Source organism: Phyllostomus discolor, chromosome 8, assembly GCF_004126475.2.
Source record: "Phyllostomus discolor isolate MPI-MPIP mPhyDis1 chromosome 8, mPhyDis1.pri.v3, whole genome shotgun sequence".
Lineage (NCBI taxonomy): Eukaryota > Metazoa > Chordata > Mammalia > Chiroptera > Phyllostomidae > Phyllostomus > Phyllostomus discolor.
The window spans coordinates 62,584,159-62,726,058 of NC_040910.2; the positions used below are offsets into that span (position 1 = coordinate 62,584,159).

At 47.5% G+C, this 141,900-nt stretch overlaps 3 protein-coding genes, 1 long non-coding RNA gene, 3 other non-coding genes and 1 pseudogene across 13 annotated transcripts; 2 read left to right on the top strand and 6 right to left on the bottom strand.

The window, feature by feature from the left end:
- The window catches only part of LOC114515381, a 7,814-nt pseudogene extending 1,527 nt beyond the window's left edge, over positions 1-6,287 (top strand).
- Positions 6,288-31,157: 24,870 nt separating this feature from the next.
- On the top strand, positions 31,158-77,618 carry LRRC75A (leucine rich repeat containing 75A). The gene is made up of 4 exons (XM_028534462.2): positions 31,158-31,543; positions 64,725-64,853; positions 73,417-73,532; positions 76,035-77,618. The coding sequence occupies exons 1-4, from the start codon at positions 31,292-31,294 to the stop codon at positions 76,573-76,575; spliced, it is 1,038 nt and encodes a 345-aa protein (XP_028390263.1). The 5' UTR covers positions 31,158-31,291; the 3' UTR covers positions 76,576-77,618.
- A 263-nt stretch (positions 77,619-77,881) lies between these two features.
- Positions 77,882-80,077, bottom strand: LOC118502074. Of its 2 annotated transcripts, none has more exons than XR_004904749.1 (5): positions 80,055-80,077; positions 79,385-79,436; positions 78,888-78,953; positions 78,510-78,589; positions 77,882-78,286 (listed from the first exon to the last, which is right to left on the bottom strand). It is a non-coding gene; the product is annotated as an uncharacterized LOC118502074 (long non-coding RNA). The 2 variants fall into 2 exon arrangements; XR_004904748.1 differs by lacking the exon at positions 80,055-80,077 and adding an exon at positions 79,635-79,964 and having other exon boundaries at positions 77,885-78,286.
- Positions 78,356-78,428, bottom strand: LOC114515445. The gene has a single exon (XR_003686193.1). It is a non-coding gene; the product is annotated as a small nucleolar RNA SNORD65 (small nucleolar RNA).
- On the bottom strand, positions 79,032-79,099 carry LOC114515431. The gene has a single exon (XR_003686182.1). It is a non-coding gene; the product is annotated as a small nucleolar RNA SNORD49 (small nucleolar RNA).
- On the bottom strand, positions 79,518-79,584 carry LOC114515432. The gene has a single exon (XR_003686183.1). It is a non-coding gene; the product is annotated as a small nucleolar RNA SNORD49 (small nucleolar RNA).
- Positions 80,078-82,216: 2,139 nt separating the features above from the next.
- On the bottom strand, positions 82,217-100,549 carry TRPV2 (transient receptor potential cation channel subfamily V member 2). 3 transcript variants are annotated; one of them, XM_036032922.1, is made up of 15 exons: positions 100,468-100,549; positions 98,416-98,724; positions 95,293-95,426; positions 93,598-93,891; positions 92,767-93,065; positions 90,733-90,906; positions 90,233-90,388; positions 89,621-89,716; positions 88,825-88,895; positions 88,166-88,331; positions 86,218-86,284; positions 85,775-86,112; positions 84,722-84,849; positions 84,380-84,456; positions 82,217-82,444 (listed from the first exon to the last, which is right to left on the bottom strand). In XM_036032922.1, exons 2-15 carry the CDS (start codon positions 98,613-98,615, stop codon positions 82,350-82,352), a joined length of 2,295 nt encoding a protein of 764 aa, XP_035888815.1. In that variant the 5' UTR covers positions 98,616-98,724; positions 100,468-100,549; the 3' UTR covers positions 82,217-82,349. The 3 variants fall into 3 exon arrangements, with proteins under 3 accessions (XP_035888815.1, XP_035888816.1, XP_035888817.1); XM_036032923.1 differs by lacking the exons at positions 98,416-98,724; positions 100,468-100,549 and adding an exon at positions 95,533-95,958; XM_036032924.1 differs by lacking the exons at positions 82,217-82,444; positions 100,468-100,549 and adding an exon at positions 83,898-84,048 and having other exon boundaries at positions 98,416-100,342.
- Positions 100,550-124,512: 23,963 nt separating this feature from the next.
- UBB (ubiquitin B) lies at positions 124,513-131,498 on the bottom strand. Of its 4 annotated transcripts, none has more exons than XM_028534257.1 (3): positions 131,494-131,498; positions 130,739-130,742; positions 124,513-125,579 (listed from the first exon to the last, which is right to left on the bottom strand). In XM_028534257.1, the coding sequence occupies exon 3, from the start codon at positions 125,571-125,573 to the stop codon at positions 124,656-124,658; it is 918 nt and encodes a 305-aa protein (XP_028390058.1). In that variant the 5' UTR covers positions 125,574-125,579; positions 130,739-130,742; positions 131,494-131,498; the 3' UTR covers positions 124,513-124,655. The 4 variants fall into 4 exon arrangements, with proteins under 4 accessions (XP_028390058.1, XP_035888818.1, XP_028390056.1 ...); XM_036032925.1 differs by lacking the exon at positions 130,739-130,742 and adding an exon at positions 130,847-130,850; XM_028534255.2 differs by lacking the exons at positions 130,739-130,742; positions 131,494-131,498 and adding an exon at positions 126,604-127,090.
- Between the last annotated feature and the right edge of the window lie 10,402 nt (positions 131,499-141,900).

The window sequence follows — 141,900 nt, forward strand, 5'->3', positions numbered from 1 at the left end:
TTAATACATAGTCATGAAAAGTCAAGCATTCTGTAAAATCAGAAACGTATTTGCTAAAACTAAGATGATAATATTTAGTTTAATAAATGTAAAAATAATCTTTTAGTGAAAAAAGTATACACACACATTAACCTATTACCATGTTTCTAACATTAAATTATGTTCCAAATCTAATAACTATACCTATGTATTCTGATGAATAAATACATATCCTTTAATCTCACAGTAAGCCTTGAAGTTTTGTTTGGTCCTAAAATATAGTAGTCTAAATTTTCACCTATTTCTTCTTTGTTCTCCAACATCAAGCTAGTCATGATTTTTTTTTAATATGGGCACAAAATCTGGGAAATTTATGAGGAATTCCTGAATCACCATTCAGAACTTTTGTGTGTGTGTAACCATTAAAGTTCTATAATCACATTTTTATTTTAGTGTCTTAAACTCCTAAATGGTGTAACATGATTTGTTCATGAAATTATCTTTTTGGGTACATTGAATCAAAATTTTAATTAAGATATTAATGAAAATTCTAGAATTGATTAACATTTCAAAATTTAAAATACAGCCCATTCTTCTACAATGCTTGTTTTAAAAGCATAGATTTGTGCCACGAAAATTGCTGTCTCAGAAAACAGTTTGACCATAATGCAACTTTTAAGTTTGATTACGTGAGATTTCATCCATGAAAATCATGAGATGAATGAAAAAAGCTGCACCCGACACCACCGTTCAGGAATGTGCAAGATATGCACATACATGTCCATCCATACTTGATGTTACAACGTTCCACCCAGTTTTAGATAACCTCACCCCACCACTTTAAGAAAAATCAAAACCTGCAATGCTATAGTGCCCACTCCCACAAGCAAGCTTTTTCAAGGTAAAGTACCATTTATTGGACCATTTATTAATTTCCTAAACATTTAATACATATAAAACTGTGCTGCCATTTTTCTTCGGCTCCTGCCTCTATTCTTACATGTCACTGACAAAATTTTTGAGCGCTGTTACCCAATCCCAGTTTTCCCATAAGCCCTATGATTCTTAGGGCACAATGTTACATGGCGGGTTTTTAGGAACACAATGTGGGCATTACAGAAAAACTCTCTGTACTGTTACAGATGGAGCTAAAGCCTGCAGACTTTTAAGTAGTCATCATAGTAGCTAAGCCTTTGCTGGGTTGAAAAGTGAACAAAAATGTGGACAGAATTAGACTATAATATAATAAAGTCAAGGGCGTTATTCTATCTTACAGATTTTATTATCTTACTGCTTCAGGAAGCGTTCATTTTCAGAATAGGAGCAAAAACAAAGAAGAGAAAAGTAAATCAAAGTTATTGGATACAATTTGATGAGAGTAGAACATATAAAATTCCCAGTTACCAAACATAAACTTCCAGTCCTTAGCACACGCACGTGACAGAAGAAATGACCTAAAGACGTAGTTAACGACTGCCCCACAGCTCCACACAGCCCCCGTTGTCGTCAGAAGTAGATTTCATCATGTGCAATCATGTGCTGCATGTCAGGCTAGAGGAAATATGAGAAACAACAATATTGAACACAATGACGTATGCACAACCACTAGTTAGTGGGATGTTTAGAGAAGTGGTCTTAAGACCTTTTTAAGCATATGTTTCTATTAGTAAAAATATCTTCTGAGCACCCACTTTCTATATACACTATATATTGCTTATATTACACAGTTCATCCGTGCACTCAAGCCTGCTTCCACACTTCCACACCCAGGAGGAATCCAGAATATCCTAAATGCTCCTCCTCCATGCTTCTTGGTATGAGGTAGAACCCATGAGCAGGAAAGAACTAGAAGTTACCTTATTTCTGCTCATATATTTAGAGGTTTTTCTCTCATGGACAGAGAAGATTCATAGGCTACTCTAGATACACTGCTAAACCAACAAGACTTAGGAAAAGATTAAAAAGGCACCACAAATGCGTTGATTTTTTTTTAATATCATAAGTGGGGTAAGCAGTCTCCTTAGACCCACTTGATGGGAAGGTGCACCTGATCCGAGATGGCACAGATCTCTTGGTGGACTCACTGTTGCACGCCTGCACTTCCTGATGCCTTCTGCAGGCCCCAGTTTACCCGAGAAACTGTAGCATGAATCCAAGGGAGATAGTTCTGTGGAAAGGGAAGTGGTCCTAAGCCCTGAGAAGCTTCCACTAGGAAGTAAGCAGAAATGCTGACCCAGAGCATCTTTGGGCCCGCCCCTCCAGTGGACGAACAGTGGTCTGAGGAGGGAGTCATCCACAAGGACCACGACCATGTGGCTCAGGACACTATGCTGATTTTTTCAAAAGGTAGATGCAATTAGTCTCCTTATCCATTTTTCCCACTGTTTCTCTTTCAATTCATTGATTTTCTCTCTGAGCCTCTCCAAAGTCAAGTTTATCCCATATGTAATTTTAAAAATTTCAATGACTACTTTCTTATTTTCAAAACTTAAAGATTTTTAAATAGTTTCTTTTAAGGATCATCTGTTCCTGTTTTGTTTCTGACTTTTCCAATAGTTCAGCTTTTTCAATAATTTTTTTTGCTCTTTTTAAAAGTGAAGTTACTTTTTGAGTCTCTCTGTGCATGACACACATACTTAGTTTGAAGTCTTCTTCAGTCTGTTTTGAAGTGTGAATTTGGAGTGGATTCACATACTAATTTTTATTTTCTTGGAAAGTTTTTTAAAGATTTCATTTATTTGTTTTTAGAGAGAAAGGATGGGAGGGAGAAGGAGAGGGGGAGAAACATCGATGTGTGGTTGCCTCGTACACACCCCCTACTGGGGACCTGGCCCCCAACCCAGGCATGTGCCCTGACTGGGAATCCAACTGGTGATCCATTGGTTCATAGGCCACCACTCAATTCACTGAGCCATACCAGCCAGGGTGGAAAGTTTTTATTTTTAATTTTTTTTACACTGCTCTCACCCCTTTCTATGTAGTGGTTTTGCCACTGCTCTGTCTGACCCCTGGCTCAGCCACAATCTTACAATGACATTTTGGGACTCTCCTGCCCCTTGGTGGTTTTAGAGTTTCACAGAGTCAAGTACTATGCCAACTGGTGACTTGGCTGTGATGCTCATCTGTCTTTCTGCCTCCCTAGCCTTGCAGCTTATGAAATATCATTTCCCCAGGTGATGATCAACAATAGTTGTTTATTTTTCCCAACTTCCTTTCATGACCTATTCTTCCCCTCACTTCCAGCAGTGAGCCTTGTGTGGAACATTTTTAGTCCTTTATCCTATAGGATTCAAACTCCCAACCAGTTCTACCAACTTCTGGACAAGCAGACAGGAAACCCAAGGCTGCAGTCCCCTGCTTTACATATCTGCTTGATCTTTTCTACTTTCAAGTATTCATCTTACCTCCGAGTCTATCTAAATATTTTGGATTTTTTATTTTAGTACTTTTTCTGTCACTGCTGTATGTTTGAAGCAGAGATGGCACATCAATGAACAAACTCTCCATCTGACCACTTTTGCCCCAGGTTTCATTTGCCCCAGGTTTTTATGTCTGGTGGCTACTAGTATGCAAGGGTTTTGGCGGGGGGGAGTTCAGCCCACAGAGTGCCCCCCACCCCATCTGCCACAGATGAGAATAAGTCTATCAAGACATGATCTGCTTGGGGAGGAAAGGTGGCCAATCTCTCAAAGGAGAAGAGTCAAGAGCCTTTTCCTCAATGGGTTTTTTTTGGGTTCAGTTTGCACAGGAATACAGGTAAAGCTCATCAGTCATTGTCAGGCAGTAAGGATCAAACAATAGATAACATTCAAAGAACTATGAGGTCTTATTCTGAGTCAGGGTCAGTTAGCTAAAGGGCCATAAAACTTTGGGGAACAAACTCATTTTATGCTTGGACCCATATCAGAAAACTGAGGACATTCTTAGCAAAGCAGGTTTCACAGGATTTTATGTGTTCTTTCTTAGGCCTGATTGCCCCAGGGAACCCATCCTTTCCAGCACCGGCTATACCACCCTCCTTGTCTCAGGCTTAAGTCAGGCAGCCAAGAGATTAGGAGACTTTTTGCAGATAGAATGAGGACTCAAGCCATGTCAAAGTCGAGGGCAAAGGTCCATCACCCCCTTTTTCTATAGTCCCCCAAGTCCTTCCCTGAGTGCCCCTTCTCAACTGTGCCTGTCTTAGGTCATCCTTCCCTTGAGGAATCTTACCCATCATTGGCTAACCTGTCATCTGCCCAGGGCCAAGCAGGGTGAAGTAAAAGGGGGCCAAGGCGGCACCCCTTCCAGGGAGATAAGCTTTGTCTCCTTAGTGGCTTATGGTCCCAAGGTCTGTTATTCAGCCTTAGCCATGGAGAGTTAAAGCTTCTGAAACCAGACAGGACAGTTCCCAACACAAGGGAAGTTTGGCGTCTACTGACACTCTGGTGTGTCTAGTTCTGTGTTTTCAAGCCACCATTTTCCAGATAGTTTCATCAGCTGCCCAATCTTTAACGTGAAAGATGGTGAAGGCTCTGTTTTGGAATGACTGAAAGGATTATGAGCCAACTCCCCTCCTTCATGCTTGGAAGCACTAAAAGAGATGTTGAATTTCAAAAATCAGAGGTCTTCTCCAGATTGAAAGGACCTCCCATTAAGATATTACTTAAGAGGAATGCACAGCAACCACGCTGTTTTTTAGAGTTTGAATCAGTGAATTTGTAACCAAACTTGACTATGAGCTCATAAGCCCATTGCGTCCTAGGATATGTATCCCTGGGAAGCATGTTACAGCCTCACTACAGAGCATCCCTGCCAGTGATGGGCTGGGGTGCAGCTGGACACAGCCAACCCTGCTGATCACTCACAAGTAGTATTCCTCCTATTCAGAAAGTTCCTCTTCCCCAGTCCAGGGTGGGCCTTCAGCCATCAGAGCAAAGGAGCCCACCTCCCTTCTGGAAGAGAGCAGATATGGCACAGGGCTCCAAAGCATGCATTTGGGAAGTTAACTGTGAATTTACTCCTGGCTCTGCCACTGGCTGGCTCTGTGAAACTGGGCAAGTTGACTCTCGTTGCCTTTATTTCCTCATCTGTGGAGAAAGGAATAACAATTGTCCTCCCTCCTAGAACCACCGTGAGCATTGAATGAAATAATGTGTGTAAAATGCTGGACTGCACTAGTCCATCTATTCCTCAAAAAATTAATAAACACAGAGTTACCGTATGGCCCAGCAATTTCACTTCTGGGCACAAACCCCAAATATTGACAGTGGTGGGGGGCTCTAGCAGGTATTTTATACCCATGTTTACAGCAGCAGTATTCATAACAACCAAAAGGTGGGAGCAATCCAGGTGTCCATCAACAGATGAGTAGATAAACAAAATGTGATACATACATTCCGTGAAATATCATCCAGCCTTAAAGAGGAAGGAAATGCTGGCACATGCTGCAACGTGGACAAACCTGGAAGACATTGTGCTGAGTGAAATAAGCTGGTCACAAAGAGACAAATACTGTTTGATTCCACTCATGTGAGGGACACAGAGTATGGATCTGTCCTGAATTTGACAGAATAGAGATAGAAAGTAGAATAGTGGCCTCCTGTAGCTGGAGGGTGAGAGGAAGGGAGTGGAAAGTTAGTGTTTAATGGGTGCAGGGTTTACAAGATGAAAGAGCTCTGGAGATGAGGGACAGTGACAGCTGCACAATGATACGATTGTTCTTAGCACTACTGAATTGTGTACTTGATGACTGAGACAGTAAATTTTATGGTAGGTATATTTTACCACAATTTTTAAAAGGAGAGCCACATGAGAACATCTGAATTTACTGTAAAATCACTGTTTATTTCTTTATTCAATAAACTTTTATTGAAAAAATATTCACCAGTTTTTTTCAGATCCTTGCTTCCAAGACAACAAAGAAAAGAAGGAACAACGGTCGCGCCAAAAAAGGTTGGGGCCATGTGCGGCCTATTCATGGCACCAGTTGCACCGGATGCACCAGACCAAGAACAAGGCCACTAAGAAGTTCATCATTTGAAACATAGTAGACGCTGCAGCCGTCTGGGACATTTCAGAAGCAAGGGTCTTGGATGCTTATGTGCTTCCCAAGCTGTATGTGGAACTGCATTACTGTGGGAGTTGGGCCATTCACAGCAAAGTAAGTGGTCAGGGATCGTGCTCATGAAGCCCTAAAGGACCGAACACTGCCCCCCAATTCAGACCTGCAGGTGCTGCCCTTAGACCTCCACCAAAGCTCATGTAAGGAGCCCTTAAGAACTGAAGAAAAGTTCTCTGGAAAAAATAAAATGGAAGTTGTACTTTAAAAAGAACAAGAAAAAAAGAAAAATATTCCCCAGATCCTGTGTTAGGCACTGCTGCTCCTCAGAAGAAGGAGCGCCTGTCCCTGCCTTGAGAGGAGAAGTGACACAGACACCTTAAACAACCTGTGAAATAAAGTGCTATAAAGTGTTCTGGGTGACAAAGGCCTAATGATGACACGAGGGCACAGGGGAGCAAGCGGCCAGTTCTTGAAAGGCCACAGTGAAAGTCAGGAATCTTTTCTGGAAATTGTAATATGTGACCTGAATTCTGAAACCTGGGAAAGTAGTCATCATGCTTTGGGAGTTGGGGATGGTAGAAATGTAAACAATGCCAGGGCCTGATGCATCCCTGGTGCATTCCTGACCTTGTACTGGGCTCTGGATGACAGAGTCACCTGGCACAGGAGCAGATGGGGCTCGAGAAGGAGGCAAAGGCCAGACCACGGAGGCTTCTGAGCCTGACGAGAGCCACCACTCAGCAACACAAGTTAGTTATCCTATTTTTCACTGTTGCTTCCAGACTAAACAGCAACTGGTGAAGAATCTAATGTTTTGGGACATGCTGGGAGAGAATGGCATACATGGGCCTGTGAAACAGCAAATGCTCACCCAGACCCATGTGGCTCATAATCAGGAGTACTTCCCTAGTTGCACTCAAGTCTATCTGACAGGAGTCTGTGGTTTCCTGCAACTCCAGCAGCACAGAAAATTTTTCTATCCTTTTTTCTCAGCAGGATTTCAAATTGAGTTTTATGGTTTCTGACCTTGTATTTCATTTCAATCAAGTAACTTTCTAATAAAAATAAAAGACTTATGTAACTAATTTTACCTAATGTTAAAAAATCTTGCATATTCCCAGGAAATCAGGAAACTAATACAGTTGACCCTTGAACAGCACAGGTATGAACTATGTGGGTCCACTTATACACAGATTTTCTTCAATAAATGTGTGCGGTACTGTAAATGTATTTTCTCTTCCTTATGTTTTTTTTAAATTTTGCTTATTTATTTTTAGAGAGAGGGGAGGGGAGGGAAAAAGAGAGGGAGGGAAACATCAATGTGTGGTTGCCTCTCACATGCCTCCTACTGGGGATGTAGCCCCCAACCCAGGCATGTGCCCTGACTGGGAATCGAACCAGCTACCCTTTGGTTCATAGACCTGCATTCAATCCACTGAATCACACCAGGGCCCTTATGATTTTCTTAACATTTTATTTGCCCTAGTTTACTTTGCTGTAAGAATACAGTATATAATATGTTTAAGCATATAATATGTGTTAATCGGCTGTGTTATCAGCAAGACTTCCAGGTAATAGTAGGCTATTAGTGGTTAAGCTTTGGAAAAATCAAAAGTTACATTTGGATTTTTGATTGCACAGGGAGTCAGTGCCCTAAGACCTGCACTGTTCTAGAGTCAGCTGGACTTTTACCTGGCAGCTAACAGAAACCTAGAGTTCATTGTCAGGGACAACCCCCCAAATCCTGAAGCTTATACCAAAAATGTTCATGGAATATGAAGAAATTCCCATCAGTTCTGGCCAGAAAACCACTTTCTTACAAAGTCAAAACAGCTATTGGGTTTCCACAAAATGAAGCAAACTATTAGCATCCCAATGTTTTGCTGGACGGTAATCCTCCTGGTTTTCTCCAGGCTGCAAGGAGTTCTCACTGTTTGTCCCAGGACAGCCCATTTCCCTCTAGTTCATCATGTCCACGCAGAAGAAGAATTCACCAGGTGCCCACAAATATTTCTTGTGGTAGGTAAGGGATCAAAAAATCTGATTTCTCACAAATTTCAGGAAATCGGCACCAAATCCCTTAGAAGGTTGGTCCTTTGCAAACAACCCAGTACGGGTTTGAGTTTTGCATTGAGTGAAGTGAAAAGACTCGGCAGAGCATCTCTGAGCACAAGACTCTGGCTGTGACAAGCCTCTGCAGAGTCATGTACTCGGGAGGCTGAGGGCTGGAGATTGTGTCACTCTGGTGTCTCTGAAACTGCAAGTTTCAACACCTTAGTTAAGCTGTCTCTCAACCTTGTGAGCAAAAACTAGCTGCAACACCATAAGCCTCCCAAGTGACTGGTGACTGAGAGCACACTCTATTCCATCCCTAGCTGACAGAAGATTTCAACCATTGCCCTCATTGTCTAGAGCAATGACTCTCAGTCAGGGGTGATTTTGTGTGCCAGGGACAGTTGTCAATGACTGGAGATATTTTTCATTTCTTCACTGGGACCAGGGAAGTAGGTTAAGGGGTACATCTGGTATCAAGTAGACAGAGGCCAGGGTTTTTATGTCTAGTGGCTACTCTGTGATGCTCGTCTGTCTGAATAGATCATGAGCCAACTCTCTGAACACCCCTACAATGCACACGGCAGCTCCCTCTCATCCCCCAAAAAAGTATCCACTCTAAAATGTCAGTAGTATCAAAATTAAGAAACCCTGGTCTAGAATTAGAGTCCAAGCAGCTGAGTACCTACCACTTAGTCCTCTCAGAAAGTCAAATTTTTCTGCCCACTAAAATTATCCTCCTCTTTTGTAGCGATGGGAGTTATAACAAGGTGCAAGCCTGGACTACATTTCCCAACATTCTTTGCAATTTAATATGGTCATAAGAATAGTTCTCACCAATAGAATGTGACCTGAAGTGCCTTGTGCTTTGTGCCACTACTGGCCAAGGCTTCTGAGAATTATCTTTCCCTTTGTGCTAGCAAGATATAGATGAGAACTAGGCTATGGTAGAGCCACAGGTTAGATCCTGGATCTCTGAACCATCATACGGGAGATAGCCACCTACCCACTGAGAGCACATGCTGCCATCTGTTATGTGAATGAGAAATAAATGTCTGTGTTTGAGCTAGTATACATCTTTTGGGTCTCTTTGTCACAGCAGCTTAGCTCATCCTAGCTAATAAGCAGCCATTCCCCAAAGTCCATTTTGGCCCTGAGAGCCATGAGGAGCTGAGACCTCCGAATGAGGCAAACACGGCAGGGATCTTTGCCCCAGGTTAGTATGGGGTTCCCTCTCCTCTAACTGGTAGTGCTGCACATGCTAAAGCCCACTGTGAGGGGTCCTTGCTTTGCTCAGCATAACCTCCACTTCAGGACTAAACTGTGATACGATCCAGCTCTGTGCAACTTCAATTATATCATAATGATGAAGACACTTCAGTTGCAAATGTCAGAACCTCAATCAGAATCAGCTTAGGCGAAAGAAGAGGCTCAGATAACCAAACCGCAAGACACAGCGGGGCAGACCTGGCTACAGGGATGGCTGGAACCGCATGACTCTCTTTCTCCACGTCCTATTCCACCCTTCTGGGTATTTTGGCTTCATTTTGCTTTCTGCAGTTAAGCCTCTTCACACGGGACATTAAAGGCACCTTCATCCTTGAGTTTGTATCCATGCCCCCAATTTGAAAAGCACTGGGAGGGCCTTGGATTGAGCATTCCTTTTGTGGCTGGAGCAGGAGGTGTTATCAGAAGTGAGGAAGGGGTACTGCTCCAACAGAAACAATAGCCACACGTGCATTTCAACAAAGTGAGATCTATAGACCTTCCTTCCCCTTCCAGCTTCCTAGTGACCCATCTTTGCCACCAGTTCCTGCTGCTCCAAGCCAGGGAACCAAAGTGTAGCCTCAGGAAGCATATCACAGGATTCTTGCCCCCACAACCCCTCCCCCCCCACTTGCACCTTCAGCAGCCAGGGTTGTCCAAAATGTAACAGGAGAAAATTCTAACTGGGCAAGATGTGGTAAATCATACACCATGATGGCACATAAAATGTGTGTAAAGTTGGAAATTTTTCAGCAAGATAAACTGATACTATATATCTCAAGCAATCCTTCAGTTTCTACTGGCTCGTTCTAGTTTATTTCATTTACAGAATTTACCACACTCTGCAGTCACTTGGTTTATTTGCTTGTTTGTTGCCCATATGTACTACTAGGAAGTAAGCTCCACGAGGACTGGGATTTTGTCTGTCCTGTTCCCTCCAGTGCCCCTTGGGTGCAGCACAGCACCTGGAGTGCCACTGCTTGTGACGTGTGCAAGATACTGAAAGCACAGAATATTCTGGGATTTTGCTGAGGGTCCATTCCACTTTTTCTCTGTGTGTATTGATTTAAATGTCTGCAGGAACTGAATTTATTTCTGCTGGCATTGCCCCTTGCAGATGTTCCTCGAAGTCCTGAGACCTAGACAGCTGCTTTCTACTGTAATTTCCTACTACCTTGCGATATCCTTTTAGTCATTTAATTTATTTATTTTTAGAGAAGGGAAAGGGAAACATCAATGTGTGGCTGCCTCTCACAGGCTCCCTGCTGGGGATCTGGCCCAGCAACCCACGCCTGTGCCCTGATTGGGAATCGAACCAGCAGCTCTTTGGTTCACAGGCCCGCACTCAATCCACTGAGCCACACCAGCCAGGATTATATTTTACTGATTATGCTACTACAGTTGTCCCATTTTCTTCCCTTCACTCCCCTCCACCCTGCACACCCCCTCCCACCCACATTCCCCCCTTTAGTTCTTGTCCATGTGTTATACATATAAGTTCTTTGGCTTCTGCATTTCCCATATTATTCTTATCCTCCCCCTGTCTATTTTCTACCTACCATCTATGCTACTTATTCTCTGTATCTTTTCCCCCCTCTCCTCCCACTTCTCTGTTGCTAACCCTCCATTTCTGTGGTTCTGTTCCTGTTCTAGTTGTTTGCTTAGTTTCTTTTGGTTTTGCTTTAGGCGTGGTTGTTAATAATTGTGAGTTTGCTTTCATTTTACTGTACATATTTTTTATCTTCTTTTTCTTAGATAAGTCCCTTTAACATTTCATAAAATAAGGGCTTGGTGATGATGAACTCCTTTAACTTGACCTTATCTGAGAAACACTTTATCTGCCCTTCCATTCTAAATGAAAGCTTTGCTGGATAGAGCAATCTTGGATGTAGGTCCTTGCCTTTCATGGCTTGGAATACTTCTTTCCAGCCCCTTCTTGCCTGCAAGGTCTCTTCTGAAAAATCAGCTGACAGTCTGATGGGAACTCCTTTGTAGGTAACTGTCTCCTTTTCTCTCGCTGCTTCTAGGATTCTCTCCTTATCTTTAATCTTGGCTAATGCAATTATGGTGTGCCTTGGTGTGTTCCTCTTTGGGTCCAATTTCTTTGGGACTCTCTGAGCTTCCTGGACTTCCTGGAAGTCTATTTCCTTTGCCAGATTGGGGAAGTTCTCCTTCATTATTTTTTCAAATAACTTTTCCACTTGTTGCACTTCCTCTTCTCCTTCTAGTACCCCTATAATTCAGATGTTGGAATATTTCAAGATGTCCTGGAGGTTCCTAAGCCTCTCCTCATTTTTTTGAATTCTTGTTTCTTCATTCTGTTCTGGTTGGATGTTTCTTTCTCCTTCTGGTCCACACCATTGATTTGAGTCTGAGTTTCCTTCCCATCACTATTGATTCCCTGTACATTTTCTTTTATTTCACTTAGCATAACCTTAACTTTTTCATCGAATTTGTGACCAAATTCAACCAATTCTGTGAGCATCCTGATTACCAGTGTTTTTGACTGTGCATCTGATAGGTTGGCTACCTCTTCATCATTTAGTTGTATTTTTTCTGGAGCTTTGATCTGTACTTTCATTTGGGCCTTTTTTTTTTTTTTTTTTTTTTTTTTGGTCTCCATGTGTCTGTTACATAGGGAGGGGCAGAGACTTAGTTGTTCGCCAGGACAGGGTAACCCACGACACTGGGTTGTGATGCTGCATGTGGGGCAGGGGTCTGAGAGGGAACAATGGCACTTGCTCCACTCTCTACCACATTTCAGTCACTTCCCCTGCTTCCCCCAAGCAAATTGGGCCCTTCTGGTACTGATTCCCGTGTGGGTGGGTTTGTGTATGCTCTAGGACCCACACAGTGCAGGGTCCTAGAGGGTTGTGCGGGTCTCCCCACAGGTGTTTTCAATCAGTGGCTTGAGGCTTTATTTCCCCACACTGGGACCCTGGGTTGTGCGGTCCATTCCACTCCCCCTTTGTTTTGCCTGGTTTATCTGCACACAAATGTGGGACCACCCAGTCCACCAGCTGCTACCTTACCGGCCAGCTGCAGCCTTGCATGCCCCACTCCACAATCTGCCGCCTCGCTGGGTTGGCCAGCCGCAGCTTTGCCACAAGTCCTCTCCACCCGGCTGCCCAACTCTATGCCTCCTACCGGTCTGGATGAATATTTCTTCTTTAATTCCTTGGTTGTCAGACTTCCATACAGTTCGATTTTCTGCCAGTTCTGGTTGTTTTTTGTTTTTAAATTGTTGTCCTTCTTTTGGTTATGTGAGGAGGCACAGTGTATCTACCTACATGTCCATTTTGGCCAGAAGTTTGAATGCACTTTTTTGTTTCTAGGGCTTTCTCCACCATTGGCTTCCAGGATGCTTCTTTGATGAGACATTCACACGGACTACTGAGTCTTGTATGGAGGAAAAGGGATGGCCTGGCTACCCTCTCAAGGGGAGGGTGCCTCAGAGCGGCCTGGCCACTCTCTCAAAGGAGAGCACCCCAATCCTTCCCTTCACAGGGTTTTTATTGGGTTTCAGTTTGCACAGGAATACAGGTAAAGTTCATCAATCACTGTCAGGCAGTAAGGATCAAACAACAGATAATATTCAAAGAACTAAAAAGGGCTCTCACTGAGTTGGGGTCTTATCACCTAAAAAACTACAGAACTTGAGGAGCTAAATTAATTTCCTGCCCAGGCCTTCATAATCTAATTAAGAGCATCCTCAGCAAGCAGGTTTCACAGGAATTTACATATTCCTTTTTCAGGTGTGATCATCCCGGGAAGTCCCCAGTCCCCAGTGTGGATTGTACCACCGCTTGTTATTGTCACAGGCTTGAGTCGGGCAGAGGAGACAAAGGCAGTAGGGAGATTTGGATGTCTCGCAGGCAGAATGAGGACTCGGGCTTTGTCAAAGCCAAGGGGTGAGGGCAATCACCCCCTTTTTCCCTAGCCCCCCAAGTCCTTCCCTGGGGCCTCCACGCAATCATGCCTGTTTTAGGTGATTCCCTACTTGGGGAATCTCGCCCATCATTGGCTAACTGCTCAAGCACTGGGGGCCAGGCAAAGAGCAGAAGCAGCGCTCCTGCCAGGGAGATAAGCTTGTCTCCTTAGTGTCTCCTGGTCCGGAGGTCCCTCACTCAGCTTTAGCCATGGGGGGGTTATAGCTCCTGAAACCAGGTAGGGCAGACCCCAACACTTCTTAGTTTGCCCTCTTCCTCTTTGACATTACCTCTAGGTTCTCTTCATAGCTTCCCCTTCCTCCTCCCCATTGATCTGTCCTCATCCATCTTCTCATCCCTGGTGACCTCTTCTACTCACTTGAGTTCCATTACGTCTAAATGTGTCAGTTCTCAACTGCATGTGCCTAGTTACAACACATTCCTGTGCTTTTTAAAAAAGATTTTATTTATTTTTAGATAGAGGGAAAAAGAGGGAGAAAGAGAAACATCAATGTGTGGTTGCCTCTCACGTGCCCACTACTGGGGAACTGGCCTGCAACCCAGGTATGTGCTCTGACTGGGAATCGAACCAGTGACCCTTTGGTGCACAGGCTGGTGCTCAATCCACTGAGCCAGCCACACCCTGTACTTTTGCAATGGGCATCTCCAACTCTGCATATGCAGCACAGCAGTCCTTTTCTCCCCACACTCTGGCTCCTCTAGATTTTTTTTCCCTCTTTCCCTTAGCATTTTCCTGCCCTCAGAAAAACTTGTAACCAAGTCTTGTCAATTCAAAATCCTCAACATGTCCGTTTGACCCTGTTGCTGGTGGAAACAATGTCCTTTCATGGAGTCACAAGGAAAGCATTCCCAGGACCCACATTTGGGAGGATAGGCTGAGTAGTAAAAGTTGCAAAATTAAAGGACTGCCCCTGAGTTGCCAGCGTCTCATTGCCATCCATCCTGCTGTGAAAAAATCCAAACTGGTCTTCAAGTCCAGTACAAAGGCCAAGGTCCAAAAGTTCCATGTCATGCTGAAGCTTAGTCCAGTTTGGTCCATGTCTGTCCCCATCCAGCCAGTGTAGTCTGTTCCCAGCCGAACCCTTGCTAGCACTGTGCCCAGGCCTGCAATTGGAGTCTGCGTGGCTGCCGGAACCCAGATGACTTCTCGGGCCACATGGTTGCTATGGAGAGACAACATGTGAATGAATGAAGGAGCGTGTGATACTGTTAAGGTTGGGTTATATTGGGCTTGGGAAGGACCAGGTGCTTTTTCAAACTAACCGATCAACTTCCCAATCCTTCATGAGCTAGTATTGGATCACCCCCTAACCAAATCCCTTTCCTAGATTTTCCCCGGTTCTGTGTCCCTTATCCAACCCAATCCTTTCCCCAGGCTAGACAGACAGGCCTTTATGGTCATGATCTTAGTTCCTACTGTGCATGCCTCATAGCAGAAGCCAACCCTCCCCTCCTGCTTCACCACCTTGGCTTCTACTGGACATGTGCCCAGAAGCTCCCCTTTATTGTTTTACCTCTCCCCTGGTATCTGCTGGGAACAGACCAGTTGTACCCTGGGGAGATTGGAAAACTGGTCCTTTCTCCCTACATGGGGGAGGGAAGGGTGTTAATCCCTTTGGTGGGGAGATGCTGTGATTCCCTGGGGAGTGTGTGAAGCTCTAGCTTCCTAGCAGATTAGGCGTATGATCCCTAGTTGATTACGCTTAACAATGTCTGATTCCCTTCACTCCTTTCCTTTATTAACTTAGCTACCTATGCTACCAACCCTACCTCTCCACCCTGACCACCCTTATTTTGATTTCAGCCTGCATTATTTTTTATGTCTACTAGTCACCTCTCTGTCTCCTTGCCTCCAGTTCTTTACTCCTATTAGTTACCTCCACGCCGCTCTGGAGTAATATGCCCACAACATAGCACTGTCATATCACTCTCTGACTTCACCTTTCCAACACTTCAATATCATGAATGCAGAACTGTCACCTAAGACCTTTTATGGCCAGGCCCCTTGCACCTTTTCAGCCTCCCCTCCATTGCTTGCACCAGCTCTATGGAACCACTTGCAGGTACCCAATGTGGCAAGCTACAGCATGCTGCTTCCTCTTTGCAGGATTCCTCCCCCTTAGTCAGCCTGGAAAATGCCACTGTCTTCAGTATCAGGTTGCAGGATGCCTCTCAGGACCTTCTTCCTCCTTTGTGAGTCACTGCACCCTATCCTGTGTTTCTCTCCCACCAGCCCTGTAACACTTCATTTATTTGATTACAAGTCTACCTTCTCTGCCAGACTATAAATTTCATGCCACATGGTAGGCTTTCAATACATGTCCCACGAGTATGTATTATAACATAAAAACTCCATGATAGGGAGACTTTGTTGTTTTCTACACAGCTATATTCTTAGAGACTAAAACAATGCCTGCTGCATAACAGATATTCAAAAATATTGAGTCTGTGAGCAAATACAAATAATAATACACACACCAAATGTATTTCTTATACACGTATTCTATAGATGAACATCCCAGGGATCTTTAAAGCAAGCACAGGGGGATAGCACTCCTCCTCCTTCCCCTCAGCAGCCAGATACCAGCTGCGCAGTTGTCAGCTTCCTCCCAGGCCTCCCGATGACTCAGGAGTGCTTCCTCAGGGACGCGTGGGAGTGATCGTTGACAAAAATAACCACAGACGCTTGAAGCATCATCAAGTCTCTGTCTATGGGTGAATATCAGGGATGAATCCAAGGGTTTCTCCCAGGCAGGACAAGACAGGTATCCATCCCTCCAGCGACAGTAGTTATCAAACAATCACAATCAGAGGGTCAGACAAGCTTAGTGTAAACCAAGTGAAGTAGCCACTGCTCCTAAGCAGTCAGCTGTTCATGTGCTGCATGAATGTTCTTTGTACACTGTGAAGGAAACACACACGGGAATAGTGATTGTTAAACATTATTACGTTGTAATTCCTCTGTGTGTCTTTTTTACTTTTTACAAAAGGATTTCCCATACTTTATCTCATTTGATGATAATATCAACCAGGAGAGAAGGGCAATTTACTAGTGAAAAAGACTCAAAAGAGCCCTGGCTGGTGTGGCTCAGTAGATGGAGTGCTGACCTGCGAACCAAAGGGTCACCAGCTTGATTCCCAGTCAGGGCACATGCCTGGGTTGCGGGCCAGGTCCCCAGAAGGGGGTGCATCAGTCAGGACACAATCCTGGATTGTGGGCCAGGTCCCCAGTATGGGGTGCTTGAGAGGCAACCACACACTGATATAAAAAAGAGAGAGAGAGAATAATAAAAAAAAGAAAAAGACTCAGAGAGAATATGTGACTTGCTTACAGCACAATTCTCAAAGTGGTCCAAGGACCAGCAGCATCAGCATCACCCAGGAACTTAATAGACATGCAAATTCTGGGCCCCAGCCAGATGTACTAAATCAGAAACTGGGCTGAGGCCCAGCAATGTGTTGCAACAGGCCCTCCAGGTGACTCAAATGCATGCCCAAGTTTGAGAACCACTGACTGAGAATCTCACCCAGGGACTGTAGCAAGTTACAGTCCCTGGGTGAGAACCCAAGGATGTCCTTAGGTGCTATCCTTCATTGAGTTACTTGCATGTTAATAGCTAACAGTTTCCTGCTCCCACTTTTCTACGAACCCCTGCCCAGACCAGTTCCAACTACCTCTCCACCCCACTCTCTCTCCCACCGGCCTAATCTATTCCTTAGACTCGCCAAGCTCTTTTCTATCCCAGCACCTTTGTACATACTGTTTCCACTGCCTGGAATGCCATCCATCCTGGCTTGATTCTTCTCATATTAGGTCTCAAGGCAAACATTCTCTCTTCAGTGAGACTTTTTCAGGGCACCTCCATGACTGTTAGATCCATCTATTTATTCCCATTGTTTGTTTACTAAGAAGTAAACTCCTTGAAAGCAGGGTCCTTTCTTATCTACTATTATGTCTCCACAGCCCACCACAGTGCTTAACACATAGTAGAAACTCAGCAAACATTTATTGAATACATAAAGCACAAACTAGAAGCACCTCAGAAGAAGGAAAAGGCAATTTCCCCTATTCCTGGCACCTGTAAGAACGGCCAGTCTCAGCTCTCCTTTGGGGGAGCAGAAAAAGGCAAGTAACAGTTTTTTTTTTTTGCTAACGGGGGTACCTGATGGAAGCTCCCACAGAGGACTCAGGATAAGAATAAGAATTAGGCTGCAGTGGCCACAGATGGGAAGGGGAGGAAAGTTGATTCTAGATGAAAACAGTGAAGCGGTGGGACCAGGGAAAGATGTGGCTTCCCTCACACTAGAAAGGGGACAGCTCTTTTTTTTTTTCTTTTTAATTTGTAGTGGAAAAAATAACATGAAATCTGCCCTCTTCACAAAATTTTAAATGTGTAGGACAGTGCTGGTAGTACGCACACACAGCTGTGCTGCAAATATCTAGAGCTTTTTAATCTTGCAGGACTGAAATTCTAATGTTCACTAAACCAGCAGTCCCCAACTTTTTTGGCACCAGGGACCAGTTTCATGGAAGACAATTTTTCCACAGACCTGGGTGGGGGACACGGTTTCGGGATGATTCAACCACATTGCATTCACTTCATGCTGTGTAGCCTGGTTCCTAACAGACTACAGACCGGTACTGGTCCATGGCCCAGAGGTTGGGGACTCCTGCATTAAACAACAGCTCCCCACTTCCCTCTACCCCCAGTCTCTGGCAACCACCATTCTACTTTCTGTCTCTACAAGTGTGGCTGTGTTGGATACCTCATATAAGAGCAGTCACACAGTATTTGTCATTTTGTGACTAGATGATGTCTCTTAGCTTAATGTCCTCAAGGTTCATTCCTGCTGTAGCATGTTTACAGGATTTCTTTCTCTTTTTAAAGCTGAATAACAGACTTCCGGCAAGATGGAGGCATAGGTAGACACACTGTACCTCCACGCACAACCAACATTGGAACAACAAAAATTTAGAGGCAGAATAACACCCAGAACTGACAGAAAATTTATCTGAATGGAAGTCAAACAGCCAAGAAATTGAAGTAGACCCGTTCATCCAGACCGGTAGGAGGGGTGGAGACAAACAGCCAGGCACGGAGAACAGGGAGAACTGGGTGCATAAGGCAAATGGGAGCACGTAAGGCATCTGGGGCACGCAAGATTGCAGCGGTGGACCCTGAGTACGCAAGCAGCAGCTGGCAGACCCAGTGAGGCAGCGACTGTGGAGCAGGGCAGAGCACGCAACCAAGGATCCCAGGGAAGGAACTGAGGCCCCACAGAGAACGGAGCTACTGCCATTGTTCCCTCTTGACCCCGCCCCCATATACGACATCACAATCTAGTGACTGGGGTGCCCAGCCCTGGTGAACACCTAAGGCTCTGCCCCTCAACGTAATGGGAGCGACCAGACCAAAAAAAAAGAGGCTCAAACAGAAGAACAAATCAGTGCCCCAGAACTCATCCTTTTGAATGACCAAGAGATAGCCAACCTATCAGATGCACAGTTCAAAACACTGGTGATCAGGAAGCTCACAGAATTGGTTGATTTTAGACACAAATTAGATGAAAAAATGCACGTTACCATAAAAGAAAGGAAGGAAAATGCACAGGGAACCAATAGTGATGGGAAGGAAACTGGGACTCAAAACAATAGAGTGGACCAGAAGGAAGAAAGAAAAAACCAAACAGGAAAGAATGGAGAAATAAGAATTCAAAAAAATGAGGAGAAACTTAGGAACCTCCAGGACATCTCTAAATATTCCAAGATCCAAATTATAGGGTTACCAGAAGGGGAAGAGGTAGAGAAACAGATTGAAAATGTATTTGAACAAATAATAAAGGAGAACTTCCCCAATCTGGCAAAGGAAATAGACTTCCAGGAAGTCCAGGAAGCTCAGAGAGTCCCAAAGAAATTGGACCCAAGAAGAAACACACCAAGGCACATCATAATTACATTAGCCAAGGTAAAAATGAAGGAGAGAATCCTAGAAGCAGCAAGAGATAAGGGGACAGTAACCTACAAAGGAGTTCCCATCAGACTGTCAGCTGATTTCTCAAAGGAGACCTTACAGGCAAGAAGGGACTGGAAAGAAGTATTCCAAGCCATGAAAGACAAGGACCTATATCCCAGATTACTCTATCCAGCAAAGCTTTCATTTAGAATGGAAGGGCAGATAAAGTGCTTCTCAGATAAGGTCAAGTTAAAGGAGTTCATCATCACCAAGCCCTTATTCTATGAAATGCTAAAGGGACTTATCTAAGAAAAGAAGATTAAAAAAACATGTATAGTAAAAGGACAGCAAACTCACAATCATTAACAACCACACCTAAAGCAAAACCAAAAGAAACTAAGCAAACAACTAGAACAGGAACAGAACCACAGAAATGGAGATCACATGCAGGGTTAGCAACAGGGGAGTGGGAGGAGGAGAGAGGGGGAAAAGGTACAGAGAATAAGTAGCATAGATGGTAGGTAGAAAATAGACAGGGGGAAGGCAAGAATAGTATGGGAAATGTAGAAGCTGAAGAACTTATAAGTATGACACATGGACATGAACTAAAGGGGGGGAAGTGGGTGGGAGAGGGTGTACAGGGTGGAAGGGAGTGAAGGGGGGAAATGGGACAACTGTAATAGCATAATCAATAAAATATATTTAAAAAATAAAACATAAATAAAAAGCTGAATAACATTCCATTGTACGCACATACCACATTTGCTTCACCCACTGATGAACATTTAGGTTGTTTCCACCTCTTGGCTTTTGTGAATAATGATACTAAAATGTAAGAATGCAAATATTTCTTCAAGACCCTAATTTCAATTATTTTTGATAAATACTCCAAAGCAGACTTGCTGGGTCATATGGTAAATCTATTTGTAATTATTTGAGGAAGTGCCAGACTGTTTTCCAGAGCAGCTGCCCCATCTTGCAGTCCCACCAACACAGCACACAAGTTTTCCAGTTTCTCCACATCCTCACCAACACTTGTTATTTTCTGTTCTTTTTTCTGGGCGGGGGGGGGGGGGACGGGAGTTGTTTTTGTTTTGGCGATGATGATGATGATGGCTAACCTAACAGGTGCAGGTGAACACTCATTATTTTTGTCTGTATTTCTCTGATGATGATTAGCGACATTTGTATGTAGTCATTTGTATGTCTTCTTTGGAGATAAGTCTCTTCAAATCCTTTGAAAGGACAGCCCTTTTTTTTGGAGGCAAGTTTTGCAATAGGTAGAGACCTACTGGTGTCCCATTTACATGGCATGCTCTACATGGAAGGGGCAGCTAATGGCTGCCCAAGGAGGGAAGGACCCAGGCGAATTGCCTGGGGGGCACTAGGCACAATGTGAACACTCAGGCCTGACAGAGTAAAGTGGGAATATTGATATAAATATCTGTTCAAGTCCCTGTTTTCAATGGGGCATCTACTTAGAAGTGGAATGGCGGGATTATATTGTAATTCTATTTTTAATTTTTGGCGGAACCACTACACTGTTTTCAGTAGTGGCTGCACCGTTTTACATTCCCATCAACAGTGCACAAGTGTTTCAATTTTTCTACATCCCCACCAATATTTGTTATTTTCTGTTTTTTATTTTTAGAGAGAGGGGAAGGGAGAGAAAAAGAGAGGAAAAGAAACATCAGTACATGGTTGCCTGTCACATACCCCTCATCGGGGATCTGGCCCGCAACCCAGGCATGTGCCCTGACTGGGAATCAAACTCGTGACCCTGTGGTTCACAGGCCAGCACTCAATCCACTGAACCACACCAGCCAGAGCTGTTTTTGTTTTTGTTTTTGATAGTTAGTATCCTAATGGACATGAAGAGGTATCTCATGGTGGTTTAACGATTAGTTATGCTGAGCAACTTTTCATTGGCCATTCAGATATTTTCTTTGGAGAAAGGTCTATTCAAATCCTTTGCCCATTTTTTTAAAATCAGGTTGTTTGTTTTTGTGTATGTCTATTAAGCTTTCCATCTGGCTTTTGATTTTGCCATTTATAAAGTAGTATATGTTAGGTGTTGTGTAAAGCCATAACACACACAATCTCACTTTATCCTCATGACAACCTTGCAATGCAGGTAAATTCAATACCTGCATTTCACAGAAGAGGCATCAAGGCCCAGAGAGGTTAAACCTCCTGCCGGAGTTCACACAGCTGGTCCAGGCCTGTATGACTCCAAGCCCTGGCTCCTAACCCCGGAGTCCTCACCCCTCTCATCACTGTGGTAGGTTGATAGGGAGGCTGGGCCAGGGCCCCCCCATCAGTCCCAGGGGTCTTTCTCCCATCGACCAGCATGCCTGGAAGAGTCCCAGGTTGGGGATTAGGAGCCTGGGCTCTGCTGGTCACAGCCCTGCTCTGACTGGCTGGGAATCTTCCAGAACAACCACCCCATTGTCCTGGCTGTGCCAGCACTGCGAGTAAAGGGAGGTCATGAGCAGGAAAGCCCTTTGGAAAGTCGTAACACACCCGAAAGAAGTGAAGCACGGAAAGGATTCACAAGGCTGGCGCCTGAGCCAGGCCTGTGCTCTCGCCACCTCAGAGCCTGGACTCTTTCCTGGCCAGCAGCTCACTGAGAGTCTGGGGTGGTGGCAATCCTGCTTTCTTGTGTGTCTTTCCTCAAACACCCATAGGTACCCAGCAAAGAAGGTGGGGGCAGTTGCAGCCGGTGCTAGCTTCTTGGGCGGACCGGCCTCCACTGCCCCAAGAGGTTCAGGAGGCAGAGTTGTTTTCTGCTATGTGGCTGTTCTTATACTCACCCATTGAGAAAATGCTCTGGAGAATGACAATTCTGTTATACATTTAGAATCAAAGGAGAAAACATAGGAGAGTCACAAGAAATCTATTGGTGGTAGATTACAGAGAAGGGAGAGTCTCCTTACACTGGTGAGTTCAGGATAGTTAACATTAACATTTAACATTTGCAGTAAACAGAGGTGGAATGCTGGCAACAAGGTAACAATGAAAAGTTTCATAGTCATTATGCTCCAGTGCCTGCAGATAGGGGTCTGGAAGAGGACTCTGACATTTCAAAGGTGTGTTATCCTTGATGCACAAACAATGGACAGGGCTCTCTTAAGTACAGATGGACCTTTTACTAAAGAAGCTACAGGTCTGGGACATGACTCCCCACCATGACCTGCCCAGCTAGGAATTTGTGAAAACATCCTGTGGGGTCACTTTCAGTCACTGAGCTTGTCAGGTCTGCCATGTGGCCCCTTCATTCACACATGACAAAGGGGATATTGCAGTATGATTGAGTTACGAATCTTCAAGTGGGGCGATGCAATATTGCGATTTATGTTTGGTCTCAGTTCACAGTTCCTGGCTTATAGCTCTGGGAACTCTTGGAATTTCCTAAGTGATGAGAGGAGAAGAGGTGTCTTTTGTTACATGAACAGGGTGACACATGGATCCCACCTAAGGATGGGGGCCAGTTGCCAGTGGAACCAACCATGTGATTAGAGGGTTGGAAATTTAGTCCCACACGCCCTCCCCCACCCCTCCCCATCCCTGCCTCCCAGATGAGAGAGGGCCTGGAGGTTGAATTATTCACCAATGGCCAGTGATCTAATCAATAATATCTATGTGACAAAGCCTCCATAAAAAAACCCAAGAGTTGTGAGATGAGGGGACAGTGCCACCTGGAGTGGGCACAGAAGCTTCTCGCCTTTTCCCCATAGCTCGCCCTGCGCATCTCTCCCATCTGGCCATTTCTGAGTTACATCCTTTTACAGTAAACTGGTGAACTAGTAAGTAACATGTTTCTGAGTCCTGTGAGCCATTCTAGCAGTGTAATCAAACCCAGGGAGAGGTTTGTGGGGATGTCCAACTCATAGACAGTCAGTCAGAAGTACAGGTGGCAACCTGGACTTGCAGCTGACATCCCGAATGGAAGGGGGTTGTTGGAACCTTTGATCTGTGGCCAGTCAGTCAGAAGCAAAGGTAACCTGGGCTTGTGTCGGGTATATGAAGGATGCATGTGGTGTGGGGGCAGTCTTATAGGACTGAACCCTTAACCTGTAGAATCTGATACTATCTCTGAGTAGATGGTGTCAGAACTAAGCTGAATTTTCAGACAACCTGAGAGGATCCAAGATTTGTTTGTTAGTTGTGGGGAGCCCTTCCCCCATGGAAAATTGTGTCTCAGACCACTAATTTAGGAAATTATCCTGAAAAATCTGGGAGGGACCATTGTAATCACATGGGTTTTCATAAGAGGGAGACAGGAGGGTCAGAGAGAGGAGGTGTGACCACAGACACGGAGGTCAGAGTGCTGTGCTGGCGGGAAAGGAGGTCATGAGCCAAGGGCCGGGGGCAGCCTCTAGAAGCTGGAGTAGTGAAGGAAACAGGGACTCGCCTGAAATCTTCAGACTGACGCAGGTTTCCCAGTGCCTTGCTTTTACCCAGTAAGGCCCATTTTGAACTTCTGACCTCCAGAACTGTAAGTTAATAAAACTATGTTCTTTTAAGCTGCTAAGTCTGTGGTAATTTGTTACAGCAACAATAGAAATGAATAGCTAATAGAAAGTGTACAAAAGAAGTGAGCAGGCCTTTACCAGAAAAGGAAGTGAATGGGTCAGTAAACACTGAGACAGTCAGCACCGTCAGCCGTCCTAGCCAGCTTCCGGCTGCCACTAGGCGGCTTAGTACAGACATTCCCATTCCAAAAAGGAAGTGTAGGAAAAAAGGAAGGGATGACAGGTCCCAAGCAAGCCCAAAACCTCGTCTTTGTTATGGCGGTCTAAACTGACTAAGTCATCAGCTATTGAGGAAATGCAAATTAGGGCCTCCAATAAGATTCCATTTTAATTAGCAAAGTAATTGGAAAAAATTAATAAGACTACCAAGAGCAAGCACTGGAGAGAAGAAGAGGATACAGGTTGGGGGAGGATCTCTCATACAAAGCTGGGTGTGGACGACTATGTGCTGGAAAACAAGTCAGCATTTATCATAAAGCTAACCCATTCCATTCCCAGGGCCACACCAGATAGATGTGCAGCAGAAATGTGCAGGAACATTCATGCGCATGCTCTTGCCAACAGCAAAAGTCCAAAACAACTTGAATGGATGTCAGTGGGAAAGCAGAAAAATAAACCAAGTTACTTTCATACAATGAACTATTATACACAGGGAAATGAATGCACTACAGTGACACACAGCAACAAGGACGACTCCGACCAACACAATATTAAAAAGAACTAGCTACTTTTTGGAAAAAGTAGTAGCTCCAAAAAAATTCCATAGAGCAAGATACCCTCTTATAAAGTTAAAGACGACCAGAATAAAAAACAGATACCCTTTAGAAACACGTGTAAGTGGCAAAACAACTGTAAGGAATGTGGAAACAGAGGACACGGGTAGGGGTTTGGATGAAACAAGATTGGACATGACTTCAAAAGTTAAAATCTGGACCATAGGGACATGTGGATTCACTACACCAGTTTCTCCATTATAAAAAAATTATTAAAAAAAATTTTTAATAATATAAAAAGGAGCGACGAACACAGGATTCAGTAGGCAGAGACACTGCACCCTAGCGATGAAATGTCGGTTATTGCTCGGCTTCACTTGGTGGTGGATGTTGAGTTCATGGGCACTTATTACATAAATAACTAAACAACTGAATTCAAGCAAGCCATGCATGGAGCAATGAAGAAATAATTAAGACACGGAGGGAGAAAAGGCACTGAAGTCTTCTGGTGTTCTGCGTGCAAGGAGAGACCTTGGAAGTGGAGGCCACCTGGGTGCTAGGTCCCCTGCCCTCCTTAGGTCCTCCTCCCCAGGAGACGCTTTGTCTCTCATCTGTGCACGTGACCAAAGGCCTGGACGAGGCATCCCAGGGCTTCGAGGTTCCTGATAAAAGCTGGTTGGATATTTGGAATGTCATACTGGTACCTACGGATGGGCTTTTGGACTAAAATGTGGGGGTTGACACTCATTCCCCACATCAACATTCAGAGACACTGACCCATTTACCTGGTGGCTGAAGGAAGGCCCCAGGTATGCTGAGAGGGTGGGCTGATGGGCCTCCTAGAAAGGGGATGGGTCGCCCTTCAATAAGGAAATGAACTGAGAGTCAGGGACCTTTCCTGTGCTCTTATGCGTGTGTGTGTGTGGGGGGGGGGGGAGGGTTGCAGTGTTCCCTCAGGGCTGGGTCTGGCTGTGCTACTCTGAGTCCCACTGAGTCCAGAAATGGTTCTGTCCCCCTAGCAGCCATGATGAGCCCTTAGGAGAGAAAAACTATTGCTCCCTCCTCTCCTCACCCCAGCTCTTCCAGAACTGCTCAAATCATGGTCCCCAGACAAACCTGACTAGCAGCTGCAGGATCCCTGGAAACTCATTAGAGATGCAATACCCCTGACTTACTGAATCTCAAACCCTGAGGGTGGTCCTGGCACGTAAGTTTTAGCTGACCCTTCCTGGGGCTCTGATGCCTACTCCAGTCTGAGAGCCACTGACTGAAGTCCATTTTCCCCATCCCTGGACTCTGAATGGCTTCACCACCTTCCCTGACAGTATTCCACAGGCCCTCGCTTCCAGGACTTACTGCCACCTATTTGCCTTAAGAAACCCTAGCAGAGCCCTCAGCTGCTTAGAGCATTGTCCCATACACAAAAAGGTTGTGGGTTTGATCCCCAGTCAGGGTGCATGTGGGAGGCAAATGATCAATTTTTTTCTCACAGCAATGTTTCTCCCTCCCTCTCTCTATCTCTCTCTCCTCTCCCCCTTTCTCTAAAATCAATAAATACAGCATTGAGGATTAAAAAATAAATGAAAGAATGACCAAAAAGCATAAATTCCATGAGTACCTCTTAATGAAATGATCTATCTCCCATGTAAAAAACAAACAAGAAAAACCACCCATCCCATTCACGACCAAGAGTTTTTAAAGAACAAGCAACAATGGATCTCTCTACTGTCTTATTTGCCTCCCATTTGCCTCTTAATTCCCTGCAAACTGATTCCCTAGCGATCATCAGGAGCTTCCATGTCCACAAACCCAACCGGCATTTTAGTGTTCCTGTTCACTTAGTTCTCTTCTCAAGCTCCGGGCATGTCCTGGGCTCCTGGCACTAAGCTAACACATAGAGAGGTCATGGGCTTCCTCATTCAGCAAGAGTTTGTGTTTTTATTTTGGCTCCTCCAGCATGCCAGGCACTGTGCTCTGCAGGCCCCGGTGCACAGCCTGCCCCGGGGGTATTTACGGGCCATCGCAGCGGCATGAAACATGGGCAGCAAAACTGAGAGAACACACCAGATGGACACCTAACTTCAGCCAGGGGGAGGCAAGTGAATCTCAGAAGCCATCGCTGAGGAAGTGACACCTGAGTTTAGTCTAGAGAATGAGAAGGGGTCCTGACCAGCATGGCTCAGTTGAGCGTCATGCCACAAAGCAAAAGGTAGCTAGTTCGATGCCCAGCCAGGGCATGTGCCTAGGTTAAGGGCTGGTCCCCTGTTGGGGAGTGTGCAAGAGGCAACTGATCGATGTTTCTCTCTCTCTCCCTTTCTTCTCCTCTCTAAACAAATAAATAAAATCTTTTAAAAAAATAGTAAAGGATGAGGAGGGATTGACCAGTAAGGGGATGAAGAAGAATGCTCCAGGCAGAGGAACAGCATGTGCCAACAATCAGCAGAAACATAGTGCAAGACGTTCTATCATATTCGCAGTGTATCACAGGCACATGGAGGAGGGCACGGAAGGCACTGGGGTGAGGCTTCCTGAAGGAGGTGGCATGAGTGGGCATCTGTTAAGGGATGAAGGGCATCCCAGGAAGACAGTACAGTAGAAGCAAAGGCACAAAATATCACATCTTGAGGGAGGTATAAGTAACATGGGGTGACACTAAAGTGCAGAACAGAACCTGAGGGCAGTGTAGCAGCTGGGGAGAGCAGTGTCACGTTACATAGTGTGGACTAAAAGTGATAGGACTCACCCTGGCTGGCCAGTGAATTGGGCAACACCCTGAAAACTGGAAGGTCCATGGTTGGATTCCCAGTCAGGGCACATGCCTGGGTTGCAGGCCAGGTCCCCAGTAGGGGGTGTGTAAGAGACAACCAATCAATGGAGGGGAGTGTGTGTGTGTGTGTGTGTTTGTGTTCCCTGTTTACAGTGATCACTCCAACTGCAGCACGAAAGATACATCAGAAAGGTGGGGAGAAAAGCTGGGAAGAGAGCAATTGTAATGCAATGATTGGGATGAAAGAATGACAGCTCCTCCATAAGGCAGTGGCTGTAGGGTGTAACATTTAAGCAGTAGGATCAATGACATAAAGTAATATTAACAACACACAGACTGGAAAACATGAGTCATGGCTCTGCCCCTTACTATCTGTGTAATCTTGGGCAAATCACTTGGCCTCTCTAAGACCCCATTTCCTCACCTGTGAAATCAAGACAATCATAGAGCTGATCTCACTGTTGTTGAAAGAATGAGACAGTGTAATATACACAATAGACAGAGCATAAGACCGAGCAGATGGTGAATGAGCACAGATGAGAGCTCCCATTCTTAGTATCATTAACTGGACTTGGTTGACCAGCTGCAGATACTAAGAGAGACCAGAGCACACAATGATGCACTCCAGCATTTCTGTCCTGTCCTTACTAAGGACAGCAAAGGCAGGTTGGGAAGGCAGCGCTCACTAGCTGGGTACACAGTGCCCACTGTTGGAGGACACAGTCCTCCACAAGGTTCTCTCACTGCTTCACTTCTCACTGTGTGAGCCAAGAACACAAGACCCTGACCTACTGTCACCTGGGCCACTCCTCAGGGCTGTGTCACAATGAGGTACTGTCTTCCTCCAGGCTTGCTCACTGCTTCCTGAGAAGCAGCAGATTCCCAAGCTTGGTATCCCACAGCTGCAACACAAATCTGCTGCATGTGGAGCATCCATGTGGGCCCATCACACTACCCCTGTGGGACTCCAAGGCCAAGGGAACTGATGCAAATATGCCAACACTCATGCTGTGTGCCCAGAGAACAAAGTCCTGTGTCTCCAACCCAGGAGTCTCATGTCTTGCCAGCAACCATGTGTCAGTGACAGGTTAATTTATTAGCTTCTAAATTTGAAAGAGACTTGGAGTCATCAGTGCATGGTAGTTGATAAAACCCTGCATATAAACAACACCACCTAGGAAGAGGTCTGAGGACACGCCCTGGGTAACACTAAAAAGTAAAGGATGAGGGTAGGAAAGGAAGCTCCCAGGGGACCCCAGGATGGAAACCTGGGGAATAGTAGTTCCCTACAAGCCCAGGAAGTAGAGTTTAAATTAAAACAGAGCTGGTACTCTGGCCAGGTAGCTTAGTTGGTTAGAGCATCATGGTCCTGGTACGCCAAGGTTGCGGGTTCAATCCCCGGTCAGGGCACATACAAGAATGACCAATGAATGCATAAATGAGTGAAACAACAAATTAATGTGTCTCTCTCAAATCAATTTTTAACAAAGAATATACAGAGTTTTAAAAAACATAGTTGGCAATGGAGTCAACTGATGCTTAAAAATCAAATAAGATGAAGACTGAAAAATAGCCAATGAATTTAGCAACTAGGTCACTGGCAAGAGTCCTTCCAGTGAAGTGGTGGGGCCAGAAGCCAAACCGGAGTGGGTAAGGGATGAATGGAGGTAAAGAAGGTGTGACATAAAATATAAGGCACTTCCCAAAAGCTCAACTGGAAAGGGCAAAGAGGTGGGCCATTGGTAACTGGAGGGGTATCAGACAAATGAAAGTTTTCTTTCTAAATAGATGGAAGAGACTGAGGAGAACAAGCCAGAAAAGTGGGGAAAGTTGGGGAACAAAGATAAAATGAGGTGAAGAGGAGAAGGGTGACATTCAGGTCCCAGGTGAGAGGCTGGCCTGAGCCCTCTTCACAGAGATGGCATTTGCCCGAGCCCCATCCCCTTGAGCAGGCCAACCTGCTAGCTCAGGCTAGCTCAGCCCACTGTCCCTAGAGAGGGGTTTGGCCAGCAGCGCTCCCTGCCCAGGCAAGTTTAGAAGGTGACACTCCAAGCTCTGTGAGGCCAGCTGGCAGAGAGACTGAGTGCCTTCTGCCAGCAGGGATGGATGGTCACTTGGAAGTGGGCATCCAGAGGAAAGAGAGAACCTGCTGAGGGAGACACATACCTCAGCCCCCTGGTACTCAGGACTGACAGAGGAAAGCCCTATGGGTAGACCCAGTGATTAGTCCCAAAGGAGGAAAAGGAACTCTCCTTGGTGGAACACCTGTGTGCTGCTTGGGGTTTCTGCATCCCCTCACCTTACTCTTCCGATTCTTGACAGTGTTCTTACCCCGACATGACAGAGGAAGTAACTAGGACTGGCCTGGTGCTTAGCAGGCAGCACATGGTGGGTCCCAGCTCTCTCTGATTTGGGATCTGGCTCTTCTGCCCCTACAGCCCACACTGTCCTTCCCTCCCAATACAGCACCCAGGGCCTGGGCCAGAGTCAAGCACACACAACTGCTGCCCTGCAGCCCTCTGGATGAGCCCAGGACAGCCACCTCAGCCTGCTAGGGTGATCTGTGGCCTGTGACAGGGCAGGTCCTCCAGGTACTTACTTAGTGTTCTCTCTTCAGGGACGCTGGTTGGCCTTTCAAGCAACATCAGACCCCAAGGGGTCTGATCTCTTATGGCCTGGGCCTGGCAGAGGAGGCCAGGGAGGGAGGGCCAGCAGGAGTGTGCAGCTGGGCTTACCTGTGGACATGCCTCTGCTTTTTTGCAGGGCCGGGGGGTGGGGAGGGATTACTCCCAGGAACCCTCTCTAGGGGTGTGAGAATGAGAACAGAAGACAGCAGCTCTTTATACCCTGAGGGTCTAGACCAGCGATTTTCAACGGGTGCACCACAATAATTTTTAAAACATGCAATATCTGACTATCTAGTCACGATCACAGACCTCCTTTCTCTTAGATTGTCAAATTTAAAAAAAATGACAACAGCTAACACGATAGCTGCCCGGTGTGAGTTCATCAACATTATACCTATTTTTTTTTGGTCGGGCCAGCAAAAAATATAATTTTAGGTGTGCCAAAGAATTTTAGTAATTAATTTGTTGTGTGCCATGAGTTGAAAAAGGTTGAAAATCGTTGGTCTAGACTCTTTGAGAGACTTATAGAAGCAAAAGATGGACTCTCTGCATAGACGGGCACACACACAAAACACAACCTTGCGCAGTTTCTGGGTCCACTCGCAAACCACCACCATCAGCAGCCAAGTGTCAAAGGAGCGTATATCAAAATCAGCAGAAGAGGTGGCTAAAAACGCAGGTGCCCAGATGCCACGGCAGAGTTTCTCCTTTAGTGAATCTGGGGCAAGGCCCGGGAGTCTACGTTTTTAACCAGCGCTTCAGAAGACTTGGGCGCTGATGCTCAGCGGAGGCCCCTTTGAGAAACCCGACTCTGGGGCGGAGAGATGGCCCCGTGCTTTAAACTTTCCCCATCCGGATGCACGAACTGTCTCCCTTCCTGTCCCGCGGGCCTCACCCTCACGCGAGGTAGTGGAAGCATCTGGGAAACCTAGTGGGGACAAGCGATGGCTCCTAGGGCCTGCCCGCCCCGGTAGCCACCGCGCCACTGCTCCCCTGCAGGCGCAGTGGCATTGTGGCCCGCAAGGGGCGCGGTGCTGGAGCCAACGCCAGAGGGAGGGTCCTGCCTGCCCCTAGCCCGGAGCGGAGGGGAGGGAAGCGGAAGGGAAGGGAGGGGAGAGGAACGGAGGGAAGAGGCTAGGAGGGAAGGAGGAGAGCAGCGCGCGGCGGCGCAGAGCCCAGGCGCAAGGGCGGGAGCTGGAGCTGGAGCTGGAGCTGGAGCCCAGCCGGGGGCGGGGCGGGGCCGGCGGCTGGCAGCGAGCGCTAGGGGAGCGCGCTCGGGGAGCGCGGAGGGCGGAGCGAGGGGAGCGCGGGCCACCAACGCCACCGCCCCCGCCCTGCGCCGCCCGCGCGCAACAGTTCCCCCAAAGTTGCAGCCCCAAGGCGGGCCGCCGGTCGTGGGCGCCACGGTATGGGCACCCGGCAGACCAAGGGCAGCCTGGCGGAGAAAGGCAGCCCCGGCGCGGCGCCTGGTCCCCGCCGCGAACGGCCCGACTTCTGGGCGTCGCTGCTGCTGCGCGCCGGGGACAAGGCGGGGCGCGCGGGCGCCGGCGCGGGACTACCCCCCTACCACAGGCGCGTTAGCATGGTCCAGGAGCTGCTGAGGATGGTGCGCCAGGGCCGGAGGGAGGAGGCAGGGACGCTGCTGCAGCACCTACGCCAGGTGAGTGCGGCGAGGGGGCGCGCCGGCTGCGAGAGCGCCCCGCCCCTTCCCGGCGTGGCTGGGGAACGCCGAAGGGCACCGCCCAGGGTCCCCTGTCGCAGGGATGGAACCCGGTCGGGCAGCAGGTGCCACGGTGCTCCCGCGGAATTTGAGGCCTCAGGACTGGGCGGAGGAAGGATGGCCGGGCAAGGCTGGGCTGCCGGGGACCTGTTGAAATAATGTTCCCGCTTCTCTCCTCCGCAGGCAGAGGAGGCTGATCCCAGCAATGGTTGCGGAGAGGGGGCGCAGGGAAGGTTGCCTGGCCTGGGCCAAGGTGCCTCTCCTCCTCTCTACCCACTGGCAGTCACTCTCTGCCAAAGGTCCTTAAGGAATTCGTAGTTGTCAGCGTCCCCAGGGAATCCAAGGGCACGACCCTGGGGCTGCTGAGATGCCAGTCCCTAGGTCGTAGTCCACCTGGAGGCATTCTAGATTGCGCTTAAGGTGGGAGATGGTGTTTTCTCTTCCCTGAATAACTTTGACAGGTGCTCAGCCATGAGCCCCTACTGAACACTGGAGGGGAGAGGGGAATTGGATTCGTTTCCTGTGGGACTGTCTGGCTGCAGAAACTTCAGGAAGCTGCCAGCGCCCTGTCCTCTGCCTGTCCCTCTCCCACTGGTTAGTGACTGCCTGCAGATCTGGCTCTCCCCTCTGCTCCAGGGCCGCCCTGGGGCCCGCCCTGTCAGCCACCTCTCCTTGGCTTGTTTTCCTTCCGTCGTTTCGTTTGAGGGAAGGGCGGCCTGGACTTTGTTGAGTGGGAGAGAGGCAGGAGGGTGTACCCCCTGCATCACCAAATAGATTGTCTTCACCCAGCTTTGGGGGGATTGAGTCCAGGGCCCATATTCTTGCTAGACTGACCCCATCAGTGGTGGGGTTTATGTGAATGGGAGAGGGGATCGAAGGTGACATTTCTGAAGTTTAACCATCACTGATTGAAGAGGATGTAGAAGCACCTTTCTGGGAGGAGCTTCCAAAACCTACTCAGATCCATGTCCCTCCTGATTCTGTGGCATTCACCCCCCTCATATCTAGTTTGCTGGAACCCTGGAGTGTGTGGTCCCAAGGTGCACACTGCACAGGGAAAGGGAAGCAGAGACCTGTGGCAGGGATGGGTGGGGGTCAGCTCTTGCCTCAAGCTATTCCAAAAAGAATGAGGCCTGAGCTGCCACTAGATTCCCAGGTGCGCTCTCTGAATTGAATCATCAAAGAAACATAGCATTATGCACCACATAACTTTAGCTGTGTGTATTTTTTTTTTGTCTTTCAAAAATTGGAGACCAGTGCATGGCCTCTGTAGAAACTCTTTTGCTTTCAAACAGAATAATGGATTTTCCAGACCATCATATCTCATTTGCACACCAGACAGTAAGAAGATTCTACTTGATCACATGCTGTTCCCCCAGCACTGGGGTGGGTGCTTCTGGGGAAGCAGAAGGAGGAGGGGGCTGACAGGTGGGGACAAGACAAGCCCTTCTTGAAGGGGAGAAGAACGAAGTGAAGTCAGCATTCTTTAGGACTGGTCACAGGAGACCAATGCTGTGGGTGCCTCCGGCTCATCTGGGCTGAGTGTGGTTCCACATGCTGGAGCTGACCTTCTCCCTGGTTTGTGGAGAATAGCTAAGTTCCTGTGGCCCCACAGGGTCCTTAAGACAGGGAGCGTTTCCTGAGAAACACTGGTCTTCTTGGTGTCCTGATGGCCTTCTTAGTGGCAGGACTAGGGGGCAGGATGGGTGTAATCAGACTTCCCCTTTTTTGTGTAAACAGAGGAGTAACTTGCCCCCTCCCCCATCCCTGTGTGTTGGCTTCTTCATCCCCCAGCCGTGGGCAGCGTCCATAGTCCTCTCCAGAGCCAGCTACGGGCATGCCTGTGGCCCTGCAGCCTGGTGTCCATGTGTCCATGAGAGACAGACAGCTTTCTAGGACCCTGAGGCTGTTCAGGGCAATGTTGAGCTGGGCCTGTGCTGTGCGCTAAAGTGGTCCTTTCTCCCAAATTGTGGTTTTCTGTCTGGTCTCCTTCTCTAGCCTGAAGGTGGTGATGTTCAGAAGGGGGATGAGCAGGGTATGAGCAGTCACTGGGAGACAGGAAAACACCCAGGGCCTCACTGGGGGTCGGCCAGGGAGAGCATCTTCCGTAACGCAACAGGCAAAGACAGGTGTGTGCAGAGCTCAGGGTGGTCAGTCCCACTGTGGTGTTGTCTCAAACCTACAGGGTGGGTATTGGGGACCAGGCAGGAGTAATGACAGCCAGGACAGTAACAGCCTCCCACATTTGCAGGGCACTTGCTCCTGTGTTTGACAGTGTCCCTTTGGCTGCAGGGTTTGTGTGTGCCCAGAGCCCCAAGGTTGGAAGTTGACTGAGATCTTTAATCCCTGCAATCTTAACCTCAAGTCCTTGGGCTTTTTGAGGTCTCAAAAGACATTCTTTCCAGACAAATATACCAACATACACATGGTTGCAAGAATTTCAGAGGATTCACAAACCCCATGTTCAGCATATGCCTGGATCTGGTACGGCGCCTCCACCCACTATGGAAGCAGAGACTGAGGACTGTGTGTGGCAATTCGTGATGACTGCTGCTGCTGCTGCTTCTGAATGCCCCTCATTCAAATCTAAGATCAGGGGGTCCATGATTGGAGACTCTCCAGCTATCCGTGCATGTCACTTGCTTAACGTTAGCGATCCTGAGCTGTGGCCAGTGATGCAGGCAGGATGCCCGGAAGCTGCCTTGAAGGAGCAGAGCATGGCCCCATCCCTTTAGGAGCAATGTAATCATGAAAAGAGCCTGGGCTGAGGGTCAGCTCAGAGGCTTGCCTTCTGATCCTCAGTCTGCTTTGACCTTGGACCCAGAAGATAATCTGAGTTTTGTTTCCTCATTCCCCAAAGGGTATCCAGGATACTGAGCAGAGCAAATGCTACAGATTGTATGAAACTGCATTGGCTCTGCAAATCAAGACACATTTTTACAGCAAAGATGATAAGAAACAGAAGAATCAGCCCTTCTTTGGGTTTGGCCAGGCTACAACTAAGATCTTGGTATCCTTTCTCAGACCAAGCTCACAGAGCTTTGGGATTCTGTCTGCCTGGCTGGGGCTCAGTCTGGATGCAAAGCTCACTGCAGATTTAAAGCTGTCTGGAGTGGGTGCTCGTGGGGATAAGAGAAGCCAGCTGAGGATGGAAGAGGCCACGTCCTTCCCCTTCTCCAGCCCTAACACTGCAGGCCTCAGGCTTCCCCAGATGTCCCTCCCTGAGTCTTGGGATCAGGCTTGCCATCTCTGAGGAGCCCTGGGGAAGAGGTAACCCTTAGTCCTGAAGAGGGGTGAGAGGCAGCCCAACAGTTTTTCTGAGTCCCAAAGTTTCCAGACTGGGACGTCAGCCAGCTTCATGTAGCACCAGAGTAAGGGGTCAGTTTCCCCAGCATACACCGAGCTGAAGTGGCTCACTTCTTCCTGCTCACTAGTCTCCCTCCTTTCCTGTAAAGGGGGTGTGATTGGGTTGGTTTACTGCCACTCAGTATGGCACAGCCTAGTGGGCAAAGCTGCCCAGTGTTAGCCCGGCCTGTCCCTTGCAGTGGTGTGGCTTGGACATGGATTCCTGGTTCAGTCTGCTATAGCCAGGGTGGGCAGACTGGCTTCCCTCTGCATATGGAAGCAGAAGCCACATCAGCTAATGCAAACAAGAACCTCTCCTTGCCCCCGGGATCCAGGGTATCTTGCTTCCTAAAGTGGTCTGGATAACAGGCAAGCACTTGGAAGCTCCCTGGGGACCTGGAGATGGGGCAGGTCTTTTCTACCCCGAGACAAAAAATGAGTGGAATGGCCCTTGAGGTCATCTTTTCTGCTCTGACACCTCACCTATGAAAAGCTCTTTAGGCAAACAGGTTGACAGGCCACCAGACAGCAAGCAGGGAGGCCCCCAGCCTTGGCCTTCATCTTAGTCTTTCTTCACCCAGAATGCATTTCCTTTTTTCTGCTGAATGCCCCTTACCTTTCCAAGGCTGCCTTTCTGGGCCATGCCGGCCCCCAGCTCGGAGGCCAGTGCCTTTTGGGTCCTTAGCACACTGGGTAGCATTTTGTTATTCACAGATAGACTCCCCTGGTGCCCCTTTGGTCTGTCAGGCTAAGTCCTAGGCTTTCTGAAGGTGGAGACACCATGGCCACCATTGTCCCTGGCATTGTATTGAACACCCACAGGCCTGTAACAGTCTTTAGTAAGTCTGAGCTGTGCAGATGTGTGTCTGCCATCGTAGTCAGGGTGGGCACTCAGAGAGCATTCGGCTCCCAGGCCATTGCTGTGTGCCCGGGGGCGCCCTCACCAGGCAAGTCAGTGTGGCCATGGCACCTGGCACGTTTATCCTCGGTGTGGTCGGATTTCTGGGAGCAAGGTCCAAGGGGCTTGGCTGTTCCCAGCAGCCTGTCAGGTAGTGGTGTTCTTGGATAGAGAGATGGCACGGTGCCCAGCCTCCGTGGGCATCTCGGGGATCCCATCTGGCAGGTGTGGTCTGGGGCCTCTGCTGAGGCGGCGGGAGGGGCTGGAGCCTGCTGGGAGGGGCTGGCCTCAGTGTTCCTGATCTGCTGCTTGCGCGGAATCATGTTCATTCTATACACAGAGAGAAGCCTTTTTTAAAGTCCACCGGTCTCTGACTGGGCTGGGCACAGGAGTTTCCAGTGATAAAGATGCCGAAGGAATATAGGGCCAGGACCTGCCTCACTGGTTTCTAAGGCCAGGGACACAGCAGGCTCTGTGTGGCCAGGCGTGACCGCGTGGCCTGGTGCTGGGCCAGCTCTCCTGGCTTTAGGTCTGGTGGGTGGGGCTTTCTTTTGGAACAAGTGCCCACCTCTTCAGGGATGACCAGAACCTGCTTTGTTCTTTCTTCAGAGCTCCTGAAATAAATTGGGGTCTCTCCATGGAGCAACCCCAATGGTCCCTGCCATGCATGCTCCTTGGTGGAGAGTTGCACACCCTCCCCTTTCACCTAATGCTGTGTCCTTTCTCTGCACACTTTTCTAGGGCAGAGGCTCTGGGTTCCATGCTGGGCACAGTGGGTTTTCAGAAAATCCTTACTGGATGGTTTTAAACTTCTCAGGAACCGCTGCCTCTGCCCCTCAGGAGCCAGTGGGCTCTGGCTCAGACTGACTCACGTTTTGCGCCCAGCCCCAGACCAGGTTAGCCTTCCAGAAGTCCACAGAGTGGGTGTCGTCACTCCTCCCCATGCTCAGTGTTCTAGCAGCTCCTCTCTGCACCCCACACACCTCCCACCCGCAGAGCCACTTGGCAGAAGGGTTATGCAGGTGATTAGGGCCTTTCTCTGGCTTCCCCTTCAGAACACCCAAGGGTAGGGTCAACATTTGAGATCTCCTCCCCAGAGTGAGGTTCTGGGGCAGCCACCTGCCCCTGCCAGAGCAGCACTGTGGGTGACCTATGAGAAAAACGACACACACACCCTCTCTGCCCCCTCCCTTCTGTCTGGATCACACCCTCTCACTGGGGGAAGCAGGAGTGTAGGAGGGGACCCCTGTTTAAAACAGCAGACTCAGTCGCTGCATCCGGGACTCACTGTCGCTGAAGAGTCGGCTGTGAGAATGGTGACCTTGGCACCCCCCTCTCCCTGTCACAGCGCCTGCTGTCCTCCCCACCCCACCCATCGGCCCTGAGCAGTGCCATGTGCCTCTCCGGGAGCATTTCCCAGCTTTTTATTTTTATTTTTTTAACTTTCATTAGCTCAAACTCCTGGTTGCTGCAGCCATGTGGAGCCCTGCCAATGGCTGCTGCTCTAAGGGATGTGGCATTTTGATGTTTCCAACTTTATCTTCACCAGGAGAGGGTCAGGGTGCGTTTGCCTGAAGAGCGTGCCACGCTGCCTGGGGTCTGAGGCCAGTGCCCACCTCGAGAGATGCCCCTACCCTGCCCCTTTTTGGTCCTCCACATCCACGCCTGTCGCTCTACCTGTCTCCCCACCACTTCCTGCGGCTTCTGATGTCTGTGTGTTTCTCTCTGTGTCTCTCCCTTCCCTTGGGTGAGAATCAACTTTTCATCCCTTGTTAGTTTGCCCATCCTTGGTCAGCTTCCCTCTACACTCTGCCCACCACTCCCCCTGCTCCAGCCTCCAAAGCAGGAAGACTGGAGGAGCAGTGGGCCCTTGAGAGGTGGAAGGAGTGGAAGGTGGGAAGGAGCCCCTGCCCATCCTGGTTATTTGGTGTTGGCCCAGCGCCTTGGGGAAGAGCAATCATTGGAGATGCCCTTCCCATCTGCAAGCTGCCTTCCGGTCTACAGAGCATTTTCTTATGTGTATTTTGCTCCTTAAATAGTCTTGTGAGGTTGGCAGGATATTTCTTAAAGTAAAAAGTGGCAGGTTTTTATAATATAAAAGCATTGCACAACTATAGGAAAATGAGAAAATACAGATGAGCGAGACTAAGACTGCAGGAATTCAGTGAATGCATCCACAGTCCTGTGCCTGCTCTTCCAGGCACTGTTCCAGGCTCCAGGGAGGCAGCCCACAACCAGCAGTAAGAGCATTGGTAGCCATTGTCCCTTAATGCAGGGAGGGGACTACGAGGCTCCAGCGGCCAGAGCCAGTGGCTGAGCTCCACGTGGCCCACAGTGAGGGCTTTGTGGCTATGGCTGCCTTCACTGGGAACTAGCTCAACCCTGAACTTGCCCAGCCCTTCCCTCCTCTGGCCTCAGCTTCCCATCTAAAAATTGAAGGGGAGGGTGGCCAGGATGACCACTGAGCTCCCTGCCACCATGCAGGTCCCATTAGCTGGCCTTATTTTCAGAAAGAGGCATTGATTCCATGTTGGATGAGTTGGTTATTTCTTCCAGGCTCTGAGCTGGATTCACATTCGTGCTGTGAGGTCACTCCCTAGCCCCCAGCCAGTGCAGGAGCCGGGATGACAGGAGGGGCTTCACAGGGACTCGGCCCCCAGGGGTTCTGTGGCCGCCCTCCACCACATACCCCACATACTGGCCACTGCAGAGGCCAGCCTGTCCTGCTGACAGCAGCCCTAGCGACTTGCCCCTTGTCTGGCAGAGGAGTGTCATCATAGGACATGGGGACAGAGGCCAGAGCAGAAGACCTGGGAGGCCTGCATGGCACTGCAGGCCACAGTGCAAGAGCGAGGGCTGGCACTGACAGAGGTCCGCGTCGTCCCAGGAGCCATGGGTCCTTCACGTGGGTGTCTAGGGCAAACAGACCTGTCCGCAGCCCTGCTGCCTGCCTGCCTCATGACCCTCCCCCACCTGCGGAGGCTGCAGCTCTCCCCCCTCTTCCGGGTCCCCTGCCCTGAGGGCTCACTCAGTGTTTGTGTCACCCCAGCTCCGAGCCTCTCCTGCCCACAGAGACCCAGACCTCCCCATGCAGGCAGAGCTTCAGGTGCCTGGCTGCAGGAGTACTTGGTTCTCTCACTTGGCTGGCTCTCCTGGGTACCCGAGGGGTGGGTGGCACCAGGAAGAAGTGGAGAAAGCAGAGCCTATCATGGTGCTCTCTCTAGAATGGATCCGAGTGGCAACTGGTGCTGTAGACGGGAGTGAGTGTAGAGCCTGCCGTGGCTGGTCAGCTCCTGGCTCTGCCATTGACGGATGCCAAGTGGCCAGGCTGGGCAGACAGCCAGGACAGTGGCAGTAGGGGACAGCGGTTGGGGGTAGCGTGCAGGCACATAGCACATGCTAGCTACTATGTACCCCCCTAAATAGGCACAGGCGCTGGGCGTGGGAGCTACAGGGAGTCACCCCTCCACCCCCATGGGGACTTTGTCTTAACTGTCTTGCATGGCCCCTCTCAACTGCTGTGATGCTCAGACCTGTCTCTCTTCTCCCCATACCCTCAGCCCAGGGTTCCCCCATGCCCTGCAGGAAGCCCCAGCTCTCTCTGTGCCCCCAGCAGGCCCCTCTGCCCCTGCCTCAGCCGCTGTCCCCATGGAGCCTTCTGTAGCAACAGCCTGTCCAAGGAGGCTTGCAGGGTGCCCACCTACAACTGAGGGCCACCAGGCTAGGGGCAGGACCCCGAGGAGAGACCAAGGCCCTCCTCACTCCAGCACACCATCTACCTGCAGGGAGCAGGGACTGGCAGCCTGGGACTCCGCAGCACCCACTGCTCTGAGCTGTGTAAAGACAGTCACTGCTGGAATGGGAGTAGGGGGGAGAAAACTGTACTTGAACAATGATTAAAATAAAAAAAAATTAAAAAAAAAAAAAGACAGTCACTGCCTCCTGGCACACAGGACTCAGGCCCCACAGAGTAGTAACAGTGGTGCTGGGGACAGACAGGGGCCTACACAGTCCACACCTATACCTGTGCAGTCCCACAAAGCCTCACCACAGCCAGCTAGTCCCAGCTCACCTGGCAGCCCCACCCTCACTGCACCCCTCCCCTGGCCTGGCCCCTCAGCCTCCACCTCTGCCTCACCCGAGACCCAGCGGGGGGGGGGGGGGGGAGCGGTGCAGGAGGGTGGGGCAGGCCTTAGAAAAGAGTGTGTTATAGATCTTGGGGGCGGGGTGGGGGGGTGGAGGGAGGCAGAGCCTGCAGGTGCTGCCAGGAAGGGAGGGCTTTGTGGCCCCAGAGGAATCCTTGCTGGAAACGAAACCTGTCTTCCCGATTTCCACTTCCCGTGGGGGGTTAGCTGGAACTGCCTGCCCCACCGCCCAAGGGCCTCTTCCCCAAGTTCCCTGCAAGGCTGGAGCGGCCACTCCGTTCCTCTGCTGAGCACCAGGCTGCCTCGCCAAGCCCAGCCTATCTGGTCAGTGGTGCCACCCATAAGCGGTGGCTGTCCCCACCCACACTCAGACACCTGCTGAGATGGCTGCCTCGGGCTTGTCCTCCTCTGTGGCACCTGGCAGGACACAGTTATTGAAGATTCGAGCCCTGTGTTCTGGGGGAAAGGCCTACAACACACTCAGCGTGTCCGGGAGGTGCTGGCTGAGATGATTTATAATCTCTTACTTAAGGCACCTAATGGCCTTCCCATAGGGACGTCACTTCCCACCAGGTGTGGGAGCTAGCAGGAAAAAGCAAGAGCTACAGAGGGGTAAGCATGGGATGAGCGCTAGGCCCACCTGTACCAGGTGCTGCGCCAGCCATCCTGCCCTTCAGTGGGCTACCTGACCACCTCATACATGGCGGTCTGACTGGCTCAGTCCTGGCAGTCTGGGTCCCAGCCACCAGAAGACAGGCAGTTCTGGGGCTTCATGTCCACAGAGGTCCAGGGGGCCTGGATCTGCCCGTCCTGCCTCCCTGGTGGAATGGGAGGGAAGGAAAAGGCCTCCTGGGTTTTTTTGCTGAGAAGGCATGCTGCAGTCGGTGCTGAGATATTCTAAAGAGAGGGACCCAGGGGAGGTCAGGGGAGGCAGGCCTGAAAAGGAGAGGGGGAATGTGGATGGAATTAGGGAAACTGATTTAGAAAACTGGCAAAAGACTGCTCAGGAACCCGAAGGTGTAAGGCCAGCTGGTGAGGCACATGAGAGCAGGTGTGGGGCAAAGTGCTCCTGGTGGGCTCCACCTGCACAGCCTCTCGAGGGGAGAGGTCCGCCGAGGGAGACCCTGTGGGCAGAAAGCAGGGGTGCTGGAGTGGAAGGAGAGGCCTAGGACCCAGGCCGCAAGCCCTGGGCCCTCACCGAGCCTACGGCTTTGCTTGTTGCATCTCACCCACTTCCACCCCCGCCCCCTCCCTCCCAGGGTCCCTGGAATCTGTGGACAAACTCAATGACCTTCCAGGATCCAGGCAGAGGCTTTCAACCTCTTGTTCCTTCTTTAAGTCTCACTAGTTTCTCCTTGCTGCTACTGGTGTGGCCCCTGTTTTTCCAACCGCAGGAGAACGAGGCCCTGAAGAACAAGGCTTGAAGATGGGGAGGATGCCACCTGCCTGGGTTGTGTCGCTGTGGCTCCCTTCCTGGGCCAGCTCCTGCCTGCCCCGCTGCCTGGAGAATGGCACAATGCTCCTTAGTGACGGGCCATTGTGCTCACTGGTTCTGACTCCAAAGGTCTTGGGGAAATTAATTGGACCCAGAGGCACATGCACATGCAGGGCCTTGTCCACAGTCAGGGATCCTGGGGATCTCCTGCCCCACCCCCCGCCACCCCCTCCCACACGGCTTCCTGCCCAGACTAGGGAGCAAGCTGGATCCCTTCTCCAGGGTGACTCATCTCTGCTCACCCAGACTCGTGGAGGCTTTGCCTGGGCCTGCCTCTGACCTAGAGATTTAAAGTGGCAGAGACCCTTCATTTGTTGGGATGGTTAATCTTATGTGTCAGCTTGGCCAGGCTGTGGTACCCAGCTTCTGTTCACACATTGGTCTAGGTGCCACTGCAAAGGCATGTTTTAGATGAGATTAACATTTAAGTCATTGAACTTTGAGTAAAGCAGATGACCCTCCATAATTTGGGGGGCCTCACCCCTGAATCAACTGAAGGCCTTCAGAGAAGAGGCTGGAAGGAGTTCTGCCTCCAGATGCCTCCAGATTTGTGACTGCACGGTGAGCTCTTCCCTGCGTCTCCACCCTGCAGGCCTCAGGCTCAGACTCGCCCTATCCCAAGTTCATGAGCCTATTCCTTACATCAGTCTCTCTCTCTCTCTCTCTCTGATTCTGTTTCTCTGGAGAACCCTGACTAATAATATGCTTATCCCCAAGGCCTGGCAGGTGGGGGGGATGGAGTTAGGAACTTCTAGGAGCTCTGGGCCCTCCTGTCCCCGCCACTTGCTCACTGTACATGATGGCCCTCAAGTCCTCAGCTTCTCACTCTGAGAATGGCTTTTCTTCTTGGAAAGCAGGTTGCTGGGGAGCCAGAGGAGCCCCAAAGTCATTGCTCCACCTTGTAGTCATGACCCAAGAGTTCCTCTGACAGGGAAACCAAACCTCTCATCTGAAATGGACAGAATTATCACAGAGAGGGACACACAGGCCTAAGTGCATTCACTGGAAGGCGTAAACAACGGATTCCGGTTCTTTCCCAAGCAGAGCAATCAGGAGGGCTCTGGGATGGATCATAAGTGCTGAGAATCCGTGGAATGTAGGAGCGGAGGGACCTTGGGGACTTCCTGCAGGAGAGGGCCAGCCCTACGAGATGCTCTGACGAGGGGCTCCGGGTGGGCTCAAGGAGTGAGTTTGGGAAGTACTGCAGATGCCACCACCTTTTCATTGAGCCATAAAGCACAGTAGCTAAAAAGTCTGAGACAAAAAAGGAAATGGATACTGGTTGCATTTCCAGTGTTCCAAACCTCTGCAGTCCAAGATGCCCTTCTCCCTCTTTCTGCTCACTCTTCAGGAACAATAAGCTTGTACATCCTCATCTGCAGGGGTGGCTGCCCAGGACCACACAGTGACTTAAGTGGAGTTGGGGTGGAGCTGTGGTCCCAGGAGAGCAGACCAAACCCTCCTCAGGCTGCTGAGCCTCCCGGCTGACTTTATTTTCTTTTTAAGAGAAAGCATCTTTTTGGTGTTTGTTTGTTGCTAGTGCTGTTTCTTGGATTTTAATTAAATCACACTTGGCAACAGCCAGGCATCTGTTTCCAAAAGCCCGTTTCTTTCAGAGGATGTCATTTTTGAAGACTTCAAACTTGAAACACAAACAACACACAGCCATGAAGCCCCTCACTGAGCAAAGCTGCCATGTCCTGGCAGGGAGGGCAGGTCCGGTGCAAGCGCTTGTCAAAATAAAGGCAGGCCAGCCTGCCAGGATGCCTGGCTTCAAAACGCTGCATGGGCTCGGTGACCTTGGAGGCGCCTGAGAGTAGAGGCAGTCCCTGGGGGGACAGCAACCTTTAGATGTGACCACCAAACCCCAGTGCCCCTTACTCCAGCGGGCAGGTCAGGCAGCGGGGAGTGGCTGGCCAGTTACCTCCACCAGCCAATTCTTGACCTGAGCTCCTCAACTCCACCCTCTCCATCCGTGTGCCCTGGGCGTCCCCGTGGGCACCAGCAGCTCTGTTGGCCTAGGGATGGGGGCGCTGAGCCAGCCTGCCCTCGAAAAGCAGCATCCAAGGCTGCGGCCCAGGGCAGAGCAGTGTCCACCCTGGACACCTCAGGCCCTGCTCTGGTGTTGCAGGGCAGGGCTGGGGTTGCTTTCTGACTTCTGCAAGTTTGCTTCACTGTCTGGTGTTGTCGTGAACTTCAGGCCACTGAGCCCTTAAAGTCAGCGGCCCTGCCTGCCCTGGCACAGTGCTCCCCACCCACAGAATCGGAGCTGCCCCTGGGGCCTCATCTGCATCCCTGAGTCCCTGAGAGGTTTCCTGGGGGGGGGGGGGGGGGGGGCGGACACCGCACATTCACACAGACGCCTTAGGGCAGCTTGGGTTTTCTGTTACTGTTCAGCATATTGAAGTGGATTTTTTTAAATTTAAGTATAATTGGTGTGGAGTAGAATTTTGAAACCTAATGTTTCCCCAAGATTTTAAGTTTAACCTACAAATTTCATTATTCTGTTTTTGAATATAGTTTATTTCAATGATTACATTTAAGGGTGGGGGTGTTTATAACTTTAACTAAATTTCTTTAAATATCTTAGTGGTTTTTACAAATTTAATGTATGTTGTTTCCTTAAGCTTATAAATAACCATCATAAAATTCCAAGTTCCTAAAACAGTTCTTAAAATCTAACAAATTAAGTATATAAGTAGGGTGAATATTAAGTTCTCTCAGACATCTCAAAACTGTCACAAACTCAGCCAGATCCTCTTTCAGCATTCTGCTTAAAATCATAAGTCTGAAGTGGGTGACTCAATTACCCATTTTAAATTGGAATTGCAAGGCTAATCTGTGGGAACTCTGATATACCTAATTCCCTTAAGTGTTACACATGTATGAAATACCAGAGTTATACGTTCCTAACTTTATCTGAGCTTGATTTACTTTAGTATCTCCTGATTTAGTTTAATTCACCCCTTTCTGAATTAAGGACACTTTGTAACCAAGGAAGCAGTTTTGCTCTTCAGAGCCACGGAGCTCAGGAAGATGCTTGTTTGGGCCTTTGAACGCCAAGCGTCAACTGCCAGTGGATGGTCTCAGCCCACATTGTCTGGTACAAGTGACCTTTCCTCTTCTCCAGACTTGACTTTACTCCACCCCCAAACTTCTCCTCCTCTTCCTGCACCCAGGTAGCTGAGTTAGGTTCTGTTTCTTTCTTGATTCTCTCAGTTCTTTCCCTGTTCTTCCTGTCCTCAGGGCCCTACCTCCTGCATCTGTTCAGGGGCATCCTCTTGCATGGTATACACCCCCACACCCTTGGTTCTGGGATGTGTGGCCAAGGCCGTGCTAATGACAAGAATCATAGGGAGTCCAAGGAAGATGCCTTAGTGGTTACCTTCCCTCTTCATACAGAAATCCCTTGCCATAGCAGAACTGAGCACTGGTATCTCTCCACTGCTTACATACTTCCAATAACTGTGAGCTCACCACTTGTTTTAATGGTGATAAAGGATATATAACATAAAATTTACCATTTTAACTACTTCTAGGTGTGCAGTTCAGTGGCATTAAGTTAATTCATATTATTGTGCACCATCACCAACACCATCCATCTCCAGAATTCTTTTTATCTTCCCAAACTGAAACTGTGCCTGTTAAACACTAACTCCCCTTTCCCCATCCACCAGCCCGGCAGCCACCACTCTACTTTCTGCCTCTGTGAATTTGATTACTCTAGGTAGCTCATGTAAGTGGAATCATACAGTTTTAGTCTTTTTGTGTCTGGTGTATTGCCCTTGGCATAATGTCCTCAAGGTTCATCCTTGTTGCATGTGTCAGAATTCCCTTTACCACGTGTTTTTAAATGTTCTTTCTTGTGTTGAGCTGGGAACCATCTTCAGGTAGGTGGTCCTACAGGAAACCTTTCTGACTAGCCCAGACCTGTCTTCAGGAGCAGCAAGTGAAGGAGAATGTGACGGGGTTACACGCCTTTAACAAGAGCAGGGCCAATGAGACAGCACGTACATTCCTGACAATAGTGGTTCTTGGTTTTCCACAGCTGTGCTCCTGGCCGAGGTCAGCACTGCCAGAGGGCAGGGGTCCAAGCCCACTTGCCCTGACCTTTTCTCCCTGGTGTATTCCCTGGGGTAATGCCTCCTCTATTTCCATTTGGCATATAAGTTTCCTAGGGTGGCCATAACAAATGACCACCAACTTGGTGCAATGGAACAACAGAAATTTAATCTCTCACAGTTCTGAAGCCAGAAGTCTAAAATCAAGGTGCCAGAAGGACCCCCTCTCCCCCCAGAGGCTGTAGGGGAGATTTCTTCCTTTGCCTTTTTAGCTCCCAATGGTTATGGCTGCTGGATCCCTCCAGTCTCTGGGGGGATTTTATATCGCCGCCTTCTCTGTGTCTTCTTTGTGTGCCTCTTATAAGGACACCTGGATTTAGGGCCCTCCAGGACAGTCCAGGATGATCTCATTTTAAGATCTTTAACTTAATCACATCTACAAAGACCCTTTCCCAAATAAGGTGACATGCACAGGTTCCGGGGACTAGGACTCGGACATGTCTTTTTGGGGGCCACCACGTAGCCCACTGCCTCCCATACCTGTTTCTGGCGCTCAGTGTGTACGCTGACTGCAGACATCCCCTCTGTTCCCTGGGGCACTTTTAAGATTCTGCCCTCCTGCCCTGACCAGTTTGGCTTAGTTGGTTGGACACCATCCCACAAAGCAAAACGTAGCTGGTTTGATTTTCTGTCAGGACACATGCCTGGGTTGCAGGTTCCATCCCCGGTCAGGGCACATACAAGAGGCAACCAATCACTGTTTCTCTCCCTCCCTTTTTACCTCCCTTCCCCCCTCTCTCAAAATAAATACATAAAATCTTAAAAAAAAAAAGACTCTTCTCTCCTTCCTAAGAGGCCATTGTCTTCACTCAGCAAGCAGCTGCTTAGAATCTGCACCAGGCCCCTTCATTCTGAGATGTCTGGCTTCTCCGCCTGGTCACTTCCTGGGGCTGCATCGCCCTAAAGCACCTGACAGTTTTATTCCCTCCCCTGGGAGTCCTCCCATCCCCACCCACCCCCAGGCAAGCCAAAATGTCATGGGGAAGTGGACACGGAGTTGAGTCACTCAGCTAAGGCCAGTATTCTACAGACTGTGCCCTCCCTCAGGAGGAGCTGCCTGTGGTGTTCTAGAACCACCAAGAGAAAAAGTAGCCTGTCCCGCCTCCTTCTTGCCCTCTAGACTAATTAACTTCCTTCGGGTGGGCTGTGTTTGATTACAACCTTATAAGCAGCTTTGTGCGTTCTGGCTCCAGTGGTTTCAACATTGAAGCTATCCACCTTTGCTGGTTAATATTCAGAGTTTGCTGCCTCCCTCCTTGCCTCGCTGTGTTGCAGAAACTGTGGAGTTATGCCTGGAGGAGAGAAACAGATGCAAGCTAATTTCCTGAAGGGCCTTACTTCTGAGAATGGGTTTAAAACCTTAAGTTTAAAAGAGAAGGGGAGTTGTTGAGGTTTAAAATAGTATGACAGGCTCCTATGTGCCTTCCCCAAAAGTACCAAAGACACACCAAAAAAAAGATGAAAATGCTGAAAACAAACACAAGCAGACAGTCTGGGAGGTACCTCCACCAGCTCTAAGACAGTTGGAGCTGGTTCTGGGTTCCCCCCGGGAATCTGAGACCTCCCAAAGGTAGGGAGTGTTGCCCGTGGAAATGGAGTGTTGCTGGTAGAAATGGGATCTTTTCACAGAGTCGCAAAAAAGGTATTTCCAGGGACTCCCGCATGGGAGGTTGAGGTAAGATTTATTGGACTAGAAATAAAAGACTGCCCCCAGGTACCCAGGGTCTCATCTCTGTCCATCCACTGTTGAAGAACTCCAGTCTTGTGTTTATCAAGCCCAGAGAAGGGCCAGGGTCCAGAGATTCTGTGCTATTGGTTCGGTCCGGTTCAGTCTCTGTCCCCATCCAGCTAGGTTAGCCTCTGTTCCTGCCTGTGCTCCAGCCAGGCTTGCACTTGGAACACACATGGAGCCTGTGTGGTTGCAGGGCTCACACTTGGGGCCTGTGCTCAGGGCCTGCGCAGCTGCTAGACCCACATGGTTGCTACAGAGAGAGCGAGCATGGGAATGGACAGGTGAATGAACGTGTGTTACTGGGCCGAGCCTTTATTAAACTCTGATTATATTATCTCGGTCTTGGTGCTCTTTCAAACCAACCAGTCAGTTTCCCAGTTCTTCATGGGCTTGTGCTGGGCTCTCCCCCTAACCAATCCAGTCTTCCCCCTAGATTAGAAACCTTTTTTTGATCACCATCTTGGTTCCTACTGCACATGCCTCAAAGTGGAAGGACACACCCCTGCGCCATCTTGGCTTCTGCAGTGCTTGTGCCCAGCTGGGGAATTTCTCCTGCTGGTTTTATCCCTTCATTGGTGACCCCAGCTAATGGCTGGTAAGGTCCTTCCTGCCCACTTTGGGAATTAGGTCCCGAGGATGGAGGGTGCAGCATCCCCCTAGGGAGCCAATGAATGCTGCAGCTTCCTAGTGAGGCAGTTTATTGTCCAACTCAGCTCCCTCATTTATTATGCTTAACGTCTGATTCCCTTTGCTCCCTTCCTTTTATTATAATGAACTAGCATTTCCTCCACAAAGATCCCTGGGACTGGTAATCTTAGAAGGGTAAATGGTTGAAGTTCTCTGTAGCTTCTTCCTGCTGTCAAGGGCTATAGTCCTGCCTGTCCCCAGGCCCAGAGAGTCTTGCTATCTGCCAAAGGAAGAGGGGAGCAAAAGAGAAAGGGAGCCTTCATGTGAGGGAAAGGGGTTTTGTAAAGTTTGGGTCAACCTGCTGTTCTTGGGAGGTGACAGATACGATGTTCGCACTGCTGGACAAGTAGGTGTCCTTTTTTCTAGAGGTGACAATTTGGCAAGAAGGTTGAAAAGAGTATGGTCCTGAAATGAGGAGAATTACAGCAACTAAAGATCTGATGAGAGATAAGAACCAGGTGATAAAGGTTGAGACTAACTTCAGTGTCTCAAATTAAGTTGGAGGAGGGGCTTCCCTGGACAAAGGTTTGTCACACCTGGCTGAAGCCCTCTTGTTTACCATACTTAATTCAAACTAGGCCAAGGGGAACATTCCAAGATTTTCCTATAAAGCAAGCCTTTTCTGTTTGAAACACTTGGGCAGAAAAAAGAAAGCAGCCTCAAGGTGGTGAGACTTTGGTTGGTCCCTTCAGCCCCACCTTTTAAATAATAAAGTTTTATGCCCTGTCTGTGTGGCTCAGTGGATTGAGCGTCAGCCTGCCAAGCAAAAGGTCAATGGTTCAATTCCTAGTCAGGGCACATGCCTGGGTTGTGGGCCAGGTACCCAGCTGGGGGCATGCAATAGGCAACCTGTCGATGCTTCTCTCCCTCTCTTTTTCCCTCCTTCCCCTCTCTATAAATAAATTAATTAATTAATTAACTTTTACATTCTGAAAGCAAAGCTGATAGACCATTCCATTCTTTACTGATTCAGCCATCGAGTCCTGAAAACAAGTCGGTTCCACCAGCCCATTGAGTCTCATTTCAGGAGGTGGTGATGCAGATGGGCTTCCAGAGTGAGGCCTGTCCTGTGTGAACAAGTAATCAGGTAAATAAGGTATATGTCTATGAAAACAAAAAACCCAAAGGTCAATGAACACGGCAAATCATAAACCAGTGTTTGAGACTGCGAGACTGTCCGTTGAGAAGACGTCCAGATGTAAGGCTTTGCTGGAGTGAAGGCAAGCAGTGATGGTCTAACAGGTCCTCCTTATTTGCAGTTTGAACTTCCCTGGTGATGTGACCAGGTGCTCGAGTGAATTCTGTGCAACATATACAACCCTTGGAGAAAAAAGTTTAGTTATCAATGATTCCTAGTCTAAGGACAGGTTAAAAAATGAAGCATTTTGGGGGGTTGAAGAAAACTAGAAGAATTCAGAAACCAGTTCAGTTTATAGGTGACAAATAAAACTTTGAAGACAATTAACTGAAGTAGAGTCTAATATTTACAATTGGGCATTATGATTTCTATTAAAACATAGTTTTCCCCCTAAAATCACCCTCATTTTTATCAGAGAGACTACATTAAGCTCGGTCTTAATTTGGCCTGATTATTTGCATAAGTACAATAAGAATAGCAATTGATTATATAGGTTCTCATAAGGAATCTTCAGCCAAGCCATACAGTTGCCATTAGGCTTTGTCTGCAATACCTGTAGGTTTTGGCAAATTACTCAAATTCTTGAGGTCTCCAAAAATGTAATGAGGTTGTTTTCTTGCCATCTGTCAGGAAAGCAACCTTTGTTCCTTACCTGGAAAGACTGCTGTGAACCATGTGACTAAGCAAGGTATCAGATTATTTCTCTAAAGGGCTTTTATCGGCTTCAAAAGTTCATTTTAATTCCTTTCCAGTGGCATCCAGAGTCCAGGCCTGACTCTTTCAGACATAACATTCTAGTGAAATTCTGGGTACATGAAACCACAATTGGAACAGATTCTTTAGGCCATTAAGAACTGCCAGATTCTAACTTCCGGCCAAGAAGGAGGCATAGGTAGATGCACTGTGCCTCCTTGCACAACCAGAAGAAGGACAACAACAAATTTAAAAACAAAAAAACAACCAGAACTGCCAGAAAATCTAACTGTATGGAAGTCTGACAACCAAGGGGTTAAAGAAGAAACATTCATTCAGACTAATAGGAGGGGTAAAGAGGACCTGGTGGGCAAGGCAATGGCTGGTGAAACAGGCAGTCCCACATTCACCTGCAGATACCAGAGGAACAACTGAAGAGTGAGAACCACACAACCCAGGGTTCCAGTACGGGAAAATAAAGCTTCAAAACCTCTGGCTGTAAAAACCTGTGAGGGTTGTGGCAACAGGAGAAACTCCCAGCCTCACAGGAGAGTTTGTTGGAGAGACCCACAGGACCCAAGAGCATACACAAACTGAGCCACCCAGGAATCAGCACCAGAAGGACCCAATTTGCTTTTGGGAAGCAGGGGAAGTGACTGAAAACCTGCCAAAAGCCAAGCAAGCAGCATTGTTCCCTCTCAGACCCCTCCCCAACATACAGCACCACAACTGCAGCTATGTGGGTTGCTCCACCCTGGCAAATACCTAAGGCTCTACCCCTTACTATGTAACAGGTGCATCGAGACAAAAAAAATATAAATGGCCTAAATGAAAGAACAGATCAAAGCTCCAAAAACAGAAGTAAGCGATGAAGAGATAGCTAACCTATAAGATGCAGAATTCAAAACATTGGTAATCAGGATGCTCACAGAAATGGTTGAGCACATTCACAAAATAGAGGAAGAAGTGAAGGCTATGAAAAGTGAAATAAAGCAAAATATACAGGAAAATAACAGTGAAGGGAAGGAAACCGGGACTCAAATCAACGATTTGGAACAGAAGGGAAAAATAAACATTCAACTAGAAGAGAATGAAGAAACAAGAATTCAAAAAAATGAGGAGAGGTTTAGGAACCTCCAGGACAACTTTGAATGTTCCAACATCCAAATTATAAGAGTGCCAGAAGAAGAGGAAGAGCAAGAAATTGAAAACTTACTTGAACAAATAATGAAGGAGAACTTGCCCAATCTAGACAAGGAAACAGACTTTCAGGAAGTCCAGGAAGCTCAGAGAGCCCCAAAGAAAGTTGGACCCAAGGAAGCACACACCAAGCCACATTATAATTATGTTACCCAAGATTAAAGATAAGGAGAGAATCTTAAAAGCAGCAAGAAGAAAGGAGACAGTTACCTACAAAGGAGTTCCCATAAGACTAGCAGCTGATTTCTCAAAATAAACCTTGAAGGCAAGAAGGAGCTGGCAAGAAGTATTCCAAGTCATGAAAGGCAAGGACCTACATCCAAGATTACTCTATCCAGCAAAACTTTCATTTAGAATGGAAGGGCAGAAAAAATGCTTCCCAGATAAGGTCAAGTTAAAGGAGTTCATCATCATCACACTCTTATTATATGAAATGTTAAAGCAGCTTATCTAAGAAAAAGAAGATAAAAAATATGAACAGTAAAATAACAACAAACACAATTATCAACAACTGAACCTAAAAAAATCAACTAGAACAGGAACAGAATCATAGAAATGGAGATCACATGGAGGGTTACCAGTGTGGAGGGAGAGGAGGAAGAATGGGGGGAAAGGGTACAGGGAATAAGAAGCATAAATAGTAGGTACAGAATAGACAGGGGGAGGTTAAGAATATTATAGGAAATGTAGAAGCCAAAGAACTTATATTTATGACCCATGGACATGAACTAAGGTGGGGGGAGGGGAATGCTTGTAGGAGGGCAGAGGGGAATAAATGGGAGAAAAAATGGGAAAACTAATAACATAATCAATCAAATATATTTAAAAAAAAAAGAATTGCCAGATTCTAGAGGAATCGGGTAGGGAGGATAATATAAAGCAAAAGGAAAATCTTTCCCCTCTAACAGAGTGAAAGTGACCAAACTCCAATTCTGTATTACTTAAAAAAGTAAGTAATTAGCATTCTTTAGATTGGCAAACACATTTTGGTACTTCTAAAAACACACTCACTTTTTTTTTTATTCTCACCCAAGGACATGCTCCATTGACCCCAGAGAGAAGGGAAGGGAGGGAGAGAGAGAGGGAGAGAAACAGCCATCAATTATCAGATCAGTGGGCTGCCTCTTGCACTGTTCCCAAGATTGGTGGGGAGCACGTGGTCTGAACCAGCCACCTAGGCACGTGCCCTAACCAGGAATGAAATCTGCGAGCCACAGCAGCCAGTGCCACACTCACACTTTCAAGGGATGTGCTTCTATGAGACTAGTATTATAAAGCAAAATTCACTGATTTAGAAAGGAACAGCTGAAATAAGTTAAATTGATTTGCTCCAATGGCTAATGTTTTTCTATTTTGATTTCTTGATAAGATTTACCTCCCAGAAATTTGCATTTTAAAAGATGGCCTAGGTAGAGTTCTTAAAGACCAGGTATTTGCAGTACAGAAGTACAGACTTTGGTTTCATAAAGCCAATTATCTATAAGCCTTTTCCTTAAGAGACCCAGGGTTAAATTTTTCCGGTTGACAAGCATGCACCCCAAACCGGGGTTTCTGGAGGCACTGTGGATGGAGGTGGTATTGCCTATTGTCTTTGGGGAGGGAGACTTCCTTTCCTGCAGAAGGGGAAGAAGCTGGGTCACTAAGGGAAGAGATGGGTGTCCTCAGTTTTTTCTAGTACCACGTTGTGTGGACTTGCAACCTGGTGGCAGCTCCGACGTCCCGCAGCCTGAGCCTTGCGCCTCCCCTGACAGGGGCAGAGGCCCTCACAAAGATGGCAATACAGTATGCCCAGGTGTAGAGTGTCACCCCATCCCCTGCAGGCAACTTCATTTACCAACAGTCACAGTGGTGATCAGGCCCTACCAGTTGGGCTCACTCCGCTCATTCAGGTGGCCTTAACTCCACATGGGCGATCTGGACGGTACCTCCGCTATCTCCGGTAGGAAACCTCACCCTAAAACTCTGGCCTTTAGTAGTTGGACTAGTAACTGTTTCCCTGCCTTTCCTATTCCCAGCAGCCCCATCCTTCAAGAGGCCTAGTAAGGTTGGGCAGCTCCCTGTTAAGCCTTCCTAAGGATTAGTTGGACTAGCCAGACAAGACAGCATGTCTAGCCCTCAGGGAAAATCCTGTTGGCCTTCTCCAGGAAGATCATAAAATTCGGGGTAGCTCTGGGTATGAGAGGGCACCAGAGTTGTGGGGAAAATTAACATTCAATCAGTCTTAAGATTATTTTCCCCTTGTGGAGGTTCTTTTAAAAATCATCACTTTCCAACTGGTGTAACATAAACTTTCCTATTTCCGTGAGTACTTGTATCTGAGGCTCTCTGCTTACCAAGCATCTGTAGGAGCACTAAGAGGACTGGGCTCTGGGAATTTTCAGCCTTGGAGGCACCTTTTCCTCTGTACGCTGCACAGCTAGGGGAATGTGGCCGCCCTGCGCTGGCAGGACTCCCAGGGCGCAGGCAAGCAGCTGTGATTGCAACAGGAGCTGGGTACACACCAGCAGCCTGCAGGTGGTGGCCTCCATTTCACAGGGCCCCAGGGTTGCCAGTGGCCACTCCTGGGACATGAGCGCGCTGCCAGGAAGGAGGCACCTCGCCCCTCAGGCTGCTGAGAACATAGGGTCCCCAGGGCAGGCAGACTGCAGTGGGCCTTGCGCTCACTGCACACCGGGCAGGCCATGGGAATGTTGTTGGTTGGTGGGTGGCAGCCGCTGGGGGGGTGCTAGGTGATTAGGCAATGCCAGTCAGCCCACGCCCATGAAGGTGGGGCCAATGGGAATTTTGGATCTGGAGCTGAAACGGTCAGGGAGGGAAAATAGAGAAGAGGAACCAAAAAACATACACAGGCAGTAGCAGAGGGGAGACAGACAGACAGACTAGTGAAGATAAGACCTCCCAGCCTCCCAGTGCAGGGGAAATGAGGTCCCAGCTCTTACCACAAGCCGGGGCACATCCCATTCCTCCATGGTCGTCAGATGTTGCCAGTGGAAAGGGGGTCCTCTCATGGAATTGCAAGAAAAACAGTTCCGGGAACTCCTGCATGGGAGGTTGAGGGTAGTAGTAAGATTTATTGGACTAGAGAGAAAAGACTGCCCCCAGGTTCCCAGTGTCTCGTCTCTGTCCATCCCACTGTGGAAGAACTCCAGTCTTGTCTTCATTGAGCCCAGGAGGACCAGGTCCAGAAATTCTGTGCCATTGGTTCACTCCAATTCAGCCTCTGTTCCTGGCTACACTTAGCTGCAGCTGTGTTGCCATATCCAGTATCCAGTCTGTGCTTGGATCCCCCCTGAAGCCCACGCAGCTGCGAGGCCCAGGTGACTACAAATGAACAGGTGAACGAATGTGTGTCACTGAGCCAGAGGCCTTTGTTAGCCTCTAGTCCTGTTATCTCAGGCTTGGGAAGGGCTAAGTGCTCTTTCAAATGAACCCAACTTTCAAATGCTTTGGCCCAGCCTCTAACCAATCCAGTCTTTTTCCCAGGTGGGACCCCTTCCTTTTATAGGCACCATCTCGACTCTTGCTGTGCATGTGCCCGACAGAAGAGTTTCTCCTGCTTTTTTCATTCTTTCATCAGCAACAGTCCTTTCTGCCCACTTCTGGGATTGGGTCCGGAGGGCAGAGGAGGATGCAGCCATCCCTTGGGAGCCTGGGAATGCTGCAGCTTCCTAGTGAGGCAGTTCACTGTCCAACTCAGCTGCCTCATTTATTATGCTTAATGTCTGATTCCCTTTGTTCCCTCTTTTTATTGATACTGACCAGCTACCTACACTAAGGGAAGAGCCCCTTTCTTCCTCAGTCTGAGGACCTCACCAATGGGAAAATCAGGCAACTGCCCCTTTTTGATGTAACTGGTGATTTGGGGGCAGAAATAGTGCCAATTCCACCTTCCCCACACCACACCCTGCTGGGGCTTCTCTCTTCTCTCAGAGAAAGCACCTCTCAGGAGCCACCATGGCCAGGCAGGTGTGAGAAAGGTCACCTGAGGCATGGTGCCTGATGTCCAGCATGGCTGGTGGTCGTGGCCAGGGATGAGCAAAGTCCTGAAATGCTGCCACTATTACGGATTTTCATGAACTCCACCAGCAGTTGGTTCCCTGGCCGCCAGCCCCATCTTAAGGTGATCGGGGCTTTCCAAAAGTCTCCTCCTTGATGTAACAAAAGATGCTTTTGTCATTCTCCTCACTTAGGAAATTCCAGAGAGCCTAGGGTTTCTATTCTTCAAATGGGACAGAGACCAAAAATCTATTTCTTACCCAGATATTGAGCTGATGCTCCTGGGAAGGGAACAGTGTGCTGGGACTGTCCAGGAGAGGCAGTGTGAGGTTTGTGGCAAAGACAATCCTATGGGCATCTAGGTAGAGAAAGAAGTTAAAGACACAAAAATCAGGCAGCCTCAGGGTGGCGTGCGGTGCTGAATACCAAGGGCAGCCGAGGAACAAAGAACCGCCTTTTTAGCCTTCGAAAGGGATTTCTCTCAAGCCAGGTTGTCTTCAGGAACAACTCAGCATACAGGCTTTTCAGGTAGGTGAGAGCTCAGAAGGAGGCCCCCGGTATGCATCCCAGGGGGAGGACTGGTCCTGGATGTTCCGCAGCAGCACAAGAGCACACAGTGCAGGTATGCGCCCAGTCTTGGGAGAGGACTGAGCAGCGGCAGCCAGCATGCCAGCTTAGTCCCAGTGGCTTGCAAATCTGTCCAAACCTGAACGTAAAATGCCAAATTGTACTAGTAATAGAGTTGTTTCAACATTTTTAAAAACTGAGTGGTATCCTGGATTTAAAATCTCCAGTTATGCCAAGAAGAGAGGAGCTGGCAGGCAGGCAAATGTCGAAATAACCTGGTGACCCTCCACCCAAGCTGCTCTCTAGATGTGGAGCTATCCTCTCAGACACTGCCCGGTGCTGGGCCCCTGCAGTGCCCTCTCCAAGTGCAGGGAAGTGCCTCGGACTGCACATCGCTCCTTCTCCCAGAGACCAGCTGCGGGCACAGAGCCTGCTGCCCCCTCCCAGGCCTCTCTGTACCACCACACAGAGCTGGCCCTGCATCAATGGGGAGCCTCACTGAGGGCGGGGGGCTGGAAGGGGGAACATAGGCAGCTGGCTGTGTGTCGAGTACTTTTTCTAGACCCCACAATACCCTGTTCTGAAACAGGGTGCAGCCAAGAGTGGGGCCCCAAATAGGGATTTGGAATGGGGTCCAGAACTCAAGGTGTCCAGGAAGTATTAGAAAGGGATATAGGATGTCCTCACCCCTTCCCCCTACAGGTGTGATTTGCAGGAAGGGACACATGGAGCAGGAACATGCAAAGCTATTTTTTTGTACAGCCACAGCTTTGCAGCTAACCTCTGGTGTGGTCATTTAACATATCTATAACCCTTAACTGGTTGCATAGATATGTTAAAAAGCTGTGGCCATGCTCTGAGCCAGGGGGATGGAAGGAACTTCCCCCTAAGATGTAACTGAGGGGGGCAGGTCCCCCTGGTTACAGCACTTGTATGAGAGCTTGGACAAGATTGGCTCCATGACATGGGGCCACACCTGCCCAGACTCATGACAGCAGCCCAGTAAACTTGGAATAATACAGGAATGCTGGCAGGTATAACTGATTGTAGGAGGAGTTGGAAATGGGGGTACAAAGGAAGACTGGCGCGGGGATTTAAACCCAGACACAGCAGCCATGTGAGGGAGAACCATGTGGTTTTGCCAGAGTGGGGACCCCTGCAGCTTTTGTAAGACAGGACTTCACGGCTGTGGCATTGAAGAGAGAACCACATGGTTTTAGCTAGAGTGGGAACCCCTGCAGCTTTGCCAGGGAGAGGACCATGTGGCTTTGGGGTGCTCTCTTTGGCCATATGGCTTAAGAAATGAGAGATACTTTACCTGGAAAAAAAGGGATGCAAGGACTTTTGCCAGTAGGCCATGAGAAGGTGCCACATGGCTTTGAATTAATTGGAGATCTTGGCAGCGACACAGCTGGTGGTGCCAAGAGCCTGCATCACGGACTTCTACTTCTTTTCTTGAGATGCGGTACCCCAGACTAGGGCAGAGGGAGAAGGAAGGACTGTGTGTGTGTGTGTGTGTGTGTGTGTGTGTATCCTAAAAGACTTTGATATTTTAATGAAGACAGTAGGTCACTTCTTTAAGTCTGTATAGCTTTAAATAAACATTTCCTTTCCTTTTCACAAATCTCTGGCATTGAGAGACATCTTTCCTCTGGCAGAGGACAATGTGAACCTAGTGGGGGGAAGTTCTTTCGGTGATAGTATATCGTAGCCCCTTGGTCCTATTCTGTGACAGTTCTTCTGACCTGGTAGTTTTCCAACTTTGGTGTCAGGATCCCTCTTTATACTCTTTTTGCTTAATTGTTTGTTTTAGGAAAATCAATGAACATTTATCCATTTGTAATTACAATTTAACATCTGTAGTAAGAATTATATATTTGAGACCATAGGTTGGCAGCTGAGTTCCAAAGTTACCACTTAAAATTCAGGATGAAAATCTACAGTCTTTTCAGAAAGCAATTCCTTTCTTTATACTGGCACAGGTGACTTACCCACTCACCATAATATCATAGTAAGTAAGCACTTCTTTGTCATTATGAAGAGAAAACTCGACGATCAGACAAGGATTATGGTAACATGGTCCTGGAAAACTGCACACTCTCACTATACACAATGTACAGTGATTATAATAAAGCAGGATATGCTTGGAACAGCAGTAAGATACAAAAATCAGATGATATTAATGTTAGTATAGATTCTGCTACATCAGAATTCTGGGTAGGTGTTCACAGTTTAGGATTTATAAGGACAAAAAGAGCAATTATTTAATGTTTACATACAAGGAGGCACCTGACTGCATAACACAGTTACCATTGGGCATTAACTGGCTTATAAAACCTGTATTTATACTATTTTTAAATTGAAATATAACTGACATCTAACACTGCGCAAGTTTAAGGTGTACTGCATATTAATCAGATACATTTATTTACACTGCAGTCTGGTTGCCATCGCAGCGCCATCTAACAGCCTCGTTGTGCCACATCATCACCATCTCTTCTAGAGGCAGGAGAAATTTAGAGCGAGTCTCTTAGCAAGTGGAATGTGTAGAATACAGTTCTGTTGTCCACAGTCACTGTACTGCGGCAGGTCTCCAGGGCTTACCTTCTTATTCCAAGTGTGTGCCCTGAAGCAATGCCTCACCCATGCCCTCAGCCCCTGGTGACACTCCTTTTTTGAGTTTGGTTCTTCTGAGATTATATATACTATAAGAAACATATAGTCTTTCTCTGTCTGACTTCTCTCTTAACATAAAGTCCTCGAGGTGCAACCATGTTGCTGCAGTGGCAGGATGTTCTTTCTCATGCCTGAATAGTGTTCTATGATCTGTGTATAGGCCACTCTCCATAATGGCCTTGGCCTTGGAGGGGCTGGTCCGCTTTGCAAACACCAGGTAGCAAGGAAAATGCTAGCTTCCTCATGACGGGTTTAAACGGTACTATCTCTAGGAACTGTGCATATGGATGGTTCCTCAGCAGAAAACCTGGGAATATAAGCAGGTGTGCCTGAGTCACCACTTGGCTTGGATAGTGTCACTGGCGTGGGACTGTCTCCTTTTTCCATTTGTCCATCGATGGACACTTAGGTGGTTCCTGTATCTTAGCTATTACGAACAGTGCTGCAGCACACACGGGAGTACAGATGTTGCTTCAATAGCCTTTTCACTTCCTCTGGATACATACCAGGAAGTGGAATTGCTGGATTGTACGGCAGTTCTAGTTTTAGTTTTTCGAGGAACCTTTCTGTGTGTGGGCTATAGCCAATGAATGGTATTTACTATATTAGAAAGCAACACAAAAATATTTTAAATATTTATTTATTCAGCCCTGGCTGGTGTGGCTCAGTGAATTAAGCTCTGGCCTGCAGATCAAAGGGTCGCCACTTTGATTCCCAGCCAGGGCACATGCCTGGATTGCGGGCCAGGTCCCCAGAAGGGGGCACTCAAAAGGCAACCACACATTGATGTTTCTCTCCTCTTTCTCCCTCCCTTCTCCTTTCTAAAATTAAATAAATAAAATCTTTTTTAAAAGATTTATTTATTCATTTAAAATTAATTAGCTTGTCTGAAAGAATTTTTTACAAAAATAACTAGATAAAAACTTAGTGAAAAGAGTGGCATTGTTTCATGGTTTTGCAAATCTCTTTAATGTGTGGCTTAAAGGAGACAGCTGCAGTTTCTCACACCTGCCACTTCTGCTTTGGTCTGTTACAACAAGTTGTTTTGATTGAAGTCTACAAAGGTGACATAACATGACTCTGATATGTCATTGGAAAGAGGACTTTGCAGAGCCCCTGAAAGGGTCTCAAGGGACCTCTCTGCACTTTGAGAAATGTTCTAACCTTCCTGTGTGAATCTCCACTTGTCCTTGGAACGAGTCCCCAAACCTGGTTCTTCAAGCCCCACTCCTGTGAGAGGACATGTGCTGGCCATGCTGGCCATTGGCCCCCTTGGTCCCACGCCAGTGGCACTGTCCAAGCCAAGTGGTGACTCAGGCACACCCGCTTTATTCCTAGGTTTTCTGCTGAGGAACCATCCATATGCACAGTTCCTAGAGATAGTACCATTGAAACCCGTCATGAAGAAGCTAGCATTTTCCTCGCTGCCTGGTATTTGCAAAGCAGACCATCTCCTCCAAGGCCAAGGCTGTTTGTAGGGTTGTATGGAGGGGCCACATGAGAATTTGATTCTTGCACGCCCCGTGCCTGGGCACGCAGTGGGTAACCCTCAGATGGAGTGGAGCAGGGCTTTGGAAGCCCCTATTAGGCAGCATAGGCAAAGCTATCAGTGCAAAGTTGTGACACAGTCATCCCCATGAACTGGCCTGGGGGTGGCAGGTGGGGGCAGTGCATGGAAAGGACAAGGAGAAGTCCAGAGTGGCCCAAGGTCCTCAGAACACATGGAGCACCCTAAAGCAGCAGGAGCCATCAGTGAGCCTATGTCAGGGTCAAAGTAAAGAAATAAAGCAATAAAATGTGCAGCAGGCTTTGTCCGGTCCCATCCTGTTTTCCCTGGTGCAGCTTCTTGTAATCCGGAGCCCTGGGGCCTCCAGGAGCCCCACCCCAGCTGGAGTGCACTGGGAGGGCAGTGGCAATGACTCACAGTCACACAGCGAACAGGGCCACCTCTGCCTTCCTGGGGAGACCCTCCTCCCCACTTCCTTCCCACCTTCCCAATCCCTGCTCCTTCCCAAACAAGGACTAAGTGAACCTAGGCAGCAGCTGCCTGGAGAGGTAGAGCCACTGTCAGCAGCTGGTCACTCGGCGTGGTGGGGAGACAAGGAATCAGGGGCCTCTGGGGTCAGACATTTTGCACCTTCCCAGAACCATCTTGGCCTCCTGGGTTAGCAGCTGGGGTCTCCTCAGTCCTTCTAGGGTGAGACAGCCTCCCCTGGCCTGGAAAGAAGAGCAAATGGGAAGATGGGGCAGGGCCAGTAGGAACCCACTAGACCCAACAGTGCTCGGGTCCAGGGTTTTCGAACTTTCCTTTGGCTACAGACTGGGGTGTGTGTGTGTGTGTGTGTGTGTACAGGGAGGAGCAGCTAGTGGAGCTGCTCTGCTGAGAGTCCGGCCACCTGCAGCCTTGCAGATTTTTCTGACCTCTTGTCGCCAGACCTTGGGACACAGTTTGGTAACTGTGCCCATTTCACAGAGGAGGACTTGAGCATTGGGTAGAGCCTAGAAATCAGTGCTTCCTCCCAGGGACATTCAGAGACAGGGAGCAGGGATGACTGTAAAAGGAAACCTCCAGACGTGTGTCCTGGGCAGGGGTACACCCCAAGGAGAAGAGTCGTGGGCAAAGTGCAGGAGCTCAGGGGCTGGCATCAAGTCTCCCACCGGGAGCAGGGTGCCCGGCCTGCACAACAGAAAAGGAAAGATACACCCATCTTCTGGCCAACTCCTGGGGCCACAAATCCAGCCTCTGACCATGAGAACAGCCACCCCTCTATTTCCACCCCAGACTCTGCCCTCCACCCCACTTGCCTGCCCCAGGGAAGGGCAGCCCGACCTTTTACACGTGGGCCTGTCCTCCACCCAAGAACACATGCCCTTGGACTTCCCCTCCCTACATTCCCAGCCTCCTCCTGCCCCAGAGAGGATGGGCCCAATGTTCTGCACATTTCTGGGTAATAGTTTGTATCCTGAGGTTGTGAGGCTCCACCTTTCCGGCTGACCAGGGGGCCTGGGTGGGTTGTGTGCAACAAGCCCCCTGTCCTGCCCTGACTCTCAAGTTTTCCTAGAGAAACAGGCCATGGCTTGTGACATTCTCAAGTGGGTCTGTGGTCCAAAAGAGGTTCAGAAACACTGCATGATGGGAGGAGGGACTTCCCAAGGGAAAGGGGTGAGGGAAAGGAAGGGGGGGCTACGTTAGTAATTCTCTTCCCTGCGGGAGGCTGCGCATGTGTTACTAGGTTTTATTTCCCTCACATACTTGTGATACCAGATCACTGTCCCCATTTTACCGATGAGAAAACTCAGAGGCTCCCTGCCATTAGGGGGCTGGCCCAGGATGCTGCCCGACTGAGAGATTGAACAGGACAGGGAGCCTCTGTCCTGTTCAATCAGGCAGAGGTACAAGGCAGTGCTGCACTTGGCCCTCAGCTCTTAGACCATGGCAGCGGGCAAGCCGAACCTCCCTCCGCCTGCATCCATGCAGGTGGATGAGGGTTGCCAGTAAATTATTTCAGCAGCCAGAGAACCTGGCGAAGGGCAAGGCAGCTGTCCTTTGATTATTCCTGCTGAATGTAAAACAGAGCCCCCAGGCTGGCCGCTGCTGCCCCATCCTTTTCTGACAAAGAGGAAAGAGGAAAGTGCCCCTGATCCTCACAGGCAGGACCTGGCTAGAGCGTGCTTGGCTCAGCAAGGCTCGAAGAGACAGATCCATCAGCCACCGACCCTTTCTTTCTCTGCTCTTAGAAATGTCCACCGCCAAGCCACGGAGCAGCACTTCTGCCCTCCAGCCTGCCTCCTCCCCAGTGCCCCCTTCCCAGGGGTAGAAAAGTCAGAGCAGTCCTTCAAAACAGGCCCGAGGCTGGGTGTGGGCCCCCCGCCCCCACCATTCCTGAACTTCATTTTTCTAACGTATTTATTACCTGTGATTTTTCTTCAGTGTTAATGAAATGTGAGGTACAGCATTATAAATTTTCAGGTATACAGCATAATGACTTGTAAGTGATTACCACAATAAATTTAGTTAGCATCCATCACTTCATATAGCTGGAAAAAAGGAGGAAAAAACATGTTTTTACGCTTGTGATGAGAACTTTTTAAGATGTTAAAGAACAAACTTCAACTGAATAAAATTTATTATGTGATTCATGAATGGGGCAGCATCCCATTTAGAAGATAGAAAGGTGCTTCAGTGAGTCACAGTGGAAGGTTTTTATAGGCAGAAAGAGAGGCCCTAAGAAGTTAAAAGAGTTGCTGGTTTTATTCCAGGTCAGGACACATGCCTGGGTTGCAGGTTTGGTCCCCAGTCAGGGCATGTATGAGAGGCAACCAATTGATGTTTCTCTGCCTCTTTCTCCATCCCTTCCCCTCTCTCTCAAAATAAACAAAATCTGGTGTGTGTTTTTGTTTTTAAGAATGAATTAGCCATAGTTGGGTAGCTCAGTCAGTTGGAGTGTCATCCTGATATGCCCAGCTCATGGGTTCGATCCCCAATCAGGGCACATACAAGAATCCACCAATGAATGTATCAATAAGTGGAACAACAAATTGATTCCTCTCCCTCCCTCCTTCCCTCCCTCCCTCCCTCTCCCTCTCTCTAAAATCAATAAATAAATTATAATTGAAAAAAATTTAAACAGTGAATTATTTCAAATAAGTTTTCCTTTCCTTAAGGAAAGGCAGAGGGTCTTATCAAGCAAGTCACCTCACTAGTGCTGATGGAAAATTCCAGACTGAGTGGTTTAAAATTCCACTCCTGGGAGAAGGTGGAACTGTAGTTATGTTAGTTATTAAGGTTTTGTTTGCTATTGTACCTTAGCGAAAGTAACTCCATTTTGGCCTGTTGTTTCTCTCTCTCTTTTTTTTTTAAATAAGGACCTACTCCCTTACTAACTTTCAAATGTACTGTACAGCAATTGTAGTCATCAATTGTAGTCATTCCTAGAATTTTCAGACAGCTGAAGAAGTCAGCCCCTCTGGACCTCAGGTTCTTCATCTGTAAGTTGGGAATGATGATGCCCAGCCCACTTGCCTTACAGGGATTTCTAAGAATCACACAGGGAAGGCATTTAGAAAGGTTCCAGCTATGCCACTGAAATGACAGCAAACCCCTACTGGAACTCACTCGTCACCCATACACTTCCTGTCCCCTGGTCACTGGACCCTGGCAGTCCAGGCTGGGAACCTCCTCTGGGCTGTACTGGGGCAGCACCACATTTGGCTTTGGGGCCTAGGGGGCATAGGGTGAGGGCAACAAAAGTGGTGGTCCTGCTTTCTCTGCCCCCTCTCAGTTACCCCTTGGTCCTTAGGGTGCGGTGGGGGCAGTCCCCAGGTGGAAGCCTGGTTTGTGCAAGGTACCAAGCTAGGAGGAGAGATCAGGGCTCCCTCCCAAGGACAACAGAAACTGGGGAGTGGCATTTGAAGAAAGGCAGAAGGTACACACATGCTCTTTCACGCAGGGAGAGCATCAAGCGTCTCCAACACTCTAGGGTAGAAGACCGTGTTTCTTTACTTCTCTAACGCAGTCAGCTCCATTTCCAGCTCCCACTGCCTTGGCTGGTGGGAAGTTCAAGCTTAGTTATATTTGGAGGGTCTGCCTTTTATCTGGGGTTGTGTGAGAATGGAGGGGTCTTCCGATATCCAGAGCATTTGGAGCAGGGCCATTGGGTGCTAACCCATACTGACCACTGCTGGTGGCCAAGGGTCTCTGCAGAGGCTCCCAGATAAAGCTCTCCATGTGGGGGACCTCCCAAATCCTTGTCTCTCCTTAGGCGTGTGTCACGTCTGTCCCTGTGGTTTCTGCCACTGCTCCCACCCCTCCAATTAGGTGGACCCACTTGATACCCTCTCTTTGGGAGCCCTGGTGGGGTTTTCTTCCTGGGGCCTGGCAGCTTCTTTCTTCAAACCCACAACTCAGGAACTGCCCCCCTCCCAAGGTAAAGGAACACTGAGGTTGGGTCTCCTGCCCAAGAAGCAGTAAAAATAACCTCAGGGACAAGATAAAAACAAGTATCAATGCATGATTCTGTCACAAGGCTGGGGAATTTGTTACGCGTGCCATTTTCAAAGTTCATCCTAGATGGAGAAGCAGCTGCATGCCCGCACCTGACCACCTGGCCAGCAACCCTTGGCTTCATCCTGGGGAACCTGAGAGGTGGTAGCCGGGACTGTCTCCGGAGAGAGACTGAACTAGGCCAGCTCTGCAGGAACTTGTCTGGCTCCAGGCAGGGTGGAGGGGGGCGGGGTAGGGGAAGGAGCTCTGTAGATGCTTCCTGAAGGTTAGGAACCCTCTTGGAGGTGGTCTCCTCCCTTCCTGCCTTGCCAGCGCTCTGCTCTGGGGGTGGCTAAGCTGCATCCAGGGGCTGCTCTGGGCATTTGGGTGGGACTGGAGGGTAGGGCAGGACCACCCTGACCTCTGGGCCCCCTCATTCTTACAGGACCTGGGCATGGAGTCTACCTCGCTGGACGACGTTCTATACCGCTATGCCAGCTTCCGGAACCTGGTGGACCCTATCACGCATGACCTCATCATCAGCCTGGCTCGCTACATCCACTGCCCCAAGCCGGTAGGGTGGCGTGGTCTAAGCTAGCCAGGTCTGGGGTGTGAGGCGGGTGCCTTTCTGGACAGAGCAGCTCAGTGTCCAGACCTAGGGAGATGGGCCCCACTGCAGGCACCAGAAGGGTAAACCTGAGGTGCCCATCTGTCCCCTGGCCCAGCATCCATGGCAGAGGCTGCACGCTGGCACCATCAGGACAGGTTTTGTTTGGCCCACAAGTGCTTTAAATCTAGATTTATTGTCAACATTTAAAAATCAGAATATTTCACACAATCCCTATATTCAGTTGCCCTTGAAAAATGGGGAGCTCCAGCAACCAGAAGCCCTCGTATCTGCAGGGCTGGAACTGAGTGGCCACCCCTGTTATGCGGCACCAGGGCCATCAGGTACAGTTATGTAGGTTGTGCCCTGCACAAAGATGTGCAAACAGAGGTGGCAGGGGTTAGAGGAGTTAGGAGACAGTTCTAATCCAGCCCTCTCTCTGCCCAGCAAGCCATGGGCACTGGTGCCAGACTGTCCACCAAGAGATAAGCTATTTCTTGTTTGCACAAAGGTGCCATGTAAGTCCAGCAGTGGCCCTGCATGGTGCTCTCCAATTTGCTTCAGTCCCCACTACCCCCAGTTGCTTGTCTCTGAGGCTGTCATTTTATGCAATCCTTCCCCCCAGCCCTCCTCCGACCCTGCAGTTGACCCACATCCACTTCCTGCCTGGCTTAGGGAGTTGAGCAGGGGAAGCTCCAGGGTTCTCCAGGCTCTGCAGGCACTGCTTCTGGATGGGAGGGTTTGCCCTCCACCTGGCTGCTGGGCCACAGGCCTTGCTGGGCGCCAGGCTGGCTCACCCAGACCTGCCCACTTAGATGCTGGCGGGAAAGGGGAGGGCCAGGCTGAGGCAGCTCCACGCTTGGGCAATTCTCTATGTTGTTTTGGTTCCTTCTCTTCCATCCCTCAATTTCCAGCAGCTTCCAAAAAAAGTGCTTCCTCAAGAAGTCATGGCGGGCGGGAAGCCAGACCAGGTCTGAGTACCGGAGGGACACCTCCCCTTTCAGAGGAGAATCTGAGATAAAAGTGAGGTGATGGTTCCAAAGCCACCATCAAGTGGCCTGGGTGCAGACTTGAACATGGTCACCAGAGGCCTGGAACCTTGCTTTGGGCTGACCCTCCATCTGGGGCTTTGTCTAGGGCTCCTCTCTGGCCTCTGGGGCTGTCTGATGCCAAGACTCAGAGGCTGGTGTAACTGTGGAGGGCTGGGAACAAGTTGAGGGCCAGTGCAGGGGGTGGGTTGGTGGCAGGTTGCAGCAGAAGGCGGGAATGCTGGGCTCAAATATTCCCAGGTAAGAAAAGGCCAGCAGTGAGGTTCGGTGGAGTGGGAACCTCAAGGCCTAGGGAAGAGGAGCTGGTGCCAGGAGCCACAGGGAGCCAGCTAGGGCTAGACCACCCTCTCTGCTCCTAGGGGTTACACCTGGCTCAGCCTGGGGATGTGGAGGAGACTGGACCTGTAGGAGGCCTTGCAGGTGTCAGAACCCTGCCTTTTCTAAAATATGGATGTAGTTATGCAGTGGTAAGAAAGGGGGCAGGCTGTACTGGGGCACTCAAAGCAGCTAGTAGGAGAGAAGTGCCCTTTATGCCCATTTTAGAGTTGAGGAAGATGGAGTTCAGGGAATGAAGTGATCTGAGAAAGGCCACATGCAGGTGAGAACCCCAGTGGGGAGTTGGGTCCAAGTGTTCAGGGCTGGGTCACTGTGCTATCAGGGCTCAAGTGGGGCTCCCAGGGCTGCAGCCAATCCTGGGGGGTGGGGCCCTATGTGGGGGCAGCTGAGCTCATGCCTCCCTCCACACAGGAAGGGCTACAGGCAGTTAACTCTCAAGTCAGACCCCACGAGACAGGACTGGACTAACGACAAGGACAGAAGGCCAAGGGTCCTGCATTGCAATCTGTCCCCTCACCTGGATGGGGACAAGAGGGGCTGTACCTGGGTTGTCTTAGCTCAGGCTGCTGTAACAAATTACTATTGACTGGGTGACTTTTAAAAAATGGAAATTTATTTCTCAGTTCTGGAAGTTGGAAGTCCAAGATCAAGGTGCCGGCATGCCAGGTTCTGAGGGGGAACCCTCCTCCTGGCTTGCAGACAGCTGACTTCCCGCTGTGTCTTTATGTGGTGGGAAGAAAGAAAGCTAATACTCTGGCTCCTTATAACCCTCATGACCTCAGCTTATCCTAATTACTCCCAAAGACCTACCTCCAAACACCACCATATTGAAATTGGGGTTCAACATATGAATTGGGGGGGACATAAACATTAGTCCATTACATGGATGCAACCTTTCTCAGATCACATAACTTGCCGAACCTTGTTTTTCTCAACTAAGGTGGGCATGAAACTTATTCCTGCAGGGCTGTTTGGAAAGTTCAGGGAGATGGTTCTTGAGAAATGCTGGCCCGTGCCTGGCACAGCTAAGCACCCCATGCACAGAAGTTGAGGTGTAACTAATCAGTGAGCACCAACCAGGTGCCAAGCAGGTTCAGTTGTAGGATGTGGTGGCAAGTAAGACATGGCCCTAGGCCCCAGCCCCTGTGGGCTCAGAGGCTTGGAAATGACCAAGCTGACCTCTGAACCAGAGTTCCAAAGCAGCCAGAGTGGAGTGAGCCCTGCTGGAGGCCTAAGGGCCTGGCCAATCCTGGCCATGTCCTCCTCCCCAGGGCTACTGCAGTAGCCTCCCGCTGAACCTTCAGCTTCCTCTGTATGCTTTGGGAGCAGCCAGGGAGCCATCTGCAAAGGTAAATTGGATCACATACATACCTGCTTAAAAACCTTACACACAGCCTTGTGTTGTAATTCAAATAAAACCCACACTCCTTACCTCTCCCTGCCAGAATCTCCCATCTCATCTGTCCCACTCTCCACCCTGCTGACTGCTCCAGCCACATGGGCCTCTTCTCTGTTCCTGGAGCATCCAGATGCAGCCACCCCTGGCCACACCTGCCGCCTCTGTCTGAGGTTCCTCTTCTCCGGACTCAGCCTGACAGTCGTCTCTCAGAGGACTTCTTGGATCAGCCTACCTCATACCAGTCTCCCGATCAGCCTCCCTCATGCTGTTTATTTCTTCATCTCACTGACCAGCGTCCCAAATTACCTTGCTTCTTTATTTGTTGACTAACATATCATCTGCTTTCCCCACTAGAAAATAAACTGCACGGGGGCAAGAGGCAGCATCTATCCCATTCACAGTTACATCCTACAGCAAGCAGAGCCCTGGCAGGAAGTAGGAGACCCTTGCCATTATGAATTTTTAAGAGCATTTATTAAGGGTTTTGGCAGGATAAACAAAATGAACAGGGGACACTGAGGCCCCAGAGACTAACAGCAGGAAGTCATTACCATGGAAGGAGTCGCCGGTGGCAGCTGTGTTGAGGCTGAAGCCAAGCTGAGAATGTCTCCTCCAGAATCATGTTGTGTTTCTATTGCTATACAGTCTCTGTAGGTCAGGAATTCTGCAGCAGCTTAGCCAGGTAGTTCTAGCTTAGCGTCTCTTGAGAGAATGGCCAAGGCTAAATACCTGAAGGCTTGACAGAGGTTGGCAGTCCCACCCCCCTGACGGCACATCCCATGGTTGTGGGCAGGAGGCCTCAGTTCCTTGCCACGGGGGCCTCTCTACAGGACTGCTTGAGCGTCCCCACATCACAGCGGCTGGCTCCAGCCAGAGCAGGATATCCCAGAGGAAGCAAGGCAGAAGCCTCATATCTTCTATGACCTAGTGTCAGAAGTGATACACCACCACTGCTGCCATAGTGTGTTGATCCACCCTGAGACAGCATGGAAGGAACCTATGTGAGGGCACAAAGAGGAGTCCAGGGTCACGAGGGCTGTCTTGGAGGCTGGCTGCCACATATGCTGGAGCAGGGAGGGAACCAAAAAAGTAAATCCCTTGACCTTTCTCTCCTCCTGCCCTCTGGTCCCTCTCCCAGTTGCTCCCATTAGCTTAACCCAGATGGGAGCCATGGGCAAGAGGGGTGGGTGATGCCATCTGTGGAGCTGGGGGGGGGGCAGTAAACAGAAAACCCAGCACAAAGTCTCCAGCATGGTGTTTGATGAATGAATGAATTTATGAAGGAATGAGGGAGCCTTTGGGCATACAGCAGTGCAGGGCTATGCTTGTTTGCCTGGGTGCAGTGTGCAAAGGTGCCTAGGGAAGTGAGGGTGTCAGGCAAGTGGCGCTATTGGACAGTTGAGAGATGGGGCAGGGTCCTAGCATTTGTACCCCTCCTGGGGGGGAGTGCAGGTCTGCCTTGAGCATCATTCCTGACAGGCCATTGAGAGCCCCTCAGATAGATTCTAATCCAGGGACTCCAGCACTGGGCGGGCCCAAGAGGCTGCTGTCCCGACGTGACCCACACCCTGCCCTACCATACCCAGTCGCCCCTGATGCACCAGCCCCTCTCCTGCTTCACCTTCCTTTCCCACGGGTAACAGAATTGATTCCACAAACTGCCTTCGAGCCTCCTGTGTGGGTTAGGACTCTGCTGCCAGAAGTCCACTCTGGCTGCCTCAGGCTAGGGACAGAATTTATGCTGATACTAAGGGGTCTTGTCGGGCCTAAGGCAGCCAAGCTTGAAAGAGGGACTAGAACTACAGACAAACAGTACAGACCTCCTGTCCCCTGCCTCCCCCAAACCCACTCTTCTCTCCCTTTCCCTCCCGATTTACAGGAGTCAGGATTACAGGATGGATAAGGGCTGATTGGCTGCGCTCTGCCAGTTCTGAACCAATCAGCTGTGGCTTGGGAGTGGCATGTGGTTGCCCAAAAGGGCTGCTGGGTAACAGTACTTTTAAGAAGAAATCTTCAGTGGAGACCAGCAAGGTGCACAGCCTTGCTAAATGTGCGGCCTATAGTGAGGAGCTCCCCACCCCACCCCCCACCCCCCACCACTGCAGGTCTCACAAAGGGCCTGAGGGGCGGCTGTTTCTCCTTGCTGAAACCTCGCAGAAACGGCACTTGGCCCTCCTCCCTCCCCTTCCACCCGCTGTTTCCCCACCTTCTCAAGTTCTCCTTACTCCCCCTCCCTGCTTTGTCCTGTTCTCCTCAGGAGGAAAGCTTGGAAGGGGCTTTCAAAAAGTGATGGAGCTGAGAAAAAATTTAGATGGGCCTGATTAAGTCTTTTCTGGGTGCAAATGATAGAACCACCTTGAACTAACCTAAGCACAAGATTATCTACAAGAGGGCAGAGCAGAGCGCAGGGCGGGGTGGCTAGTTGGGAGCCTGCCAAGGTTTGGAGATTTGGATCCTGATGCCATCTTACACATTGTGTAGTGTGCCAGTCTATTCAACATCTTTATCCCCCAGTTTCCTCGTTTGTAAACTGGAGACAATAGTAGCCCGTTTCATAAAATTGTTGTTACAGCCTTATGATCAGTTCAGGCATGCGATACACAAAGGCAATGCCTAACATACGTACATAGCGGATGTTCAAGAAACGTCAGTAGTTGCTTATTTTGTCGAAACAAGTGGAGGAGAGCCCTCACAGCCCTCACTTCTGTGAGGACACCAGCTTACGTTTGGTCTTGGGTCAACCACCTTAGGTGGCTATGTTGTTTGTTCTGGATTAGTCAACGCGGAAGCAGGCCCACGCAATCTCCCAGGTCCGGAGCGGCGGTGCGGAGTCTAACCCGGTGCCTCATCCTGCGCAGGGCTGCCCCCTGGTGACAATGCCGGCACACTGCGGCGGCGGCTTTGCCTCTTCCCCGTTGCCCAGGCCTACAGGATGGAAGGAGAGCCCAGGGCCCCAGGTTTGGAAACCTTGGGAGTGATTGGAGGAGGAGCTGAAGCTAAGGAGCTCAGCCCTCAGCTTTGGAGCAGATGTAGTGGGAGACTGGCACTACAGTCTCTGCCTTCTCAGTCCCTGCCTATCCAGTATGTCTGCCCCTTTGATGTTGCTGCTTCCCCCTGCCTTCCCCTCAGCTCATTTCCTGGCCAGGGGCTTTAATCAAATGCCAATGGAAGGTCCAGCCTGGACCTGTCTTAAGCTCTGGCTCCACAAATCTGTTCCCATCTCCCAGCTGGAAATGAGCTGGCATTCCCTTGTCCTGCTTTCACTTGCCTCTCACCCAGAGCCTTTTAGATCCTTCAGCCCCTGTCCTAAGCCAAAGGCCTAGACCCCTCCTCACCCCTCCCTGCCCATACCTTCTTCTCCTGTGCATGGCCCACCCAGTGTGGTAGCCTGTCACTGGCAGCCCTTTCCGTGGGCTTGGCAGGGATTCCCCAAACCACATGTAAGCAGATGGGCCTGACCCTGAGTCACCCTCTCTGCCTCCAGTCCACCCCTTTCTCCATCTCCCAACCTGAGGGACAGTCCTAAAATGCAAATGTGACTCTGCTGCTCCCCCTTTGCCATTCCCCTGCTGCCCCCATGATGGAACCCCTGCCTGCTTCACCGCCTATTGTTTCTCACCACGCACACCCTTAAGCCCAGGTCAGCAAGAAAGGTGTGAACCCCAGGGGTTGTGAATGCATTTGTCAGGAGTGACAGGTGACATTCATTCTCTCTTGGGCAGTCTTAGGCAACAGGAAGTGGTGAGGTTTGTGGAGAACTAGAGACCAGAGGTTTCCTCTAAATCATTGTCATTCAGTTGTGGGCCTCCCTTTCTCTGCTGGCTCCTTCTGCATATGTTCACCTCTTTGAACGCTCAGCTCTCCCCTGCCTACCCCCACTGTCTCTTGTCTCCCTCCTTCAGAGTCTCATTCTCTTGCCTTTTCAACAGCCTTGGCCATCCGAGCCTCAGTTTCCTCCTCTGTAAAATGGGGATGGTGAAAGCAGTTACTACAGTAGGATGCTGTGGGAATTCCATAAAGGGGCCCTAGCATAATGTGTGTGTTCACTAATCCAGGTGACAGACAATAGTGGCTTGGGCCAAGGTGGTAGAAGTGGCAAGAAGTCAGGCTCCAGACTGTCACCTGCCCCAATAGCTGTAACACCCCCAAGCCCTTGGACAAGTTGTTGTCACTAATCCATCTGCTCTTAAAAGCCCAGGTCAAATCTGAGCCTGGGCAGAAGTAATCTTTCTTCGTTAGCCTGCCAGAGTTCTGTGTGTTTGCGCTCTTACAATACAGCACAGCGTTGATTTAGTGAGCATTCCTAGAGAGCTTGCTGTATGCCAAGTTATATTCAGAGCACTTTACAAGTAGTAACTCATTTAATCCTCACAAAATCCCCTGTGAGGCTGGCACAGATGAGGATCAGAGGCATACACAAGAGACAAAGCAAGGATTGAAATCCACAGTTTGGTGTCAAGTTCATTCTCTTAATTACTCAATGCGCTGCTCCCCTATTAGCAAACTGATGATAATGGTAATAAGAATCAAGCTGGCTTTTACTGAGTGCTCACTCTGCCAGGTGCTCTACTGAGCGCTGGAGTGGGTTAATAGTTAAACCTGACCACATCCACACTTCTGTCACAAGTGCGTTTCCAGCTAAGCCCTGGTACTCTGGCTCTTGACCCTGGCACTGGACCATCTGGTGGGAGCACACAGTCTCAGCCACTCACTCCCTCAGGGCTGCGCAGTGACTGTTTGTTGGGTTGCTTTCCCTTGGGATGGAGTGGGAGTCTGTCTAGTGTCTCCCTGCTGCACCCTTCAACCTGGAGTGTTGGTTTGCTCAGGCTGCCATAACAAAATTCTACTTAAACAACAGAAATTATTTCACAGTTCTGGAGGCCAGAAGTCCAAGATCAAGGTGTCTTCAGGTTCATTTCCTCTGAGGCCTCTCGCCTTGGCTTGAAGACAGCTGTTTTCTCATGGTGTCCTCACATGGTCCTCCCTCTGTGCATGCCTGTGTCCCAGTCTCTTCTCATGAGGACACCAGTCACTGCACTAGGGCCAGCCCCAGTGACTTCATTTTACCTTAATTACTCTTCAGAGGCCCTGTTTTCGAATACAGTCACATTCTGAGTTTGTGAAGAATTGGGGGGACACAATTCAGACCCAACATCTCAGATTCAAATATTGGTGGGCCAGACAGGTAACAGATGAATCAAGCTGGGAGAGGTGTGGCTCCTTCATTCTTTTTTCCCCAACTTTTGACATGGGTATAAGACATGGTAAAAATATTTTACTTCCCTCTTTACCATGAGAAATACAAGAGCAAGGACATTTGGTCATGGCTGTGTCCTCAGCTCCTACAACAAGTTCCTGGCACCTAGTAGGCACTCATAAATGTTTGTTGAACCACTGAAGGAGCAGAATGGCCCTAGATGTTGGGGGGTGGCAGGGACTATAGTGAACCCTGGCTGAGGGATCAGGAGGCAACTCGGCTCCAGTCAATTGTTGTCAGATCACCTGGAATCCAGACTTTTATATACATCTCCAGTTTTTTTTATCATAGCAACTAATTCACAAGAACTAAAACTATTATGCAGATCAGTTTGTAACCACTGTTCTCTGCCCAGGGCGCCCACCTTGACCCAGCAGAGCATGCCTCCCCCAGCTCAGCCTGGGTGCCGTGCTCTTCCTATAGGGACAGGAGGCTGGAGGTGGGGAACTAGGCTCTTACCCCTGCTCCCCACCTCTGTTGCCTCTGCAGGAAGGTGACGCTCTGGGTGCCATGGAGAAGCTGTGCCGGCAGCTGACATACCATCTCAGCCCCCACTCCCAGTGGCGGCGGCACCGGGGGCTGGTGAAGAGGAAGCCACAGGCCTGGTGAGTCATGGTCACCTGCATTGGGTCTGCCCTGCCCCCCTGCCAGTCTCCCTCTGCAGCCCAAAGACAGCCTATGTCAGGCTGGGTGTCTGATACACAGCACCCCCTCCCAGGACAGTGGGGAAAAGGCAAGAGCTGCACCAGAGGGGGTTGTCTTGGAATGCTACCTGAAGTAGGTAAGATGAAAGACAATTCTATGGTGGGGAAAGCAGCCAGGAGAGCACTCCAGGTGAGCATGAGCCATGTAAGGCCCTGGAGGCAGGGCCCTGCTCTGTGGGGTGGGGGCTGGGGGACATGGGCCCATTCTGAAGAATGGGCAGGGGGGATGTGAGTTTCTGATTCCTGGTGTACTGCACTGAATGTGGGCATGCTCACTGATTGCCCCCAGTTCTCTTGGTTTTCCCCCAGGGGTACCCAGACCCAGGCATATCCCTGGTCCATGCAGCAGTGACAACCCTCAGGGGATTTGTGGCCCCCTGAAAACTGGGGGAGAGGCGGCACCTGGGACACAGAACCTGTGGGATGTGACAGGAAGCAGGTGGAGAGGAAGCTGAAAGGAGGACTTTCTGGAAGAGGAAGCACCCCTGCCTCTCTTGTGTGTGGCCATAGGGCATAGAGCCTTCCCTTCTGAAAGACGGGCTGGGCCTTGCTGCTGCCGTGGGCTCATCCTCCCAAGTCCTGTAGCTGGGGAGAGGCCAGACTGACCCTCTTTCCTTATGGACAGCTCTGCCCCCCAAGCCAGGGAGGAGGTGGGTTCTGGGGAGGCCTCCCCAAGTGGAGGAAGCGAGGCTCCCGCTGAGCTGAGGGCAGAACCATATACGGGACAGAGCAGGACAGGAGAACCCATGGGACCTAGAAGGCCACAAGGAGACTTTGAGAGCTAGTTCTTCAGGATCGAAAAGCAGAGCTCTGTTGGAGTCCAGGGGCCTCTTCTCCTGTCTCCCCATCACACACATGTGCTCAGTCCACTCTTCATTCAGAAACCTCACTCCCCTCAATTGCTTCTGGCATGTTGAGTGAAACACAAATAAGGCCCTATGTGGTGGGTCCTCAGCCCCTCTGTTCTCTGCTCCCACTCTCCTATGTCCCCTGCCCCTCTTTCCATCCTGCTGGTATCAGACATCTCAAGGTCGTTCCCACTTCAGGGCCTTTGCACCTGTACTCCCTCACTAGAGCTCTCACCAAACCCTGAAGGCCTACTTTTTTTCTTTGCCTGTCACCTCAAAAGCTATCTCCTTAAAGAGGCCTTCCCAAGTGGCCATGGCCCCCAAGCTTCTCTGGCTTTACTCTCAGATTGGTCTGCTTGTTGGCCAGGCCCTCTCTGGCAGAATGAAAACAGGAGTCTTGTCCACCTGGTTTAGCACTGTGGCCTCAGTGCCTAGGGCAGCCCCTGGCACCTAGTGGGAGCTTAACAAATACTTGTTCAAGGATTGACCAAGGTCAGGGCTATTACTGTTGCCATCTGACTGGCCACAATCAGCCAACTGCTAAGTGGCAGGGCTGGAATCCAGCCCCAGGCTCAGGCTGTTAACCACCACACTACTTGTTTCCCTGGTACGATAGGCCTGCTTTATTAATGACATAGACAAGAACTACAGCCAGCACTTCAATCATGCTAGACAAATACCAGTGTTCCAAGTCTTTAGATGCCATGCCGTGAGAGCTTTACCTTAAACTCCCTGGGGCAGGGCAAGATGAGCAAACTATTGGTGGCCTTCCAGCTTCAGGAGATCCCAGGGTAGGGGTTTGCTCAGCTCAGGCTGTTAGCCCCTCTCCGCTCCCTCTCCTTCCTAGGGTTGGGCCCTCTGGGCTTGCCTGTGATACCTGGAAGTAGAGGGCTGTGGCCCCAGAACAAAGAGCAGGGGAAGAAAGCAAGGGATGGCACAAGGCAGGGAGCAAAGAGCACCCTGCCTCCAGGAGTCAGCAGCTCCCACCTGGCTTGGAGCTCCCTGACCCTCCCCTGCCTGCCATCCTGGGGGAATCTGCCTAAGGATCCCCATCTGGTGAGGAACATGGCCTTGGAAAAGGATGCATCAGAAATCTTGTCCCTCTTGCAGATGCAGGAAGCTCAGCCCAGGTGATTACTAAGGACAACAGCAATTTATCCATCACTCACAGAAACCAGGCACTGTTTTAAAAGCTTTGCATTTATTGATTTACTTCACATAACAACCCTGTTGCACTCAAATAGCTCCATTTTCCGGGAAAATAACTGAGGCACAGAGATAAGGACCTAACTAAAGGTCACACTGAGTAGGAAGGAGTTAAGATGCAAACCCAGGCATTATGGACCCAGAATGTACCCTTCATCATTGCAGAAACACTTGGGTGTTTCCCTTGTGGCCGCTCGAGCTCTGGCCAGGCTGAGATGTGGGGTAGAGCCAGGGGACCAGGGCTGTTCCCACCCATCCCTGGAGCAGAGACCATGATGCTAGCTCTGCTGCACTGGGAGAAAAGCCCTGCCCCACTTACCTGAACCTGCTTGTCCCTTCTCCCCTCCAGTCTCAAGGCTGTCCTAGCTGGAAGCCCACTGGACAACACAGTAGACCTATCGGGCATCCCACTGACCTCCCGTGACCTGGAACGGGTGAGCAGCTACCTGCAGCACTGTGGGGAGCAGGTGGACAGCGTGGAGCTGGGCTTCACAGGCCTCACAGATGACATGGTCCTACAGCTGCTGCCAGCACTCAGTGCACTGCCCCACCTCACCACGCTGGCCCTCAATGGCAACCGGCTGACCCGAGCCCTGCTGCGTGACCTCACTGACACCCTTAAGGACCCCAGCAAGTTCCCCAGTGTCACGTGGATTGACTTGGGCAACAACGTGGACATCTTCTCATTGCCCCAGCCCTTCCTGCTCAGCCTGCGCAAGCGCTGCCCAAAGCAGGGCCACCTACCCACCATCTTGGAGTTGGGCGAGGGCCCAGGCTGTGGAGAGGAAGTCCGGGACGGAACAGTGGGCAAAGAGGACCCTGGAGGGGAGCTTCTGGCTCCTGCCAAGGACTATGAGGGCAGGGAGACCACAGGTGCAGCTCAGACGTGACACGAAGTGGGGCCTTGTGGGGTAGGGTGGCTGAAGTAGACTAACAGCTCCTACCAGGGCACTCAAGCCATCACCTAACACAGGCCTGGGCAAACCACCCATGGGAAAGTCAGATTGCAGAACCTGGAAAAGGCAGGTTGTGTAATGCTTCTCACTGGTCTTCCCTCTTCCCCCTTGTTACCTTGGTTTGGCTGCTGAGAAGCTATCCTTGGCCCAAAAGAATCAATCCTCAGCATTCCTGGATTTAGGGAGTGGGTATGCTGGTAGCCTAAGATGTGAAGATGTGAGTGGGTTGTTAAAAGCTCTCTCCCAGGAGTGTAGTTGGGACCCTACATCCAACCCTGGACTTCCCAAATTCTACATTACAGTTGTCCTGTTCAGGGCAGCAAACTCCAGGCAGGTAGATGCTAACTGTGCCCCTGCTCCAGGCATGTTGGAATCTTAGCAGCGCTTCTGAGTGAGGGAGGTTGGGGTAGGGGACTGGCCACCAGGTTCCAGGAGCCTAGACTCCCTATAAACTATGAACTGAAGGCCATCCACCTCATGGAGCCATGGGCTCCTTTTAACTGACTTTACAGGCAGTCTCTGCCCTCATACCCATGATTCCAGAGGTCTGCCTGTGAAACCAGCCACCTTTCAAGAGTATCCCAAGGTGGCTGGGGCAGACGCATAAAAGGTCACTGCAAAACCCTATGCCATAATCATTCCACACACCACCACAGATGACCAGACTGTCATTCCCAGTGTTGTCCTGTGCAAGCCAGAGCACTGCCTCTTTAAGTAGGGTCTAAGGATGCTTTTCCCATAAAGTTCCATGAGTCCCTAAGTATCCTTGGCACTTTGAGCACATTCCCAGAACCTACTATGGAAGGCTATTATCAAACACCAAGGACCAAAATGGTACTAAAAGCACTCCTATAAATTCACTGAAAACCTGCCTCCAAAGATGGCTAGGGGGAGGAAAACTAGGCCCCCAAAAGCAAAGGTCTTCACCCACTGTTACCTATGGCCTATCATTATTAAAAAAAAAACAAAAAAAAAAACCCCACAAACAGCAAGATGGGGGCTAGGCTGAGAGGCAGGCTAAACACAACTTCAGGAGTTACTAGAGGAAGGCTAGGCAGAGGGGACAGAGCCCAGGGGAGCTAGGGACTGGACTGGAAATATATGGATGCCTTAAATGCTTTGGAATTTTTGCCCTCCAAGTCTAAAGAGAACTTAGACCACAGGAAAGCTGACAAGTGGACTGCTGATATTTGACAGCAGTGGTCAAACTTAACTCTTCCTTCAAATACACATTTTAAGAAACAATACCAAAGGCCATCCTTTATTACAATGTTAGTTTATGGTAACTACACATGGATATCAGGAGGAAGTTTCCAGCTTAAACAACTCAGACCCTTGCCCAATATAACAAATACAACATTCAAATGTACAGAAGCTCCTTTTGACCGGGACAATCAATACCAGAAAACTCATGAATTTAATGATGCCAAAGTGCTTGTCCTGTGCAAAGGCTGCTAAATCCATTTCTTGGCCCTACTGTTGGTAAGAATGTCCTCTCTGATGCTTAGAATAAGGTGAGAATGTTTCTACTGTGAATGTTGAAGCCTAGAGTTTCCGAGTCAAGGTTGTCCAGGTGGTACTGGTCCTGGCAACTTCAAATGCTGCCCCTGCTGCAGCATGGCTGACCATCCTCTGGAAACATGGTCTGCAAAGAAACTTAAGTGTCAGTCATACTCCCTTGCTCCCAACAACAGTCATTCACAGCCTAGGACATCCTCAGAAAACAGTAGATTCACCACCACACAATCTGCCGGTAATTCCAGCTATTTTGGGTGATATCATCATTTGATATCCTTTATTAAATTGTAACAGAACGAGCTGCTCATTCATTCTACTATGGGGCAATCACTATCCAGATGAATTCTTACCTCTTCCCAGGGGAGCTGCTGCTACCACCATTACCAGCTTTCGAAGTGCACTGCTGATCACCACCCTTCACACTCAAAATCTAGGAGAATGAATAAAGAACATAGCTGATGTAGTTCTGATCCTAATAGCCTCAGCTATGAATTAAAGTCAGTCCATTTTAACAAGAGTCCTTAAGAACTTAGTTCTAATTGGCTTTTTGGGCATTGAATAGCCATTTAGTCAGTATTTTAAACATCACAAACCCAATTTTTAGAATGAGAGAAACCACATCTTAGAGCAGACAGTCAGTTTGCTCAGGACTATATAGCCATAAAGTAAAAAGGAACTCCTAGGTCCATGCTCAACCACTAACCTCTACCTGCCAGACCAAAGCTTACCTCAGGCCAGGCCAATGCTTCCCACTCCAACACTCAGCTCTTGCCAGTCCTTCATTCATTTGCAACCTGGGTACATAAAAACACTAAGGGTCACAGTTCAGAACTCACGCCCGGGCACCAGCAGCCTGAGGACTTGTAGACTACAGTCAGCCAGGAGTTATCGTCATTTATCGATTCTGACGGCACTTCCTGTTAGTGATCTCATCAGAGCAGCCAAGTTCCCCACAACTCTCAGTTCTGCTCCAGGGCTCTGCACGTTACCCGTAATTTAACAATGCCTAAACAACCAGGAGACATTTGAATGCAGTTTGTTTATGCATATAGGTGCGATTCAAATAATTTCAGGTTGAGGGCCGCCACCTCCTAGCCATTGCAATCATGCAGTGATGTAGTGCATAACACGTAAAAATACAACTGTAGTATCAGGCGATTTCAATGCATCTAAAGTAGCAATACAGCTAAGTTCCATGTTATTTCCTACCTAGACCAAGTCTTACCTCAAAGTGGGATGCTGCTCCCGTCTTCCGTACTCGTCAGTGGATCTGTCATCTGAAATATGAAGACGGACATGCATTTAGGGTAGACTCCGGCAGTTACAGGGAACTAAACTATTGAGGTTTCAGCGACTGCAATCAGATAAATATAAAAATCGTCAGTTATCGCATCTGACGGCACTTCCTAATGTATCATCAGGACAGTCAAGCAAGTCTTCCTGGTGGTCCCCAGTGCAGGAAGTCCCCCACTTACCCTGTTCTCAGACCTGATCACTCCCAAAGGCGAGCCCACGGAAAGGGGTCCTGGCTTTCAGGGACCTCAGGCTCAGTGGAGGCGGGGACCCTGCGGGACAAGCACGCGCCCCTCTCCTCTCCTCTCCTCGCACGTCGGCAGCGTGGCGCGGCCCTGGTGGACTGCGGCAGCCACAACGCCCACCCCGAAGCCCACGTGCGAGCAGCCGCTCTCTGATTAGGCTTCCCGAAAACATCCTCCCAAAGTTAGAAAGGCACTAGGCCATTCGCCCTTCCCACCAGCTACGACCGCCAGATGCAAAGTGTCCTCATCATTAGCAACTTACAGTGAAAGAGGTGGTGCTTGCGGCGGCCGAGGCCCTTAAGGAGTTGGGACATTCCACTCTTCACAGAAGGGAGGGTGATACTGGCAAAGACTCACGGGAACTTCCACCTCGTTTTACCAGACAGCCGCCGCAAGGCCTCCCCTGTCTGTACAGTCATGGTCTCCTCCTCGGCCTGGGGAATTCTGGGCCACAGGCACGGCGACGCCCAGGGCGCATGCGCAGGCTGCAGCGCGCTGCGGCCGGAAGTGTAGTCGCCTGGGTGTGCCGTCACCTTGGTGCGTGCCCTTGAGTGTTTTGCTTGTCTTTTGTGAGGGTCCCATTGCTCTTCAGGAAAGTGGAGAAACCGCGGCCTAGAAGGTTGTTGTGAGGATCACACAAGATAAGATCTTTGAAACCCTGCAGAGCCTTGGCAGGGCATACAGCGAGCCATTCTGCTTCCAATTCACAACTCTGAAAATACACACGGAGCCTCGCAACTGCGCGCACTCACTGCTCACATCTCTATAGAATGGCCTCTGAGGACAGGGCAGCCATCCTGCCTCCCCCTCCCCTTTACTGATTCCCCATGATTCACCAGGGCTTCTCTACCCCATCCTCCCGTGACCCCACAAGAATCGGCCCAGAGTGGGTCTGCCGAGGGCCGACTGTAGCATGTGTGCCTTGACTTAGTGTCGGAAAGACCACGACATGAGTTCAGGTGACTAAAGATGCGTTTATTAAAAGCTGAGCACAGTGAAACAAGGGAATGCTCAGCGTAGAAAAAGCAACCGGAGAGCCCACGCTGGGCTGCCTGAGCTCTCTGAGAAGCCAGAGAAAAAGGGGCCTTGGGGACAGCTTAAGGGGATCAGCCTGTGACAAGCTGCCCAGCTGTCCACTGCCTTAGAGTTTAGGAGATGCGTGCCTGTGGGCAAAGACATGGGGGACTAAGGAAAAGGGAATGGCCCAGGTCATGCTGGGTCCTTTGCCTTAAGGCTTTTATCTCTCTCTCAGGCAGGAACCTTAAGGGAGGTCTCAGGGCAGGGTTTCAGTAGAACATTCATCAGTTTTCCAGGTGGGACTTTTCAGGGTCCTGGTCTCCACTGATTGGTCAGTGCCAGGGCAGGGAGTCGTTAGTTATTGCATAGGTTCTGACAGCGCCCACCTCGTGTTGCTGCTTTTCTGGGTCTGGAGCTGAAATACAAGTGAGGCCTAGATGTTATCTCCAGGGAGGAGAGGCCTGGGGAGGAAAGGTTACCCCGGAAGTGCGGGTCCTTGTTTCCCAGTTTTGCTCCTGCCAGGCCTTCCCCTCCCTACAGGGTCTGCTCCGGGCTGTAATTAATTGCTTTGCCATTGTGTTTAGCTGTCTGTCTCAGTTTCCCTAGTCCACTGCCCAAGGACTTGTCCTGTCCTCTTACTATCCTGCCTCACTCCTATCTCAACAGCAATGGAAACCTCTGCCTTCCGTTCAGCATAGGAACATGCTCATGTCTTTCCCACTTAAAAAAAAAAATGCAATTGTGCATGCACATTATATGAACACATTACCCCCAAGGGGGAGCAACTCATTTTGACTGAAGTAAATTTGAAAGCCTATCATGAGACAATTCTTGAGCTGGTCTTAGAGTAATTATGGTATCTTACTGGAGAGAGGGAATTTCAGAGAGCCAAGCCAAGGGATCAGACATGCTTGAGGTCTATTGGCTTCTGTGGAGAATGTACTGAAAGGGCTGCCAGGGCAGGGGGCTGGAGTGGGGCAGGTAGCAGAGGTATGGGAGAAGCAGTGTCTAGAAATGCTCAGGCAAAACTGCAGAGGGCTAAGGATGCCATCCGGTGTGTCCTGTGCATACTGGGGACCCCCTCAAGCCTTCAGAGCACAGAGGTACCGTGTTTGTGTCAGAACATCCCCTCTGGCTGCTCTGCAGAGAACGGCTTGCACGTATGTAAACTGAGCAGGAAACCCAGTAGGAACAGAAAGCAATAATCCAGAGTCTAAACTAAGCTGAACTGCTCAAAGGCTTTGAAGAGACCTGTTGGAGGTGGCTTTAAGGGGGGTCTGGAGGCTGTGGGAAGGAGAGGAGAGTTGGCTACACTTGCCCATGTCCACCACCTCCTACCTGCCATAATAGTGAGCCGGACACCTTGGCCAGCTTCCTGCACTCTGCTGATGAGGGTCCCCTGTGCCAGGTGAGCGCAGAGCAGCCCAGCCCTGGACACAAGCTTGTGCTCACAGTTATGCAAATGTCAGTCAGCCTAAGGGCCCTGAAACTTTGCTCAAATGTTTTCAGGAGAGTTAGCCATGAGAAAATATTTATTGATTTGCCACCAAAGTTCCCTAGGGCCCCAGAGCCATCAGGTAGGGCTGGAAAGATGTCCTAGGTCTGTCCTGCCAGCCTCCTGCTGCATCCAGGCCATTAGCTAGACTGCAGGACGTGGAGGGGAAGATGGTCCTCCTCCAAGGTACTGTCCTCCTCGGGTTGGGAGGCCAGGGTGGGGTTCTTCATGGTGCCTGTAAATAGGAGAAAGAGCACTGTGACTTGGCCCTAGAGGTATGTCCCCAGGAGGCAGGCACTAGGAAAACAGGAGGAGGCCACAACTGTGAAGCCACATCATGCCCTGTGGACATCAGGGGATCCTGAGGTCCCCAGCAACCCTTCTCCCTGCCTCCCCCCTTCCACAAGCATTCCTGAACCCCTGCCCTATGCCAGTGGAGGGCCTCCTCCCAGGAGCTTAAAGTCTCTGGAGGTAACAGGCTTTTGCATTAGAAGTGAGAACACCTAAAACTTGCTGAAGAGCTGGAGGGAAGTGAGAGTTAAGTGCTCAGGGAGCTCATAGGAGAGAAGGGACACAAAAGGAGAGAAGGGACCCAAACCATAGGGGAGGCAGCAGATTTGGACAGCCAGAGGAACAGGAAGGGCACTTGCGGCAGATACAAGAGCTAATGCAAAGAACAAGGAGCACTGTTAACGGACTGGCTGACATATGGAGAGGGGTGTGGGGAACTGGTAGGACAGTGGCCTTGCTCCTTGACCTGCATGCTGAAGAGTGCAGCCCTCCAGGGAGTGGGGGCTTAGTGTACTTTTGTCTACACAGAGGAAGAGGAAGCAGAAGGGGATAAACCTGGAGCAGGGAGGCTTGTCTGGAGGTCAGGGTGCAGGCTGAGCAGCCCTACAGTGGTGCAGAATCAGGAGAAGTGGGGGGTGCAGAGGTGCAAGGGGCTGCCCGTGGGGTCCAGAGGACACCCAGCACAGATTGGGGGCTGGGGGAACAAGAAACCCTCAAGGCCTCCCGCCTGGGTGAGGAGGGGGTAGAGTTGCAGTTACCTGGTAGGGCAGCCCCAAGGTTGCTCCTGTTTGGGGATGTCAGCTGGAACCCCAGCAGGCAGTGGGGTGTGGAATTGGGGTGTGGAATGAGGAGCAAGTTGACTTTCAGAATCTTGGCAGTGAAGTGACAGGAAAACAGGACTCAGAATTAAGAACAAAGCAAGGGTGGGCAGGAAACCTATGGGTTTGTGAGGGCCTGGGTCAGGGACCAGAACCTGGGAAACCAGTGGGCTTTGGAGCAGGAGGCCAGAGGAGTCCCCACCACAGGTAGTCATGGGTGGTGCAGGAGGCCATTGTGGGAGGGGTTGGGCCAGAGGCACAAGCAAGTAGAGTGTCTTTGAAAGAGAATGAGAAAGGGGAGGAGGAGCTAGCAGAAAATGAGGTGGGAGTTATTGAAGGTTCCAGGAAGGGTATGCTGTGGACAGAACTAATTCTCAGAACAGGCCTCTGGGTGGGAGGAAGGAGTCACTCACGGTGGGAAGTAGCAGGGTGAGGACAAGGCAGGATACTACCACACTGGCATGAGGAGGATACAGGCCCTGAGGGGCAGGAGGGGCAGGAGCGGCACAGGCAGTGGTTTCCCCTCCCAGGTATGGGGGGCTGGAGGTAGGAAGAGGCTGGGCCCTCGGATCAGCAAGGCTGACCTGGACAAAGCCGGTCGGGGATCCCAGAGATGCCACCTGAACTATGAGCTGGGTAGGGCACCTTCCCTAACTTATTGCCCTGCTGGGTCCCCAGGCTCAGCCCAGGCCTGACACTTGAATGGGCACAAGGTGCAGTAGGTTGAAACCTGCTGGGAGGAAGGGTGAGGATGAAGAGGCAGGAGTGAGGAAAAGCTGAAGGCTAAACCAGCAAGAGCACTAACAGCCTCAGAGGTTTTCCCAGGCCAGCTAAGAGGTGAGGGCAGAACAGACAGTGGGGAAGTGCCACTTTAAGGGGGGCAATTTCTTTAAATGAGTGTAACTGGGGAGTGGCCAGAGCAGAGGCCCTGTCCCAGAACCTCCGTGGCTGTGTGGCCAACCAAACACACACACACACACACACGTGAAAATGCACATGCAAACACATGCACATGAGCATACACATGAGAACACAAACACTGTCTCACTAGGGCTACTCACCAAGGTTGGGCCCTGTAGGTTCCTCAAACACCGTAGGCAGCGTCTGCTCCCAGGCAGCCCAGTTCACTTCCTCCACCCTGAAGGCAACAAAGCACCTCTGAGGCAGCCGGGCCCTCACAGTGCAGTCTGCTTGGCCCCAAGGAGTGCCCTGGCCCCTGAGTGGGTAGACTCAACAGACACTCCGGGAGACACAGGGACTGCAAGGAGGATGGGGTTCTCTGCCCTTCTCCACAGGACACGGGATCCCCCACCATGCCCCTAGTCCTGCCCTTGCAGCTGTCCCCTGGCTTTCAGAGGAGAAGGCTGGTCTTCACCAGCCGCCCTTCCTGGCCGTTCACTCACCTGAAGCACCAACGTTCATCTGGGCTACCATCTGGCCTGGTGCCAACTGTCAGCTTCACACCTGCCCGCTGCTTCTTCCTCCTGCACCACCAGTAGCCATTCTCCATCTCCAGGACAGAGATGGCTTTCTGGGGACAAAGGACACATGAGACAAAGCAGCCAGGAAGCTGTGCCATGCACTTGACAGTATAACCCCAAATCCACTAAGCACGCAGGTTGGAATCAGGCTCCAGTGTTTGATTGCCTGTGTGGTGTTAGGCCCTCAGCGCCTCAGTTTCCTGCCTTACAGTCTGAGGATAATGTGCCTGGTGGTTTGGGGAGGTCACTGTGTAGCTCAACAATTACTTGCTATTGTATCATTACAGGTCCCAGAATTTCACACCTCCAGGTGCACAAGTTCATTTGCTCCACCCTACATGTGTGCCTGCCCACTTGTGTGAGTCAGGTGGGGGCAGAAGTTTGCAGGTGAGGACATGGAGTCTCAGAGAAGATGGGCTTACCCAAGGTGGACAGTGAAGTGGGAATACAGTCCAGCCACCTGGGCAAGGCCTTCCCTACAGAAACTGTCCACACCCACACATGGCCTTGCCCAGGCCAAGAAGCAGCTTTTGCTTCCTCCCCTGTAAGTGGGTGTCATATCAGCCCCCAGCTTCAGGGACCTCTGGTCCCCCGACTTCCCCAAGCTGAGCCAGCCCCAAGAGTGCACAGCCTGCCTGCCTCACCCACCAAATTGACCCATTTAACATGCAGTGAACACAGAATGGGAGCTACGTGAGGGCAGACTTTGTCTTGTTCTCTGTTGTGTGTTTAGAATCTAAAACTGTGTCTATCCCCATGAAGACACTCAAGAAACACTTAATGATAATAACTAACACATTGAGCACCTTCTGTGTGCCAGACACTGTTCTAAGAGCTTTAGATGTATGAGTTTACTCATTCCTCACAGGAACTCAGGACCCTGGATCTGCTGTAAGGGCCCAGCTCAGGAGGGTCCTACCCACTCCTCCCTGGGCCCAGAACTTGGGGACGGGGAGGGGAGCCTCCCAGGGACACCTGCAGTTTCCAGATGCTCCAGCTGTCGGTGGCGACACTGTTGACAGTCTCACTCATGAGGGCGATGAGCATGTTGAGCAGCAGGATGTAGGTGAGCAGCACATAGGCCAGCAGCAGCAGCAGCACAACCCCACGGAAGCGCAGCTGTTCCTGGAAGGCCAGCTCGCCCATGCCGATGGTGAACTTGAAGAGCTCCAGGGAGGCGTCCAGGATGCCACTGTACGAGGCCGAGTTGCCCTCCTTGTCCTCCTCTCCTGCCCCAGGCCTCACTGCCTCTGTGGCATTTGAACTTGTGGGGACCCCTGGGCCCTGAGCCTCCTGGCTCAAGCTCACTAGGGCTGTAGGAAGGTAGAAGGGGGTCCTCAGCCTCAGAGACCAGTGGGCAGACTTAAGGGTTTGCAGGGCAGGCAAGGGATGTGCAGGGGCCAGAGGGGAGCATTTACCTACAGCGAAGCCGAAGAGGAAGACTAAGTAGACAAGAAGGAAGCGGAGCAGGTCCCGCAGAATAACCTAGAACACAAGCACCAGGAGCTGGGGTGGGTGACTGAGCCACCAGACCCCTGCCTTGGCCTTGAGCATGGGTTCCTACATGCATACGACACATACACACGTGTGTGTGCATACACAGGGCCCTGTGCAGCTATACTGAGCCAATGGATCTTTTTAAAATCTACATCAGATCACATAATTGTCCCGCTTCAAACCCCCCAGGTCAAAAAATTAAACATAGAGTTACCATATGATTCAGTAAGCCCATGTCTGAGTATACAACCAAAAGAATTGGAAGTAGGAACTCAAATAGACATTTGTACACTCCAAACTTCATAGCAGCATTGTTCACAACACCAAAGGGTGGAAACAACCCAGGTGTCCACTGATAGATGAAAAGATAAACAAAATGTGGTATATCCATAAAACGGGATGTTATTCAGTCTCAGAAAGGAAGGGAATTCTGACACATGTTACAGCATGGATGAATCTTGAGAATATTATGCTGAGTGAAATAAGCCAGTGACAAAAGGACAAATGCTGTGTGATTCCATTTATACAAGGTACCTAGAATAATCAAATTTACAGAGACACAAAGTAGGCTAGTTGCCAGGGGCTGGGGGGAGGGAGTGCTTCCTGGGGACAGAGTTCCGGTTTGGGGCAGTGAAGGTCCTGGGGATGAAGGATGGGGAGGGCTGCACAGCAATCTGACTGTGCCTGATGCCACTGAACTGTGTACACTTAAAAATGGTTAAAATGCCCCTGGCTGGTGTGTGACTCAGTGGATTGAGTGCTGGCCTGCAAATCAAAGGATCATAGGTTCAATTCCCAGGCCAGGCACATACCTGGGTTGCAGGCCAGATCCCTAGTAGGGGGCGTGTGAGAGGCAACCAAACATTGATGTTTCTCTCCCTCTCTTTCTCCCTCCCTTCCCCTCTGCCTAAATATAAATAAAATCTTTTTAAAAAATGGTTAAAATGATACATTTGTTATGTATATTTTATCATAATAAAATAAAAATATTTTTATGAAAAATATAAATATTGAATAAAAATATTCAAAAATATTTTTTAAAATATTTTAAAACCTTCTGGGCATTCAGATCTGTCACTATGGCCAGCAACTACCTCCCCCCTCCAAACTTCCTCTCCCTCACTCTCCCAGCCTCCTCAATCTGTCTGAAGCACTCCAATGTGCTTTGACCCCTGGCCTTTATCTTTGCTGTTCTCTGTCTTAAATGCTTCTTCCTTGAGTCTGTGCTGAATCATTCTTTCAGGTCTCAGTTGTCACTTCTTCTGAGATGCCTTCCAGACCCCACTATCTAAAGTACCCACTGCCTAGGTCATTCTTCCTCATACAGCCTATGATGTCCTCATTTGTTTTTTCAGTGTCTTCCTTTTCCCTACTAGAATGTGAGCTTCAAAAGAGCATGGACTGCTCTATTTTGTTAATGAACAAAATAGTATATTCCCAACACTTCGAACACAGCCTGGCCCATAGTATGTACCTCCTAAACATTTGTTGAGTAAATAAATAAACACAGACACATCCATATGCCCACATGTCCCAGGGCTCAGGCACATAGGTGAGCTTGTGTGCATAATCTCTGCTTCTTCAGTGGGCAAGGATGTGTGTGCTCCCACGTGGACACTTGCAAACACACATGGGCAGGTATTTGCACACCCAGAGTGCAGGCTGCTGAGAGCAGGTATCTGCACACTCATACTCCTGCTTATATTCATTGAGCATCTGGGTGTGTGATGCACATACTCATGTTCTCCTCTGCCCAGGTTAGCTGCCCAGGTTGGCTTCACCTACCTGCTTAAGCCAAAAGGAGTCCTGCTAGAGCGTGATGTGCAGCCCACCAAGTCTGGTTGCAGTGAGGCCACCCTGACCTCTCACCTTTTGGATCATGACGCTATAGATGCCTGTGTGCTGGAAGCCACGTGTATAGTAAAGCAGGTTCAGCCAGCCCAGTACCAGCGAGGACACAAGCAGAGGCAGGTACCACTCGATGGCCAGGAAACACAGCACCTGAGACAGCACTGTGAGCAGGGCCTGGACCAGGCTGGGTGGGGACAGAGTATGGGTCAGTTTGCAGGCCATTTGGCAAGGCCCCCTTAGCCTCCACTGGCGAGTGATGACCACCACTCTCTCTCCCACTGCAGACTGAAGGGAGAAGTTCCCCACCTCTCTGGGGCTAGGCCCAGTCAGGTCCTGACCTGCACCCCAGGCAAGTTATTTAACTTTTGTGGGCCTCAGTTCCCTTCCCTGGGAAATGGGGGTAGCAGTAATCGCACCTGACTCATAGAGCATTTGTGAGGATTCAGTGAGACAAGACATGTAAAGGAGTGAGGCCCCACTGGTGCACAGGGAAGGCTCAGTAAACAATCTGTAAGGGTGGGAGCATAGAGACCCCAACTGGACAGCTGAACTACTCTCTGGTCCCAAACCCTGGAGCTCTCTGGCCCTCGGTGCTCCCCTCTAACGTCTGCTTGGTGCCCTCTGCTACAACCACCTCTCCCAGGCCTGAGGTAAAGGGTGAGTGAGGCCCCACATACAAGAGCATTTCAAAGTAGCTGTCCACGAAGGAGATCCAGATGAACAGCCGGCGCCTCCAGAAGTACCACAGCTGTGGGGAGGGAGAAGGATGGCAGGGAAGGAGGGGCGTGTGAAACTGGTTCTTCAGGCCACAGCCCCAAGCTGCTACCCCTCACCGCCTGGGTCAGGGCTCCCACTTGTTCCCTGTCTTCTGGCCGTTTGGGGGCCAGCTGCAACTTGTCACAGGAGCTCATAAATTTTGCTGATAGCCAAGAAAAATTAAGACCCTATTTCTGAAAAGTACCAACTCCCACAGACACAGAGACAGTGCCAGGGGCCTCCTGACTCCCTCTGGATCCAGATGAAGAACTCACACACTGCATGTGGTTAAGGGGGGGAGCTTCTTTCCCTCCCTCTCCCTGGCCCCTCAGGGACTACCCTGTGCTCCAGCCAACCTGGATTTGGTGCCCAGGTTCTGCCCCCTCTGAGAGAGTCTCCATGCTGCGCCCCAGCCCTGGGACCTGGGGCAGGGCTTCCAGCTCAGTTCCCTGAGAGCAAAGCGGGCACTGCCAAGGAATCATCGGAGCCATGTGCCACCACATAGGCAACCAGGAAGCATAGTAAGGAGGGTACCCAACCCTGCAGGTAAGGCCTTCAGCTGCCCAGAGGCAGGTCATGGTGAGATCTGCTACTGGCTTTGCCACGAGTGAAGGTACTGTTGTTCGCCCTCTCTATGGCTCCTCCTAGCCAAGTTCTAGGTTTGCTCCTGGGCTGGCTGGGAGCCATGTGGAGTGGGGGAAGGGGAGGAGCCCTCACCTGGCCCACGAGGAGGTAGACCCCCCCAAGCAGAATCAGGATGTGGCCCAGCAGCAGCATGGAGTTTCCAGCTGTCACTTTCATGGGGAGGACGGCCTGTAAAGAGACTCTCAGGTAGGACCTAGTGTCCCCTCCCAACATCTGACCTTCTGACAGCCAGAGCTGAGGGCTGTGCGGTGCAGCAGAGGGAACATGTACTCCCTGGCAGGACCCCTGGAGTCCAGCAGTAGTGAGCGTGGGAGCAGGAGCCAGACTGGCTGGGCCCAGGTCCCATCTCCACCACGTGCAGCCTCTGTGAGGCCAGACACGTGTCTGAGCCTCTCTGGGCCTCCCTCACTCAGCTGTGGGCTGGGATGACAGTTCATCATCTCAGAGGGTTGCTGTGGAGCTGAATTCAGTAAGACATGCCAATAAATCAGAATACCTCCTCACATGCAGTGCACACTATGTATTTTTGTTGTTGTTTGTTCTTTTTTATTTTTCCTGGCACTCAGCGTTAACTGTTACTGTTGTGCCTGCAGTGCTGGCTGCCCCCCGCCACCCCGTCCTTGTCACCAGCTGGGTAGAAACCTCCGAGGATATGCCCCCCCCCCGCCCCCACCCCAACCTTGCCTTTTCCAGGGCAGGTTGGTGGTAGACAACAGCAGTGAAGATGAGCATGTAGGTCAGGTAACACAGGAAGTTGAAGAAGAACCTGGAGAGAAGCAGGTCCCATTTCGCCTGCAGCAGCTTGTTCAGCGGCTCCAAAACCACCATTCGGTGTCGGTGCTGGGGTGCGAATGTGAGAGTCAGGGTACATTCAGCAGGTACACACAGGGGACCCACTCATGTGTTGGGCTCAGTGCAAGGGCTGAGGGAATGGAGGAGAGAGAAGGGAGAGCCCTGAGTGACACCTCCCCACCTGCCTCCCCCCACCTTCATGGCTAGGCAGCGAGGCCCTCAGTAGTAGCCACCAGGACCCTGGTATGATCTCTGAGTCGGTTGAGACTGCAGTGTGGAATGAGTGTGGTCCCAACGGCCAGGGGCAGGATGTGCAGTCACAACCCCACTGGACAAGAATAGGGCAGGTGAGGTCCCACAGACAGCCTGAGTTGTGGCCCCTGCAGGCTCACCGGGCTCCTGCAATGAAAGGCGATGATCTCCAGCACTGAGTTCTCCTCCCAGCTGTCCACGGAGGCCAGGTCATACAGCGACACGCGGACAGGCCCATAGCACCACTCAGTGAACTTTCGGGAAAGGGGCTGGCACGGCCCTGAGAATTCCCGCTGCAGGATGTGTCTGAAAATCTGCAGGGTGGGTCACGTGAGGTTGGCTTGCCTAGCCACCTCCCAGCACTGACTGGGAGTCTGGGAAATACTCAGCATCCTGCAGAGCTGTGGCTGACACTGGCACATGCCCTGTACACACGGGTCCTTCTGTGTATAAACTCTTCCGTACATCCACACATGCTCAGCCAGGGTAGACATTCCCTCCCATCTACCCACATACGCCCAGGCCTGCCAGCCAGCCTGGGTCTTCCTTCCCCACTCTTGCCCTTGGCCTCTTTCCTGAACTCCTCACGTGGCTGAGGGACCACAGTACAGATCAGAGGCTCTCACCTATGCACATATGTGCCCTCAAGTGGTTGGAGTCCAGGGCTTTCAACAGAGCAGAAAGGGCCACTAACCTGAACAGGGTAAGAAGTACCCTGTACTCATTTTCATTTTCACAAATGAAAACCAGAGAAAAGGAAGGGCCAGACTGGGGAGCAGCTGTTAGAGGGCACACAGCAGCCACACAGCCATGCCTCCAGACAACATGGGGAAGTTCCCACACCCCAGAGACCTAAGCAGGAATAAAATAGCAGAACTTCTACTTATGTTTAGACTTTAAAAACTCTTCTGTTCTAAGCTTCTCTCAGGGCTTTGTAAGCTACACAGCCCTGACAATAAGGATAAGCTGGTAAGCCATTTGGGAAAAGGTAGAGCTGGATCGTGTTTACTCTTTATACCAAAATGACTCAAATTTGAGGCACTAAAAATGAAGCTACAAAAGTCTGGAAGAAAATGTGGATATGGGACACACACACAAGGTTATAGATACATAACCTTACAGAAGGATTAAATAACAGCAAAACTCTAAAGGAAAGGATAACTACAACTTGCATAGATAAAAAAATAACAATTCTGTGTGGCAAAAAATACTATAAATTTTTTTAAATGTTGAACTGGGAGAAAATTTTGAACTGTTAGAGTAAACAAAATGTTAGTATGTTCAGTATAAAAGGCACTTACTAATCAAGAGGAAGAAAACCTAATAGCAAGTCTAATAGCAGAATAGACAAGGGTGTGAAAAGATTGTCTCCTGCCCTGGCCGGTATCTCTGCTGGTCAGTGTCATCCTGACCCACCCAGATTACAGGTTCAATCCTTGGTCAGGACACATACAAGAATCAACTAATGAATGCATCAGTAAGTAGAACAACAAATCGATGTTTCTCTCGCTCTTTCTCCCTTCCTCTCTCTCTAAAACAAATCAATAAGTGAAAAAAAAATGTTAAAAAGCTTAAAAAAGAAAAAGATTGTCTCTTAATCAAGACTTTAAAAAAAAGAATCCTTGTGTTTTATTGAAAGTTATATATTTTATTAACCAGTGTCACCACAATAAGTTCAATAAAAAAATAAAAATAAAATAGAAAAGATCCTTGTATTTTATAATAGGATATATTAGTTCAGTAGTTCAGATACAGTTTATCAATAAACACACATATTAAGCCAAGGTTGGTGCGGCTCAATGGACTGAGTGCTGACCTGTGAACCAAAAGGTAGTTGGTTCGATTCCCAGTCAGGGCACCTGCCTGGGTTGCCGGCCAGGTCCCTGGTTGGGGTGTGTGAAAGGCAAACAATCAATATTTCTTCCTCATATCTGTATTTCTCTCCCTCTCTTTCTCCTTCCTTTCCCCTCTCTCTAAATAAGTGAATGAGTAAATAAAACCTTTAAAAAATAAACACACATTTTAGAAAATGTTCTTACTGATAGGAGTATTTGATTGAAAAGTGGGGAGCCTACTGATCTAAAGCAACATGCCAGGCTCTTTCTGCAGAAAACAAAGGGCGAGCCCTGCTGCTTCCTGGACAGGTGGGGAGGGGAAGGGGGCCAGCCGCTCACCTCTATCTTGCCTTCCTTGGCAGCCAGCTTCAGGGGTGTGAGGCCCTGCAGGTTAGGGATGTCCTCCAGCTGCACGGTGGGGCAGAGGCGGACTCCAGCTTGAAGGAGCCTGTCGTACATATGGATCACCAGTGCGCTATTCTCAGCCGAGTTGTCTGCAATCATCACCAGCGCGTGCAGGACCGTGTTGCCCAGTGAGTCGGCAGCCTGCAGGCTGGCAGGCTGGTGCTGGTTCTCCAGCAGGTAGGTGACCACATCCCATTGCTTGGTGCATGCCGCCAGAGAGAGGGGCAGCTCACCTGGAGCAAAGGGGGCAGCTTGGGCCTCAGGTCTCCGAGTTTTCACCTGCTTACTCCTCACATTACTTGGACAGAAGGCCAGGCCTCCTCCAAGCAAGTTAGGTACCCATGGGAAAGGATGGCACCCTGCCTCGGGGTCCCCAGCCCCATTTAAGGTTTCTGTGCCTTCTCCTAAGGGAGGAGAACAGGGGCCAGCCCCCAGGGTCCCCATCTCCCTTCTTTCTCCTCTTCAACAGAGACCAGGCCCACTGCTGCCTGACACAGATGCCTTCATTCAGTCAGTCCCTGTCTGGTTGACTCTTGTCACATACCAGTTTTAGCAACCACTCCCTAACCCTTCAGGGCTCCTTGGCCAGACAAAGATAAACATCTCTTAAGACAAACTTCTTCTGCAGGCAACCTAGTGGTTAAAAGCATGGGCCTCAGGGTCAGACAAGAACGGGTTTTAAGGGCCAGCTCTACCACCCCTTAACCATGTGACACCCCCCACCCTGCCCTCTGTGCCTCAATTTAATCAAGAAAGACTCCTCACCAAAATAGAAACAAGCCCCTTGGCTTTTCTTCTGGAAGAATTGGCCACAGGCCCGGGCATGCACATTGGCACCATTCTCCACCAGCAGCTTCACACACTGCAGGCTCCTCTTCTCAATGGCAATGTGCAGGGCACTGTGGCCTCGGTAGTACTCATCTTTGCACTGGGCATTGACCAGGGGCGTGGGATTGCCAGAGTCCCGGTCGATCTGCAGCAGTGGCAGGATGCAGGCATTGGTCCCATCCCGAAGGTTCAGCACAGCCTTCATCAGGCATGTCTTCCCAGTGGAGCCCTCTGTGGGAGAGGGGGAAGGGAAGGGGCATGAGGGTGCTCAGGCCTGGAGCAGCTGGGCTGCCTGCCAGCTTGTACGTAAGCCCAGGCTCCAAAATGCTCCTTAGGACGATAAAAAAAGATTGTGCAATCATGATGTGGGATATTAAGGCTCCAGTGACTACCATTTCTGCCCTAGAAATTGTTCCTAAGACATAATTTGCCATGCATGCAAAGCCATCCATACAATAATATTTGGAGTGATGTTTGTTAAGTGGCTTCACCACTTAATGTCTCTGTCTCCACAGTCAAGTCACTCCCTTAGCCTCCCTTCAGCTCAGTTTCCCTCTCTGTAAAATGGGAATGCTCCAGGGTCATTGTAAGGATCAAATGAAATTATATACAAAATGCTCAGCACACAGGGGGCCTGGCACACAGTATATTGAGGCAAGAAACTAATTAAATGGCCATTAATAAGAAATTAATTAATGAAATTACGGCAAATCTATGAAATGGAAAACTGCAGTTGTAAAGTGACTAAGTTACAGGTAAATGTACTGAAGCGGAAAGTGCTACAAGATGTAGTTAGTCGGGGGAGAGCACATTACAAATTAGGGTACATGGCGCTACCCCATTTATGTAAATATACACCTAACACATTTAAATAGTTTGAAAAGATGTATTCACAGGGATACAGGATGACAGACTTTTTACAATCAGCTTTATACACTTCATTGCTCTTTGAATCTTCTAAAATGCACACATTATTTTTCTAATCAGCACAAATAATAAAGATATTTATATTTGGGGAAAAGAATGCTCTGAGATGGATAAAATATTAAATATATGAGATGAATATTAGGAAGAAAGAAAGAAAGGGAGGAAAAGATAAAGAAAAGGGATGCATCGAGGAGGCCCACAAGCCCGGGCTTGATGTGGGGGAGCAGGGGCAGGCTGGGAGCTGGTGGGCTGGTTGGAAGTGGCAGGCACAGCCCTGACAGTGAGGTAAGGAGGAGCTCTTGGCTCTGTCAGTAGGGCCCCCGTAGCTATTTCAACAGGAATATCTGCTGCTAAGAACATATCCCTTCAAAAAAAGAGAGAAAGCCCGGGCTGGTGTAGCTCAGTGGATGGAGCACAGACTGAGAGCCAAATGGTCGCTGGTTCAATTCCCAGTCAGGGTACATGCCTGGGTTTTCGTCCAGGTCCCCAGTGAGGGGTGTTCAAGAGGCAACCCCACACCGATGCTTCTCACACTCTCTTTCTTCTTTCCTTCCCCCTCTCTAAAAATAAATAAATTCATAAATAAATAAATAAATAAGAGAAAACACTTGCCCCTTGTCTCCTAAGCATGGTCAAGTACCACCCAGCCTGTACAGTCTCAGCACAGTGGGCAGACACAGAGCTCTGGCCGAAGGGCAGGCCTACCTGTGTACTTTGTGTCAGTCAGGTACTTGGTGGTACGGCGCAGGTACTCTGGCAGCCCAACCAGATCCTCAGGGACACCCCGGGCAACCACACTGAAGAGACGGTCACGGTCAAAGCAGTTTGGGTCCAGCTGGCTGTAGGAATGTGGTTTGTGACTGATGCTATAAAAGAGCCACGTGCCACCCAGAAAGCTCCCCATCCCACAGAACCCTTTCTGGAAGCCCTGTGAGCACTGTGTACCCTGAAGTTCCAGGAGTCCCACAGGAGTCTTCATAAGGGCCTCTGCCCTCCCAGAGCAAACCAAGGAGACCCCAAATGCTCAGAGCCCCAGAAGCAGGGTTGGGGGAACTGTCCCCGGCACTAGTCCACAGCATCTCCATGGCTCCAACATCACAGATGTTTTCCAGCATTGGAGGCTTATTATTTATTTGTTACATGCCTTGAAGAACTCACAACAGGCTCATTATCGTACAGGGTGGGTTTCAGCACAGGAACTTGTCATGGCTCCTGAGCTGGGGACCAGGTCAAGACAGGCCTGCAGGAGGTGCCCACAGACTGTTAGGGGCTGTACATACTGCTGGTCTGTTGGGAAGCTCCCTGCCTGGTTTCAGAAGCTGTAACCCCCCATGGCTAAGGCTGAGTGAGAGACCTTCTGACCATAAGCCACTAAGGTTATCTCCCTGGAGACAAAGCTTATTTCCCTGGCAGGGGCACTGCTTCTGCTCTTTTTACTTCATCTATAACTGGCCCCCAATTCTTGGTTGGTTAGTCAATGATGGGTAAGATTCCCCAAAGGGGGGAACTATCTAAGACAGGCACGATCACATGGGAGGGCCCCCAAGGAAGGACTTCGGGGGCTACAGCAAAAGGGGGTGATGGACCCTCGCCCCTCAGCTTTGACAAAGCCTGAGTTCTCATTCTGTCTGCAAGAAGTCTCCTAATCTCTTGGATGCCTCACTTCCCTTGCCTGACTTCAGCCTGAAACAATGCCGGAGGTGGGTGCGGCCCTGTGCTGGAAAGGGCGGGTTCCCTGGGGCGATCAGGCCTATGAAAGAATACATAAAATCTTGTGAAACCTGCTTTGCTAATATCCTCAATTTAAATGATAAGGGTCCAAGCCTGAAATGAGTTTGTTTCCCCAAAGTTTTATGGTCCCTTAACTCTCTGACCCTGACTCAGAATAAGCCCTCATAGTTTTTTTAATGTTACTTATTGTTTGATCCTTACTGCCTGACAATGACTGATGAGCTTTACCTGTATTCCTGAGCAAATTGAACCCAATAAAAGCCCATTGAAGAGAAGACTTCTGGCCCTTCTCCTTTGAGAGATCAGCCACCTTTCCTCCCCAAGCAGATCATGTCTTGGTAGACTTATTCTCATCCATGGTGGATGGGGGAGCCTTACAGGCAGAGCCCCCCACCCCACTGGTCTCCACAAGGAATCAAGAAAAGCCCCTCGTGCTCTCAGAAGCCATTTGTGGACTGATAATGGAGTATGTGCACATTTAACCCTCACTTTGGCCCCAGGGTCAAGAATCACTACTTTCTCTTTTAGACAAGCAAGGAAATAAAGCAACTTCCCCAAAGTCCTGCGGCATCTCACTAACTCTAGACCCTGACTCTGACCCCAGAGAGACTCTAGGCCAGGCAAACAGAGTTTCTTAGAGACATGTGGGACCAGCACTGAAACCTATCAGATGCTCACTGGACTTTTGCTGAGAAGCCACAGTTCCAGGAAAGGCCCAGAACGGGCCTTACAATTCTTTAGAATCTATCAGTGTCTGGTGACAGGGAAGGGGAAGAGGAAGGGCATGTTGCTATTCACAGAGACAAGCTCATCCCTGGGACCCTCACACCATGACCAGCAGATATAAAGAGACAGACAGCAGGGACTATTTGACACTTTGGGGACCCTCAGATCCTAGCTTCACAACTCCTGTAGAATGTGCCAATCCAGTAAGTGCTGGTGACTCTGATGAGTGAGGGGAGCGCTGGGATCAGTTGGTTTTTAAGCCATATGCACATGACCGGAGGCCACACCCTGCCTCCTCCACACCAGGAAGCTGCATATCTGCCTGGCCTGGCCCGATCCACCATCATCTGCCCAGGAGACCACGTGGCCACAGCATGACCAAGGAGGCTTTGTGGCTGACTAGGGAGTCCTGTGGGGAGTCCACCCAGCAGAAGTGTCTATTTGGACAAGGTATTTCCTTTCTCAGAATGACATCACAGTCTTGGGGTAGGGAAGTCCCACAAGGGCACAGATCAAGACCCTGAAGGGCATCAAAGGGCCCATTCTGCCTGTTGGGCAGGCTACCCAGCTCCTCAAAGCCTTTTACGCATCTTCTCCTGCCGTGGTTTGAACCTGCCACATAGTATGAACCTGTGCTGGTTTGTCCTCCAGCACAAACCGTATGGGGGCGCTGGGCTGGGAGGCCATGGCTGGTGGCCACATCCCAGTCATAAGAAGGACAGAAGTCGCTTGCCTGGCACAGTCCCACCTGGACCGTGAGGATTTTCCTGGTCAGACCTCACACTGGAGTGTGCACACTGGTGGTTCACACTGGAGTGCACCACCCCCACACAGGGCTGGAAATGTCACTCCCGGCAAGAGGGGCTCACTCAGTCTGAGGTGGTAGAATCACAGGAAAATCAAAGTGAAAATGACCCCCAGCAGAAGCCTACCATTCACAGTCCCCAGAGTCCACACCCACTAGAAGACAGGTTCAGTCTTGGAGCAGAACCCAGGAGTTCCTGGGACATCTTCACATGTCCTTGCCTCTCCTTGAACTGGAGCGTGGATCCTGCTACTATCTGTCACAGGAACCTTGACAGGGTGGGGGCCAGGTCATAAACTGGGGGATGCAAGCGTCAATCGAGTACTTGGAGCTTATAGAGTATGTCCCTGTGAAGAAAAGCAGAACCTCAGAAGGCGGAAGGCCAAGGATAAGGAAGGTTCTGAAAGGAGCAACCCCAGAGAGCAGAGCAGAGTCCAGCCTATAGGGCCCAGGTGCTAGCAGAGCCAGACTGAGGACCACGCAGGCTGTGGGGAAGGAGCACTGAGTCAGCACCTGTGCTGGAAGTGAGGGACCACCTCTGGCTGCACCCCCATTTGCTGCCTTACCTGGTACCTGCTCCCCTTCGGTAGTTGAGGTTCACTTTGATCTGAGGGGGGAAATTCCGGTCCTCGCCCTGGAATGGTGACTCCATGGGGGGTGGCGCATATCCACTGCCTGGCTGTCTCTTGTCCACATCAGCACCATCTTCTTGATCTCCATCGTATGTCTCCAGCCTGAAGGCAGGAGGGCTGGAGGGCGCAGTCATCCTAATGGGTGGAGGCTGCTCTACCCAGCTGGAACCTCCAAGGAGACAGAAACATCAGAGGCCACTCCTTCCTCCCAGCCCCAGGTAGGAGTAGGAGGTCTGGCTGGGGCTGAAGAGAGATTTAGAAGCTGAGTACAATTAGGCCCACCCACTGTGTGGAGCTCTGCCCAATGGGGTGGGGGGTGGAGGAAGGAGGAAGGCCAAGGGTGAGGAGAGGAACGGAGTGTCTGGCCTGAAGATGGCACAGTGTCCTGGAACAGGGTGGGAAAAGGGGCTCAATAGGCCTGCTGCCACTTTGACATTGTCCCACAGGAAGGGGCCCTGAGCGTCCCTGACTTTCCCACAAGGACTTCCTGATATTGAGAGGCCACAGCCCCTTGTTAGGGGTAACGAATGTTTGCGTTGACAGCACACCCTTTCTCCACGTGCCATTTTGCGCAGTGACAGATCAAAGCGCAGTTATGCGGTGGGGGCAGGGCACTCAGTCTCTTACCACAGGAGGGGCGCTCTGGGGAAAACCGTTGGAAAACCACTGGTCTATCAAACCCCTCGTTTTGCTGCCAGGGCAACTAAAGCTCAAAAAGGGGAAGTAACTTCCCCAGGGTCACTACCTGCTGGCAGAACCTGGTCTAAATCTACCTCACCCTACCATGAGGTTCCTCTTCAGTTCTCAGATCTTCTGGGGCTCACCTATATTTTTGATATGACTCATCTCTGAAGGCATTGGATGCCACCATTCTGTGCCTTAGGGTCTCTAGGGGCTGCAGAGTGGGGAGGGAGACCCCTCGATGGCTGCCCAACCTCCCTGTGACAGGCAGGCCCCCCTCAGGGAGGGGTATTGTGCCAGCTCTGGGAGCTCAGCTGACAACACCATCACATGCTCCCCGGAGCACTAAACCACAGCCTCCGCTGCAAGGCAAGGGGTAAGCCACAGTGGGGAGGGTTGAAAGGAAAAAAAGAGTCAGAGATGGGTGAGGAGACAGCAGGGTGGGAAAGTGGGGCAGGGAGCACACAGAGCACGGAAAGGGAACAGAAGATAGGGGAGTAGAGAGAATGGGATGGTGGGTGGTGGGGAACCACCCAGTCCAGGCCAGGAGTCGAGGTCCTGGGGAACTTCCCCATGGGAGCAGGGGATGCTGGGACCTGGTTGAAGGCTTCAACATGCAGCTTTGATTCACAATCTCTCTGCCCACCCTCGGCGTCCTTCCGGGGACAGACACCATTTAGCCTGGCTTATGCCCCGACCCCACCCCCTTCTGCCTCCTTGGATGCCCCACACAGACCACCACTCCCAAACCTCAGCAGCAACAGCTGTCTGTCCAGCCCTGGTCCCCACCCTGTCCCCACTGGAGCCCCACCTGGCCGGGAAGGAAGGAGCAAAGAGCCCATTTGGGGAACCCGCCCCCATCAGTCAGGCTTGGGGACCCTGTGCCTCAGACGTCCTGGAATTGCCCCCGACTTACCTTGGCCGGCTGAGCTAGGGCGTGCCGCCCCGCCGGCTGCACGTTCGGGGATTGTGGAGCCTCGGCGGCGGCCGGGCTGCGACAGGAAGTGCAACCGGGAGGGGCCACGAGCGCTGACAGCCGGGGAGCCGCAGCGCCTCCCCTGCAGGCTCCGAGTTGCAGCTGGGGGTCCACACCCCAGAGCTTCCACCAGCCTGCTGGTGGGAATCCTGGTTAACTCCCCTGTCAGGGCAGGCTGGCCATCAGGGACTGACGTTTGGACCACTGGCCACACCCTGCCCCCATGGAGACACGCCCCAACTCCCCACCCCCACCCCTATCGCCTAGCTACTGAGGTCCCAGGTGGGGGTGGGGACAGTCAGGGGCAACCCTGGGCGCTGGGGCCTTACCTCTGCGGAGGGCTGTCATAGGTGGGGTGTCTAGCCCTCGTGCACTGACATCTACCCCTCCCCTTCCTCTGCACATGTCTCCTAACAGCTGTACGGCTCTGCCTGGGAATGGGTTGATCCGTCACAGGGCAGAGAAAGCTGGTGTGGATGGCCCCCAGGGACAGGAGAGGAGAGGCTCAACCCAGTGCATGTCCCTGGGAATGCACCCAGCGGTCCACCGAACAGTTTGAGGGGAATTTCCCACCTCCTGGAGTCTCCCCCAAGGCAACTAGCCAGGGCCCATACGACTCCAGACTTCCCTTAGTAAAGGCACTTTCAGCACCAGCCAGCAGGGGGGGACAGGGAGGCCCACATGTACTGTCCTGGTCTGGACTCAACCTTGGGGCTATCATCTCTCCCCTGGGAGATGGCAGCCACCTCCAAACAGGTGTCCCAGCTTCACTCCTGCCCCACCCTCACCCTCATTATCCATTCTCCTTACAGTAACTGGAGTGATCTTCCAAAACTGAAAGCCAGATCAGCTCACTCCCTAGTTTAACTTCCCCACCCCCAACCAATGATTTCCCTGGATGATCAGAATAAAATGCAAACTCACCACCACCCTGTACAATCTGGATGCCCTTCTCCATCACTCTACCTTTATCTCTCATTGCAACCGTGTTATACTTTAGACCTTTGCTGCCAATATGATAGTCATTAGCCCTGCCCATGTGGCTCAGTTTGTTGGAACATTGTCCTGTAAACCCAAAGGTCATGGGTTCAATTCATACGAGAATCAACTAATCACTGTTTCTTTCCCTCCCTTCCCCCCTCTCTAAAATCAATAAGCATGTCCTCCAGTGTGTCCCTGGAATGGAAAAAATATATAGTCACTAGCCACAGTGGCTATTTAAATTTAAATTAATTAAAATAAAATAAAATATTAAATTCTACAGTCACATTAGCCACTCCTCAAATGTTCAATAGTGATATGTGGTCAGTCAGTGCCTGTCACACTGAACAGCACAGATACAGAAGTCTTCATCACAGAGAACTCTGTTGGACAGCACTGTCCTAGATACTCTAAACACATTTTAGTCTCTCTTTTTTGGCCTCCAGGCCTTTGCACGAGCTGTTCCATCTTCTAGGAACACCTCCCCAACACACACACACACACACACACAAATACTACCCTTGCTCCAGCGAACTCTTACTCATCTGTCACCTCTCCATTTAAAACATCACTTTCCCACCCTGATTGGTGTGGCTCAGTTGGTTGGGCATTGTCCTGCAAAATGAAAGGTCACCAGCCAGCTCCATTTCCCATCAGGGCACATGCCTAGATTGTAGACTCATATAGAAGGCAATGGGTCAATGTTTCTTTCCCCCTCTTCCTCTTTCCCTTCCCCTCTATAAAAAACAAAACAAACAAACAAAAATACACATCATTTTCCCTGGGTAGCCTGTCCTAGACCCTGGACTGGGTTGGGAGTCCATACTATGTGTTCTCATGACACTTTGTAGTTCTCTGATCTTAACTTATTATCCATCATTGTTAACATTTATTGTCTGGCTTCACCTTTAACAATAACAAGTGCCTACTGAGTACTACTCACTATGTGCCAGACACTATATTGAGTACTTTACGTTGAACTCTCAGAGTAGCCTCATTTCACAGGTGAGGAAACTGTGGCTGGGCAAGGTGAGGTAACTTCCAAGGCCACATGGCTGGGATTCACATCCAGAGCCATACCCTTACCCACCAAGCTTTCCAAGGGATAAGATGTTGCTTTTCTTTAAATGTGTTCCAGCATCCAGAGCAGTACCCAGTTGGTATACTAGGCTTTGAATGACTGAGTGGTTAATCATAATGTGGAGGAGATTACCATACTGTTGGGAGGAAACTGGAGACTAAGTGGAGACTGTCAAGTCTTTCAGAGGCATCACCACATCAGGTGACTATGATGATTGGGCAGACAACTCCATATGCAAAAGCAGCTTATAAAAAGTTCTCTGATTGGTAGCCATAAAGGAAATCCAAAACCACTATGAGACACCACTTCACATTCACTAGGATGGCCAGAATAAAAACAACAATAATAAAAATAGATAATTACAAGTATTAGTGAGGATGTGGAGAAATTGGAATTTCTCATAAACTGCTAGCATATTGTAAAATAGTGAAGCCATTTGGGAAGAGTCTGGCTATTTCTCAACAGATTAAACAGAGTTACAATATGATCCAGCAATTCTACTCAGGTATCACTCAAGAAATGGAAACATATATCCATACAACACTCATACACAAATATTTACAGCAGCATTATTTATAATAACTGAGTGGAAAGAAACCACCCTTACCCACCAAGCTCTCCAAGGGGGAAGATCTTGCTTTTCTACTGTCCATCAACTGACAAGGGGATAAATAAAATGTGACCTCTCCATACGATGGAATATTATTTAGTCATAAAAAGGAATGAATTATTGATACATGCTACAATATGAATGAAACTTAAAAAAATGAGGCTAAGTGCCTGGCTGATGTGGCTCAGTGGATTGAGTGCTGCCTATGAATCAAAGAGTTGCCAGTTTGATTCCCAGTCAGGGCACATGCCTGGGTTGCAGGCCAGGTTCCCAGTAGGAGGCCCTTGAGAGGCAACCACACATTGATGTTTCTCTCCCTCTCTTTCTCCTTCCCTTCCCCTCTCTCTAAAAATAAATAAATAAAATCTTTTAAAAAACAATAAAAATAAATTAAAAATTAGGCTAAGTGAAAGAAGCCAGTCACAAAAGATCTCATATTGCATGATTCCATTTATATGAAATTTCCAGAAATCATAGGGAAATCCATGAAGACAAAAAGGAGATTAGTGGCTGCCTAGGACAAGGGAATTATGGGGAAATGGGGTGCTAATGGGTACAGGGCTTATTTTGGGGATGATGAAAATGTTCTAAATTTGATTGTGTTGGTGGTCGCACAACTCTGTAAATATACTAAAGACCCCACCAGCCACACATCCCCACCCAGCCAAACTGGACCTTCTGGTCATGCCTCTGGCCAAGGTTTTAACAGACTTCACTAAAAGCCATTTCAAGTGGGGCACACCATGGGAACCATGGTTTTAATGGTTCACACATTTGCTGGGGATAAAGGCTACTTAATAAAGGAAGACCTAAAAATATTCATGGAGAAAGAGGTGTTACAGGGTGCAGCCAAGGGGGGGCCCCAAATAGGGATTTGGAATGGGGTCCAGAACTCAAGGTGCCTAGAAAATATTAGAAAGACATATAAGATGTCCTCACCCCTTCCCCCCCACAGGTGTGAGTTGGGGGAAGGGACAAATGGAACAGGGCCATTGAGAACTGTTTTGCATAGCAATAGCTTTGCAGCTAACCTCTGTCATGGTCATTTAAGATATCTATAACCTTTAACTGGTTGCACAGATATGTTAAATAGCTGTGCCCATGCTCTGAGCCAGGGGGATGGAAATAACTCCCCCCCAAGACTTATATAACTGGGGGGTAGGTCCCCCGAGTTACAGCACCTGCATGAGAGCTTGCAGAACATTGGCTCCATGATATGGGGCCACGCCTGCCCAGACTCACAATGGCAGCCCAGTAAAGCTGGAAGGATAAGGGAATGCTGGCAAGTGTAGCCACTTGTGGGACTATAACCGGAAAAGACACCGGCATTCGGGCTACCTGTCACTACCAAATCCAATCAGCAATGACAGCAATTGAATCTTTTATGGGCGCTTTATTCAGATGGCCAGCGATCCAAGAAGATGGCGGGTTCATACCCTAACAAACCATCTTCCCTTCTCTTTCCTGGCCAGATCTTTTATAAGGGGGTGGGGGAGGACAAACAAGGTGTGGTGAGGGCTTTGAAATTCAGGGAGGATAAGGTGAGCAAAGCTGCAGCATTCCTGTTCTCGGCAGTTAGCTGTTCCCAAGTGTGTGTGGCGGGCGGGGGGGGGGGGGGGGGGGAGGGTTCACACAAAAGGCCCATATGCCTCCAACTTGTTCCCAGGTGGTAATCTCTAGCCAGTGCCCCAGGAGGTCGGCTGCTTTTCCCAGGAGCCAGGATGGGCCTTATCTATAGTTTCTGAAACTAAAGCTTAACATACACATTACTTGCTAGACTTACAGCTTTTTACCTTAAGCTAAAATTTTCCAAGTCTTGAGTCCCCTATCAGGAGGAGTCGGAAATGGGGCTGCAGAGGAAGATTGGCGCGGGGATTTAAACCCAGACTCGGCAGCCATTGAAGAAAGGACCACAACCAGTGCAGGAGGAGAGAACCATTTGGTCTTTAGCAGAGTGGGGACTTCCGCAGCCCTGTGAGAAAGAATTGCCATGCGGCTTTGCCAGAGTGGGGACTCCCACTGCCATTGTGTGGGGAGGACCACGCAGCTGTGGCAGTGCAGAGAGAGGACCACTCACCTATGGCAATGCAGAGAACCATGTGGCTGTGGCAATAGAAAGGAGATCCACGTGGCTTTGCCAGATTGGGGACCCCCACAGCTTTACAAGGGGGAACAACCACCTGCCTTTAGCAGAGATCCCGGATACACAGCTGATGGTGCCGGGAACCGAGGGAGGCCTACCAGCCGAGATGGATTACTGAGAAGAATCGGGGGCTGCCTGAGCCACGGACTTCTATTTCTTTTCCTGAGATACGGTACCCCAGACTGGGCAAAGGAGGGAAGGAAGGACTGTGGGTGTTTTAAGGAACTTTGGGATTTGATGAAGACATTAGGTCACTACTTTAAGTCTGTGCAGCATTAAATAGACATTTCCTTTTCTTTTCACAAATCTCTGGCATTGAGAGATGTCTTTCCTATAAGGCAGTGGACATAACCAACCTGGGGGGTTCCTTTCAATAGTAGTATATCGGCTCCCCCTTGGCCCCTTGTGTTCTGTAACAGAGGTTCCTGAATTTTTGGAAAATCAAAAAGACCCTGTGTCTGTGGATAAAATAATGAAGTTACCTGGACCAGTGCTGAGACAGCAGAGTGGGCTTCAGTAGCTCCTGTTCACTAGCTGCTGGGCTCCCTATCACAGGCAGTGACTATTCTGTAGTGCGCATGGGGCAAAGGGGAAGAAGTGGGCCGCATAGACCACTTACCCCTGCCCCGGTAAAAGTGCTCCCCAGTGGTCACTTAAGGAATTTCTGCCCCACAGCTTCGTGCGGATGAGGATTTCATGAGCAGATTGGGACCCTTAGAAAATGTGCAAATGAAATTCCACCCACATTTGACAAGAGAAAAAAAGTCAATTAATGTCAAAAAACTTTTGATTGTTTATATTGCTTGCATCCTCTTGCCCTCAGTAAAAAAATTCCCTCTTTAGTTCCTAAACAAATACAAAAGACCATCAAATTATACACTTTAAATGGATGACTTTTATGTGAATTATATATTTTTAAAGGCCTCTGTATAGGGAAAAATTCCTGTGTTTTTAGGGGGAAACAAATCAAGTAGAGAAATACGGCTTCCTCAATCCCAATGGAACCATATTTTGGTTCCCATTAGAACCTTATTTTGAGAAGCTTCACCCAGTCCATTCTCCCAGCCTTTATGTGGTATCTTTCCTATGTGCTTAATTTCACACTTAGTAACTTTTTGTAAAGCTGTGTTCTTTTTAATTTGAATTTATTTGCAGAATCAATTTTAATAACAAGAGAGAGGTCACAAAAATTTGTCAGAGATGCAATTTGGAGACGGGAACTATGGGTCAAAGATGGTAAGGTAACTCTTTTAGTGTGTAAGCTTTGTACTATCTGAATTTTATTTTTACCCAACAAATACAGGTATCCCTGCTTTTTGAAATTTCTCATTACACCACTTTGCTTTTACAGAAGACCTACATTTGTACAAGTTTTGGCTAATCAAAAGAAATCCAAAGATTTTTGCCTTTATGAAAAAAAGGCAAAAGTGAAAATAGCATTCAGCAGTTTTGCAGCAAGCTACTGTAGAGGCAGCGAGCCCACCCTCAGCAGTCACAGAGACGTACCACTTGCAAAGCATCTCAGCATCAAGTGCCATAGCTTGAGCTTTGTCTGTGAGCGACTGTGTTTTATTCTATTTATTTTGTGCATCTGTTAACAAGATGTGTCCTAAGGTATCAGAAAAGCCTAAGAGAGCTTGTAAAGGTGTTTACGTTTAAGCTTAGCATAAAACTGTACATAATTAAGCATATTTTGGTTATGATTTGGCAGGTTATTTTTTGGATCTGGGAACCCTCAAAAGATTTTCCATATGAATTTATAGGAACTGCTTCTTGGATTTACACATCTCAGCTTACAAAAGTTTTTATAGAAACTCTACATTAGAATAGTGTGGGAAACCACTATCCCAATTCAACTCAATTTTGCAGTAGGTGTCTAAAGCCTGTGCATAATTAAAGTAAATTCTAAAGAGAGGTGGGAGAGAGGGGTTCGGAGTCTGGAAGGTGGGTATTGCTCTGGCCTTGGAGGGAAGGAAGGGTGGGGCTTGGGGAGTTGGAGGTGGCCAAGCTAGACCCTTTGCTTTTCCTTGTACCAACCCCAACACTTGGTGCAGAGCGTGCACTGGGCGGTATTTCCTGGCTAGAGATAGCCTCCGAGACTGACAGGAGCTAGAAATAGCTCGGCAGGCTTGATGGGCTTCCTGGAACAAGGAAGACAGAGACCAGAGATGAGCAGGCTCATTCCTAGTGGGGAGAAAAAAACGCGCGCTGGGGTGGCCTTGGTTCTCAGACAGGCGGGGCCTTAGGGAGCTGCCTAGGCGGAGGCCGCCTCCTGGAGGAAAAGGGGACCAAAGTCCTGCTGGTGCGGGCACTGCCTGCGGTCCTGAGAGAGTTCTTGCTCTTGGAAAGTGCGCTGCCCTTTCCCACGGCGCCCCAGGGAGCACTCCGAGTCCCAGAGCCACTGCTCGGCCAGGCCCGGATGTGAGGCGACTTGGTCCCAGGACCCGGAATAGCGGCCGCCAGGCCTCAGGCCAAATCCGCGAGCCCCAGGAGAATCCCCAGCCTGGGCGGGGACAAGGACGGTTTGCAGCAGCCCCTGCTGTTGGTTAATGAATGTCTGGCTTCACTACCGAAAAGACCGGGAGCAAGGAACGTTCTACCGTCTGGGAACCAGAACAGAAGAAAGGCAGCGGAAGGCTGAGCTAAGGTAAAGATGGGGCAAAGAGCTGCAGCACGGGTCGCACAGACACAGTCAACGCGGACCAGACTGTGGCCTGCGGACGTGGAGACCCGGCGGGTTGAAGCCCGCGCCGGGGGCTCGGAGGAAGGCGGGCGCAGGCAGCCCCAGCCTGGGCCCGGCTGCCTCGCACCAGGGAGCCTCCGCGGCTCCGCGGTCGTGGCCCAGCCCCTCAGCACCCTGGCCCCACACACGCCCCTTCCTCGTCTTCCCACTCCCGGGACTCTGCCAGCCGCCCCGCAGCCTCGCCCCCAGTTACCCACTCCCCCCTTCGCCCCCCCCCCCCGAGGCCCTGCCCCCTTCGAGGTGGAACCGCCGCCCAGAGCCGGACACACCCTCCTGGGGCTGGGCCAAGTGGTGTCCCAAGTCCTTGATGAGTGTGCAGGGCCGGCGGTGGGAAGACCGCAGGACCTCTGCTTCGACTGGTCACCGCGCTCTTCATGCCCCATTGTTCTCTCCACGTCACAGAACAGGGCAGTGAGGGTGTCAGCCTGTGCCCTCTGCCTCCCTCCAAAGGAGCAGTGGTACCCTTTAGAGGGCTGCACCCAAGGGGTGGGAACAGGTGGAACCTCCCTTGGCCTGCTGGGCTCCAGGCAAAGCTAGAAGACCGCGCTTGAGCTGTCAGTCAGGAGCTTTATAAGCATTTTTTTGTTTGAAATTTTAAATCCTTACCTCCACCCTGGGAGGTAGAGCCCGTTGGAATCTCCACTTCAGAAAAGGGGAGAGTCAGAGATGAAATTGTACCAACCCACCATTCTTTTGACCTTGCGTCTCTAAGTGCTGACTCTGACTAATGTGTAGTTTTACAAACAGCATGTTTGTATAAGAATCCTAGGAACTAGCTGCAAAAGATAAGGACTCCCACCTTCAGGCATCCCAGCTCTGGGAGATTTGCTGACCTTCAACTGTGAAGCCAGGATGACTAAACCAGGATGATGCAAACTGGACTGTCACTTGCCTTAACAGAATGAGCTGAGCTGTCTGCACGTAGATAACTTTGCTGCCCCTTCCTTGACGTCTTTGTTCTGTTCCTCTCCATTATAAAAACCTCTGCCTCCACTGAGAGGTGGAGATGGGCTTTGAGACATGAGTCCCTCTGGCATCTGCAAATAAACCACTTTCCTTTACATCAGCACCTGCCTCTCAAGTATTGGCTTTCATAGTGGCAGGCAGCCAGACCCGTGTTCAGTTAGATAGCTTGCTTTGGACTACAGCACATTGCAAATGATGGCGGTGGGATTTGAACCCAGGCATTCTGACTTCCCTTTGCATTCCATCTCCTAACACCATCACATCTGGGCATTAGGATTTCCACATTAGAAGTTGTGGGGGTGGCACACAAACATTCAGGCCATAGCTGAGAGATGACAAATTGCATAAAGATCCAGGGACAGGAATTTGGAACAAGAGTTTAGGAAATATCACTCATTTAAACTTTATCATGTAAATAACAAAGAATGATTTAGATTTGAGTGTAGACCCTCTCTCAGAGCCCCATGGTTGTGGGAACCTGACTCTTTTCTACTAAGCTTTCTCTGAAGAGGAGGGTTGGTGGTGGTGGCTGCTCCAGACTTGGATGCCTCAGGCCTGCACTGCCTGGAAGTAGCATGTAGGATCCAAAGTCAGAGAGAACAGGAAATGTGTGCATCACAGTTTTCTTTGTTTCTCTGTGTTCTCTTTTTCAGTCAGTTCCATTTCCTCTTGGTAGAGGCCTTCCTCAGATGCCTAGTACCTGGATGGGGTTTGCTTGAGCATTCCCCTAGGGTGCTGTCATGGTTCCCAAAGTTTAGTACACAGATGTCCACTTCATTTCTCCTGGTTAGCTGGGTCTCATCTGTCTGTGGGTCCCCAGGACACTAAGATCTCACCTTCCCTCCTAAGTGACAAGTGGCCCTCCCGTCTGTGGTGCAAACACTGCTGGCCATGCCTCTCTGCTTGGTCTCCTCTCCTACTCTCTTTGTCCTTGAGGGTTTACATCTTTTTTATTCTTTTATGATCTTTTAGAGGAGGTTGAGGACAAAGCCATTTTTTAACTGTAAGCTCAATCATAACTGTGATTATTTATTTATATTTTTAAAGACAATCTGGATCTAGAAAAGAAAAAGTGAAGAAGTTGAAGTTGAGACAATCCTTTGGAGGTGTTTCATCATATACGGAAGAAGGGACGTGGGGCCCTAACTGAAAGATCTGGGTGGGGGGAGATTGTTTGTTTCAAGATCAAAGATACATGAAATGAAAGATTCTATTTGTATGTGATGGCATTATCCAGTAGTAGGGAGAGACTGGTAATGCAGGAAGGGGAGTACCTGAAAGAGCAAGGTCCTCAAGAAGGTGAGAGGATGGCCCAAGTGGGAGAATTCTTCTCCGTTCCTGCAACAGAAGACAAGATGGCAAGGCAAGTGCAAGTATGGACAGATTTCAGACCAAGTGTGGGACAATCTGATGACTTCTGTTTTCTCAAGAAAATGTGAAGTTAAAGTCAGAGCTGAGAATAAGAGGCAGTAGGGAGGTTGAAGAAAGAAATAAAGCCTATCACCTCTTAGACTAATGGAGTGTAATTAATTGCCTGGCAGTGTCCAGAATCCCTTTGAGTTTTGCAATCATGAATTTAAAATGAAACTAGTCTCCTTAATTGTGACTTCCCCCCACCGGCAGCTGAGTGCAAGTAGGGAGAAGGCAGGAGAAGGACTCATCCAGGCTTGGGTTTTTGCTAGAAAAACACAGCCAGTTACTCCTCACCCCACAAAAGAACCCCACTAGTTATGTTTTCACACTTGGCTCTCCAGAGAGCAGCAGCATGAGGATGACTCACCCCTAAACCGCCATTCCCTAGGCCTGGGTGTTTTGAGAGGGAATGAGTAGGCAACTGCCAAGAGCCAGTCAGTCCCCACCTGTTTTTCTTAGCATCTCCCAAACACAGGAGGCCTGAGTGGCCCTGATTTGACTCCAAGTGTGTCTGGAGCAGAGCCCTGAGTCATTGCAGAGAGGCAGGCAGGCACCATGTGTTCATTGGCAGTGAGCGGGGGAAGAAAGAGTAGAATTCCACTCTTCTATTTTATCTTTCCCGTTTCAAACAGCACACGCTAGCCACCCTAGCTCTGACCATGTGGCTCAGTTGGTTGGAGCTTCTTTCTATAAATCAAAAGGTTGCAGGTTTGATTCCTAGTTAGGACACTTGCCCAGGTTACGGGTTCAGTTCCAGTGGGTCAGGGCAGTCTCCATCTCTGTCTTCCTCCCTTCCTCTCTCTCTGAGAAAAAAAAAAAAACCCAAACCCAAAAACCTAGCACATCCCTCATTACCTCTTTGGGCCTTGATTCACACAGAACCGTTTGGCCCCACCTTTCCAGAATGGAAGAGATGATAATTGTCAGTTTCTGGGTATCCCCAAACCATGCTCCACAGAAAGTTTGGGTCTTTATCTTTTTCTTCCTTACATTCTGTGGTTTGGGGTTGCCAAAGAGAGCCTGCACAGATGTACTATTTACTTTGCAACATGTCTTTAGGCACAGGTTCCTTATTTCAGTATAAATTTCCATGTTAGAAGACCCATTTCAGGCACTACTTACATGAGCCCAGTGAACAGAGCTTGGAGCCAGGATGTACTGCTCTGGTCTGAAATACAAGTGGAGAGGACAGAGCTGAAAGTGAAACAAGTGAATTATTTTAGGTGGGTGAAATCAGTCTGCAGGCGAGCAGCTATTTAGAAGAAATCATCAGCACATTACCAGAAGCCATTCTTGTGGTTTTGCAGAAGAGGAGAAACAGCAGAGATACCAGCTACTCAGGGAAGCCTGAGGCCCAGAGAAGAAGAGGAGACAGCTCTGTGCACACTCTGCAGACTCTTCCAAGTGTACCACCCCCCTGCCCCCTTCCTGCTGCCTTTGCCTCTTCAACCTCTCCCTTCTTGTCTCTAGAGGTCTCTGTTTTTTGAAGGTCATGCTTTCAGGTGGCTCAGGACCTTCTCCTTTCTCTAGATCTTGGCCACTGTGGGGGCAAGTAGCCATATTGCTCCAGGAAACTTTGCCAAGCTGCTTCCAGGAGAAGCTCAGGACAGGAGAGGAAGGAGTGGGATTGCTCAAAAGGCCATCAGGGCTTCTGCATTAAAGTACTGGCTATAAAGGGGAGTCCATTTTAGCTTCTAAAGGAGATTACACTCAGGCCTGATGCTCAGCAAAACAACTTTCATGGGGGTGGATGGGAAAGGGGGTGCTGTTTCACAGGAAGCCAAGGTAAAGCAGAAGGTGTTGGAAGCTGCCAGCTTATCGACAAAGTGGGGGGTGGAAGCCTGGTTTGTCGAAAGGTGTAACATCATCTGGAGAGTGTATTTGGCCCTAGAAGTAAAGTCTTCCTCTGATAAGTCCCAAAGGCCTTTTTCTCTCCCAAATGCTGAAGCATCCCCTTTACTGGATGCAACAACGGTCAGTATTTTCCACTCTGATCAGGGGGAGCAGAGCAGTTCTGAAAATTGGGAACATTACCTCCATTTCCCAAGTCCAGTGTTTGGGAGGCATAGGCCACATATTGAAGAAGTCAAGGTGGGGTGCCCCTGCCTGCAGAGCCACCTGGCCCCAGAACCTGGCCAGCGCCTCATATCAGCAAGTTCACGTCCATCTCCACAGCTGCACTGGAACCAAGGCAGATGGATGCCTGGTTCTGCCAAGCTTCCCCTACCTTCAGGTTCCTTTGGGTGCCCACTATTAATTTACCTGGAGCCTAGACCCTTGCTCCAGGAGCAGGAAGGAAACTGCAGCTCCAGGACCACCCATGGAGCTAGTAAATGACACCTAATTGCACAAATACAAACTAGTGTGGATGGAAAATTGTACAGAAGGATGGGCTTGTGTAATTGGGATCCTGGCAAACTGCCTTAATGCTTCCTAATTACAGGGAAATTTCTGAAACTCTAAAATTTAACCACTGAACAAAATTGCAGGGTCTGCAGCAAAGGGCAAATGTTCTTAAATGTATAATGAGCTCTTAGCAAACCAATAAGACAACTGAACAAAATTTAAAAAAACTGAAGTTACGAAGGAAGAGTCCACAGAGAGAAGAAAGAACGTGCTAAACCTCACTCATCAAATAAATGTAAATTTTGAATTACTTAATTATTTGAATAGATAATATTAGCCCATGATGAAAATACAAGCAATTCAAAAGATACTATATTTTGAAAAGGATGTATCCCTTCCCACTTCCTTTTTTGGAACCAACCATTGTTAGTCATTTCTTTTTTTTGTTTGTTTGTTTCTTTTTTATTAAAATATATTTGCCAGATAACATTAATAATTTTTAGGTATTCTAGAATCATCCTATGTCTATGCAAAATCATTAAAATATAAATAATCCCCTTTTCATACAAGTGTTAACACATTCTGCTGTTCACATTTAGGTTGTTTTAGTATATTGCTACTATTAAGAAGACAGCAGTTAACATCTGTGTTCATGTTTCTTTGTTTACCTGTGAAAATATCTGAAAAATTCTTAGTAGTGGAATTGCTGGCTCAAAGGGTATGTGCATTTCCAATCTTCATAGATACTTACCAACTACTTTCCAAAGAGGGTTTACCAGTTTATGCTGACCAACTATGCATAAGGATGTTTTTCTCTACACCCTTGGAAACAGTGTATTAACAGTCTTATTTTATCTTTGTTAATCTGGAAGATCTTTTAAAATGTATTTCATACATTTATTCATCATTTTTCTTACAGTAAGTAAAGCTGCACATCTTTTCATATGTTTAAGGACTGTTTTCTTCTTTGTAAATTGTCTGCTCCTATCCCTTGACTATTTTTCTATTTGATTACTAATCTGTATTTTATATATTTGTAGAAACTCCTTATATATTAAAGAAATTAACCCTTATATGTGTTGTAAATATTTTTTATTGAGTTCATTAGGGTGACACTGGTTAATAAATTATACAGGTTTCAGGTGCACAATACCACAAGACATCTTCTGTACACTGTATTGTGTGTTTAGCACCCCAACTCAAGTCTCCATCCATCACCATTGATTCCTCTATACCCTCCCTCCTCCACCTCCCTGCACGTGTGTTGTAAATATTTTTTTCTGAAAGATGGAGGAATAGGTGGATGCACCGTACCTCCTTGCACAACCAAGAACAGAACAACAATAATTTACAACAATGATTTGCAGTCATAATATCAGAACTGTCAGAGGATTTATCTAAATGGAAGTCGGACAACCAAGAAGTTGAAGTAGATCTGTACATCCAGACTGGTAGGGGACGACGAGCCGAGCCGTGCAGGGCTGGCACAGGTTGCCGGCGCACATAGGTCAGGGGAAATTTGGCACAAAATTGGCGCGACAGCAATCCGGGGCTCAAGAGCGCAGTGGTGCAGCGGTGATCCCTGAGTACGCAAGCAGCAGCTGGGGGAATCAGTGGGGCAGCGATTGTGGACCAGGGCAGAGCTCACGGCCCAGAAGCCCAGGGAAGTGTCTGACTCCAGGAGAACGAAACTGTGGCCATTGATCCCTCCTGTCCCCGCTCCCGCCCCTGCCCCCATATATAACATCACAATCTAGCGACTGGGGCGCCCAGCCCCGGTGAACACCTAAGGCTCCGCCCCCCACCGTAACAAGAGCGACCAGACTGGAGAAAAAATAAATAAATAAAATACTAGGAGAGATAGGGAAAGACATAAGATATGTTTCCAGCAGAACAGATCAGTCCCCCAGGACTCATCCTTTTGAGTGACTAAGAAATAGCCAATCTATCAGATGCACAGTTCAAAACATTGGTGATGAGGAAGCTCACGGAACTGGTTGATTTTGGATGCAAATTACATGAAAAAATGCAGATTACCATAAAAGAGATGCAGGAAGATATACAGAGGAGAGCCAATAGTGAAAGGAAGGAATCTGAGTCTCAAAACAATACAATGAACCAGAAGGAAGAGAGAATCAACCAAGCAGGAAAGCATGATGAAATAAGAATTCAAAAAATCGAAGAAAAGCTTAAGACCATCGAGGACACCTTTAAATGTTCCAACATCCGAATTATAGGGGTACCAGAAGGGGAGGACCAACAAGTGGAAAAGTTATTTGAACAAATAATAAAGGAGAACTTCCCCAAACTGGCAAAGGGAACAGTCTTCCAAGAAATCCAAGGAGCGCAGAGAGACCCAAAGAAGTTGGACCCAAGAAGAAACACACCAAGGCACATCATAATTACATTAGCCAAGGTAAAAACGAAGGAGAGAACCCTAGAAGCAGCAAGAGATAAGGGGACAGTCACCTACAAAGGAGTTCCCATCAGATTGTCGGCTGATTTCTCAAAAGAGACCTTACAGGCAAGAAGGGGCTGGAAAGAAATATTCCAAGTCATGAAAGACAAGGACCTACATCCCAGATTGCTCTATCCAGCAAAGCTCTCATTTAGAATGGAAGAGAAGGTAAAGTGCTTTTCAGATAAGGTCAAATTAAAGGAGTTCATCATCACCAAACCCTTACTTTATGAAATGCTAAAGGGACTTATCTAAGAAAAGAAGATAAAGAAAAGACACGTATAGTAAAAGGACAGCAAACTCACAATTATTAACAATCACACCTAAAGCAAAACCAAAAGAAACTAAGTAAACAACTAGAATAGGAACAGAACCACAGAAATGGAGGGCACATGGGGGGCTAGCAGTAGGGGGGGAGGAGGAGAGAGGGGGAAAAGGTATAGAGAATAAGTAGCATAGAATGTAGGTTGAAAATAGATAGGGGGAGGGCAAGAATAGTACGGGAAATGTAGAAGCTAAAGAACTCATAAGTATGACACATGGACATGGACTAAAGGGGGGGAACGTGGGTGGGAGAGGGGGTACAGGGTGGAGGGGAGTGAAGGGGAAATGGGACAACTGTAATAGCATAATCAATAAAATATATTAAAAATATTTTTTTCTGGTTTATTTATCTTTTTTAAAAAAAGATTTTATTTATTTTCAGAGAGATAGGAAGGAAGGAAGGAAGGAAGAGGGGGAGAGAAACATTGATATGTAAGAGATACATCAACTGGTTGCCTCTGGCACATCCCTAACCGGAAACCTGGCCCACAACCCAGGCATGTGCCCTGACTGGCAACTGAACCATTTGCCGGCCAGCACTCAGTCCACTAAGCCACACCAGCCAGGGCTGGTTTATTTATCTTTTCACAAAAACATGAGATGAATTTGTAAAGGTATTGATCATGAAATTGTCTACAAATGAGCCATTAATATGGATTAAATAAATTATGATACAATAGAATGCTATGTAGCTATTTAAATGAAGATTTATATTTGAATAAATAAAATATAAAATAAATGTCTATGTATAGTAAGTAGAAAAATCAAGATATAAAACAAAACATTATGAGCTTCTATTTTAAAAAATATATGTTGCCAATAGTTGCCTCTAGTTGGTGGAAATTCAGGTCATTTTACTTTCTTCTTTTTCCCATTCAGTATTACCTGGATTTTTAAAAAATGATCAACATGTGTTGTCACTTTAATAAGAGAAAAATATGAATCAAGCTATTTCCATTTTGAAAAAAATAAAAGTAAAAACTTGAGGACTTCCAGCCAAGATGGAAGCATAGGTAGACACACTGTACCTCCTCACAACCAAAATAAGGACAACAAACATTTAGAAACAAAAAAAGCAACCAGTACTGACAGAAAATTGAACTGTATGGAAGTCCAACAACCAAGGAGTTAAAGTAGACACATCATCCAGCTCGGTAGGAAGGGCTGAGTTCGTGTCCAGGCAGAGAGGGGTTTCAGCAAAAAAAGCGGTGGCAACAGGCACTCAAGGCAGAAGCAGGCAGACCCAGGGAGAAGGCAGATTGTGGAGGGGCATGGCGCACAAGGTGGCTGGCTGACCAGGCAGTCCCACATTTGCACGCAGATAAAACAGGCAAAACAGGGTAACAACACAGATGGTGCAACCCAGGGCTCCAGTGTGGGGAAATAAAGCCTCAAAACACGGATTAAAAACACTGTTGGGGGTTGAGGTGCCGGGAGAGACTCCCAGCCTCATAGGAGAGTTCGTTGGAGAGACTCACAGGGTCCTAGAATGTACACAAGCCTACCCACCCAGGAATCAGTACCAGGAAGGCCCAGCTTTCTTGGGGAAAGTGGCAGAAGTGACTGAAATCTGGCAGACAGCAGAGCAAACACCATTGTTCCCTCTCAGACCCCTCCCTCACATGCAGCATCACAGCACAGTGACTGGGCTGTCCCACCCTGGTGAACATCTAAGGCTCTGCCCTTCACTATGTAACAGGTGCATCAAGACAAAAAAGAAATGGATAAATGAAAGAACAGATCAAAGCTCCAGAAAAAATACAGCTAAGTGACGAAGAGATAAACCTATCAGATGCACAGTTTAAAGCACTGGTAATCAGTATGCTCACAGAATCGGTTGAATTTGGTTGCAAAATAGATGAAAAAATGAAGGCTACACTAAGTGAAATGAAGAAAAATGCACAGGGAACCAATAGTGATGGGAGGAAAACTGGGACTCCAATCAATGGAGTGGACCAGAAGAAAGAAACAACTAAACAGAAAAGAAGGAAGAAACAAGAATTCAAAAAAAATGAGGAGAGGCTTAGAAACCTCCAGGACATCTTTAAACGTTCCAACATCTGAATTATAGGGGTACCAGAAGGAGAAGAGGAAGAGCAACAAGTGAAAAAGTTATTGGAACAAATAACAAAGGAAAACTTCCCTGATCTGGAGAAGGAAATAGACTTCCAGGAAGTCCAGGAAGCTCAGAGAGTCCCAAAGAAGTTGGACCCAAGGAAGAACACACCAAAGCACATCATTACATTAGCCAAGATTAAAATGAAGGAGAGAATCCTAGAAGCAGCAAGAAATAAGGAGACAGTTACCTACAAAGGAGTTCCCATTAGACTGTCAGCTGATTTCTCAAAAGAGACCCTGCAGGCAAGAAGGGGCTGGAAAGTATTCCAGGTCATGAAAGGCAAGGACCTACATCCAAGATTGCTCTATCCAGCAAAGCTTTCATTTAGAATGGAAGGGCAGAAAAAGTGCTTCCCAGATAAAGTCAAGTTAAAGGAGTTCATCATCACCAAACCCTTATTATATGAAATATTAAAGGGACTTATCTAAGAAAAAGATAAAAAACATGTACAGTAAAATGACAGCAAACTCACAATTATTAACCACCTAAAACAAAAACAAAAACAAAAGCTAAGCAAACAACTAGAACAGGAACACAACCACAGAAATGGAGATCACATGGAGGGTTAGCAACAGGGGAGTGGGAGGGGGAGAGAGGGGAAAAAGGTACAGAGAATAAATAGCATAGATGGTAGGTAGAAGATAGACAAGGGGAGGGTAAGAATAGCATGGTAAATGCAGAAGCTAAAGAAGTTATGACACATGGACATGAACTAAAGGGGGAAATGTGGGTGGGAGCGGGTGTGCAGGGTGGAGGGGAGTGAAGGGGGAAATGGGACAACTATAATAGCATAATCAATACATTAAAAAACAAAAGTAAAAACTTAAACCCAAAACATCAATATGAGGCAAAATTGATCAGTTTTATTAATAAAGGACTGCATTCCCCCCACCCTAAAATGTTGGTGTTAACTCCTAAAGCATTATGTTGGTTAGAGCACCCTGATATGTCCTCATTGTAATACCAATGTATTTTGAGTCTATTATTTTGAAACATATTTATTTAACTTATGAAGAAGCATGGGGCTATCATATGAGTGACAGAAAACAAAGATAATAGTGTTCAGTATGCTTGGCAAACTCTATGTGATATAAAAAGTGCTTATCAGAGCTACTACTGATACTGGAGTTAAGGTAGACTTTACATTAATCCAGTGATTTTTCAACCTTTTTCATCACGTGGTGCACATAAATTACTAAAATTCTATGGCACTCCAACAAATATATTTTTTGCTGATCTGACAAAAAAATAGGTATAATTCCTCAGGGAATTGAGCACCAGCCTGCAAACCAAAAAAGAGGTATAATTTTGATTCATTCACACCAGATGGCATTGTTGGGTTTGCTGTTATTTTTTAATTTGACAAGCTAAGGGAAAAGATGGCAGTGCCCCTAACTTGTCACCTATTACATGTTTTAAAAATTCTTGCAGAACACCAGTGTGTCTCTTGCAGCATGCCTGTTGAAAATCAATGAATTAATCAATAGTCAGTCAATGGCTCCAGAGTCTCTGTCACTAGTTTTGTTGGTTGCTGTGGGGAGAGAATGCTATTATGATCTGGGAGTTATAGCGATGGCAGGTTTCTCTTCCTGGAACACTCTTCACCCAGAGGAGTGTAGAAACATTGTATGATTCCCTTTCTTTTTTTAAAAAAGAGAGTGTTGTAGTTATGAACAAGTCTTACACTTGTACATATTTCTTTTGTCCAGTGTCATAAAGAGAAAGATTGCCAGATTCTCTTCCAGATTCAAAACTTGTTTTGATAAAAGATACCCTAAACAAAAACTGAAATAATAGTCTGAAAGACACTATTTATTGCAATTAGAACAGATTAAATTATTGCTTTTTAGAAGAGGTTCCTACAATAATAATAATGGCAAAGATGTAAAAAGGTAATCCTCAATACAGATTAATGTTAAGAAAACATACAAAATGTGTTTAATCAGAAAAATGTAAATTAAAACAATGTGACATTCTTGCCCTTCAAATTATTCATAATTGAAATGACTCATAATGTATGTTAATAAAGGTATGGAAGGCTAGATACTATACTTATGCTGTATTGATGGGAATTTACGTTGGTGTAGTTTAAAAAAATATTGTGGTATGAAGTACATAAAATTTACCATTTTAACCATTTTTAAGTGTACAGTTCAGTATCATTAGAACATTTATATTGTTGTGCAACTATCACCACTATAATCTCCAGAACTTTTTATCATTCCAAACTAAAACTCCATATGCATTAAACACCCACCTCTCATTTCCCTCCCCCTATCCCTTGGCAACCTCCACTCTACTTTCTGATTAGTCTAGGTACTTCATATAAGTGGAATGATATAGTATTTGTCCTTTTGTGACTGGCTTATTTCATTTATCATCATGTCTCCAAGGTTCATCCACATTGTAGCATTTGTGTTGTAATTGCCTTTTTTTTTTAAAGAAAACAAGAGAAACATCAGTGTGTGGTTGCCTCTTCTGTGACCCCAGCTGGGAACCTGGCCCACAAACCAGGCATGTGCCCTGACTGGGAATTGAACCTACGAACCTTTGGTTCACAGGCCAGTGCTAAACCCACTAAACCACACCTGCCAGGGAAGAATTACCCTCCTTTTTAAGGTTGAGTAATATTCCACTGTGTGTAGTACAGTCTTTTTGAAGGGCAATTTTGTAGTAATCACAAATTTTAAAATGCCATATTCTTTGATAGAACAATGAGACATTCACAAGAATGTTCATTACAGCATTATTTTGACAGTGAAAAATTAAAAACAATCTAAATAACCATCAGTAAGATGGGTAAAGTGTGAGATACCCATACTAAAAAATAGATGGTGGGGCAAAAGTAGGTTTACAGTTGAGTACACAAAACATTTTATGCCCTGAAAGAGGCCTGCAACCATGTGCGATCGATCCACAGTGCTACAGATACACAGAACAGGTCATGGCTTGAACATTACCTCTCAAAAGGTAAGGGACATTCCCTGTGGCTGGGTGGCTCAGTTGCTTGGAGCATTGTACTATACACCAAAAGGATGCAGGTTTGATCCCTGATCAAGGAACATACTTGGATTGAGGGAAGGGAACCAACTGATGTTTCTCTCCCTCCCCTCTGGCCCCATTCTCTTAAAAATCAATAAACATACCTTTGGGTGAGGATAAAAAATGTGAGACATTAACAGAAAAGGTTAAAAATAAGTGAAATTGGAAAACACTGGAATAAACATTAAACAAGGCCCTTTAAGGCGCAACTTCTTGGGGCCATTAATATGCTAGCACACATTGTTAAGTCTCCAGGAGGGAGGTCACAACTTCCTGAGCCCTTGTGACCACACGCAGCATCCTTTTTACAGTGGTTACATCTGGAGGACAAAGTTACAGAAACAGTGATTTTAGAAATATTTAAAGGCACATTGTTCCTTCAGAGGAGTCCTGGTAGGTACTGCATAGTTCCAGGAATACGTGCTAGAACAAATTACAAGGGTTCACTGAGATCTACTAGCTGGAAGTAAACTTCACCACTCAACTTCTTGTAACAGGGAAAAAAACAAAATTAGAGAATAAAAATAGTAATGGAATCAAGAAAGTATAAAAAAAATGCCCTGGCTGGTATAGCTCAGTGGATTGAGTGCGGGCTGCAAACCAAAGCATCGCAGGTTCGATTCCCAGTCAGGTCACATGCCTGGGTTGCAGGCTACAGCCCCCAGCAACCACACATTGATGTTTCTCTCTTTCTCCCTCCCTTCCCTCTCTAAAAATAAATAAAATCTTTTAAAAATTTTTAAAAAAGGATGAAAAAGTAAAATCTCAAAACTTAGTCCCCTTTTTGTATTGTTGTACTAAGTGCTATATACTTTCCCAGAATCAACACCTTAAGAGTTGGCTGGGCCTAATTACAAGGGAGGCATGGCTTGCCCCTTCAGATTTGAGGAATGAGCAGAGTACAATTAAAATGAAAAAATCTTGTGATTCCGGAAGACTCATGAAATGTAGTTTCTAGTCCCTCAGAGATGCAGAGAATGAACCAGACTCTACCCACTTTGGGATCAGTTTGACTTCAGGGCATAAATACTATAATGGCTGTTAGAATTGCTTGTGAACAATGCAGATGCTAAGTTGCAAAATGACTTCAAGCCTCCTGGAGGCCTGTAGTAACAGATATGAAAATATCTACAATGGAGTTTAAAACACCTCCCTTCAAAACCATCTTTTATCTCCCTTAAGTGACCAATGTTAAACAGGGGCCCACTCTTTTGTATGCCCAAGGTTTCAGGTCAGTTAAGTGGAACCAAATTCAAACTCAATTAGTTGTATTTAATTGCTATATTACACTGCAACATTTTTATATAGAAGGTAATCCTTTAAATTGAATGCACTTGCTTTTATGTATCATTCACTCTGAAGTTCTCACTTTTCCCCCATTTCAGTAAAAACTGGCAAAAACCATCTTGGAGTGGCATCAGCTACAGGGACTTGCTTTCAGTAGGCCAAACCAAGTATCCTGTTAACACACCTTGGCACGCGGTGCAAATAGTCTTTCAGGAAAGATCACAGGATACAGATATATTAATGAATTCCTAAGTAGAAGGTATACAATGAAGATTACAATTAAAGATGGTTAAATTGCAGCTTGTTCTGCACAGTTCTGGGTTCTCAAGAAATAATGATGTACAAGTAGTTGTGATAAACACATGGAATTTGCTTTTTGGAGATAATACAGGCACAAAATAAAATGGGTTCAGAATTAAGTTTGTATAAGACTGACCCACATGTACTTTGGACACCACCCTAACAAGTCAAAAAGGTCCATCCCGTAAGGAACCATATGTGGCATTGTGTTTGTAAGGGTGGGGAGGTCCAGGGAGACATTTCCTTAAAGGGCGGTGAGGGATTTGCACCAGAGGCTGTTAACAACATGTATGTCTCTTCCCTCCCATGGGCTTGGCTCTTTAGCATCTGGACCAACACTGCAATTCAGATCCCTGGCTGTTAAGATGATAAACAGCTGGAAAATGAACTTAAGTTGGATAGGTGATAGGATACATGAAAAAATTATCAACTCTCCCATTCCTAAAACATCCCCAAATAAAGCTCCACTCCTAATCATGTTTTCCCACGGCACTGCTGGCCAAAAGTGAGCAGGAACCATGAACTATAACTGGCCTGTTATATTCAGTGTAGAAAAAGGTTTGAGGACAAGATTAACCCACTTCCAAAAACTAATTGAGCGCAGGTTAAAAACACATGCAGACCCTTCTCCTTGCTCCAATTTCAAGTGTGTGCAGGGTGAATTTGCCAAGATTGAGAAATACCTTTGGGGATCCCTATGGAAGAGATCTTGAGAAGACTCAAACAGCTGAAACCTCTTTCCAAAAGCTTCCAGACCAGACCAACCTGTTATGGAAGCACGGTAAAGATGTGGTAGAAATAACATAATTGTGCAAGCCCTATTTGCCCAAATCACCCACTCTTCAGTCAAATGCATTTATTCTTCAGGTTTATTAATCAAGGCACTTATTGAATGTAATGAAAAATGTGGGGAAAAAAGTGACTCTTTAAAACCCAGCATTACTATCAAAAGAACTATTTTAAAATTATCCTATTGTATATTCAGCTAAAGACCTGCTTAATAAGAGCACTAGTTTGAGAACATCCTGAAGGGCAAGGAAACTAATATAACTTAATAGATTTTATGATCTAAGCCCTATGTTGATAGGACATTTGGATCCCAGTCCGTGATTTGCAAAGCCTTGACCAAATCAACTTGAAATGGTGGGACTGGAGATGCCACCTTCCAATTCAACAATGAAACGTGTTCACTTACGCTTAAGGAACTTTTTAAATTTTTAAAGTTTTTTACCACCTTCAAGGAGTTGAAGCATAGTTCACTATATGAATCTAAAGTGTTATCTCCAACGTTCAACTTAAGAAACCCAGTTAAGTACTTCAATTTATGCTTAAATTTAAGAGGATTTTTTAAAACAATCTTGTTTTTTTTTAAAGAGTCTCATTTTTTTTTAAGATTTTTTAATTTATTTTTAGAGAGGGAAGGGAAGGGGGGAGGGAGGGGAGAGAGAGAGAGAGAGGGAGGGAGGGAGAGAGAAACATCAATGTGTGGTTGCTGGGGGTTATGGCCTGCAACCCAGGCATGTACTTTGGCTGGGAATCGAACCTGGGACAGTTTGGTTCCCAGCCCACGCTCAATCCACTGAGCTACACCAGCCAGGGCTAGAGGATTTCTAAAACAGATGTTTGAGGAACTATTGTTAAGGCAGAATTCCTAAAATTATGCACCAAGCCATTCTGAAATATACCTGGAATATCAATGGCATATTTCTAGATGCCTGGTACTTTGTTTTCATTTTAATAATGTACCCCTGGAGTGAGATATACTTGTGATTATACCAGTTAATACCAAAAATTTACCTCCAGTATAAACTGAGAAAACCAGAGCTTCCAATTTCTCCCTCTTATATACTCCCCACTCCTTTCACTTTTGTCCCAAGTTGAAAAAATCACTGTACTACTGGTCACACCAAACTTGTTTGCAACGGGGAAAGAGACTGAGAACTTAAAACTGCACTGTAATGGTAACTCATATCCAAATAGATTCTTAGTCCCTCAAAATCCTTCTGATATTTAATACTGCCTAGTGTTAATAATGTGACAGTGTAAGAACTGCTTGTGTTAGGTTTAAACAAGAATGAAGAATTTCATTCCCTGTTGCAATCTTATCTTTCTCCTTAAAATAATGTAAACCTGTTAAGTCATTAAGATCCGTTTGCTGTTAGAAACCACCTTCGTTTGCTGCCCAATATACCAGTGTCCGCAACTGGCTTAAGATCAGAATACCCTTTTAACTGAGTTCACAATCTCTCACCAGCCAGTCTTCTTTCAAATTTGACAAGGACTCCACAATTAAATGGAGTTCACATACAGACACGATTAGGGTCCCACTTCACTACTTCAAGTTAAACACTTGCATTAGCAAGCAAGAAAAGCACAACACTAAACTGGTGATTACAAGACTTAGACAAAATTCCCATATCTTGGCATGCTCGATATTTACCAAAGTCAAAAGACTTAATGTCGGTCACCTTAACAATCTCAGAATTAAAGCCCTTCCCTGAACACCTTTCACCAGTTAGGAGTTCCCACATCAGGTAATTTCATAACAGACACCAAGTTGCTACCATGCAATGAAACCTTTATTAACACTTTGAACAGGTTCAGTTATTACTGAAACTGGTAATTCTAAACTTAAACTGGGAAAAATGGCTAGAATGCAGAGTAGTGGCCATCACTGGGCACTATGAATGCCAAAACTGAAGAATTAACAGCCACCCCTTAGACGGAGGACCAGGTGCAGGGTGGACTCTTTCTGGATGTTGTAGTCAGAAAGAGTGCGGCCATCTTCCAGCTGCTTGCCTGCAAAGATGAGCCTCTGCTGGTCAGGAGGGATGCCTTCTTTATCCTGGATCTTGGCCTTCACATTCTCAATGGTGTCACTGGGCTCCACCTCCAGGGTGATGGTCTTGCCAGTCAGGGTCTTCACGAAGATCTGCATACCACCTCTCAGGCGCAGGACCAGGTGCAGGGTGGACTCTTTCTGGATGTTGTAGTCAGAAAGAGTGCGGCCATCTTCCAGCTGCTTGCCTGCAAAGATGAGCCTCTGCTGGTCAGGGGGGATGCCTTCTTTATCCTGGATCTTGGCCTTCACATTCTCAATGGTGTCACTGGGCTCCACCTCCAGGGTGATGGTCTTGCCAGTCAGGGTCTTCACGAAGATCTGCATACCACCTCTCAGGCGCAGGACCAGGTGCAGGGTGGACTCTTTCTGGATGTTGTAGTCAGAAAGAGTGCGGCCATCTTCCAGCTGCTTGCCTGCAAAGATGAGCCTCTGCTGATCAGGGGGGATGCCTTCTTTATCCTGGATCTTGGCCTTCACATTCTCAATGGTGTCACTGGGCTCCACCTCCAGGGTGATGGTCTTGCCAGTCAGGGTCTTCACGAAGATCTGCATACCACCTCTCAGGCGCAGGACCAGGTGCAGGGTGGACTCTTTCTGGATGTTGTAGTCAGAAAGAGTGCGGCCATCTTCCAGCTGCTTGCCTGCAAAGATGAGCCTCTGCTGATCAGGGGGGATGCCTTCTTTATCCTGGATCTTGGCCTTCACATTCTCAATGGTGTCACTGGGTTCCACCTCCAGGGTGATGGTCTTGCCAGTCAGGGTCTTCACGAAGATCTGCATTTTGACCTACAGCGTTCAAAAGACAAAAAAATTATTCAGGACTTTCACATTTATTGTTTTTACATCTAATTATTCTCCAAAATGCCTTTAACTGCCTATATCTCTGACCCCCTTTCCATTTTCACTAGACTAATGAATTCCTAGGGGAAAAAAAAAAAAAAAAGCCATGGCCTTGGCTGGTGTGGCTCAGGGGATTGAGTGACGGCCTGCAAACCAAAGGGTTGCCAGTTGGATTTCTGGTCAGGCCACATGCCTGGGTTGCAGACCAGGTCGCCCGTGAGGGGCGCGTGGGAGGCGATTACACATTGATGTTTCTCTTCCCCTCCTCCCCTCTAAAAATAAGTAAAATCTTAAAAAGCAAAACAAAACCATGTTTATTGATTTTAGAGAGAGAGAGAAAAAAATCATCAGTTTCCTCCGACACGAGCCCCGGGGACAGAACCAAAACAAGTATGTGCCCTGACCAGGAATCGAACCTCCAACCAACTGAGCCAGGGCCCAATACTAAATTCTTTAGTCAAGGCTTCAACTTAACACTGGTTGAAGGATCAAACGTGTTTTGTAAATTTACCAGTCAAAACTTTGTTCCTTCACTGTACTACTTTGCGAACCGTAACAATTTCGCCAATGCCTAGGAATAATGAAATAAGAAAATCCTACAGGACTCGGAAGAGTAAGCATTTCCGTTTAAATGGAGGTGGGAGGCGCCATTTTCTGTACGTTGCGATTCCAAATTAAAAGGTTTTTACAAGACGCCCTACCTTATTCCCGCCTTGCCCCCCTGAAACAAACACGACGGGACCTCCATCTGTTAGGCGTCCGTTAATCTCGGCGCGCGCGCGCCAAACGCCCCCCCCCCTCATACGTAAACAAGGCCCACTCTTCTGGAAACTCCCCGCGGGGCGTCACGTCGCCTCCCCCTCCCCCTTAATCCTTTCATAAAGGCCTGCCCAGCCACAGGACTTAGCCAGTGTCATCTTACTTAGGCCCCCCATAACCCTCCCAAGACTCGAAGGCTGTGAACCAGTACCTGCTAGCGATTGAGAACACGCCAATCACGTCAAATCGCTTCAAAGGAACGACACCACACTCTAACAATGCCAGTCGCTTCTGAAAGTTCCGGCTCCGCAGAACTGAAATTTATGCAACGTCTATTGCGTAACTCATCACTTCTACGTAGCCGCCAGGTCCTTGCGCCGCTGAAAGTAGTTCGGCCGGCCCCCACCTCTCTCGATGAGTTAGACCTTTCCACCAGGCCCCAAATTCCTCAGAGCCGGAAGAAAGGATCTTAAAAATTCATCTGCCCCCTATTCCAGGCTATCCTTCTCCTCCTTCAGGAAAAAGTAGGAAAGTTATCAGGCGGATGAATTCGAGTTGAGGGAACCTTCCTCGAAAGCTCTGGAAACTTCCTTGCGGCGCCGGCGCTGATTGGTGAAGGGCGTGAAGACGAGGTCGGCGGTGATTGGTGGGGCGCGGCGGCTGGTCTGTTGCGGGGCTCCAGGCTAGGAGAGCTGACGTTGCTAAGTGACTTAATGCGCGTGCGCCGGAGAGGCTTGCTTTCTGGAGTGAAGGGTGTTTCCGGCCGGTTCTTTCCTTGCAACGCAATCATCACGATCTCGTGTATTAAGGCCTCAAGAAAAGGAAGCAGGGGCCTGCGCGGCGACTTTCCAGGGAAGGCTGTCCCAGTCCCCGTTTGGAGGTGTTTAGGAGCGGGGCGGCGTGGCCGGCAGCTGTTTTTCCTGTCTTCTGTGGAAAAGCACAAATCCACCTCTCCCAGATCTCGAAAAACGTGTGCCACTCACACACTGGCAGGTTATTTTTGCTCTTGGTTATGGAGCTTTTATCACGCTTCTTTATAATCAGAGTACTTTGGTCGTACTCGATACTTGTAAGAGCCCCGGAGAGCGTCAGTTGATCTAGATTCTAGTAGTGGCACCCTTTGCGGGGCCCCAACCCCCTACCTGGCCCTTCAGGCTCAGAGCTGCGTGGCTCCGGCTGCCGATGACAAGGCGGCCGGGCTTAGATCTGGCTACGGCAAAACCTGCAAGTCCCTTTGCCTCCTTGCTGTTTCTCCAAACTGGTAAGGAGAAAGAAACTCTGGTAAGGAGAAAGATTCCTGGTAGGGATCTGAAAACGTTCTTCGAGAAACGGGGGGTTCATGTACCAGAAAGTAAATAATACTTCTACCATTAATGAGTTTGTTGTGCGACGCTGAAGGCGGGGTTATCCAGCTAGGACCAGCTCGTTTTCCTGACCCTGGGTGTGGCCACTAGTGCCTCCGAGAGATAATCCGAAGAACATTCGTAAAGCTCGCTGTTTGGATCTGGTTGCCAGCGGTCCCGCGTCGGAGTCTTGGAGGTGGGCGTGGAAATAACATACAAATTGCTGTCAAGTAATGCCTTCCTTCCTAAGAGAGAAGTAGTGTAAAGATTTGCGTTAATACAGTTAGATATAAGAAAAGGTCATTAGCTATTAAATTACAACATTTCTAAGCATACCATTAAGAAATGATGTCGGTAACTGTCCAATATAGACAGGTATGTGAGTTAACACCTAGACAGCTTTAAGTTAAATTTATAAAAACTTGGTAAGATCTACTTGCTTGAATAAGCAGGAGATGGAAATAAAATATCTTTAAGACAATTTTTGGACTTCAAGGTACTTGACAAAACATTACTTTTACAAAGTATGAATTTTCATGTTTGTAAACCCAGCAGTGAATCTGACCTTGTTTCTCCCAGCCTCTCCTGAGTCACATCTGTTGATTGGTAGAATGATCTAGAATGGACACTCATGATTGATGATGATGATTTTGCTGGGAGTTACAGCAGTTCCCAGAAGTTAGCCTTACAGCTTTCTGGTTTAGTATTTTGCCAAAGTGGGTCATTTGGTAACCTCAATAAAGCAAAATGTTTTCAGAAGGAAGGTATGTGCTGTACAAGAGGAATTTTTTGTGGTCTGTTTATAAATGAAACTTAGTACTATCATGTCTGGTGACAGAAACAAAATCCAGAGGTCAGGAATTTGGTAATCTAGCACAGTATTTGACATTGTGCTCAAATGTTCAGTGAATGAAGTGCAATTTTCCCTTTTGTTCAACTGGGAAAACCCCCCACAAGTTTATGACAGCATTAGGGCCTAAATTGCAAAGCAAAAAGTACTTAATCTCCATAGGCAAATAGTTTTTGCCTTGGTAGGTCCTTTCAAAATAACAAAGAGGTATTGATTCTGAGATTTTAAGTGATATTACTTGGCTAGATGTATTTTTAAAAAGACTTTACTTAATATTTTTAGGAAGAGGAGAAAGAGGGAGAGAAACACAGATATGAGAAAGAAACATTGATTGGTTGCCTCTCACACACCCCAACCAGCTGGCCCACAACCCAGGCATGTGCCCTGACTGGGAATTGAACCTTCAACCTTTCGGTCAACAGGCCAGCACATAATCCACTGAGACACACCAGCTAGGGCTTGACTAGATGTCTTAATAAAAATCTGTGAAACACCTGGCAAGGTGTCTAAGTTGGTGCATTATCCTATACAACAAAAGGTTGGGGTTCCATCCCAGGTCAGGATGTGAATGGAGGTTTCTCAATCCCTCACTGTCTCCCTTCCTCTCTTTCTAAAATCAACAGACAAATCCTCCAGTAAAAAACTGAGAAAACTATGGCTCCAATTACAAATTTGAAATTGTCTTAACATTCTCAGTTGAATTTTAATATATGGAGTTAGTTTGTGGTTTGTCATTTCCTCATTTGTCTATTTATTTCAACAGAATTATAAGATAAATTTGTTACCAGTAAATTAGAAACTTTAATTTTGAATGCCCAAATGAACACAGAGCAAAATTCCATGTTGTTTTGGGCCTCAAAATTATAAAGTAGCTACCCATTTAAAAGTAGCTATTACATTTTTTCGGACCATAAGACGCACCCAGCATTTAGAGGAAAATAGGAAAAAAATTTTTGAAGCAAAAAATGTGGTGAAATATTTAATAACATAAATAACATAGTATTTCACCAACATAAGTGTAAACATAACTCAACAGCAGCAGCATTAACAACCACTATTCCAAATTTGGTGGAGGGGGGTGCGTCTTATAGTCAGAAAAATACAGTACTTAAAAATATTTTATTATGAAATATCACAAACATATGTGCAAGTTGGAGATATAACAAATACCATAAAACCACCACCCCACTTTAATAAGGCTTAACGTTTGCTATTTTGCTTCAGCTTAAAAATGTTTTAGTATAGTAAAAAATACAGTAAAAAACTTAACCATCTTGCCATTTTTAAGTCCAGGAGATGTTGACTGTATTCACAATGTTAATCTCTGGAACTTTTTTATCTTGCAAAACTGAAACTCCATACTCCTGAACCACAACTCCCCTTTTTATCTCTCCCCTCAGAGCCTGATATCACCATTCTATTTTCTGATTTTAACCTTGTATAAGTGGAACTATACAGTGTTTGTCTTTTTTGTCACTGGCTTATTTCACTTACCCTAATGTTCAACAGTCATCCATGCATTTGACAAAATTTCCTCCTTTTCAAAGGCTCACTCATAGTATGGTTATATATATAATACATATATATATATACATATATAAATTATATATATAATTTATATATATTTATATATATAAAATCTCACATTTTGTGTTACCCATCCATCTGTCTGGATATTTGGGTTGCTTCCACCTCTTCGCTATTGTGAATAGTGCTGCAGTGAACATGTGCAAATATCTTTTTAAGATTCTGCTTTCAGTTCTTTTGGATGTATACTCAGAAGTAGGATCAGTTCTATTTTTAGTCTTTTTAGGAACATCCATATTGTTTCACATAGCAGCTGCACCATTTTACATTCCCAACAGCAATACAAGTGTCCCAGTTCTCCACATCCTTACCAACATTTATTACTTTCTGTTCTTTATTTGTTTAATATAGTGTCCATCCTAAGAGTGTGAGATGATATTGTGGTTTTGATTTACATTCCCATAATGATTTATTTTTTATTTTTCAATGATTATAGGTACACATGAAGTAGTAAAAATAGTAAGAGAGATTTTATTGTACCCTTCACCCAGTTTTCCCCAATGATAACATCTTTCATGACTACAGTAAAATATCAAAACCAGGAAATTAGCGATGGTATAATCCACAGACCTACTCAGATTTCATTAGTTTTACATGCACTTGTGTGTGTGTATAGTTCTATGCAGTTTTACCACATGGGTAGACTCACATAACCACCGCCGTGATTAAGACACAGAGCTGTTTCTTCACCACAAGGATCCCTGTACTATGTCTTTGTGGTCACAAGCTTCTTCAAGACCAGGCAACCACTATCTATTCCAATATCTTTATAACTTTGTCATTTTGAAAATGCTATAAAAATGGTATCATACAATGTTTAAACATTGTATGATGTATACATTTAATCATACAATGTATAAACTTTTGATACAAGCTTTTTTCACTCAGTGTAATTCTTTTGATATTTGTCCAAGTTGTTGCATAGATTTTCATTCCTTTTTGTTGCTGGTAGCATTCCATAATGTGAATGGACCATAGTTGGTTTATTCATTCACCTGTACATGGATTTTTGGGATGTTTCCAATTTTTGGCTGTTGCAAGTAAAGTTGCTATGAAGATTCATGTACACATTTTTTTGTGTGTGTGAATGTGTTTTAATTTCCATGGGATAAATACCCAGTAGTGTAATTTCTGGGTCATATGGTAAGTATGTGGTTAGGTTTTTAAGAAACTGCCAAGCTGGTTTTTAGAGTGGGTGAACTATTTATATTCCCTCCTCGAGTGTATGAGAGATACAGTTTCTCTGCATCTTCATGCATTTGTATTGTTACTTTTTTTCTTTTAGCTGTTTTAACATACACGGGGAACCCCCACAAAAAACAACAACAACAGGAATTATCTTCTGGAGGGCAGACCCTTCATAGTACAGCTTCCCCTGCTAGGTGAGTGTTCTAAGAACCCATTTGCATCAGTGTACCAGCTGGAGTTGTTGTGAGAGGCTGTATTTGGCTTCAGTGAGTTTTTTTTTGAAGAATCTTTCAACGTAACATGTTAGCCCACTTCCTGATGGGTGATTTATGAGTGCACACACAGTGCTGAGTGTTCAGCAGTTTTTGACCAAAAACAGCATGACCATCATGCCCCACCTTCCCTATTCACCTGATTTAGCCATAGCAACTTTTTCTTGCTTCCCCATATGAAAAAAATACTCAAAGGGAAACATTTTACCAATTTAGAAGAGAAGAAACAAAAATGGAAGAAGCACTAAAAGGCATCAAAATTGACAAGTTCAAAAACTGTTTTGACTAGGGGGAAAAAAAGTCTTGATAGGTGTATTGCATCCAATGGCAAGTGCTTTGAAGGTGACTGAAGTTGAAACATATAAGGATAAATACACAACTTTTAATAAATACATTCTGGGGGTTTTTGGTTCCCCCCTTATATGTGGTGATATTTCTTTGTTCTTTTAATTTGCATTTCCCTAATGATAGATGGTTGAACATATATTTTATGTCCTTACTTGGCATGAGTATATCCTCTTTGCTGAAATGTCTACTCATGTCTTTTGCCCATTTTATAATTGGATTGTCTGGCTTTTTGCTGTTGAGTTTTGAGAATTCTTTATATAGATACAACTTCTTAGATATGTGTGTTTTGCAAATATTTTCTCCTATTCTATGTTATGTGTGGTGTCTTTTCATTTCCTTGATGGCATCTTTTGAAGTACAAAAGTTAGGTATTTTGATGAAGTCTCAATTTTCTGTCCCACACTGCTATTTCCTGATCTCTTCAACCATCACCTCCATTTCACTTCAGCAGTGAGTCTTGCTATCACCAAAAGGTGATTGAACTCTGCTTTCTTAAGCCCCATTATTCTATTCTCAGAGTCCAACCTCCCTTCCAGCTTCTTTCTACCTTGTTTCTCCCACATCTGCTTTGTAAACCTTTTAAGACTTCCACTTCTCCAGTTCTCTGTTTTCTCCTCTTAACATCTTTCACAAAATTTAAAATTTTGATGAAGTTCAATTTGTTAGTTGTTTTCTTTAATGGATTGTGCTTTTTGGTGTCTTGTATAAGAACACTTCACCTAGCCCTAGGTCCCAAAGATTTTCTCCTGTGTTTTCTCTACACTTAAACTATGATTTACTTTGAGTTGATTTTGGTATAAGATGTGAGACTTAAGTTAAGGTTCCCTTTTTTTCCTTTGGATGATCAGTTGCTCCAGCACCATGAAAATACTATACTTTCTCCATTGGATTGCTTTTTCATCTTTGTCAAAACTCAGTTGGCTGAGGGGAGGGGGTAGTGATGGAGGACTGGGTGCAAAAAGTGAAGGGATTAAGAAATAAAAATTGGTAATTACAGAATAGTCATGGGGATGTAAATTACAGCATAGGGAATATAGTCAGTAACATTGTAATAACAGGTACCAGGTAGGTACTGGAAATAAAATATGGAAGGGGTCACTTTGTAAAGTATGATTGTCTAACCAATATGCTATACACGTGAAACTAATACAAAATAATATTGAGTGGAAACTGTAATTGAAAAATAAATTTGAAAATGTAAATTACATGCTGTTAGTTTTTGTTTTTTTAAACTATTATTTTTCTAATATCAGTCCTTTCTTTTCCTAGAGTTAACACAATGTTGAATTTGATATTTGTCAACCTAGGCATCTTTTAAAACTAATAATATGCCCTGGCTGGAGTGACTCAGTGGATTGAGCGCTGGCCTGTGAACCAAAGGGTTGCCCAGTTGGAGTCTCAGTCAGGGCACATGCCTAGGTTGCAGGCCAGGCCCCCAGTAGGGGGTGTGTGAGTGGCAACCACACATTGATGTTTCCCTCTCTTTCTCACTCCCTTCCCCCTCTCTAAAAATAAATAAATAAAATCTTTAAAAAACAAGAAAGAGAAAAAGGAATTAGACTTAAAAAAGTAAAACCAATAATATGCATTTATGGATTCATAAATATTCCAAGTTGCTATAGACTGAATGTGTCCCCAAACTTCATATGTTGAAACCTAATCTCCAATGTGATGGTATTTGGAAAAGGGGTGTGGGAGAAGTGATCTAGTCATGAGAACAGGCCTCAAGAATGAGATTAGTTCCCTTATTAAGAAGATATCTGAGAGCCTCCTTGCCCCATGTGAGGGCACAGGAAGTGGGCCCTCACGAGATGCTGAATCTGCTGGCAACTTGATCTTGGACTTCCCAGTCTCCAGAAGTGTGAGAAATAATTTTCTGTTTACAAGCCACCCAATATGTGGCATTCTATTAAAGCAGCCTGAACAGACCAAGACACATGTTTTTAGACTTTATATAAATGATATATTCTGCATGTCACTCTACAACTTCCTTTTTGTTTTAATATTGTTTTTGAGATTTAGCTGTGTTGGCGGTAGATCTAGTTCAACTGCATTAGCTTCTGTATGGTATTTTGCTATGTAAAGGAACCACAATTTAATGTTAAAGTGTTCCCAAGTTTTCACTTTAAAAACAAAACTGCTTTAAAAACGTTTTTATCTTATTTTTTTGAGGTCTCAATATCTTAAAAAAAAAAACAAAAAAACTTGCCCTGGCTGGCATAGCTCAGTGGATTGAGCGCGGGCTGCAAACCAAAATGTTGCAGGTTCGATTCCCCGGTCAGGGCACATGCCTGGGTTGCAGGCCATGACTCCCAGCAACCGCACATTGATGTTTCTCTCTGTCTCTCTCTCTCTCCCTCCCTTCCCTCTCTAAAATAAATAAATAAAATCTTTAAAAAAAATTTAAACTTTTCTTCTAAATTTATTTTATTTTTTTAAATTACAGTAAAAGACAAAATTTCCATCTTAACCATTTTTAAGTGTATAGTTCAGTGGCATTAAGTACCTTCACCTTTTTTTGGAACCATCACCACTATCTAGTTTCAGAACTCTTTTCCTCTTACAAAAATGAAATTCTGTACCCATTACACAATAACTCCCATTCCCTCCTACACCAGGCCCTAGCAACCATCATTCTACTTTCTGTTCCTATGAATTTGCAGGCTATAGGTATCTCATATAAATGGAATCATACATTATCTGTCCTTTTGTCACTGGCTTATTTTACTTAGCACAATGTTCTCAAGGTTCATCCATCTTGTAGCGTCTATCAGAATTTCTTTTTCAAGGTGAAATAATATTCCATTGTATGTATATACTACATCTTGTTTACCCACTCATCTTCGATGGGCTCTTAGGTTGATTCTGTCTTTTGACTATGGTGAATATCGGTGCTGTGAACAGTGGTGTACAAATATATGTTAAAGGCTGTACTTTCAGATCTTTTATTTTTATTGATTTGGGAGAGAAGGGGCAGGGGGAGGAGAGAGAAAGAGAAAGGGAAAATGTCAGTTTGCTGTTCTGCTTATGCATTTACTGGTTGTTGTATGTGCCCTGACACAGAGGTCAAACCTGTATATTGAGATGATACTGTAACTAACTGACATACCTAGATATAACCAGAGTTAATTTCCCTGTCTGTAAAGAAAAAATATGGGCCAGGTGTCATCCTACTTTGTCAACTTGTCTTAAATCTAGTTAAATCACTTGGCACTTAGTAGATGTTGAACAAATGTCACTTCCATTTCTCAGTCTTTGCCTTTAAAGCCGGCCTTTGAGAGACTGATGTTTTCTTTTTTCCAATTAATTACCTTTCTAAGAAATTCTCAAACTTAGTCAATGGATTAAGAAACTGAGAGTTACCGTATCAACTTTTTTCAACATACAGAAAATTATATTAGATATCCAGAACTGATAAGACAATAATATTATTTGCTTGGATAAATAATTTTGTACCATTCCCTTAGTCTTAAAGGAGTTATTCTTTTTCTGATTGAATGTATTCTGATATTTAAATATTTTAAACTTTTATTTATTGTGTCTAATATTTTCTGTCAAAGTGAAGGACCAGAAAAGCTAGACAAAACATGGTTTTATACATCAATATGTTATTTTTGTTAGCTGTGTTGCATTTAAACATAGATTAAGTTTATTACAGGAGCTGTTGTGAAAGCAGTTCTTTGCTTGTATTTTGCTGTCAGAGGAGTTGGTTCATACATCTTCTAATACATAATACAATCCCTGAATTCCCTTATCTCACATTTGAAATGCAGAGACTATGTGTGTTAAGCCAGACTTTATATTAATGAGTTCTCAGTATGTATTTACAGCAGGTTTATTATCCATTACCATAATTTTCTCCAAGCCAACTATTCTTGGTCACTGTATACTCTTGAAGTTCGAATCCTGAGCCAAGGGAAAGACACTATGTCTGCTGGCTTATTCATTCATTCACCAGACATTTATGGAACAGCTCTGGGTTTGGGAGGTGTTGGGATGGCTGACTAGGATGGGCATGGACCCCACTCGAGAAAGTCATGGTCTTAGCACCAATAAGTGGGTTGTTGTGAGGACTGAGAGGATCGACCTCAAAGAGTTGTTGGAGGATTCAATGTGTTAATTTGTGTCAAGGGTTAAGAAGAAAGCCAGGCATGAAGGGAGTACTTGATAAATAAATGTTAGTCACTATTATCAATCTTGGAAGATAAAAAGGGGCTTAGTAGTGAAAGTACAAACTGGACAGTCTTGGTTGAAATCCTGACTCAATTATTTACTTATTGTATAACTGTGGGCAACTTCTCTGGGCCTCAGTTTCTTCATCTATATGGTAGAAATAATAATGCTTAGCTCATAAGAGTTTTTGAGGATTAAATGAACCTGCCTCATATGATTGAGTTTAGATAGGTTAAGTGCTTAGAACTATTCTGGGCAGATAGAAAGCACTCAATATATGTTAGCTGTATAAAAAGCTAGACAAAACATGGTTTTATACATCAATATGTTATTTTTGTTAGCTGTGTTGCATTTAAACATAGATTAAATGCAACATAGCTGTATAAAAAAGAAGTACTTATAGACTTCTGTGGAGGCACAGAGATGGAAGCAGCAGTCTGGTTGCCTGGAGGAGGGTAGGAGAAGAACCCAAAAGTTACAGTGAAGGTGTTGTTTAGAAACCCAACCACAAGCAGGAGTAGGATTGTCCAGGAGGAAGGAGCCAGTGAACAGTGCGAAGGCATGGTGTGTGAAGGAATGGTGAGTAACTCTGTATGTGTGCAAGTTAGGGTGGCTACATGGTGGCCTGTGGTTTGCAGAAGACGGCTGGAGAAGTAGGCATAGCTCAACTCTTCTTCATGTTCACTACCTCCAGCCACACTGGCCACCCCTTCATGTTCACTACCTCCAGCCACACTGGCCACCCGTGCTTTTTCTGACTTCTGGATCTTTGCCCTTGATGTTTCCTTTGCCTAGACCTCTTCCCATGACCACTTCTGTCTCATCTTTTGGGCAGCATAAATGTCACCTCCTCAGAAAGGCCTTCTCTGACATCCACCCCTGCTCTAGGACTCGATCAAAGGACTCTGGTTATTTCTTTAGCAACAATTTCATGTTTATCCAATCTATAATTACATTGCTTATGTGGTTGTTTATCTCTTTGTCTCCCTCACTAGGATATAAATTCCATGAAGGTATAGACCATGTCTCTCTGATTTATCATCATACCTCCACACTTAGTCAGGATGCATAGAGGTTGATACATAATCAGCACTTAGTAAATACTTGTTGCAAGAATGAATGACTAATGAAGGATCTGCCTTGCTCTGTTAAGTACCTTCAGCTGTTCCTGTAGGTGTTCTACATGGCAATGTCATGATTAGATTTCTGTTGTAGAATGATAACTGGGTGATATCACAGCAGGTGAATAGATGAGGGATGAAATTAGAGACCAAATCTCCAGAGATGGTGGCAGTTGTCCAAGCAGGTTAAGATGAACATCTGTAAGTGGCCAGGTCAACAAAATTCAACATCCCTAAAGCAAGCAGAAGGAAAGAACTAATAAAGTCAGATTAAAGCAGAGCATTGTTTACTTGTATTTGGTCCTTGTTTCAGAAAATATCCAAGGCCCTGGCTGGGTACCTTAGTGGGTTAGAGTGTCATCCTGATATATCATAGTTACAGGTTCAATCCCAGGTCATGGCACTTACAAGAATCAACCAATGAATGCATCAATAAATGAAACAACAAATTGATGTTTCTCTTTCTTATAACAGGGAATAAAAGCTTTATATTACTTTGACTTATCATGAAATAGAGTTAGAATAAAATGTACTGACAAATTGATAAAAAGAACTCACACACTGACAGTTTCTTTGTAACCACATTGCAAGCACCAGCAGTTCTAGTTCCTGCTTATACAAGAAACAGCTGTGACCATGACTTTGGGTGACACAGATCCCCCGCTTGCAGGAGCTTGGCTGGCACTGACCAGCTCCAGGAAGCTGACATTAGAAATTCATCTCAGGACCAGCAAGGACAGTGCCTGCATGTCCACAGCCTCTCCCCCTGGTCTCCTTTTTCTCCTTGTCCCTCTCCCTCATAAAACCCCTGCCTGCACTAAGGTGTGGAGATGGGCTTTGAGACATGAGTCCCCCATCTTCCAGGTGTTCGGCACCTGAATAAAACCACTTTTTTTTATATCAGCACCTGCTGCCTGAGTACGGGCTTTCGAAACAGCAAACCTGTGTTCAGTTACTCTCTCTCAAATCAATAAATAAAAATTTTAAAAAATACCCAAGATGACTGACTTAAGTGTAAATCTATAATATAATATAGTATAATTAATATAACAAAATGGAAGACAAGTGGATGAGGAACTTACAAGAGGAGAGGAAAAAGAAGACAAAGTTGGAAATGAGATTGGCTTTGAAATCTGTCCTTTTGCTAGAGGTGGGCCATAAAATCTATGTTTTGGTATTCTGTTTTTCTCAGCTTGGAGAGAGACAGAATCGGTTACGTAATAAGTTCATGTAAAAATTGCAGTCTATCCATACAATGGAATGCTTACTACTCAGCAATAAAAATAAGTGACCTATTAATGCACATAACAACATGGATGAATTTCAAAACAATTATGCTGATTGAAAGCCAGACAGAAAGGAACCTTACAATCTGTAGGATTTTGCTGCATATAAAGTTCTAGGAAATGCAAACTAATCTATTAAGAGACAAAGAAGATCAATGGTCATTTGGAGATGGAGGCAGAGAGAAGTAATGAGGTGCAACAGATTATAAGAGGAGAAATTTAGGTGTGTGTGTTGGAATGTTTCTTATTTTGAATTTTGGTGATGGTTTCATGGGTATAAGCGTATATCCAAACATCAATTTATATACTTTAAATGTGTACAACTTATTGTGTATCATTTATACCTCAATAAAGCTATTAAAAAGTTGAAGTAGACAAACATTTGCCCTAATGTAGCTCAGGTAAGTCTTTGATGAGCATGAAGGTATCTCAGAAAGTGAAAGTAAAGTTACTTCAACAATAATTTTTAAAAAATTTTTAAAAGATAAATATCATAATCTCCATTTATAAAATATAAAGATATATTTTACACAATTTGAGACTTCTCAAATTGTGTACCAGACATTAGTATCACCTTAAGAGGTCCCCTTTGAATTTATTTGAACCCAGATGGAAGCTAAAGAACAGATTCCTTAATTACTTTGGAATTTAATGCTGCCCTTTGAGTACAAACAGATATCTTGTCAGAGGGTATATCAGAAGACTCTAATAGTAATGAACCTGTGATGACCTAGCCTAGTCACAGGGTAAATTCATTGCCTAAAGATGAATGCCTCAGGCAGGATGCACATCTTCTCTATGCTTCCCTAATCCTAACAGGCATAGAAACTATGCTCCCTTGCTATCCTGTGTTGAGAGGGAGAACCTCTCAGATGCCAATTTAATTACCATTATGGCAAGCTTTCCAGAGGCTCTTATCTGTAGTGCAAATAAATCAGATTTTTAAAAATTTATTTTTATTTGTTGGTTTAAGAGGGGCAGAGGAAGGGGGAGAGAGAGAAGAGAGAAATCAATTCATTGTTCCACTTATGCATTAATTGGCTGAGTATAGCAGATTCCCAAAAAAAAATTATAGCTAATCAATTCAACAATTCTGAAGCAGAAAAGTGTGTGTGTGTGTGTGTGTGTGTGTATCTTAGGGACCAGAAAATAATAAAGGTCAGAGGAATTTGAACACGCAGAACCACTTATCATATAGTGAAAATTATTATAATTGTGTTGATTGTTGTGTCAGGACTTCCCTTAGCATTGAATCCTGTCATCTTCCCAACAAAGTAACTTCCCAAAGTAAATATTGTGATTGTGCCCATTTTATAAATACTTGGGGGAAAAAGCTAGGTAAGTAGTCTACAGTCACTGCCAAGAAGTGGGAAAAGTGAGATTTCAGCTCAGGTTTCCCTAACTCCAAAGCCCAGAGTCTCAATCCACATGCTGATTGTCTCCAGTGGTCCCTTTATGGCTACTAGAAATAGGCTGCAAATTTAGGGGTAAGCTACTTAAGTGGTAAAAACAAAGAGGAAAACATGATTAGACATATACTGTCCCTAAGCTACAGAGAAGATTGACTATTCAAGAGAAACAGAACTTTTTCTGAGAGAAATGGCTTATTCTTACAAAGAGTATGCTCCATGGTGAATGGAAAAAGCCCACCACTGCATCTCTCCCATGGAGAGAATCAGGAAATTTACTACAATAAGATGAATAACAACTTGGGGTCAAATGTAGAGCATAGTAACTGTAGTTAACAATACTGTGCTGTACCCTTGAAAGTTACTAAGAGTACAGACCTTAAATGTTCCCACCACACACATAACTATGTGAGGTGATGGATGTGTTAAGTAACCTTATTGTGTTAATCATTTGTATGTGTGTGTGTGTATATATATATATGTATTTGTACTATATACACATATATGATTATGTTGTATACCTTACATTATGTAATTCGTCAGCTATATCTTAAAACTGGGGGAAAGTGAATTTACTACAGCTATTTCCTGTAATGACCCCTGATGTAGACTTGTGCCCAGCTGTCCTATGAAAATCCAACCCAGTTTGTCCAAAATCTCAGATGGCATGGCTTGGAACATGGGTAAAAATATCTAAACTAGATGGGCCACATTCACATTAATGGTCAATCCACCATTAATACTTTGTCTCAAAAGCAGTCTTTGTCAAGGGTGGAACAGTAGTGAGTTGCTCCAGGAAAAAATCCAAATGCCTTAGGCATTCAAGTTTGTCCTCTGTTGTATCCCACACAGATATCTCACCTAGCCAGTTATCTGTGTCCTCAGCACACAGCCGAGTTGAACGACTTGGTGCCTGTCTCAAAGTAGCTTATTATTCAACTAAAGAAACATGTAAATAATAACTCCAATGCCATATGGGAAACATTATAAAAAGAGGAGTTTGTAAGAAACAATGGTGGCGTAAACGGTGTCCTCAACCCTAGCTGGTATGTATGGGGGAAGTTTTCCATGGGAAGACCTATGAGCTGAATTCAACAGAATGCCAAAGTAAGGTTTAAATCTCCTAGTTTAAAGACTCAGTTTCATGTATGCTGAGATCCACACAGGTAGCCATGGCTTTGAGGTCTCCCTGTTTATTAGGAGGCCACCCCCACCTCACCATTGTTGGATGTCACAGCCATGTAGGTGATAGTTTTTCTGATGTTTCTTCTGCATTTGGGCCTCCCAGCTTCAAGCTAAACATAGTGCAATCTAAAATGGGCATGTTCCATTGCTGGGGAATCTAGGAACTCAAATTACATCACTCACCACCTGTCATTTCCCTGCTTCCTATTACATCTAGAATAAAATTCAGATTCCTTACCATGGCCTACTAGTCCAGCATGGTCAACACATGCCTCCCTCTCAACTTCAACGCCCTCCACTTCCCCTTTAGTCACTTGAATCTTGCATGACAACCTTCCATCCATCTTGTTGGAGATGGTCATCAAGAGGATGTGACCTTTAGTTGACCCTTGAGCTGGACTGGAGCAATCAGAGGCTCCTCCCTCAATCCCTGTCTTTGAAATGTATGGTCCACACACTGTTCCTGCTCTAGGAACCATTTCAAGGACACCTTGGGCTGAATACATGACTGGCCCAGTTTAAGCCTCTACATAAACTTTGAAAATTCAGGCAGGCAGGTGCAGAGATCTACTGGTCTTGCTGCACCTAACACAAGTCTCATATGTAAGTTCCCATGCTTATTAAAACTTCCATCTACCAATCTGAAATGGTCTGCCTCTTCTTTTGGTCTTTCCCTGCCCTCTGTGTACAGGGGCCAGTTTTGAATTTCACCCAGGGAACCCCTAGAGCTTTGAACCAACACATCT

Bases quoted from the DNA above. Each gene is read 5' to 3' on its own strand.
- UBB (XM_028534256.2), bottom strand. From the start codon at position 126,436: ATGAGGGGGGGGGGCGTTTGGCGCGCGCGCGCCGAGATTAACGGACGC. The intron at 125,580-126,334 runs GTAGGGCGTCTT...TGAACGCTGTAG, and splicing joins GGGGGCAAGGCGGGAATAAG to GTCAAAATGCAGATCTTCGT.
- LRRC75A (XM_028534462.2), top strand. From the start codon at position 31,292: ATGGGCACCCGGCAGACCAAGGGCAGCCTGGCGGAGAAAGGCAGCCCC. The intron at 31,544-64,724 runs GTGAGTGCGGCG...TCATTCTTACAG, and splicing joins TGCTGCAGCACCTACGCCAG to GACCTGGGCATGGAGTCTAC. The intron at 64,854-73,416 runs GTAGGGTGGCGT...TTGCCTCTGCAG, and splicing joins ACATCCACTGCCCCAAGCCG to GAAGGTGACGCTCTGGGTGC.
- TRPV2 (XM_036032922.1), bottom strand. From the start codon at position 98,615: ATGACTGCGCCCTCCAGCCCTCCTGCCTTCAGGCTGGAGACATACGAT. The intron at 93,066-93,597 runs GTGAGGAGTCTT...CCTTTGCTCCAG, and splicing joins AGGGGCTTGTTTCTATTTTG to GTGAGCTGCCCCTCTCTCTG. The intron at 84,850-85,774 runs GTGTCCCTGGGA...CTTTGTCCCCAG, and splicing joins GGAGCATCTGGAAACTGCAG to AAAGCCATCTCTGTCCTGGA.